The following is a 121,459-nucleotide window of genomic DNA, read 5'->3' as shown; positions in this document are numbered from 1 at the left end:
GATCAAGACCATCCTGGCGAACACGGTGAAACCCCATCTCTACTAAAAAATACAAAAAAAACTAGCCGGGCGAGGTGGCGGGCGCCTGTAGTCCCAGCTACTTGGGAGGCTGAGGCAGGAGAATAGCATAGACCCGGGAGGCGGAGCTTGCAGTGAGCTGAGATCCGGCCACTGCACTCCAGCCCGGTCGACAGAGCGAGACTCTGTCTCAAAAAAAAAAAAAAAAGGAAAAAAAAAAAACACCTTAGAAAAAAAAAGAAAACGTCTGGACGAGGTGGCTCAAGCCTGTAATCCCAGCACTCTGGGAGGCCGAGGCAGGTGGATAACCTGAGGTCAGGAGTTCAAAACTAGCCTGGCCAACATGGCGAAACCCCATCTCTACTAAACATACAAAAAAAATTAGCCAGGCATAGTGGCATGCACCTATAATCCCAACTACTCAGGAGGCTGAGGTGGGAGAATCACTTGAACCCAGGAGGCAGAGGTTTCAGTGAGCCAAGATCGCACCACTGCACTCCAGCCTGGGCGACAGAGACTCAGAGGCCAGTCAAAAGTCCCAGGAGGGCCCAGATGCTGTGACTCACACCTGTAATCCCAGCACTTTGGGAGCCCCAGGTAGGAGGATCATTTGAGCCTAGGAGTCCAAGATCAACCTGGTCAGGCTGGGTGCAGCGACTCATGCCTGTAATCCCAGCACTTTGGGAGGCCTAGGCAGGTGGATCTCTTGAGCCCAGGAGTTCGATTCCAGCTTGGACAACATAGCAAAACTCTGTCTCTACAAAAAAAAAAAAAAATTAGCCAAGTGTGGTGGTGTGAACCTGTAGTCCCAGCTTCTCAGGAGGCTGAGGTGGGAGGATCTCTTGAGCCGAGAAGGTCAAGGCTGCAATGAGCTGTGATTGCACCACTGCACTCCAGCCTAGGTGACAAAGCAAGACTCTGTCTCTTGAAAAATCAAAATAAAACAAAAACAAACAAACAGACAAAAAAACAAGTCTGGTGGGGGCCAACTGTATTTCTGACTGGGCTGACTATAAATTAGGGGTTCTTACAACCCCCTCCTCAGGTTCTGTGCTTCACCTGAGTAGCTCACAGAGTTCATGAGAATACTTTACTTATATTTACTGGTTTATTATAAAGGAAGAAAAGGATGTAACTGAGGAGTAGCCTGTTGCTGTTTTTCTTAGCGCTCCCCTAACCACAGAAGGAACAACTGTTAAATAAAAATTACGGGAGCCATTGTTTGGACTGAATTCCTGCAGTAGGCCCCAGCAAACCAGACCAAATCAAAATGGAGTCACTCATGCTAAATGCCGCAAACTGAAACTTTATCTTTTATTTGAGACAAGGTCTTGCTCCATCACCCAGGCTGGAGTCTAGTGGCATGACCAGAGCTCACTGTAGCCTTGACTTCCCCTTGCTCAGGTGATTCTCCTGCCCCAGCCTCCTGAGTAGCTAGGACTCCAGGTACACACCACCATGCCCATCTACTTTTTTGTATTTTTTGTAGAGGTGGAGTTTTGCCATGTCACCAAGGCTGGTCTCGACCTCCTAGATTCAAGTGAACTCCCGGAGTCAAGCAATCTGCCTGTCCCGGCCTCCCAAAGTGCTGGGAGTACAGACTTGAGCCACTGTACCTGGCCAAACTGAAGGTTTTTTGTTGTTTTTTTTTTTAGACTGAGTCTCCCTGTGTCACCCAGGCTGCAGTGTAGTGGCAGTGGCGCGATCTCAGCTCACCACAACCTCTGCCTCCCGGGTTCAAGCGAATCTCCTGCCCCAGCCTCTTCAGTAGCTGGGATTACAGGCACCTGCCACCACACCCGGCTAATTTTTGTATTTTTAGTAGAGGCAGGGTTTCACCGTGTTGGCCAGGCTGGTCTCAAACTCTTGACCTCAGGTGATCCGCCCGCCTCGGCCTCCCAAAGTGCTGGGATTACAGGCATTAGCCACTGTGCCTGGCCCAAACTGAAACTTTAAGAAAGCAGGCCAGGCACAGTGGCTCAGGCCTGTAATCCCAGCACTTTGGGAGGCTGAGGCAGGCCGATCACAAGGCCAGGAGATCGAGACCATCCTGGCTAATACAGTGAAAACCTGTCCCTACTAAAAATGCAAAAAAATTAGCCGGGTGTGGTGGTGGGTGCCTGTAGTCCCAGCTACTTGGGAGGCTGAGGCAGAAGAATGGTGTGAACCCGTGAGGTGGAAGTTGCAGTGAGCCAACATCATGCCATTGCACTCCAGCCTGGGCAACAAGAGCTAAACTCCATCAAGAAAGAAAGAAAGAGAGAAAGAGAGAAAGAGAGAAAGAGAGAGAGAGAGAGAGAAAGAGAAAGAAAGAAGGAAAGAAGGAAAGAAGGAAAGAAGGAAAGAAAACAGATCTCAAAATAGACCAGTTTTTTCCTGAAAAACTGAAAAACAGTTTTTTCAGTTTACCTGAGCCAGTGTAATAAGGAAGTGATAGCAACAGGAGGCAGCCAAATGCCTAGTCAAAGAGGAGTGGGTTCCCAGTGAAACCTCACCTCCAAGCTGAAGACAGTTTAAAGCCTGAAAGCCAAGCTACAAATTAAATCCTCAGACCAGATTGAGAATGTGTCTTCCCATTTGTTGTGCTTTCCTCTGATTGATTCCTATCCTTCACCTATTTTACATAGACCTACCCTTTCGCAATTGGTTTTCTACACTGTCGTGCCCACTTTTGAGTGGTGTCTTCACTTTAACCTTTTTTGCAGACTCACAAGCCAATCATCATGCACTCCCCATTCTGAGTCCATAAAAGGCCCCAGACCCAGCCACACGAGAGACTCTCCTGCCTTTGGGTAGGGGAACCATCCCCACGTCCGCTCTCTGCTGAAAGCAATTTCCTCACTCAATAAAACTCCCCGCCTTGCTCACTCTTCGACTGCCAGTGCATCCTCATTCTTCTTGGGCGCAGGATAAGAACTCAGGAACATGTGCACAGGGAACCAGTGCACAGAAAACCCGTGTGTAAGCCAGACTCGGTCTGGGGGTGCCGAGTGGGTGGGCTGTCTCCTGCAGCAGGTTGTGTGGCTGAGCCAGGCCTGAACGGGATGTCACTGGCAGAGGTCCCTGGCTTGCAAAGTGACCAGGAAGAAAATCCCAGGAGTCCCCTCTATTTTAACCCTTAAGAGAAAGTGACCTGGTATGCAAACTGGATGTTAATCAGCCATTCTTTTTTTGAGACGGAGTCTCGCTTCTGCCGCCCAGGCTGGCGCAGTGCCCGGATCTCAGCTCACTGCAAGCTCCTGGCCTGGTTCACTTATTTCTCCTGCCCTTTCGTGCCTCCCGAAAGTAGTTGGGACTACAGGCCACCTCGCCTGGGGCTAGTTTTCTGTATTTTTTAGTAGAGACGGGTTTCACTGCCAGGCCAGGATGGTCTCGATCTCCTGACTCCTCGCGGATCTGCCCGGCCCCTGCCTCCCAAAGTGCTGGATTACAGGTTTGACACCGCCTCGCCTGTCAGTCATCTTTTTTCCTCAGATTGTTTCAGATTCCTAATTTTACAAAACAACCCACCATTCTGCTACTGCCCAGTGGGAAGTCTCATGTAGAATGGAGATTGCCCTATTCATGAATTGTGAATAAAAGCCAATTATTTCTATAACTAAATTCATTGTAATTTTCTCTTTTAACAAGCCAAATGAAGGTATGCACAGGGTGAGGTATGAGGGGAGGGGGCACAGAGCTTCCATGTCATCTCCGAGCACACCAATCTTCCCTGCACCTCAATGTGTTTGCCAACACAGAAGCTCTCAAACCCCACTATTTAATAGTTTTTATTACAGGTTTCATTACTGTAATGAGGTTTCATTACAAAGGCATGATTGATTAAATCATTGGCTATTGGTGATTGAACTCAATCTCTAGCCTCCCTCCCTTCCCCAGAGTTTGGGAGATGTGACTGAAAGTTCCAAAACTCTTATCCTTATTTGGTCTTTCTTTCCTTTCTTTCTTTCTTTTTTTTTTTTTTTTTTTTTTGAGACAGAGTTTCACTCTTGTTGCCCAGGCTGGAGTGCAATGGTGCGATCTCGGCTCACCACAACCTCCGCCTCCCGGGTTCAGGCGATTCTCTTGCCTCAGCCTCCCGAGTAGCTGGGATTATAGGCATGTACCTCCACACCCAGCTAATTTTTTGTATTTTTTGTAGAGACAGGATTTCTCCATGTTGGTCAGGCTTGTCTCGAACTCCCAACCTCAGGTGATCCACCCGCCTCTGCCTCCCAAAGTACTGAGATTACAGACGTGAGCCACTGTGCCTGGAAACTTACTTGGTCTTTCAGGCCTATATCCTAAAGCTATCTAGTGGTGCTCTGCTAGGAGTCATCTCATTTGCGTCAGAAGGACGGTAAATTCTAAGGGGTTAAAGCGCTCTGTGTGAGGAATGGAGAACTAAGACTAAATGTTTAGTTTTTTATCATGCAACGCCACCAGCAGTGACTTTACCGCCTCAGTCTCCTCTGCCTGCCACAAGTTGCCAGAGCCCTTTCCTTTCTCAGGGTTGGACTTCCACTGCTTTAACTCCAACCAGGCAGATGACCAGTTGGACACCCCCATTTCCCTGGGCATCTGCTACCATTCCTGGTGAGGACTAATTTTTAAAAACAATTATTAATTTTTTATTTCTCTCTCTCTCTCTCTTTTTTTTTTTTTTTGACAGTCTTGCCCTGTTACACAGGCTAGTGTGCAGTGGCATGATCTTGGCTCACTGCAACCTCCGCCTCCCAGGTTCAGGCAATTCTCATGACTCAGCCTCCCCAGTTGCTGGGATTACAGGCGCACACCACACCCAGCTAATTTTTGTGTTTTTAGTAGAGACGGGGTTTTGCCATGTTGGTCAGGATGGTCTGGAACTCCTGACCTCAAGTGATCTGTCCGTCTCAGCCTCCCAAAGTGCTGGGATTACAAGGGTGAGCCACAACGCCCAGCCTAGTTTTCTCTCTCTTTTTTTTTTTTTTCTTTTGAGACACAGTCTCAAAGACCCCATGGGGTCCGTGCTAACTCCAGGAATTGGTATGTGAATTGAATTGCTGGACATCAGCTGGTGTCAGAATGAGCAAATGCTTGTTGGTGTGGAAAACCCCACACAGTTTGGTATCAGAAAAAAAGACACCAAAGGAGTCCAGTCAGATGATGAGCTCACAGAAGACAAGGCCTTTTCGAATAGCATGAATGGCCTGAGAAATTCACTAAGGTGTCAGGTGGTTGCTTCTAATGGCACCAAACAGCTTAAAGAAAGAGAACGGCAGGATGAGGTCAAGTTGTTAGCTGCCTGTGTCAAGGCACACACTGAAAACTTTTTCAACTCTGCTAAAATGAGCCTCTTGCAGCCATGGGGCTGAGATGGCCCAATATCAAACCCAAGGGCTGGTTCTGTGTATTCCAGATTAAAATACTGGCTGAATCACAGCCTCACTCAGTCTTTTTCTTTCTTTCTTTCTTTCTTTTTTTTTTTTTTTTGAGATGGAGTCTCACTCTGTCGCCAGGCTGGAGTATAGTGGCGCGATCTCTGCTCACTGCAACCTCCGCCTCCTGGGTTCAAGCGATTCTTCTGCCTCAGCCTCCTGAGTAGCTGGGATTACAGGTGCACACCACCACGCCCGGCTAATTTTTGTATTTTTAGTAGAGACGGGGTTTCACCATGTTGGTCAGGCTGGTCTCGAACTCCTGACCTTGCGATCCGCCTGCCTCGGCCTCCCAAAGTGCTGGGAGTACAGGTGTGAGCCACCACACCCGGTCGTTATTTTCCTTTCATTGTTGACCAGGCTCAATCAGTCTTTCCTGTGAAAATTAGGCACTGATCAAGACAAAGCATGCCCCTGGGAAACTAGAGTCCACACACATGTCTACATCCAGTGGTCAGTTCTCTGACTACCTTCCCTGACCCTCCAGCTTCAGTGACAGGGCGGGACACTCCCTCTTCCATCACACACTCCTTACACTGCTGCTTCTCAAGCCACACTTTTTTTTTTTTTTTTTTTTTTAAGACGGAGTCTCACTCTGCCGCCCAGGCTGGAGTGCAGTGGCGTGATCTGGGCTCACTGCAACCTCTGCCCCCTGGGTTCAACTGATTCTCCTGCCTCAGCCTCCCAAGTAGCTGGGACTACAGGCACAGGCCATCATGCTCAATCAATTTTTGTATTTTTAGTAGTGATGGGGTTTCACCATGTTGATCAGGCTGGTCTCAAACTCCTGATCTCAGGTGATCCACCCGCCTCAGCCTCCCAAAATGCTGGGATTACAGACCTGAACCACTGTGCCGGGCTGGGCATTACATCTTGAACCCACCTTCAGCTGCCAACCCCAATCCTCAGCTTGCTTCCCCCACGGGCTTCCACATGTCCATAAGTGGCAGCTCTAGACCTTGGGATTATCTCTCTCTCACATGCCTTCATCCAAATCGTCAGCCAAACTTGGCTGTACCTGAAAAGTATATGTAGAATCCAACAACTTCTCGGCAGCTCCATCAGGAGCTCATTGTCTCACATTGCAGCAGCCTCCAGATAAGTGACCTGGCTTCCACTTAGCCCCGTTTCAGATCAAGTCTTGATTCTGTAGCAGCCAGAGGAGTTCTTTTTTTTTTTTTTTTTTTTTTGAGACAGAGTATGGCTCAGTTGCCCAGGCTGGGGTGTGCAGTAGTGTGATTTCCGCTCACTGCAAGCTCCGCCTCCAGGGTTCACGCCATTCTCCTGCCTTAGCCACCCGAGTAGCTGGGACTACAGGCGCCCGCCACCACGCCCGGCTAATTTTTTTTTTTGTATTTTTAGTAGAGACAGGGTTTCACCGTGTTAGTCAGGATGGTCTCGATCTCCTGACCTCATGATCCACCCGTCTTGACCTCCCAAAGTGCTGAGATTACAGGAGTGAGCCACCACGACCGGCCGAGGAGTTCTTTTTAAATGCTTATCAGATCAAGTCACTCTGCTCAAAACTCTTTCCCGGGCTCCCCATTTCCAAGGCCCCACATATTCTGTACCCCATGACCTCTCTGACCTGGTCTTCCTCCTCCTCCTCTCTCTTCTCCAGCTCCACCAGCCTCTTCTGTGTTTTTTGACTGGGCATAGCCACCCTCAGAGCCTTTGTATTGGCTATGGAATGCTCCATGGCCTCCTGCAGCCTTTGGTCACCTTCTCAGTGAGGCCTGCTTGCAATCCCCTCCCATGCCCGTTCCCTCCATTCCAGCACCCTCATATACTCTGTGTTTTACTTATTTGCCTACTGTATCTCCTGCCAATAGAATATCATCTCTGTGACAGCAGGGTAGTGCTTACTCCTGTATCCCCACTGCCTGGCACATGGTGGGCACTTGATAAATGTGCTGAATTGGCTAGGCATTGTGGCTTATGCCTATATTCTGAGTACTTTGTGAGGCCAAGGTGGGAGGATCTCTTGAGGCCATGGGTTTGAGGCCAGCCTGGGCAACAAAGCGAGACCCCCATCGCAACAAAAAAAATTTTAAATAATAAAAAAACCAAAAACAGACAGGGTGCAGTGGTTTGCAACTGTAATCCCCACACTTCGGGAGGCTGAGGTGGGCAGATTGCTTCCATCCAGGAGATTGAGACCAGCCTGGGCAACATGGCAAAACCCTACCTCTGCAAAAAGAAAAAAAAATTAGCCGGTTGTGGTGGTGTGCACCTGTAGTTCAGCTACCAGGGAGGCTGAGGTGGGAGGATCACCTGAACTCAGGAGGTTGAGGCTACAGTAAGCTGAGATCACATCACTGTACTCTGGCCTGGGGAACAGAGTGAAACTCTCTCAAAAACAAACACAAAAACAGAAACAAAAAACACAAAAAACCCCCACAAGTATGAAATTAATGAATGAAGTGGAATGAAGATACACGAAAGAATTCAGAGGAGTAAGATTCCCACCAACCCTCAGCCTCTTCTGCACCTCCCTTGCTTGCTGAAGCAAGGTGTCCTCCACTGAAAGACACCACGGACATCATGAAGGAGTTACCTTGCAAGAGGAAGCCAACTCTTCTCATGGCCCCTCCCCCCAATTCCTTATGATTTCCAGAGCTTTTAACTGGAGACAGATCTCAGCATGTCTGGAGACCCTTTCACAAAGTCAAGCCCAGAGTGGGAGGCTCACATATCAAAAGAATTGCAAGACTGTTATTTTATGTTGCCAAAATATGGAGAATATGTGTGGGAACAGACTGAAGTTCTAGACCAAGAATATAAGAACATAAGTGTATACTGGGCTGAATTTATCAATATGGGTGCACTTAGCAAGGATTTGGATTCCATGCACCAGCTCAAGTTGTTGGGGGTTGTTCCACACATCTGTTTGGTTGGCTGAATAAAAACTGGATCCCACTCAATGCAGTTGAGGTGCCAAAAGCTCCCTGGTATAACACAGAGGAAAGAATCCAAAGCCTTAAGAAGATGCTCATTCAGGCCAGGTCGCGGTGGTTCAAACCTGTAATCCCAGCAGGAGGCCGGGGCAAGGCCCAGATCCGCGAGTCAGGAGATGAGACCATCTAGCTAGCATGGTAAGAAACCCGTCTCTACTAAAAATACAAAAAAACTAGCCCGAGGGGAAGGAGGTGGCCAGGCCTGTGATCCCAGCTACTTGGGAGGCTGAGGCAAGAATGAAATGGCTTCGGGGCCGGGCTTGCAGTGAGCTGAGATCCGGCCACTGCACTCAGCCTGGGCAACAGAGCTGAGACTCGTCTCAAAAAAAACAAAACAAAACTAGCCCGGCCCGAGGTGGTGGACACCTGTAGTCAGCTACTCGGGAGGCTGAAACAGAATAAAGGCGTAAACCGGGGAGTAGACTTGAGAGTGAGAGCTGAGAGATCCAACCACTGCACTCCAGCCTGGGCGACAGAGCAAGACACCCGTCTCAAAAAAAGAAGATGTGTTTATTTTTTTTATTTTATTTTTATTTTTATTTTTTTGGGGCCAGGTCTGCATCACAGCCGCCCGAGCTAAAACGTGGCGGATCTGGCTCACTGCTTTCCTGCCTCCAGTTCCGCCATTCTCGGCCTCAGCCTCCCAGTAGCTGGAACTGGCGCCCGCCACCTGCATGCGGCTGATTTTGCTGACCCTGAAATAGAGGCGGAGTTTCACCAGGTTAGCCAGGATGGTCTCGATCTTCTGGCTGGTGATCCGCACGTCGTATAAAGAATGCTGGGATTACGGAAGCGGGCTACGGCGCCGGCGTCTTATTTATTTTTATTCATTCAAAATAAATGTTGGGCCTGAGCACAGTAGCTGCATATAATCCCAGCATTTTGGGAGGCCAAGGCAGGCGGATCACCTGAGGTCAGGAGTTCAAGATCAGATTGGCCAACATGGTGAAACCCCACCTGTACAAAAATACAAAAAGTAGCTGGACATGATGGCAGGTGCCTGTAATCCCAGCTACTCAGGGGAGCAAGACTCCATCTCAAAAAATAAATACATACAGGCCGGGTGCAGTGGCTCATGCCTGTAATCCCAGCACTTTGGGAGGCTGAAGCGGGTGGATCACCTGAGGTCAGGAGTTCGAGACCAGCCTGACCAATATGATGAAACCTCGTCTCTACTAAAAATACAAAAATTGGCCAGGCATGGTGGCGTGCGCCTGTAATCCCAGCTACTCAGAAGCCTGAGAGAGGAGAATAGCTTGAATCCAGGAGGCGGAGGTTGTGGTGAGCCAAGGGGAAACAAGAGTGAAACTCCGTCTCAAAAAATAATAATAATAATAAATACATACATAAATATATAAATGAATAAATATTGGACTGAATTGATCATGGACAACTCATCTTTTCCCTAACCAATCCCCTGGATTGAAGGGATTGGATTGAAGATTCAGAAGATATTCCTTTCTTAGTAATGAAAAGGGAAATTCATTGCTGAGGGGTGCATCTTTGAAAAGCTTTAGTTTTAGTTTGCTATGGCTACCATGACAAAGTCCCACAAATTGAGTGTCTAAAACAACAGAAAATGTATTGTCTCACAGTTCCAGGGGCTAGAAGTCAGATCAGGGTGTTCGCAGGGCCATGTTCTCTCCGAAGACACTAGGCTATATTAGATTGGGGCCATCCTACCGCAGTCTAACTTGGTCTTAACTTATTACATCTGCAATGACCTTATTTCCACATAAGGTCACATTCTGAAGTACTAGGGGTTAGAACTTCAACATATAAATTGGTGGGGGGTGCATAACAAGCACCATAGTCACTCTTCTCCATAGGTTAGGGATGCTAGTGGGAGACACTAGAGTTGAAATGGCTCCTTGATTGCTTTTTTTTTTGAGACGGAGTCTCGCTCTGTCGCCCAGGCTGCAGTGTGGCGCAATCTTGGCTCACTGCAACCTCCAGCTTCCGGGTTCAAGCAATTCTCCTGCCTCAGCCTCCACTAGTAGCTGGGATTATAGGCATGTGCCACCAGGCCCAGCTAATTTTTTTGTATTTTTAGTAGAGACAGGGTTTCACCATGTTGGCCAGGCTGTTCTCAAACTCCTGACCTCAAATGATCCACCCACTTCGGCCTCCCGAAGTGCTGGGATTACAGGCGTGAGCCACCGCACCAAGCCGGCTCCTTGATTTCAATGCAGATACGAGGAGTCTGGGGTGCCAAGGGTCAAGCAGCAGTGTTGAGCTGCCAGAGGAGAGAGAGGAGCCGAGACTGGGAATGCAGGATTTACAGGTTATCGGAAAGGTCAGACCTGGAGGGATCTTTAGCAACCTGCAGGAATCTTTAGCAATAGGGGCCTGATCACCAGACCCCTAGCACCAAAATAGAGGGAGAGGCCAGAAGAGTCCCACTTATATAACAAGAGAGTGTGAAGTCCAACTGACAGAGACTTGTCTGCAACAGAGAGGAGACCCTCACCAATTTTCTAGATAAAAGTCAGTTTACAAACCCAGGGGCCCCTGAAGGAGGTGGGGCATGCACTCTTAAGGAGGGCCCTATAAAAACAGCACAGATTCATCCTGGCATTTTCCTCACAATCTCCCCAAAGAGACCTGTGGCCACAAGCCAGGTGTGGCAGATACTACTTGTGGTCCACGACAAAGCCATTTTTCACTTTTCTGGTTTTTGAGACAGAATCTCGCTCTGTCACTCACGCTGGAGTGCAGTGGCACACTCATAGCTCACTGCAGCCTCAACTTACTGGGCTCAAGCAGTCCTCCCACCTCAGACTCCCGAGTAGCTGGGATTACAGGCACGCACCACCATGCCCAGCTAAGTTTTTGATTTTGTGTAGAGACAAGGTCTCATTACGCTGCCCAGGCTAATCTCAAATGATTACAGCTATGGGCCACTACACCCCACCTCATTTTTCACTTTTAATAAAATAGTTTTGCCGATACAGTGGTGCATGCTTGTAATCCCAGCTACTCAGGAGGCTGAGGCAAGAGGATCACTTGAAGCCATGAGTTCATAACCAGCCAGGGCTACAGAGCAAAATCCTGTTTTTATTTTTGCTTTTGAGAGAGGGTCTTATTTTGTCGCCCAGGTTGCAGTGGCCTGACCCTGGCTCACTGCAACCTCTAACTTCTGGGCTCAAGCAATTCTCTCGTCTCAGCCTCCCAAGTAGCTAGGACTGTAAATATGTGCCACCACACTTAGTCATTTGAAAATTTTTTTTTTTTTTTTTTTTGAGACGGAGTCTCGCTCTGTCGCCCAGGCTGGAGTGCAGTGGCCAGATCTCAGCTCATTGCAAGCTCCTCCTCCTGGGTTTACGCCATTCTCCTGCCTCAGCCTCCCGAGTAGCTGGGACTACAGGCGCCAGCCACCAAGCCCGGCTAGTTTTTTGTATTTTTAGTAGAGACGGGGTTTCACCGTGTCAGCCAGGATGGTCTCGATCTCCTGACCTCGTGATCCGCCCGTCTCGGCCTCCCAAAGTGCTGGGATTACAGGCTTGAGCCACCGCGCCCGGCCGAAAATTTTTTTTTGTAGAGATAGGATCTCATTATGTTCCCCAGGCTGGTCTCAAACTTCTGGGCTCACTCAACTCTCCCACCTCGGCCTCTTAAAGCACTGGGATTACAGGTGTGAACTATTGTGTTCGGTGCAAGACCCTGTTTTTACAAAAATAAAATAAAATAGTTTTGTTTAAACAATAGCATACCCAGAAATGATCAGTCTAAACCAAATATGGCAACACTCTTCTCTGCAAGTAAAAAATATTATATATATTTATAGATATAAATCCAATATTGCTGAAACGTACCTATGTCTTTGCAACAATATTTGATTCTATCCAAATATTATCTGATCCTTTCAAGTTCATTCCTGTTGGTGTAAGAAAAAATGAAAACAGTCAGGCACAGTGGCTCATACCTGTAATCACAGCATTTTGGGAGGCCGAGGCAGGCAGATCACCTGAGGTTGGGAGTTCGAGTCAAGCCTGACCAACATGGAGAATCCCCGTCTCTACTAAAAATACAAAATTAGCCAGGCGTGGTGGCGCACACCTGTAATCCCAGCTACTTGGGAGGCTGAGGCAGGAGAATTGCTTGAACCTGGGATGGGGAGGTTGCAGTGAGCGGAGATGATGCCATTGCACTCCAGCCTCGGCAACAAGAGTGAAACTCTGTCTCAAAAAAAAATAAAATAAAATACAAAACAAATATCCTGTGACCTTATATGATGGCTATTATTTCCCAGTAACCCAAAATGCTACTCAACACAATAATATAATTGCCCTTTCTAGGTTATAGTATAACACTGGACCTGAAGAAAAACTCCGATATTGTTATATTTCATTCCTTTTGTTGTTTTCTACTAATATCTTCAAAACCTTCTTCCAAAAGTGCTGAGAAGCCTCAAAGAGAGTCAGGTGTCCACCCTAGGAACTCAGTGCCAAGACACAGGTGAGGAGCCTGAAGCTGTCCTCCAAGCTCTCATCAGGTGGAGGTTAGTCACCACCTGAATGCAAGGCTGCCTCTCCCTCAGACCCCTTGGCATAGTTGCAGAAGGCAGAAACATAGCTGCTGGCCACCCAAACCACCCAGAAGCAGGCCAGCCACAGCCATCCTCTGCCCTGACACACTGGGAGGAGCACAGGTGGGCACCTGGCGATGCCCTGCCCCATCTTGTCCACAGAGGAGCCCCCCTACAACCCACTTCCCGGAAAGCCAGCTGCAGGGCAGGAAGTATGGACAGCCCCATGACGTTCTGAGGTATGGGAAAAAGAACACCCTGCCCCTTGTCTCCACCTTCCCCACCCCAGACGCAGATGACAAAGAAAATACCAGAACAGGCTGGGCACAGTGGTTCACGCCTGTAATCCCAGCACTTTGGGAGGCGGAGGCGGGTGGATCACCTGAGGTCGGGAGTTCGAGACAAGCCTGACCAACATGGAAAAACCCTGTCTCCACTAAAAATGTAAAAATTAGCTGGGTGTGATGGCGCATGCCTGTAATCCCAGCTGCTCAGGGAGGCCGAGGCAGGAGAATCGCTTGAACCCGGGGCGGAGGTTGCAGTGAGGCGAGATTGTGCCATTGCACTCCAGCCTGGGCAACAAGAGAGAAACTCCGTCTCCAAAAATAAAAATAAAAAAAAAAGAAAAATACCAAAACAGTGGTCAGCATGCCCTCACCCACAGCCTCATGTAGCCACTACATCCTCGACCCAGCCCCCAGGGACCCTTCCCCAAGAATGCCGCATTTGGAGCCCACATTCCTAGGGACCTCAGAATCCTTCCTTTAACAGTGCTCCACTCCAGCTTCACCGCCCCCTCCACATCTGCCTCTTGTTCAGGGACAACGGCCCCATACCCCAGGTCAGCCCAGGGAAGACTCAGGCCCCTTGTGCCAGGCCAGGGCTCACTCCAGGGCAGCACCATTCCTCTTCAGTGAGAGTGAACATGGGGGTGGAAGCTGAACCAAGGATCCCAACACAGAGCTTCGAGGAAGACCACAGCACCAGGCATCGACAAAGCAGGCCAGAAAAAAAAACACTTCACAAATGGAGAACTGGCTATCAAATACAACCTGAGATTATTTTTTAAAAAGTATTTATTGCAAAGAATGCTGGACACAGTGTTGCATGTGGCTGAGATTCGATACCATCCATTCTGGGGAACTCGGGAAAATATCTGCAACATGGGCACGCCAGCCCGCATGGCCGAAATGTGGCAGCCAATCAGCCATGCCACAGCCCATGCGGAGACCATGCCAGGGCAAAGGCCGGGGGGCTGCCCCCACTCATGCCCTGATCCCTGGACGTCCCTCTGCCGTGTCCCCAGTCCTTGTAATGCATCCAGTCCAGCAGCTCCTAACTCCCCTCTGTACACAGAGAGAAAAGGCCTCGGTGGTCTCACCTCAGGTGACATCCAGAGGTACATGCACTGTTGCTGACCAAGGGGACCCACTATGGCTAACAAGTGAGTGTGTCCAGGTGACAAAAGTCACCGAAACTCCAAAAGACACAGAAGCAAAGGCTGCAGTCCCCATCCCCCAAAGGGAGTGGCATGGTCCTTGGGCTGTGGATCTAAAGGGTTTGGGGCTCTGACAGATGAGTGTGGAAGGAGGATCCTGCCCCTGCTCCGCCTTGGACATCTCTTAGGAGAGCAGCACACAAGGATGAGAGATCACCAGCCAGGGCCAGGGATGCTAACTTCTCTCAGGGGCAGGTGGCATCTGCAGGCTGCAAAGCCCTGGGAGGCTGGAAAGATGTGCTACGTTCCAGGCACAGGCCAGGTAAGGCTCCGGACACAAAGGACTTGGGATCCAGGGGCCTGACTTCCCCAGAGTCCACCTGTGGACAGCAGGGCACCCGATTACCAGTCCAGACACTTTCTGACCCAGCACCACAACTTGCCAGCCAGTGTTTGCCAGCTGTAAACAGACTGCCCAGGCTGCCTCTCTGGGACCAAAAGAACTCGGGGGCGTGACAGACACTGGACTACACAAGGCCATTTTCACCAGACTCACCAGACTCACATGCACATGAATGGAAAGCTGTGCTGCAGCTGGGAAAATCCTCCCTTGCCCAGGGACTGCCTATGGGTTCTGCCTTCTCCCTTCCTCAGGCCCACAGGCAGAAGTCAACAAACACCAGAAAAGTTTTACAGGACCATACAAGTGTTTCTGAATCATTTATGGCAAATGCATGTCTCTGCCACCAGTGTACATTCCTGTGTGGACACGGGCAGCAACAGGTGAGAGGCCACCTCCCCATCGGCTGCCAGTGTTCACAGCCAGGGAAGGGGAGAGGGGGCGGCAGCCTCTCCCTCAAGCACTTCGGTGTGTGCACCAGGAAGGTAACTCGTATGCCTACCCTGTCTTGAGGTGGTTTTACTGTGAGAGCAGGCCTGAAGGGGCATCCCTGGCCACCAGCTCCCCTAAGCATACCTAAGTAGCTGGGTACATGCACAACAGGGGAGGGGCGACCACAACTGCCCCCCTGCCTGCACACTTCTGTGCATTGCAATGTGCCGAAGCAAGCGCATTGCTTCCATGAATGCCTGCAAATAAGGGTGACATGGATACAAGGGCCTGGCCAGTGGCTGCCTGGGAAGCATCTGCTGTGGTTGGGGCTCTAGTTCCTGGTGGGTAAGGATGGGAAGGGCTCTCCCTCTCACCAGAGGCAGCAGAAGCTCAGGGCCCCATGAACACCTGGCCTCTGGCTCAGGCAGTGGCCACAGAGAGGATGGTAGAGGCCCTGCGGAGAGTCACTAGGTCCACGCTGGGCAGTGGGGCCACAGTAGGAACATCACAGCAAGCACTTTCCTTTCACATTGTAGGGTTTCACACTTCACAAAGCCAACTGAGCTGGCGAGAGTGAACACCTAAGAGCTGCGCTGGAAGAACCTGGGGCTGGGCAACCTCCGCACAGCCCATGCAGATGCAGTCTGGTCAAGGGACTCTTAGCAGCAGGTCAGGAGCCATGCACAACCTTGTTGCCGACTGTCAACAAAGAGCCAGGTGCGCTGGGGCGGGGGTTCTGGGTTCCGCCAGCCATATGTGGCTTCAAGAATATCCCTGCATGGCATGGTGACTGTCACACACACTGGAGGGCCTGGAATGACCCCCTCTGCAGAGACCAGTGCCTGCCTAGTGGTCACAGTGGATGAACGTAGTCACTGGTGAGCAGGCACCGTGACAAGGGCTTCCTCTGGAGGTCTTGAGATGTCCACGTTCTGTACAATAAAAACACAGAGCGTTCACTCCATAGCAGGAATAGATGAGAGGCCTGCTGTCTACCTTCCTTATCACTGTGGCTCGTCAGGCTTCACATTCTCACTGTAGCAGCCCTGGCCGCAAGACTCTAGAACGCAAGCTTCCCTGAGAATGCATGGCCAAGAGCTCCGTGCCACACAGTGGGTGGACGGACAATAGAACAAAGGTGCGGTGGAGGATGCCACCACGTTTTCTGCTCCACTGCAGCCAGGTCAGGCAATACCCAAAGCAAGGCTGCCACCTCCTCCTATCTTAGGGCTGGGTCAATTGAGGAGGAATGCCTGACTTGGGGATTTTATCCTCATTTTTGGGGCAGGGATGGGGTTCAGCTCCTGGGGGTGCCTCCATCCTGGTTTAAAGGGTGGGCACACAGGTGTCAGAGGTGCCCCAGAAGCCTAAGGGCATTTCCTGGTCTGCAGCCCGGTCTGTCCCCTCAGAACTGGGGCACAGGGCCTCCTGAAGCCCTCAGCTATAGACAGCCCCCACCAACTTGCAGAGCTCAGTCCCATCCTTGGCCTGTCGGGCTCAGGGTGTCTCAGGCCTGAGGAACAGGGAATCTGAAACTTCCCTTAGCTCTCTGAGGCTGTCTTATGTTCCCCCGAGCCTGGTGACCCTCCTCCCAGCTGTGGGCCCTGGAACCATCACCTGCAGGAGCAGGTCACTGATGACCTGAGCTGCTGCCTTATGCAACATGACATGCCCAGATCTGCAGGGAGAGAGACGTGGCCCCCATGGCCCACAGCCTGGGCTCATAGGACCGGCCCCTGGAATCGTAGGGGCAGGTATAATTCTTATTGCTGGGCAGGCTTCCTGAGGCACCCCTTTTCCACCACAGCCTGCCCCAACGGATGGGCCGGAAGGGAGCCATCAAGGAACCTGGGGTTAGTAGCAGTTTGCCTCTGAGAAGCACCCACCCATAGTGGGCAGAGTGACCATCAGTCACACTATGGTGATGGACTGGCAGGGTCAGCTCCCAAGGGCTGCCAGGCCCAGGGGCCTCTCTTACCATCACTCTGTCAGCACTGGGGGCCCAGTGCCATCTGGGCCTTCCTTGGCCCAAAGGATGCCAGTTGGGAGGTGCCTTCCCCTGTGACTTGTGGGTACTAAATTGGGCCTGGGCTGAACTTGGCCAAGACATGCACGGACTCTCAGAGCAATGGGAAGAGAGGCCTGCAGGGTAACTGGTCCTGCTTGGGGGCAGTGGTGTTGGGAAGGGACAGGACACATCTACACAGCTATGCTATGAGGTCCAAGGCCAGATGTCCTGGTCCAGTTCAAGGCCTGCACCCTCAGCAGGGACCCAGAGCCGAAGCAGGCCCCATCATGGATGGCAACAGGCATCACTGAGGCCCAGGAGCCTTCTCCGTGCAATGGACTCCAGGAACTGGGACCAGGGCTCCCAGAAGTATAGGTCCTACCCTTGGCCCCAATGGGAGAGGGAGCCACCATTGTAGAGGGACCCCACATGGGACCAAGAGTGGTTCTGAGCTACACTCTGAGGAGCTTCTACTTTCCACAAGGCACTTGGGGAGCACAGGTGGTGACTGCTCTTCTGGACCAAGGTCTCCATCCCATGCGGAGGCCCCTTCAGCATCTGCATGGCCCTTTCCCCAAAAGCGCATGATCCCATTTTGATTTTTAAAGGTGCTGTGGTTAGAAAAGGGGCTCATGAGGCCTCAGCTGCAGGGATGGGGAGTGGGAAGAGTAAGCCTCATTCTTAGCCTCCAGCCTCTTTCTCACTGAGCCCAAGGGCCCCCTTGACTTAGACCTCCAAGGAGCTGCTGGGGAGCCCTGTGGCTCCTCAGGTCCTGGGGGTCCAACCACACCCAAGCTCAGGCACTCCTGAGCCTGGTGGCTCAGCATCAGGGATTTCCCCATCGCCAGGGCAGGTGCCTTGGGAAGGGCTGATGCAGGCCCCACCCTGCTGATAGGACAACAGTCTTGGCAGAAGATTCAAGCTCCCTCTGGCAGGTGCCCCAGCTGGGCCTGGCCCTGGAGGATGTGCAGTCTGGACACCCCCACATCAGGAACACCCCACTACCCCAGCAGTGACCCCATTGCTACCTGAGGCCTGTCCCGGTGCGTGTTCACAGCGGCCACATTCAGGAATATGGACTCCACTTTACAACCTGCCAAAGGGAAGATACAAATCCATCCCCACTCCTGAAAGGCAGCTGAGCCACAGAAGCTAGAAACTTCTCTTGGACGGGGGTCTGGGTGTGTGGAATGGAGCAGCCATCTCAGCCTCACTCTAGTTCTTCCACTTTAGGCAGCTCTGGGGAGCCCCGGGAGGAAGGACGAGACACCCTGCCAGACCCATACTTATCCATATGTGGCGGCCCAGACAGGGCCACGCAGAGGCCCCAGGCTCCCCAACCCCAGGGCCGAGAGGGATCGGGGGAGCAGCAGGCCTAAGCTGAGGTCACTGACTCTCAAAGTCTTCAGGGCCCCCAAACCACCCACATCCCAACTCTACCATGCAAGGCCCAGTCAACCACGTGCCAGGTGCACAGTGCAATGGGTGATGAGGCCATTATCACACACTGGAGTGACATCAGCTGCCACTGGGCTTCACAGCCATTCCCCCAAGAGCACCTGTGTTAAAGGTGAAGAGCTAAGACCTGAGAGATGAAGTTGCCTGAGGTCTCTGCTGGTATAGCAAGAGGCAGGGGTGGGACTCACACTGCCCTGCACCCAGAATAAAGTCCGGGCCCTGGGGACCATGGGGCCTTGTGGGGGTTTGGAAAAATCAGTAGAAAAGCCCCTCATGCAGGTAGGCAATGGGTAAGCAAAGTCACTGGGGAGGCCTTCTGTGGCCACATAAACTTTTTCACGACAAAGTTTTTTTTTTTTTGAGACGGAGCCTCACTCTGTCGACCAGGCTGGAGTGTAGTGGCGCGATCTTGGCTCACTGCAAGCTCCGCCTCCCAGGTTCACGCCATTCTCCTGTCTCAGCCTCCTGAGTAGCTGTGACTACAGGCGCCCGCCACCATGCCCGGCTAATTTTTTTGTATTTTTAGTAGAGATGGGGTTTTACCGTGTTAGCCAGGATGGTCTCGATCTCCTGACCTTGTGATCCGCCCACCTCGGCCTCCCAAAATGCTGGGATTACAGGCGTGAGCCACCGCGCCCGGCCCCACAACAAACTTTTTTTTTTTTTTTTTTTTTGAGATGGAGTCTCGCTCTGTCGCCCGGGCTGGAGTGCAGTGGCCATATCTCAGCTCACTGCAAGCTCCGCCTCCCGGGTTCCCGCCATTCTCCTGCCTCAGCCTCCCGAGTAGCTGGGACTACAGGCGCCCGCCACCTCGCCCGGCTAATTTTTGTATTTTTTAGTAGAGACGGGGTTTCACCGTGTTAGCCAGGATGGTCTCGATCTCCTGACCTCGTGATCCGCCCGTCTCGGCCTCCCAAAGTGCTGGGATTACAGGCTTGAGCCACCGCGCCCAGCCCACAACAAACTTTTTAAAGGCAAATTAGGGCCGGGGATGGTAGCTCATGACGGTAGCTCATGCCTGTAATCCCAGCACTTTGGGAGGCCAAGGTAGGTAGATTACCTAAGGTCAGGAGTTCAAGACCAGCCTGACAACATGGTGAAACCCTGTCTCTATTAAAAATACAAAAATTAGCTGGGTATGGTGGCAGGCACCTGTAATCCCAGCTACTCGGGAGGCTGAGGCAAGAGAATCACTTGAACCTAGGAGGTGGAGGTTGCAGTGAGCCGAGATCACGCCATTGCACTGCAGCCTGGGTGACAGAGCAAGACTCCGTCTGAAAGAAGAAAAACATATTGGGAAAGGTAGTGGGTGAAGGAATGGGTTCCTAACACAATTTTCCAGGAATTTGGAGAAAATCATGGAACTGTGCAGAGATCCAAGGTCATGGCTACCCATGGTCAATGTTCAGGAAGCTTCCTTACCGTATGCCACAGGGGTCAGCTTCAGGACTGTGTGCAGTGGACACTTGAGGTAGGGCAGTTGTTCTGTAGACACAGAGGGGGATGGCTAGCACACCAGAAATGCCTGGTGACAGTACCTACCTTCTCACACAACCCTCCCACCTCCCCCGGGGCATGGCCCGCACCTGCTGCCTTGTCGAGGAAGTAGGCCAGCAGGCAGCGCATCACAGCCTGGTGGCAGATCACCAGCACATTCTCTTGCCTCTCCAGCTCCATGATGACAGGCTCCAGTCTCTGGACCAGGTCCTCGTAGGACTGCAAGGGCAAGCAGAGAGGTGTCCCTCAGGCCCGGCTCCGGGGGAGGGACAGACACATCCTGGACACTGGGCCACCTACCACTCCTACAGCTGCTCACCATTCTGGGAAGCTGTGACTGGGCCTCCTCCAGCCTAGCCTTCTGAGGGCATGGGGGTGGGCAGCTGAGGAAAGGGGCCACCTCTCCCATCTCAGGGCCAGGTTCTGGTAGGATTGAGAGTGCAGAGCTAGGCCTCAGGCTCCATCCCAGGGTCCATCTCAGTGCTCACCCATGGGGCTCTGCACTGAATCCTCAGCTATGGAATTAATGTGACTGGAGAACACTCTGCCTGCTTCCAGCCCACAGCAAAGAGAGTGTACCAACAAAAGTGCAGGGGAAGAGAGCAAAGACCAGGAACTTTCTGGAGTGTGACTCATCAGAAACAGTTGGGGTCCCCAGGAACTATCCTCAGTCTACCTGCCCAGTATCTTCCCCCTATGCCTGCCACGATGTACGGTTTGGGCCCCTGCTGGGCCTCTCGACTTCGCAGGTTTAGATTTTCATCCGTTTCATCCTTCTGCACACAATGAGTGGTCCTTCAAAAATGGCCTCCAGCAGTTGGAATTGAATGTACCCCGAGCTTTGATTAGGAAGCAAGAATGACACACTGATTTGTGCCAGCTCCTGGTAGTTCTGAGAAAATCCTAGATCAGTTCTTTTGGTAACATGAATTTCTCAACCAATTCTCCTCCCTGTATTCTCAAGTTTGAGCAGCCAGCTGCTTTGTTTCTCCTGACCGTTATCTGGGTTAGTTCTAAATCTGAACTTGGCCTCACAACATGATGTGGGGAATAATTAATGTTTCCAAGAGCTATACTATCCTGAGGATGGTACAGTATAGGGGCCTGTGAGCCTAGTTTCTGCGTGGAGGTGCTTCTACATGTGTACATATACGTGTACATATGTGTGTTGATGGGGGGTATTTTTATTTGGCCCCTGCCCCAGGCCACCTCCTGGAATTGGAAGGAGATGCCTCAGTCAAGGTGACCCTCAGTTTCTGACCTGGGGCTGGGGCTGACCTCTGTCAGAGAAGGTGACAAGTGCAGTGGCTTGTGGTAGCCAACTCATGTGTGGAAGGTCTCCCCGGGTCTGGTGCCAGGGCTGGGGGTGGTGCCTGGAGCCACAGGGAGGATGGGCTCAGCCTGTGACAAAAGGAAGCATCCAAAGGAAGGGTGAGGCCCGAGACAGGGACGTGAATGAGCTGAGACCCAAGTCCCAGGTCTGCCATGGTCTCCCCAACTCCCCAGCCATTTGAGCACCCTGGAAAGGGCCGACAACTCCCTGGGAAAGGAGCTGGCCTGGGAATTCCAGGGGACAGCTCACTGTCTATAGGGGTCCCAGGAAAGCCTAACCCCACAGACCCCCCACCTCAGGCCCTGCTCTTCCGAATTCTCCACCCCTGGGAAGGGGAAAGACAAGAATGGAGAGCAGGGAGCCAAAGGTCTCCGGGTTGAAGGTCTGCCCTACACAGTACTGCCCACCCCACACCTGAGGAAGGGACTAAGGCCTGGGCCGCACAGCTGGGAAGGGGTGGAAATGAACCACACACCCAGGCTGGCCTGCCTCTGAGACCAGGCCCCTTCTGCTACCCCCGCAGCCCCTGTAGAGCCCCACAGGCCCTCAGCCACAGGTGGTACTCCCAGGCGGGTGGTAGGTGGCTGGGACTAAGCCCCAAATCCCACGTACCTCCCCTTTAGGGTACCGGTACCGGTACTTGTCCTGGTCCCGCAGGGCGAACTCCAGTGGATAATTATCCTGAATTTCCTCATAGGTCATTTCCTCACAGACGCCCTAGGGAGATACCACAGTCATCACACCTCCTACAATGCCTAGAAGACAAGCCTTGGGGGTGTTTGGGGTGAGGCAGCATCAAGCAGAGGAGACCAAATTCATGGGCATTTCCTGGGCAAAGGGAACAGAAACCTGTCCAGGGAAGGGAGGCCCTCTAGGAACACTGATCATTGGTGGTTCCTTGTTTGTAAAAAGCTACCAGGACAGCCTTGTCCACCTATCCATCACCCATCCAATACATACAGAGATGCTATGTGTTTTTTCTTTTCTGTGCTGTGAAAATACTTCTCGTGAGTATAGGTTGTTATGCAAACTATGATGGAAAACTTCACTTGTGTTATTTGGGATACACACACACACACATACATACACACACAGCATAGATCATCTTCTACAAATGCCATTAAAAAAAAAAAAAAAAAAGCTGACCGGGCATGATGGCTCACGCCTGTAATCCCAGCACTTTGGGAGGCTGAGGAGGTCAGGAGTTCAAGATCAGCCTGGCCAACATGGTGGAGGAGGCAGTGGTTGCAGTGAGTTGAGATTGGGCCACTGCACTCCAGCCTGGGCAACAGAGAGACTCCCTCTCAAAAAAAAAAAAAAAAGAAAAGTTGGTTGGGCATGTAATCCCAGCACTTTGGGAGGCCGAAGCAGGTGGATCACCTAAGATCAGGAGTTCAAGGCCAGCATGGTCAACATGATGAATCCCCATCTCTACTAAAAATACAAAAATTAGTCAGGTGTGGTGGCGCACGCCTATAGGCAGGAGAATCACACGTACCCAGGAGGTGGAGATTGCAGTGAGCCGAGATCGCACCACTGCACTCCAGCCTGGGGAAGAGAGTGAGACTCTGTCTCAAAAAAAAAAAAAAAGATGGGGACATATTGTATTAGAGTGGGTCCTAAATTCAATCATTGGTGTCCTTTTAAGAACGCCATGTAGGCCAGGTGCGGTGGCTCATGCCTGCAACCCCAGCACTCTGGGAGGCTGAGGCGGGTGGATCATAAGGTCAGGAGTCTGAGACCAGCCTGGCCAATATGATGAAACCCCGTCTCTACTAAAAAAATACAAAAATTAGCTGGGTGTGGTGGCACACATCTATAGTCCCAGCTAGTTGGGAGGCTGAGGCAGAAGAATCTCTTGAACCTGGGAGGCAGAGGTTGCAGTGAGCTGAGATCGTGCCACTGCACTCCAGCCTGGGCAACAGAGTGAGACTCCGTCTCAAAAAAAAAAAAAAAAAAAAAAAGAATGCCATGTGAAGGCACGGACAGACACACATAGGGAAGAAAGCCATGTGACGACAGCCACCAGACAGAGGTGGGATTGGAATGATGAGGCTATGAGCCAAGAAATACCAAGGATTGCTGGCAACAACTGGAAACTAGGAAGAGGTGAGGAAGGTTCTTTATTAGCACCTTCAGAGGGAGCACAGCCCTGCTGAGGCCTTCATTTCAGACTTCCAGCCTCCAGAATTGTGAGAGAATCAATTCATGTCATTTTAAGCCACTCATCTGTAGTGCTTTGTTACGGCAGCCCTAGTAAACTAATACATACATTTTTTTTATATTTAGTGGTTCTTTTGTTTTGTTTCGTTTTGTTTTTTGGGACAGTCTTACTCTGTCACCCAGACTGGAGTCCAGTGGTGTGATCTTGGCTCACTGCAGCCTCAAACTTCCCAGGCTCAGGTGATCCTCTCACCTCAGCCTCCCAAGTAGCTGGGACTACAGGCGTGCACCACCACACTTGAATACTAACACGTATTTTGGTACCAGGAAGTGAAGTGCTGCTGGCTGCTGTAATAAAGAACTAAAAATGTGGAAGTGGTTATGAAATTGGATAGTGGGTAGAGGCTGGAAGAATTTTGTGGTGCATGATAAAAACCTTAGACTGTCTTAAAGAGACTGTTAGTAGAAATTTAGACATGAAAGATTATTCTGGTGAAGGCACAGAAGGAAGTGAAGAGGAAGACAGAGAAAGCTTCCATTTTTTTTTTTTTTTTGAGACAGGGTCTCGCTCTGTTGCCCACGTTGGAGTGCAGTGGTGCAATCTCAGCTCACTGCAACCTCCGCCTCCTGTATTCAAACAATTCTCCTGCCTCAGCCTCCTGAGTGCTGGGATTACAGGCAGAGGCCACCACGGCTGGCTAATTTTTTGTATTTTTAGAAGAGACGGGGTTTTGTCATGTTGACCAGGCTGGTCTTGAACTCCTGGCCTCAAGTGATCTGCCCGCCTCAGCCTCCCAAAGTGCTGGAATTGCAGGCATGAGCCACTGCGCCTGGCCTATGCTCTTTATTCTAAAGAAAATGATACAAAAATGTTAAAAATAAAAGGGAAAAAAAATACAATAAAAAAATATGGACAGGTTGGGCATGGTGGTTCATGCCTGTAATCTCAGCACTTTGGGAGGCCAAGGAAGGAGGATCGCTTGAGCCCAGGAGTTCAAGACCACCCTGGGCAACATAGCAAGACCACATCTCTAAAAATTTTTTAAATTTAGGACAGGTGCAGTGGCTCACACCCGTAATACTAGCAATTTGAGAGGCCGAGGTGGGATCACCTGAGGTCAGGAGTTTGAGACCAGCCTGACCAACATGGAGAAACCACATCTCTGCTAAAAATACAAAATTAGCCAGGCTTGGTGGCTCATTCCTGTAATCCCAGCTACTCGGGAGGCTGAGGCAGGAGAATCACTTGAAACTGGGAGGCAGAAATTTTTTTTTTTTAATTTTGAGAGGGAGTTTTGCTCTTGTTGCCCAGGCTGGAGTGCAGTGGCACGATCTTGGCTCACCACAACCTCCACCTCCCGGGTCTCGAACTCCCGAGCTCAGGTGATCTGCCCACCGTGGCCTCCCAAAGTGCTGGGATTACAGGCATAAGCCACCACACCTGGCCAAAATTTTTTTTTTTTTCTTAATTTAGCTGGGCACAGTGATGTGCGCCTGTAGTCTTAGCTACTTGGGAGGCTGAGGTAGGAGGATTACTTGAACTCGGGAGGTCAAGGCTGCAGTGAACTGTGATGGTGCCATAGGGCTCCAGCCAGGACAACAGAGCAAGACTCTGTCGCTTAAAAAAAAAAAAGAAAAAGAAAAAATTATATGGACAGAAAGCAGGAATAACAAATCAAAACCACAATGCAATACCACACCCATTAGGATGGCTACTATTTAAAAAGAAAAGAAAAGAAAACAACAAGTGTTGACGAGGATGTGGAGAAATTGGAACCCGTGTGCACTTCTGGTAGAAATGTAAAATGATGCAGCTGCCATGGGAAACAGTACAGCAGTTCCTCAAAAAAATAAAAGCAGATGCCGGGCACGGTGGCTCATGCCTGTAATCCCAGCACTTTGGAAGGCTGAGGCAGGTGGATCGCCTGAGGTCAGGAATTCGAGACCAGTCTGACCAACATGTGAAACCCCATTGCTACTAAAAATACAAAAAAATTAGCTAGGCGTGGTGGTGTGCGCCTACAATCCCAGCTACTCGGAAGGCTGAGACAGGGGAATTGCCTGAACCAGGGAGGTGGAGGTTGCAGTGACCTGAGATCGCGCCTTGCCCTCCAGCCTGGGCGACAGAGCAAGACTCCGTTTCAAAAATAAATAAATAAATAAAATAAAAATAAAAACAGAATTACCATAGGATCTGGCAATTTTACTTCTAGGTCTATACCAAAAACAACTGAATTGAGAGCAGGGTCTCAAAGAGACATTTGTATCCATGTTCATAGCTGCATTATCCACAATAGCTAAAAAGTGGAAGCTGTCCAAGTGTCCATTGGCAGATGAATGGATACAGGAAATGTGGTATACAATAGAATCTTATTCTGCCTTAAAAAGGAAGAAAATTCTTCAGGTTGGGTGTGGTGATTCACACTTGTAATCTGAGCACTTTGGGAGGCCAAGGTGGTAGAATCGCTTGAGGCTAGGAGTTTGGGACCAGCCTGGGCAACATAGCGAGCCTCCCTTCTCTACAAAAAATAAAAGAATTAGCTAGGCATGGTGGTGTACACTTGCCAGTCCCAGCTACAAAGGAGGCTAAGACAAGAGAATCATTGAGTCTAGGAGTTTGAGGCTGCAGTGATTGCTGCATTGCACTGTAGCCTGGGTGACAGAGTGAGATGCTGTCTTGAAAAAAAAAGGGGGAAGGAAACTCTTGTGCAAGCTGCAACCTGGATGAACCTTGAGGATGTTACGCTAACTGAAGTAACCAGTTACAAAAAGACAAATACTATATATGATTTCACTTACATGAGATGTATAAAGTAGTCAAAGTCATAAAGACAAAGTGGTTGCCAGGGGCTGGGAGTAGCAAATAGAGTTATTGTTTTTCTTTTTTAAATTTTTTTAGAGATGGGGTCTCATATGTTGCCCAGGCTGGAGTGCAAGGGCCATTGGTGAATGCAATCATAGCACACTACAGCCTCAAACTCATGGGCTCAAGCAATCCTCCCACCTGAGCCTCCCAAGTACCTGGGACTACAGGTATGAACCAACACATCTGGCTTGAGTTATTGTTCAATGGGTACAGAGTTTCTGTTTTACAAGATTAAAAGAGTTCTGCAGATGCATGGTGGTGATGGTTGCATAACATTGTAAATATACTTCATAGCCCTGAAATGTACACTTCAAAACAGCTATGATGATAAATTTTATGTTATGTGTATTTTACTACAGTAAAAAAAAAAAAAAATGGAAAAACAAAAGCAGAGGTGGTAATATTCAGATTAGTCAAAGTATATATCCACAGCAAAACTTTTCATATTGAAATGGGAACCACCCATAATACAGACCAAGCCACGATGGAGCAGCTGGTACCAGATTTGCTCTGGCCCCAACTAAAACAACTATTATTTAAAAAAGGACGGCCGGGCGCGGTGGCTCAAGCCTGTAATCCCAGCACTTTGGGAGGCCGAGACGGGCGGATCACGAGGTCAGGAGATCGAGACCACACTGGCAGCCTCGGCGATGTGGTGAAACCTTGTCTCTACTAAAAATACAAAATTTAGCTGGTGTGGTGGCGGGTGCCTGTAATCCCAGCTACTCTGGAGGCGGAGGCACGAGAATCACTTGAACCCGGGAGGTGAAGGTGGCAGTGAGCCGAGATCGTGCCATTGCACTCCAGCCTGGACAACAAGAGCAAACCTCCGTCTCAAATAAATAAATAAATAAATAAATAAATAAAAGGACAAATCAAACAACTGTTTTTAGACACGAGACTAGGCAGGACTGTGATCCTTGAGAAAAGGGAAGCAAGCAGAGGGGAAGAGGCAGCAGCTTACTGCCCAGAGGCACTTCCTGGACTTCAGAGCCAAGCACCATGCAGAAATAATGAAAGATTCGAGAAAGGAAAAAAGTGGAATTCCCGGAGCTTTGAAACACCATATCTGATATGAAAAGTTCACTGGATGGGTTTAATAAAAATGCAGAAGTGGCCGGGCGCGGTGGCTCACGCCTATAATCCCAGCACTTTGGGAGGCTGAGGCGGGCAGATCACAAGGTCAGGAGATCGAGACCACGGTGAAACCCCGTCTCTACTAAAAAATACAAAAAATTAGCCGGGCGCGGTTGTGGGTGCCTGCAGTCCCAGCTACTCGGGAGGCTGAGCCAGGAGAATGGTGGGAACCCGGGAGGCGGAGCTTGCAGTGAGCCGAGATCGCGCCACTGCACTCCAGCCTGGGCGACAGAGCGAGACTCCGTCTCAAAAAAATAAATAAATAAATAAATAAATAAATAAATAAATAAAAATGCAGAAGTAAAGATAAGTGAACTAAAGCTCAGAAGGAAAAAAAGACTGAGAAAAAATGAACAGAAGAAAGAAAAAAACCAGAAGTTCAGTGACCTATGGGATGATACTGGACAGTTGGCCAGGTTGGAGTCAAACTCCTGACTTCAGGTGATGAGCCCACCTCAGCTTCCCAAAGTGCTAGGATTGCAGGCGTGAGCCACCGCTCCGGGCCAGAACAGCATCTTTAAAGAGACAAAGGCCGTGCTGGTTCACCTCATTTGTGTCTCCAGATCCCTGGCAGGTTGGCTATGGCTGACTGCAGCTACCAAGCTCCCCTGGCCGCTGATTTCTTGTTGAGCTAGACCATGAGGAACCCTAGCAGGAGGCCACAGGGAGGGAGGAGAGTAAGGTTGAGGTGTCATTCCCAGGCTCACTCCTGAGAATGGTCTAGGGCTCACCCAAGGTCCCATCCTGTTAGGCTGCCCTTTCCTCTCTGCTCCCAGCCCCTAGGTTCCTGTATCCTTTCTCTCTCCTCTCCTTTGCCCAAGGGGAGCAATGGTCACTGTTGTTACAATGCGATGCATCGGCCCTGCGGTGTCCGGGAAGCAGACAGGGAGGGAGGGACGGTAACTACCGCGTCAATCTCGTTGAGGACCTTCCACTGTTCATAGGGCACACCTAGCGCCTCAGCCGTCTGGATTGTCCTCTTCATCTGGCTTGTCCAGACCTTCAGATCCTTGATATTCTGGTCACTGATGAACTGGGCCAGACTCTTGGCAAACTGAAATACATCATAAGCAAACTCAGACCCACAGGTCCTGGGATGCCCTTAAAGCATCCCACAGCCGCAGGGTTCATGAGATCATCCTCACCTTGAACACTCACTACAGGTTTGGTAAAAAGCATGAACTAACTTGTCAGTGACACACATGCTGATACACAAGAACACAGTGCTGTTCTTGTCCACCCTCCCAGACCCTGAGCACAGTAGCGCAGTTCCAGCTGTGACTCATCAGGGCCACTGCCTCCCCACAACCAGGTGCCCTGTGCTTCGTGACCACTGAGGTCTCACTATCTCCCCTGGACTGCGACACAGCCATCTGCTACACTGTATGGACTCAGGTCGCTCCAAGGGTGGCATGCCTCTGACAAAAGGGGCTCAACGAGTGACAGTTCACACGGACACCAGAGATTTGCCTGTTGCTTGGTGACCTTCCTTACACGATGGGAAGATTCTAGGCTGAATGAAGGTCATTCACCTCGACTGCACATTAAAAGAATGGAAGCCCCACCCCCAAAAAATACAAATAAAAAATAAAGAAAAAAAAAAAGAATGGGAGCCCAGCCCCAGCACACACACACATGCATAAACCTAGCCATGCAGAGGTACAAATGCAGGCCCATGTGCACACGCAGGCACACATGCACTGACCTCCCTGCCCCGGGGGGACAGTCCTGGGTCCCCGCCAATCCGGCCCTTGAGGTTGAGCTCACTCTCCCCGTGCCGGCAGAGGTAGATGGAGCGGGGGGTCACGTGGATGTTCATGAGGTAATATACGATGCGGCTCTGGATGTGGTCAGCTACACGGTTCACCACGTAGCTCTGACCCACATCCATGATCTTGATATAGGACAGGTCCCTGTCCACAGAGAAGGTAGAAAGAAGCCTGTGAGTGTGGCCAGGGTCCTCACAGAGCACGTCTGGCCAGCCACAGAGTCGCTGCGAGGCCTTGCACCTCTGACCACCAGAGATTACAACCCTCAGGACCGTCAGCTGGTGTGCAAGTGATGGGGGTGAGGCGGGAGCAACACAGTGAGTGTGACGCACAGGCAAACCCTGTGGGAGACAGGAGATGGGAGGTGCTCGTCACTCATCATGCTTCCCAAAGGTGACATCCAAAGTTGGGGGTCCGCCATACCACACCATGACTTTCTCCGCTGCTCATGTGTCCCTGGGGCCCCTCTGGCCTACCTCCGAGTTCTCAACACACTGTCTGTAAGTTGAACCAAGAGACAGGTTTCCCCAGAGTTGTTGACTTGAGAGTAGCTGGCAAATGCTCCACGCCCCCACTCTTCCTGGCCAGCCATCCAAGGACCTGGCCTTTCCTTCCCGTGACCTCCTCCCACTACAGCCCAGTCCAGGTCATCCAAGTGTGCTGAGCAGCTGCCACACCCCACCCTGGGCAGCTGGTGGACGAGACAAGAAGCACAGGAGGATGGTGCCGGTGGTGGCAGCCGATAAGTCCAGCTCAGCCACTTTCCGTGCTCTGGATCCGTGTGGCACTGCAGCTTGGACAGCACACTGATCAGTCTCTGTGGGGGTGCAGGGTGTGGGGTGCACGGTGGGCTCTGGTTCAGGCCGAGAGTCCTCTGGATATTCTCAGTTGAGCTCTCACTGTCTGGACCTTGGGACCTTGGTTTGGGGGTGTCGTGATGACACCACCATAAAAGCAAGAGCAATGCTTACTGACAAACCACCACTCCAGACAAATGGATCACACCACAGAACCATGAAAAGAAATGCTGTGTGGGGGAACCATGAAAGCCACAGAGAGACCCAGGCGGCAGAGGCCATTCAGCTCAGGCCCGGCCTGGGCTGGCTCCAGAACCCAGCTGAGGACACTGCTCTATGCACACCCCAAAAGCATTCATCTCAGAGTTGCTTATGTTTCTTGGTTTACGTGCATCCTTTTTTTGTTTTTGAGACAGGGTCTCACTCTGTCACCTAGACTGGAGTGCAGTGGTGCAATCACAACTCACTGCAGCCTTGACCTCCCTGGGGTTAGGTGATTCTCCCACCTCAGCCTCCTGAGTAGCTGGGACAACAGGGGTGCGCCACCACGCCAGGCTAATTTTTTTTTTTTTTTTGAGACGGAGTCTCACTCTGTCGCCCAGGCTGCAGTGCAGTGACCGGATCTCAGCTCACTGCAAGCTCCGCCTCCCGGGTTTACGCCATTCTCCTGCCTCAGCCTCCCGAGTAGCTGGGACTACAGGCGCCCGCCACCTCGCCCGGCTAGTTTTTCGTATTTTCAGTAGAGACGGGGTTTCACCGTGTTAGCCAGGATGGTCTCGATCTCCTGACCTCGTGATCCGCCCGTCTTGGCCTCCCAAAGTGCTGGGATTACAGGCTTGAGCCACCGCGCCCGGCCAGGCTAATTTTTTTTTTTTTTGAGACAGAGTCTTGCTCTGTCGCCCAGGCTGGAGTGCAGTGGCGTGATCTCGGCTCACTGCAAGCTCCACCTCCCGGGTTCACGCCATTCTTCTGCCTCATCCTCCCGAGTAGCTGGGACTACAGGTGCCCGCCACCACGCCCGGCTAATTTGTTTGTATTTTTAGTAGAGACGGGGTTTCACTGTGTTAGCCAGGATAGTCTCGACCTCCTGACCTTGTGATCCACCCACCTCGGTCTCCCAAAGTGCTGGGATTACAGGCGTGAGCCACTGCGCCCGGCCGCCAGGCTAATTTTTGTATTTTTTGTAGAGATAGGGTTTCATCATGTTGCCCAGGCTGGTCTCAAAATCCTGGGATTAAGGAATCCTCCCGCCTCATCCTCCCAAAGTGCTAGGATTACAGGCATGAGCCACTCTGCCCGGCCTGTATTACAGATGCTTATAGAATTATAGAACCCAAGCACAAGTTTGTATTCCAGCCTTTTCACTGAATGCAGTGTTATATTTTCCCATGTCTCTCCACAATGACGAATTATGATGACTGTAATACTTCACCAAGTATTACATTCTGTGATGTAATACTTCACATTATTATTTACCCAGCCCACTGCCCCATGTGTTCTGTAAGACAGGATTTGGTAAACTATGGCCAGACAGTCAAATTCAGCTGCGGGCTGTTTTTATCAAGTTTTACTGGAACACAGCTATACCCATTGATTTACATATCATCTATGTTTCATTTGTACTGTGACAGCAGAGCAAGTGCCTGCAACAGAGGCTGTACATCCTCCAAGGTCTAAATAAAATATTTACTTTCTGATCTTTGACAGAAAATATTTGCCAACCCCTGCTTTAAGACCCCCTGCATAGAAATTCGGCTTGATTTCATGATGGAATAGTATAAAATCCTGACTCGCAGAGTTTCGGATGAGGTAGCAGGTGTTCTGCAAGTCACCTCTGGCCAAAAATTTCTGCCCCAAGGAAATAAACAAGAAAATCAGACCATCTCTGCTTTTTGGTCCCCCAGCCACCACCATGGGGAGCCACAGGAGGCAACCAAGTATGACCCCTGCTGCCCGCCATCGCAGCTGCAGGGCCTGGCGCTGCCCTGACTCACCTATCCAGGTCCTCATCTAGCGACTCGTAGGAGTTCTCATAGCACTCAATGCGCCTCATGAAGTCCTCGGTAGCCTCGTCACTGTCGCGGTTAACATAGTCAGGGCTGCCCAGTTTCACTTGCTGCCGGAGCCAGGCACAGAGCAAGGACATATCAGGGTCAGAAGCCAGGCGGGGCCAGAGACCAAGGAGACTGCGGGGCAGGGGGCTGGAGGAGGTTGGGCCAGAGACCAGGGCGGGGACCTGAGGCTGGAAGCTGAGGTTGGGGGCTGGTCCAGCAGCTCCCTGGTCTGAGTTCTCATACGAGTGCAGAGAGGATATCACTAAGGGTCCAGGGATTGAAGTCCCTCATCCTTGTGGGTACGGGGGAGGCCTAGAGGCCTTTCCCCACCCTGAACTCTCATTTCCCCAGACCCAGATGGCCATTCCTGAGATAAACTGCGGGAGGAGAAGGGAAGAATGAGTCTTTCTTTCTCTGAAATATAAAACATGCCCCTCACCCACCCTCCCACCCCTGCTGAAGGTGCTCTCCTAGTGTCCAGGTGGTTATGATGGGGAGGAGGGGTGAGTGAATGTCCACCAGCCACCCAGCCTTCCACACAGTGGTCCACAGAGTGCAAGGCTCACCTGACCCAGCATTTGATGTTACACTGCCTCCCTACCCCCCGCAAGGTTCAAGATCAAATTAAGATTAGCCAAAACCTGAAAAGGGATGTCCCTGTCACACACGACCTTCTGACAAGGTCAGATGCACTACTCACCACGATGTTGGCAGCTATGACCTCAGGATCCACACAGATGGACTCGACAAAAAAGGTCTGCGGCAGGACCAGAAGCGCCGGGATGGTGGGAGGGAGGAACACGGACATGTTCAGGGCCTCCTGCCTTGCTCGGAGCTCTCCAACCCCCGAGGCCCATGCTGACCAGCAGCCAGGCCCTGAAACCCTGCTTCAGGGGGCTGGAGGCAGGGTCAAGGAGTCCGGAGCTAAAGCAGGTGCTGCCCTATCCTAGACTCTCCCACCAAAACCCCCTTCCCTCTGGAAAGCAAACCCCAGGTAGAGACAGCCCTTCTCATCCCAAATTACACTCAGGAGCCATGCCAGCCCCATGCCCCTTATGCATCAGCAGGCGGTGAAAGGAGCCCTGGAGGGCAGGGGGCATGCCACAGTTCCACCAAGGAGAGGAGCCAAGGAGGCCTCACCTTGTAGCCATTCTGTTCTCCAAAATTAAAGATGGTTGCTCTCCGTTCTCGGGTGGTGTTTGTGGCATCAAAAACCTAGGACCAAACTAGGGTTAACTCAGCCTCTGGCCCTGGGGAAAGTAGGAGTCACCTGAGGGCCGCAGCACAGGCTCTCTGGGGACTGGTTTTTTACAAGGACCAGCTGCTTCCAGGGCCATCTGCCTGGCCAGTCTCCTTCAGACTTGCAAGGGCTGGGCTGGCCCTCCCCTTCCTTGGAGAGAATGATCCAAGGAAGATGGAAGGAGAGAATGCCTATGCTCCCAGCAGGGGAGCAGACACTTAGCACAGAAGAACCTACTCAGTGCTGCTCTGCACACAATGGGCACTCAGATTGTGTTTGACCAACAGGAATTTCAGTGAAACCAGTTAAACCTGGTGAACTGAACCTACTTTTATTTCTACTCCATCTTGACACCCCAGTAAAATGGGAACGGAAAGATAAAGAGAAAAAGAGAGGACAGGAGATGGAGGCATCTACAACATTCTGTCAGATAGATCCATGGTGACGGACTCAAAGTCATGGAGGAAACCAAACACAGGTGCTCGCCAACCAGTTCACACCACCTGCGCAGGACCAGAGAACTCAGGAGGGTGTGCTGGCATTGCTAGGAAAAGGGACAAAGGTGGGGAGGAAATGGGAAGACTGGCTGGCTGATAAAGAAGAGCTGGAGGCCCAGGCCCCCTTCCCAACCCCATCCAGCTGGGCACTGACCCATCTGGAGCTCTTCGAGAAGCATCCTTTGATGCGGCCCACCCACCAGCATGTCTAAGCCGTTTTTTTAACAGCACCATTTTTTTATTTTTTAAGTTTTTGTTTTCTTTTCAGAGATGGAGTCTCGTTGTGTTGCCTGGGCTGGAGTGCAATGGCTATTCACAGGCAAGATCATATGCACTGCAGCCTCAAGCCTCTGGGCTCAAGAGATCCCCTAAACTTAGCCTCCTGAGTAGCTGGGACTACAACTGTGCACCACCACACCTGGGTTACAGCGTAATTTTTTTGTTTTTGTTTAAAAAAAATTTTTTTTGAGACAGGGTCTCCCTTTGTTGCCCAGGCTGGAATATAGTGGAGCAATCATAGCTCACTGCAGCCTCAACCTCCTGGGCTTAAGTGATTCTTTCACCTCAGCTTCCCAAGTAGCTGGGATTACAGGCATGTATCACCATACCTGGCTAATTTTTTTTTTTTTTTTTGAGACAGAGTCTTGCTCTGTCGTCCAGGCTGGAGTGCAGTGGCGTGATCTCGGCTTACTGCAAGAATTTGGAGGTGGAGGTGGAGAATTGCTCCACCTCCCTGGTTCAAGCAATTCTCCTGCCTCAGCCTCCTGTGTAGCTGGGACTACAGGCATGTGCTACCACACCCGGTTAATTTTTGTATTTTTAGTAGAGATGAGGTTTCACCATGTTGGCCAGGCTGGTCTGGAACTCCTGACCTCATGATCTGCCCACCTTGGCCTCCCAAAGTGCTGGGATTACAGGAGTGAGCCACCGCACCCAGCCACACCTGGCTAATTTTTTTTTTTTTTTTTTTTTTTTGAGATGGAGTCTTGCTCTGTTACCCAGGCTGAAGTGCAGTGGCATGATTTCAGCTCACTGCAAGCTCCGCCTCCCAGGTTCACGCCATTCTCCTGCCTCAGCCTACTGAGTAGCTGGGACTACAGGCACCCGCCACCATGCCTGGATAATTTTTTGTATTTTTTTAGTAGAGACGAAGTTTCACTGTGTTAGCCAGGATAGTCTCAATCTTCTGACCTCATAATCTGCCTGCCTCGGCCTCCCAAAGTGCTGGGATTACAGGCGTGAGCCTCCGTGCCTGGCCCACAGCTGGCTAATTTAAAAAATTTTCTGTAGACACAGAGTCTCGCTATGTTGCCCAGGCTGGTCTCAAACTCTTGGGCTCAAGCAATCCTCCTGCCTTGGCCTCCCGAAGTGCTGCCATTACAGGCACGAGCTACCATGTCAGCCCAGCATCATTTTTTTAAAAAGGGCATCCAGCCAGGGCTCACTGGACACTCCAGCAAAACCTTTAACAAGAAAAACAGAAAGTAAATCAAACAAACAAACAAAAAAAAGGAATTTGGGCCAGGTGCAGTGGCTCATGCCTATAATCCCAGCACTTTCAGAGGCTGGGGCAGGCAAATTGCTTGAGACCAGGAACTTGAGACCAGCCTGGGCAACAAGGTGAAACCCTGTCTCTATGAAAAATACAAAATTAGCCAAGCATGGTGGCACATGCCTGTAGTCCCAGCTACTCGGAGGCTGAGGCAGGAGAATGGCGTAAACCCGGGAGGCGGAGCTTGCAGTGAGCTGAGATCCAGCCACTGCACCCCAGCCTGGGCGACAGAGCGAGACTCCTTCTCAAAAAAAAAAAAAAAAAAAGAATCAAGCTAGCATGCAGCCACCAGTTCTAGAAAAAGCAGCTCAGAAAATGAGAGTAGGGATGGAGTGAGTTGCCAGAAAGAGGCAGAGGTGATTTGTCACAGAAATAATACATGACAATTTCCATAACCTGGACAACAAGAGTGTTATGATGAAAAGGGGCCCCCTAGGACCATGTGTGGTGGAGAAGAGAAGACCCACCACAAACCACATCACCCTGAAGACCCTAAAGGCCTCCCAAGAGGAAGGGGCATGAGAAATTCTCAGCTCCCTCTCAGAGATGAAGCTTTTAGGAAGATCAGCAAATCAGAATGACGTGAGACTTCTCCACAGCCACACTAGAAGCCGTAAGACATCAGAGTGATGTTGTAGAAGTTCTAAGGGAAAAGCACTTTCCACCTAGAATTCTATACCCAACCATCAAATGTGAGGATTAAAAAAAGACACTTCAGACATGCAAGGTCTCACACAATTTACCTCCCCAAGCACCTTTCTCAGGAAGTTACTGGTGAATGTGCTTCAACGAAACAAATCAGTAAGTCTAGGAGAAGATGATGTGGGATCCATAGGCAGAACATTCAACCCAGGAGAGAGAAGGGCAATGTCTGTGCTACAGGCACAGATTGTAGCTGGGGACAGAGAACTCCGGAAGGCATGACTCCAAGAAGGAAAAGGAAGGGAAAGAACAGACCCTGTGTTTGACTATATAAGGTTGGGGTAGAGCCCTTTCCCACAGACACCCCAGCTCAACCCTGTTCCGCCCTTCCATCTGACTAGGGGGGCCAACACACAGGTGGAATCCCCTTAACTCAGGATTTGGTGGGTTCCTGCAACAACCAGTAATGCTGGGCAGGACTCTCTCCACACCAGGAAAAATCACATTTACTAAAGACTTAGGCAACCTGATGCCTGTAACTTCTGGGGTGGCCAACAATACAAGTATCCAGAGGGAAGTCCTGCAGGGTCAAGTGCGGCCACCACATGCCCAGAGGGAAACTCCTGGCCCACATCCAGTCTCTCGCTTCCTCCTGCATAGCTGTTGTAGACTTCCTCCCAAGGGCTGGCACCCAGGGCATCTGGGGCACACACACCCTGCCTTCCCCTCCAGATGCCTGATGAGCAAAGGCACAGATGTGGGTGGGCTCCCATGTGTCACTCCCAGCTGTCACCAGGGTGTCACACTCACCGCCACATGTCCCCCCTCCTCACTAAGGAATCGCCGGACGTCACGGAGAGCTGCCAGGGCACACTGCCTTCAGGAGAGAAAACACAGGGTCAGCCCAGCACCCGACCCTGGCTGCAGGAGGGTGGCCAGGGACACACGACAGGAGGAGACATGACAGGAGAAGGAACAGTCCCAAGATCTCTTGCTCTCTTTTCAAAATTTCTCTTGTCTTTCCTCCCCATAATGTTCAGTGTTTGGCTAACTCTGCTCCTGTGAGGTGGAAGGCTATATATTCTTGGCCATTAGCAACATTTTTTAAGCACTACGTTTCTGTATTTTCCCTCATCTTCTCATTGTGTGCAAATCCATGTTGTCATTGTGCCATATTCATGATTTCTAATTGTCATATATTTTCCCTGATTATCAAAATAGGCCTCCTTTTTTTTTTTTTTGACTGAGTCTCGCTCTGTCACCCAGGCTGGAGGGCAGTGGCGCGATCTTGGCTCAGTGCAACTTCTGCCCAGTTTCAAGCCCTTTTTGTGCCTCAGTCTACTGAGTAGCTGGGATTACAGGCATGCACCACCACACCCAGCTAATTTTTGTATTTCAAAATAAGCATTTTTAAAAGCAGCCGTTTTCTTGTGTGCATGTCAGGAGTTGGTGGTGGGGATGGGAGGAACGCTAGTGCTGGCCCTCAGACAGTGTTAGGCTTAATGCTCAACTTTCTTTCCTGAAAGAGAATTCCCCAAACCACCCCTTCTGGGGGAGGGTTCTGCATCTCTGCTTCTATCATATGCATACCCTCCAGAATGGGAATCCCCCACCTGTGACCGAACACTGACTATACAGTTTTCAGATCTTTTTTTTTTGAGATAAGGTCTCGCCCTGCCACCTAGGCTGGAGTGCAGTAGTGGGATCATGTCTCACTGCAACCCAAACTCCTGGGCTCAAGCAGTCTTCCTGCCTCAGCCTCCAGTGTAGCTGAAACTACAGGGGTATGCCACCACACCGGGCTAATCTTTAAATTTATTTTAGAGATGGGGTCTTGCTATGTTGCCCAGGTTTACACAATCTTTATAAGTTCTCAGCTTTTTCATTTATTGCTGCAAAATGGATTGACACATAAGGATTTTTTTTTTTTTTTTTTAGACAGAGTATTACTCTCTGTTGCCCAGGTTGGAGTGCAGTGGTACAATCTCAGCTCACTGTAACCTCCGCCTCCCAGGTTCAAGCAATTCTTGTGCCTCAGCCATCCAAGTACCAGGGATTATGGGTGCTTGCCATCACATCTGGCTAACTGCTGTATTTTCAGTAGAGATAGGGTTTCGTCATGTTAGCCAGGCTGGTCTCAAACTCCTGACTTCAACTGATCTGCCCACTTTGGTCTCCCAAAGTGCTGGGATTACAGGCGCGAGCCACTGCGCCCAGCCAGGATTGTTCTCATCTTTTCTTTTTGAGACGGAGTCTCACTCTCTCTCCCAGTCTGGAGTGCAGTGGCGCGATCTCGGCTCACTGCAAGCTCCACCTCCCGGGTTCACACCATTCTCCTGCCTCAGCCTCCCGAGTAGCTAGGACTACAAGCGCCCGCCACCACGCCCGGCTGATTTTTTGTATTTTTAGTAGAGACGGGGTTTCACTGTGTTAGCCAGGATGGTCTTGATCTCCTGACCTCGTGATCCACCTGCCTTAGCCTCCCAAAGCCCTGGGATTACAGGCGTGAGCCACCGCGCCCGGCCTGTTCTTATCGTATCAATTTCTCCTATGAGGTCTGGAGACAGCTAAATTACCTTTTTGATCTATTTTCTTTCTTTTTTTTTTTTTTTTTTTTTGAGACGGGTCTCGCTCACTGCCAGGCTGGAGTGCAGTGGCCCGGATCTCAGCTCACTCTGGCTCAGCCTCGGGTTCACGCCATTCTCCTCCAGCCTCCCGAGTAGTTGGGATTACGAAGCCGCCACAGCGCCCGGCTAGTTTTGTATTTTTTAGTAGAGACAGGGTTTCACCCGTTGTAGGATAGTCTCGATCTCCTGACCTGCGTGATCCGCCCATCTCGGCCTCCCCAAAGTGGGATTACAGGCTTGAGCCAGCCCAGCCAGTCCTATTTTCTTTCCTTCTTCTATGTAAGGGTAAAGCTAGATCTCCTAGCCTTGTGTTTTTTGGTTTTGATTTTTGTTTTTTTGAGACAGAGTCTCACTTCGTTGCCCAGACTGGAGTACAGCGGCATGATCTCAGCTCACTACAACCTCCACCTCCTGGGTTCAAGCAATTATCCTGCCTCAGCCTCCTGAGTAGCTGGGATTACAGGCATGTGCCACCACACCCAGCTAATTTTTTGTATTTTTAGTAGAGATGGGATTTCACCATGTTCGCCATGTGGGTCTTAAACTCCTGACCTCAAGTGATCCACCCTCCTCAGCCTCCCAAGTCCTGGCATTACAAGCATGAGCCACAGTGTCCAGCCCTCCTGACTTTGTTGATCTTTGGATTTTGTGTTTAAACTCCCAGCGTGTCAAAGTCAAAGAGCTCTCATCAGGACGATATGCCTGAAATACAGAGGCAGAAGCTGATCTGGAAACCACAGAGAAATCAGTGGTAGAGCTGAGTCCAGGGCACTGAAAGAAGCTCTCCTCTTACGGCTCCTTGTGACCTTTCTTTTCTTTCTTTCTTTCTTTCTTTTTTTTTTTAAGAGACGGGGTCTCACTATGCTCCCCAGGCTGGTCTTTAACTCCTGGCTTCCAGTGATCCTCCTGCCACAGCCTCCCAAAATATTGGGATTACACACGTGAGCTACTATGTCCAGCCCTTGTAACCATTTCTTTGCCCCAACGGTTCTTTCAGTTAGAGCCTCAAGGTGCTTTCTTCCTCATGCCAAAAACATCTGAATTCTGAGAGTCCGGGTAACTGGCATTTGTGGGGACATTTCTCACCACCTGCACTTAGAGCCCCATGTTCTGGGCTAAGATCTCTTTTGTGGGCTGCTCTGGCCATGACACCACCATGCAGAAGACACCTCAGGGCCCCGGTGGAGATGCTGAGGGAAGAGCCTGGGAGCCTGTGTGTGCGTGTGTGTACGTGTGTGTGTGACAGTACGAATAGGGTGAAGAGATGCATATGTGCATGAATCCACATGTGTGGGTGGATATGTATGAGTGTGTTGTGCCCAAATATGTACATGTAAATCTGTGAGTGTACCTGTGTGAGCATTCCTTGGGCCCATGTGTGAGCACAGATGCATATACACATAAGCGTGCACTATCCCTGTGTGCAGTGTGTGACTAAATGGGCACAGGTGTGAATGAGTGTGCCCGCATTTGTGCACATAGGATGTGTGTGCATGCACCCATGTGTATAAGTTTGTGTGTGTGTGTGTGTGTGTCCAAGCATATACAGAGTATGCATGTGGGGGTGCCCATGTGTGTACACGTGGTGTGTGTGTATACATCTCTTCATGTGCTATGTGACTGAGCACAAATGTGATCATGCTTGGTGTGTACGTGTGCACAGATCCACATGTGCATACAGGTGAGCACAAGTGTGTATGTGCCCACACACATGCCTCTGAGGTATGCATGTGTGTGCACCACCTTCATGTGTAGTGGGTGACTGCATGTGTGTGGAAGAGTTAACACAGCAGGTGTGAGAATGGTCCCCTTCAAAAGGCCTGCTTGTGAGGTTGGCCGTTGGCCAGGATCGGGGAAATTGATGGTAAATGGTTCCCTCTAGTGATATAAAACTTTCCCTGAATTGGCCAGGCGCAGTGGCTCATGCCTGTAATCCCAGCACTTTGGGAGGCTGAGGCAGGTGGATCACGAGGTCAGGAGATCGAGGCCATCCTGGCTAACACTGTGAAACCCCATCTCTACTAAAAATACAAAACAAAATTAGCTGGGCATGGTGGCGGGTGCCTGTAGTCCCAGCTACTTGGGAGGCTGAGGCAGGAGAATGGCATGAACCTGGGAGGCGGAGCTTGCAGTGAGCCGAGATCGCGCCACTAACTCCAGCTTGGGTGACAGAGCAAGACTCCGTCTCAAAAAAAAAAAAAAAACAAAACCTTTCCCTGAATTATAAGAGGAGCTCACTGTGCATAGACTGTTTATACAAACAACATGGTTTATGTTGGATACCTGCTTTCCTTCTGGAGTCTGGAATTTTGGTACATGCTAGGCACAGGGTGCTTATGTGATCAGCCTCCAATAAAAACCTTGGTCATTGAGTCTCTGATGAAATTCCCTGGCAGACAACATTTCACAGGTGTTGTCACAGTTCAATGCAGGAGGAATTAAGTGCATCCTGTGTGACTCCATGGGGACAGAATCTTGATGCTCACTCCTGGTTTCCTCTGGACTTCACCCCAGGCCCCTTTTCTCTTTCTGATTTTGCTTTGTGTCATTTTGCCATACTAAGTCTTAGCTATGAGTCCAGCTATATGCCCAGTCCTGGGAGTCACCCTAGCAAATCACTGAACCTGAGGGCAGTCTTGGGGAATGCCAACACATCATGTATGAGCCTGCTCAGGTGTGTATGTATATACAGGGTGAGAACATGTGCGCCTGCATGTGTGTAATGGCCCTTGAATCATGTGTGGCTCACGTGAGCCCAAGTATTTATATGTGTAGGTGCCCACACATGTACATATACCCTCATGTATAATGTGACTGTGTACACAGGGGGTGTGCATGTGTATATACCCTGTACATATGGTATATGCATGTCCAGATGTGTGCCTATGAGGTATGCACATGTGTGCACGTGCCCACATGTGTGTGTGCATGGGGGCTTGTGTGTGGTATACGACTGTGTGCAGGAGTATGAGTGTGCCTGTTTAGAATATGTGTACTCGCCGGGCGCGGTGGCTCAAGCCTGTAATCCCAGCACTTTGGGAGGCCGAGACGGGCGGATCACGAAGTCAGGAGATCGAGACCATCCTGGCGAACAAGGTGAAACCCGTCTCTACCTAAAAATACAAAAAAACTAGCCAGACCTTGAGGTGGCCGAGCCTGTGATCCCAGCTTCTCTGGGAGGCTGAGGCAGGAGAATAGAAAGCGGGAACCGGGGAGGCGGAGCTTGCAGTGAGCTGAGATCCGATACAGCACTCCAGCCTGGGTGACAGAGCAAGACTCCGTCTCAAAAAAAAAGAATGTAATGACCGCCAGCCGCCTTGCATACTTTTTGAGACCTGATCTTCCCACTCTATCAATCACCCAGGCCGGAGCACAGAGACGCGATCTTGGCTCATTGCAACCTCCACCTCTCAGATTCAAGCAATTCTCATGCCTCAGCCTCCTGATGTAGCTGGGATTACAGGTGTGCACCACCACATGTGGCTAATTTTTGTGATTTTAGTAGAGATGCGGTTTTGCCATGTTGGTCAGGCTGGTCTCAAACTCCTGGTCTCAAGTGATCCACCCACCTCAGCCTCCCAAAGTGCTAGGATTACAGGCGTGAATCACTGCACCCGGCCTTGCATGCACTTTTCTAGATCTTCTGCTGTGTCCAGTGTCAGAGAAGGACTTCAACATTGTGTGAGTAACTGGGCCTCTGGGAAACACAGCTGTCTCTTCCCAGGTTTTCCACTTTAAAAACTCCAGTTCTTTTATTTTGCTAATTGGGAAATTTTGGGCTGATTAATAGGAAATGGCCCTGTGGCCCAGCCAGAGCCAGGATTCGGATACAGGAGAGAGGGTTTCTAGGGCAGCCACAGGGTGTGCCTGCAGAAAGGCAGCAATGAGCCTGTCCCCAGCTTCTGTCGCAGGGTGACGCTGGACTAGCTTCCCAACCTCTCTTGAGTCTAGGTCTCTTCATTTGAATTAATCCGAAATATCCCTACCTTAGGGGGACAGCCAGAGTGGAACGGCTGGCAGACTCTCCCCACTAACACTATGGATTCAGACAGGACAGACTTCAAATTCAAACCCTGAGTGACCCAAGGCACCCCCCTCACTTTCTGGCCTTGGTCTCAGCATCTGGAAAAGTGAGGCACCACCCACCACAGAAGCTGCTGGGAAGATGAGACAGGCTAGGCTATCAGCATCCACAGCTTGGGTTGTTTAAAATTTGCATCTGGTGGGGGTATTAAAAAATAAAATAAAATAGGCCAGGCACGGTGGCTCACGCCTATAATCCCAGCACTTTGGGAGGCCTTTGGGAGGCCAAGGTGGAAGGATCATTTGAGGTCAGGAGATCAAGACCAGCCTGACCAACAAGGTGAAACTCTGTCTCTATTAAAAATACAAAAAAATTAGCCAGGCATGGTGGCATGTACCTGTAGTACCAGCTACTTGGGAGGCTGAGGCAGGAGAATTGCTTGAACCCAGGAGGTTGCAGTGAGCTGAGATTGCACCACTGCACTCCAGCCTGGGCAACAGAGTGAGACTCCATCATGAAAAAAATAATAATAATTTAAAAAATAAATAAAATTTGCATTTTATATGTTCCTTGACCTACCTATTGAGGAATATTGGAATGATGGACACTTTTTAGCAGTAGATGGGCTTAGATTCAAGTCTGGGTGCTGACGTAAACTTGCTATTTTGTGTGAGACTCCTGGCCTGTCCGAGCCTCAGTTTCCTCATCTGTAAAAGGGGGGGTGACAACAGGCATCAAGAACCCAGCACATGGTAGGTTCAGACATTAGTCCCCTACTTTTTATCTGACTCAATATAACCAGAGGGTCCAGCCTTGATTTTTATCCACAATTTAGCCACAGAAACCTGAATGTCAGGCTCCCCTTCCCTTCTTGGTGCCACAGCCTTGCCAGGCCACACCGAGACAAGAACAAAGGCAGTCTCTGGTCTGAAGGTCCAAGACCCACAGCAGGGAGTTCCTGCCCCCTGGTGGCCAGAGAAAGAACAGGTAGCCTAGTGTGGACCCCAGTGGCAGCCTGGTAGCCTCTGGCCTGGGGCTGGGCTTAATTTGGGGAAGTCACTAGAGCTGGGTCAACCTCTGCTCACTGCCCTATCCTGATGGCTGGGCCAAGAGCAAGTCTCTGTCACCCTAAGTTGATAAGGTGCTTCTCAAGCCCCCAGCTAACACCTCCCGAGAAAAGCACAGCATGGCTGCTCAGACCACCAGCTGGTACTCAGTTCCTTGAAGAAAGGACTCAGTTCAAGTCTGAAAGTTGTTCGGGGTGGGGGTAGCATATACACATTTCTATCTCAGGAATAACAGCAGAAGTGTGAATGACTCACCCAGCAGCACCTAGGAGATGTCAATGCAAAGTCAATCACACCAGCAATCACACACCAAGAACATAGCAAGCACAGGGCAAACATGCTCCAAATACACAGGAGAGAGCTTATCCTGGGGCAAGGGAGGAAGTCCCCCACCCCCAGCTCCATCCCTAAGGCCTGTATGCCTGTACTCACTCAGGTTCTCTTACCCAGCAGCAGGCATCCCCACGGGGGCGCTGGGGTGAGCGAGGATGACCTCCAGGCAGCAGCTCCTATGACCTGTGTGGGCTGAGCCCCTCTCACCTCCCTGAAGCTCTGTCCTCCCCTCCCACAGGCTGTCCTTCCCAAGGACTCCTTAACCCCAGGGCAGGAATGGCCTAGCCACCAGGAGGCCACACAACACACCCTCTCTTCTCATCCCCAAACCCATCACCTCCCACCCCCACCACATCCTGAGAGATCCAGAGACCAGCCTTGTCACACGGCCCTGTCATACAGCCGTCAGGGCCGGGCAAGGCCAGGGCTCAGGAGCAGCTCAGTCATTCACCAGCAGCTCCACTCCAGGGGCTTCTCAGTAAATGGTCAGTAATGTGTTAGCTATCTCCACACTGGGTCCCCCAGCAACCTCTCCCCCAACACCCAACACATATACTTACTTCCTGATTTTCAGGCCCTCTTCATTGTCGGGGAGAAAAAATTCAAAAGATTTGTAGGTCTTGACCATGTTCCGGCGATACTGACCAACATTGAACTCTGGCGGAAAGGAGAGGCTCAGCTTTCACAGCAACAGCAACCCCTACCAACCCTGACCTTGATCCACCCCCAGGCCAAAGAATAGAGGATAGGCCTTCTCTCTTCTCTTCCCCATGCCCCACAAAGCTCCCCTCGGATAGCTGGGGCCAAGCCTCACCCCGAGTAGGCACACCAATCCAGTTCAGGTATCGAGTGAGCTTCTTGGAGATGTAGGTCTTGCCCCTGGCGGGCAGGCCCACCATGACAATGAGCGTTGGGCAGTTGGTCATGCACACTAAAAGGCAAGCAGCACAGTGTCAGATGAGGGCCGGGACCCTCCCAGCAAACCCCTCCCTCTCGGCCTGTGTTCTCTCAGCCTCAGGGCATGGGAATGGCACTAGATGTATCTTCTTGGCTTCCTAGCATCACACAGTTCCTGGAGTGGCCCCAGATGCCGGTTTCAAGCCACCATTGGCATGTCCCCCTTCCCCAGGCCCGCCTGGGCTCTGGCACACACAGTGGGATCTCTCCAGCCCTTTTCATCCTGATGTGCACCACTAGGTATAAAGTCAACTGACCTTGCCACTGGCTAAACACAGCTAGGAGGGTCCCCACATCATGAAGGACAGGACCAAAACCCAGCAGGGTAATCAATATCCTGCCTCTGTCATCCAGGAATCCATACCCTAACATTTTTACATCTCTCCCACCCCAGCCATCACTCAGTGCTCCCAGAACACACAGCCCCACTGCGTGCCCTCCCCGTGGTGAACTTCTTTTCATCACACAAAGCCCAGCTCAAAAGTCACTTCCTCAACAAGTCCTTTCCCCAAGGCATCTCCATGGTCACCAGGAACACCCTCACCCTCAATCCTGGTCACCTCACTAATGACACTCTTCTCTCTAGACTGATCACTTACAGCAGAAGAAGCCCTGTGGTATCTGAGCCCTTCAGGGTCCTGGGGCCTGGCACAGCGCTGGTGCTCGGGAACTGTGGGCAGGATCAGGGAGGGAGGCATCTAGAAGTCTCTCAGGGTAAGGACAAGGGGTTGAGACCAGAGACCCAGACTGATGCCCACAAGAACAGTCCCTCTGATAGCCCACCCACCACCATCCATGTGCCACAGGTCAGTGTGCCAGCCAGAGAAGATGCCAGGCTAAAGGAATGAAGGGTCTGAATGCAGCCCCTATATCCCCAGCTAGCTAGAACAGATGCCAAGGCAGCAGAACTGCCCGCTCCATCTCGTGGCACCCAGCTCAGTTTTCCTTTTTTTTTGGGACGGAGTCTCGCTCTGTCTCCCAGGCTGGAGGGCAGTGGTGCGATCTTGGCTCACTGCAACCTCCACCTCCCAGGTTCAAGAGATTCTCCTGCCTCAGCGTCCCAAGTGGCTGGGATTACAGACACCCACCACCACCCCTGGCTAATTTTTGCATTTTTAGTAGAGACAGGGTTTTACCATGTTGGTCAGGCTGATCTCAAACTCCTGACCTCAGGTGATCCACCCGCCTGGGCCTCCCAAAGTGCTGGGATTACAGGTGTGAGCCATCATCCCCGGCCTTCTTTTTTTTTTTTTTGAGACAGAGTCTCGCTCTGTCGCCCTTGCCCAGGCTGGAGTGCTGGAGTGCAGTGGCGCCCAGCTCACTGCAACCTCTGCCTCCCAGGTTCAAGCGATTCTTGTGCCTCAGCCTCTAAAGTAGCTGGGATTACAGGTGCACACCTGGCTAATTTTTGTATTTTCAGTAGACACAGGATTTCATTATGTTGGTCAGACTGGTCTTGAATTCCTGACCTCAGGTGATCTGCCCGCCTTGTCCTCCCAAAGTGCTAGGATTACAGGCATGAGCCCAGCCTCCAGCTCAGTTTCCAGTGCCATCAAATGCGGTCTCACGTCAGAAACCTCAGGAAGCTTCCTTTTCCTCATCCTTAGGACCTGGATCAGGTAAAACCATAGCAGACAGGCAGATGGACAGATGTGGGGACCTGTCACTGCCCCTCTTCTGCCCACTTGGTTCTGCAAGTGCCTTCACCTGGTTGCCTAGACAGACTGTCCCCACCAACAAGTTGTCTCCCTCAGAGCACAGAGGCCCCAGGAGCACTTCCGCGGGGTTTCAGGAGTCAGGCCTGGGTTGCCATCTCGAGTCTGACACTCATTGGGAACTCTGAGCCTCGGCGTCCCCAGCTGTAAAACGGGGCAATCATCCCTCCCCATGGAAGAGCCTGGGCACTTCTGGGAAGCTGTGCCCTCTGTCCTATCCTGGCAGATACTGAGCTAAAGCCATAGGTATACCTCAGCACCGACTGCCCTTGGGACTCAGGGCGTGGAGGCGGTGGCCTGGCCCCAGGCAGGCCCTGCAGAGAAACAAAGGGCCTTGCTGGCCAGTGGGGGCTCCATCACTCCTGTGCATGCCCCTTGTTTAAAGGTGACCCAAACAGTGAGCCTCAGGGGCAGGAAGGAGGAGATCCCATGAAACAGGCTGACTGAGTGAGAGTGAAGAAACTTGCAGAGAAATCTCAGCATTGGCTAAGGTGAGAGGAAAACAAGTCAGGCAAGGCCTTGCCTCCTCAGGGCCGGTGGACAGCTGAGGTCTGCATTGTTTGCATAGCTCCTGGCCAGGTGGCCGGGCTCTCAAGCAACCGAGGGTAGTGTGACAGCTGCTAAGCAGGAGGAAATCCTGCATCCACCCTGCTCCAGCTGACGGGGCCACCTCCCAACCGCTCCTTCAGGGGCTCCCACAACCTCAGGACTGGGGATCTGCACCCCCTCTCCACATCTCCTATTTTCCCAGAGACAGCTCCAGCCTCCTCCCTTGGCATTTGGTGACATTTCCCTTCCCCCCTCCCACCCACATGCGCAGCACAAGGTGCGCAGGCAGGGCAGCAAATCAGGCCTGGGTGCAAAACAAGGCAATAAATTACCTATCTCCTCTGCTCCCCAAGATAAGCTCCCAAGGAAATGACCCAAAAGAAAACCAAAGTTCAAGTGTATCACAACAGCTCCGCTTACCATAGCAAAACACTGGGGAATTCCAGCCATGAGAAATTGCCAGCTGAGGCACAACAAGGAGGGAACACATTGCATCCCTTGAAACAGCGCGTGAACTAAGCGGGCTGGGTGTGCAGCTGCACCTGCGGCTGTGAGCCCACAGCACCGTGACACTGAGCAAACAGGACAGCAGAACACACTGTTTATAGCTGGGCGTGATGGCCCATGCCTGTAATCCCAGCACTTTGGGAGGCTGAGGCAGGCGGATCACCTGAGGTCAGGAGTTCGAGACCAGCCTGGCCAATATGGCAAAACCCTGTCTCTACTAAAAATACAAAAATTAGCCGGGTGTGGTGGTACACGCCAGTAATCCCAGCTACTCAGGAGGCTGAGACAGGAGAATTGCTTTAACACAGGAGGCAGAGGTTACAGTGAGCCAAAATAGTGCCACTGCACTCCAGCCTGGGGGTACAAAGTGAGACTGTCTCCAAACAAAAAGAACACACTGTTTATAACATTGAGCATGTGCGGAAGGAAATGTGAAGACATGTCAGCCCAACTTCCCTCACGGGTTCCTTTCCTGTAAATTTGTTGCAGGCCCCACGAGCTCTAGGAGCCAAGTGGCCTGAGACATGCCTGGCAAGGGGCAGTGTTTATGTTCCGGCACTTCCACCCAAGGAGCAGCCACAAGTCCCTGGAGGGGGTGCCAGAATTGACTCCTGAACTGCAGCTGCTCTCACCTCCTTAGGCCAGGCTGGGGAAGGAAGAGCTCTTTAAAATAAAGCAATGTGCCATGGAGGCCCTGTTCAGAGGGGACAGAAAGTCATCTCTCCTGTTGCCCTGTGCACACACCAGTCATGTCCTTACCCAGGAATAGTCTTGCCACCTTTCAGCTGAGAAAAGCCATCAAACACCGTCCTTTCTGCAGTCCTTCCTGAGTTGGCTCTTGACCCACCTGCCCCCAGAGTTTCTCCAGGTCTGAGCTCAGAGGCCAATGATGGGAAAGGTAAAAGCCTCCCAGCCCTCAGGTGTGGCTTTAGGTTTTATCAAGTGGGGGTGTGTCTGTGGGAGTGGAGGAGGTGCAGTACATCCCTCAGTCCACTAGCCCCTAGTGCCCTGAGGAGCTGGGGACTAGACTCCAGAGAAAACCCAGTACAAAGCACAGACCAGCAGTGGGTCCTAGTTCCTCCTCCCACAAAGCCCTGGGACCAAATCCGCTTCCAGCCCCACCCACGCCCTCCGGGTTCGGACTGTCTTTGCAGTCACTCAACCTACAAGTCTACCGTGCAAAGGGTAAAATGTTGCCCAAATGCAGGCACTGGGAGCTGGAGGTGCTGCATGGGCAGGTTTCATTCATTCACTGCTTACCCACTCCCTGCCGTGAACCCTGGGACCTTGGCTGAGGCCCAAGTCCCCACACAACCTGCAGGTCTCATCTTTGGCCTCTCAGGTGCTACTTCCTCCTCCAGGAAAAAGTGTGGACCTAGAACCCAGTCTACCCCAACACCCTGAGACACCGTAATGGCATGAGCCCCTCAGCTCAGGCCAGAGCCACATTTCAGTCCCCCACTTAGAGCTTGGAGAAACAGAGGCCCTGCCTCAGGAGCTATGAGACCTACCCATTGGGCCTCAGCTTCCTCTCACCTGTAAAGGGGGTTGGCTTGGAGCTGATGCATCAATCCCTGACTCAGACGTAGTGAGAAGCAAACAAAGAATGGTAGTGATGACAGAATACTCTGCCTCCACTTATTGAGGACCTACTCCTTAAAGGCTCACAGACTTGGCTGGGCACGGCAGCTTGTGCCTGTAATCCCAACACTTTGGGAGGCCGAGGGGGGGCAGATCATTAGAGGTAAGGAATTCAAGACCAGCCTGGCCAACATGGTGAAACTCCATCTCTACTAAAAATACAAAATTAGCCGGGCGTGGTGGTGCATGCCTGTAATCCCAGCAACTTGGAGGCTGAGGCAGGAGAATTGCTTGAACCCAGGAGGCAGAGGTTGCCAGTGAGCTGAGACAGGACCACTGCACTACAACCTGGGCAACAAGAGTGAAACTCCATCTCAAAAAAAAAAAAAAAAAGGCCAGGTCCTCACTCCTTTCCTCTGTGTAGTAATAGCAGCCACCCCTCTAAGTCAGGACCACGTAACACTAATAACACAGACTGGCTCTGCCTCCATGCCTCCAGAAGAGTCTCAAAGGAGGGCTGGCCATCGCCATCAGCACTGAATGTGCATTGTAGACAGCCACAGACCCCAGGACCTACATCACAATCAGAGCCATGAGTTACCACGACTTGGTCTGGTCAGAAACATGGCCTTCCCCTACCAGGACTCACAGTGGGGCCAGAAATACACACACCCTTCCCCCGGGATTCATATCATGATCAAAGCCGTGGCCCCAGGCTGCTGCAGCAGGATGAGCACAAAGAACTCTCCCCTTGCTTATCATACATAAGCAGAGGCAGGATCACAGGGAGATCCAGGCATGTCACACAATCTCCTGATCTCCATTTCACTGTGAGTTAAACTAGATGTTCTCTGAGGTCCTGGACAAGTTGCAAATTCATTACAATGTTTCAGTTACTCCTAAAACAAATCTTTCTTTTTCCTGGTAATAAAAAAGTTGCAGGCCAGGACCCATGCCTGTAATCCCAACACTTTGCAAGGCAGAGGCCAGAGGATCCACTTGAAGCTATGAGTTGGAGACCAGCCCAGACAATATAGCAAGACCCTGTTTCTACAAAAAAAAAAAAAAAAAAAAAAAAAGTTGGGTGTGGTGGCGCACCTGTAGTCCCAGCTAATCGGGAGGTTGAGGTGGGAGGACTGCTTGAGCCCAGTAGGTTGTGACTGCAGTGAACTATGATCGAGCCACTGCACTTGCTCCAGCTTGGGCCACTGGGCGAAAAAAAAAAAAACAAAACTGCCAGCTCATTTAAGGACAGGCAGAAACTCAAGGAAGCGGTTTAAACACCTGGGACCCTAGGAGAGGTGAGCCCCTGAACAATTCCATGAATTTCAGCATTCTCCTAGCTGTTTCACCCTCCAGTTTTACTGTACACCCATGACCCCAGGTGGATACTTACATGTCCAGGGACACAGACACAGGCCCACATGGCATACTTTTCTGTCTCTATCCTGAGCACATCTGCGCTGAAGTTCCTACCCAAGCTCAGCTTTAAGGCCAAGAGGCACCCTTCCTCCTGTTGGAAAACTAGCCCACCTTTGAAAGTTCTGGGCTCAAGAGAGGTCAAGTAATTCACCTAGGGCCACACAGCTCAGTTCCAGTCCAACAATCCGGCCCACACTCCTTCGCCAGGAGAGAGGGAAGGGCCTGGGGTGCCCACAGGGTCCTCCCCAGGCTGGGGGCGATGGGGATTGGGGCGGGAAGCGAGGGGGCCAGCGCCCTCCCCAAGGTGATGGTAGCCAGACCTAGTCACCGCCAAGCCGATATGCCCCCACATACCTGTCCCCGACCCTTGCTATGCCACACCTGTCTCTGGCCCACCACTGTCACGACCGCCTCACCTGTCCCCAGCAGCCTCCCCAAGTCACGGCAGCCTCACCTGTCCCCGGTTCCCCACCTGTCTACAGCCCCTTCTCCATGCGAGACCTTCGCCCAGGCCGCCCTACCCACCCATCCCGGTGCACCTCCCATCCCCTCCCGGAGGACCCCGCCTCACCACCGCGCTGGCAAGCGTGCAAAGCGGGCCGCCCATTGCTGTATGGCATCCAGATCTTCTTCAGGGGGTTCTGGGTCAATTCCCGTGGGGACGCCATCCCGGGGCCGGGATGAGTCGGATTATGCCGCTTCCAACCCAGCAGCCGGGCCACCTCGGGCCACCCGAGGTCCCGCCCCTTGGGCCACGCCCCTCCTCAAGCCGCGACAGCCCATGTCTATCTTCCCGCAGGCCCCGCCCCAGAGTGAGTAGGCTCCGCCCCAGCTGAGAGGGCCCGGCCTCCGACCACGCATGCCCAACTCACGTACCCGCCCGTTTTGGAACAAGCGGGCCCAGTTCTTCAGGCCAGGATCGAGAATGCGCATGCTCAACTCCGGATCGTGCTGGCCCCGCCCCAGTTCAAGACCCGGATTATGTAGGCCCGCCCCGGATGCGCAAACTCAGCGCTCCCAATCTGCCCGCGCTGATTTGCATAGGCCCCACCTACGGGCCCCGCCCCGGCGCTGCATACCTGAGCAGTGGCACGCGTGAATTCTGCTCCCTCCTTGCCAGGGAGCCCGGGGCCCCCAGGAGGGAGGGGTTTTCATGCAGTGGGACGAGGCCTACGTGACCCGCATGGCCAGGTTGGTCAGAGCCGACAGGGGCCACTAGGCCTGTTGTGCCAGCCGTTAACTCCGCTTCGCCCTCCTGCCCCTGCTCGGGGTCCCCCTTGACTGCTCCGAGCCCCGGGACTCTCCACCGTCCATAGGAGTGCGCTAAACCACGCTGGAAAAGCTCCTTTATATCATGGATAGAGACGCAAAACACATTTCAATATTGTTCCTCTTTCTCTTTGCTTTGGCTGCTGGGAGCAAATGCGTGGGACCTTTTTTTTTTTTTTTTTTTTTTAGACGGAGTTTCGCTCCTCTTGCCCAGGCTGGAGTGCAATGGCGCTATCTCGGCTCACTGCAAACTCCGCCTCCCGGGTTCAAGGGATTCTCCTGCCTCAGCTTCCCAAGTAGCTGAGGTTACAAGCGCCTACCACCACGCCCTGCTAATTTTTGTATTTTTAGTAGAGACGGGGTTTCACCACTTTGGCCAGGCTGGTCTTGAACTCCTGACCTCTGGTGATCTGCCCTCCTCAGCTTCCCAAAGTACTGGGATTACAGGCGTGAGCCACCGCGCCCGGCCGTGCGTGGGACTTAGTAACCAAGTACTTTGGGTACTCACTAAGCCCGGCAGTATCTTGTCTTTCCAGAATTTCAGTTTTTCCAATTAACTTTTTTTGTTTGTTTTTTAGTATTTTGGGTTTTTTTCCAACTAAATTTTTACATATTTTTTGAAAATAATATGTTAAGGCCGGGCGCGGTGGCTCAAGCCTGTAATCCCAGCACTTTGGGAGGCCGAGGCGGGCGGATCACGAGGTCAGGAGATCGAGACCATCCTGGCGAACACGGTGAAACCCCGTCTCTACTAAAAAATACAAAAAAACTAGCCGGGCGAGGTGGCGGGCGCCTGTAGTCCCAGCTACTCGGGAGGCCGAGGCAGGAGAATGGCGTAAACCCGGGAGGCAGAGCTTGCAGTGAGCTGAGATCCGGCCACTGCACTCCAGCCTGGGCGACAGAGCAAGACTCCGTCTCAAAAAAAAAAAAAAAAAAAAAAAAAAGAAAATAATATGTTAATAACATTTTCTCTTCATCAGGAAAATGGGATGTGCACATCGTCAATCTTACAGTATTATAGTATGAATTAAATATGTCAATCTCTAAGAAATTCATTTTAAACTACGTTAAGGTTGCCTTTTACTATATTTGTATCTCCCTCTTGTCTTTGAAAATGCACTGGGGACAAGGAACAGGGGAGAGATCCAGAAGTTCGTAAACCGCTGGCTCACTCTCTTGTTTGGCCCCCACCGGACTCTTTCAGGCTCCCGCCTCCTCAGGATCCCCAGCCCCGCCTCTCCAAGCTTTGTACACTCTCTGCCCCAGCCCCCACCAACACGGCTTCGACCTGAGCCACACTGCCCTCTAGCGATGTCATCCACAACACCCCTGTCCGGTGCCCTGCATCCTCAAGTTCTCTCTGCCCAGTGTGTACCCAGCCAGGAGCCAGGTGTTGAGGGCATGGGACTGGCAACAAGACTGGCCTCGTGGGCTATAGGTGTAGCACCCCTTCCCATGCCATCCCTGCCACAGCCCTGCCTTGGATCAGTCCAAGTCCACCCAGCTCTTTAAAGCTTGGCAAGGACCCTTAAGATGACTGACACAGATGTCTTGCCCACTTCATAGGAAATGAAGATTCCGAAGGTCCACATTCTGGAAGCCCATCTGGACCCTCCCCCAAACCAGCTCTAGCTGCTTGCCCTGGGAACACCCTGCCCCAGGCAGGGTCAACGACTTCTTCCTTCCTCATCCTCCTTTTGCAGTATCCACCCACTCATTCCTCCACCCCAGTCCCAGCAGATCTGAGCACATCCATGGGCGGCTCCTGATGAACTGGGTGCCCCTTGTGACCTGCTCCCTACTTCTCCAAAGCCACTCATTCTGTTTGTGACACAGTCAACCCTCTTTTCTTCTGGCCACTGCCAAGGCCATCGTGGTGCCACTGTGGCCTCTGAGACCTCATTACCACACACCCACACCCTGTCTAACCCACAGCACTCATTGCAAAACCTATCTCCTCTGACATCTACAGACACCCAGCACCTCCTCCGGCCTGTCCATTCTTCTCTTCCCAGACCTCCTGGCACACTAATCAAGGGCTGGGGGTAGAGGACAGCCGGCCTGGGCAGGGGGCCACGGCTATCTCTGGGAAGGCATCCTCACACCCAGACAGGATGAGCCTGGTTCCCAGGAAATGCAGCAGCTCTGCACCTCCCTCTCTTCCCCAGAAAGTCTACCTGTGGCTGACCCAGGCACCCTCCTTCAAGTCCCTATGTCCAGCTGGAAGGTCACAGTTCAACATCAGGAGATGCCTGGGGTTCCTCCCCAAGGCCACGGGTCCACATCTGCTCTGAGGATATTCTCCATCTCCCCTCCCATGGCCCTGTTTGTCAGGTGGGAACCTGAGGGTCGGGAAGAGGGAGAAGGGCCCAAGATCACAGAGTGAGTCCACAGTGCAGCATGGACTCAGTTCAATTCCCAGCCTTCCGGACCTTGCCTCCCACACTCCACTGGAATTGCACAGTCCACCTCCACACGTGTGCTCCCACTCCCCCATGTCCTCTCCATGGAGATGCTGTCCCGGCGTCTGCTCTCTCAGCATCAGCGGATGCCTGGTAGAATCCCTGGCCCTCATGGCTTTTTCCTCCTCAGCATATCCCAAAGCGAGCCAGCTGTCCTGTCCCAAGTGTGAGAAGTACGCTGGGATGTCTGTACACACATGTGTGAATATGTTCTGCTCAGCCTCTGCCCACCATGAACCTGGCTGGCCTGACCCTGGTTGGCTCCCAGGGTGCCCTCTGCACTGACAATAGACTTCCTCCCAGTGTCCCAGCCTAGAAGCCATGTGGTGGCCAGTCCTCAAAGTTCACTCTTCCCAGTCCCTGTATCTACTGGCCAGTCATGACAGAACTGCCAAACCATCCCACCACACACACACGCAGATACACACACACACACACACACAAAATTTTCTTTTTTTTTTTGAGACAGAGTCTCGCACTCGTCACCCAGCCTGGAGCACAGTGGTGCAATCATGGCTCACTGCAGCCTTGAACTCCTGGCCTCAAGCGATCCTCCCATCTCAACCTCCCAAAGCCCTGGGTTTATAGCCGTGAGCTACCACATTTGGCCCACAAACCACCCTTTGCAGCATAAAGACCCAGGGGTGTCAGTGCGTGCCACACAGGCCCTCACACTGATGCACAGAGACACTGGCACAGCTGCACATGCACACACAGATGCACACACACTCACAAGCCCTGTACCCAGGCATGTGCAGAGACAGGCAGGCTGCAGTGGGGCCTGCTGCTCTCTGCTGCCTCCCTTCCCATATATATCTCTCCACCCCCACCCCTGCTGTCCAATGGGAGGTTCAGGAGTTTCCAGGAATTCCAGCTTCCTCTGGCCATTTCCAGCAAAGGATTGTCCCCTGTGTTTCCCTGGGCCCAGGGCTCACAAGGAGTGTGAGGTTTTGACTTCGGGGTATAGAGCCATGTCACCAAGCAGCCTGGGAACCCTGATCTGCACTTCCTTCTTCCAGCCTGCCACAGGGCATACAGTAGGTGCTTAGGGATTCAGGACCAGCAAGGGCACACAGAAAGAGTTCAGAGAGGTTCATGACCAAACTGTGTACATAGCAGGTGTTCAGAGAAGCTCAGGACTGGCACAGGGCACACAGCAGACACCCTAGAAGTGCTGGTTTAAGGGCTAAAGCCATATCATGTGAAACCCTTCCTAAATGAGCCTCTAGACTTCCCCAAAGTGGTGTGACCCCTAAGAGGAGACCTGGACAAACATGATCCCTTGGAGGCCAGCAAAGAGCAGAGCAGGAGGGCCTGGGCAGCTCCAGCTGGCAGTCCCTCCCCCTGGGCTTGAGGAAGACACTATTTATAGTTCCCCATTGGCCCAGCCCCCTCTCCCTTGCAAGGCGACAATCTTCCCCCTCCTTCAGGCCACTGACGGATGAATGCCCCTCAGAGCACCCCTAAACCAGGAGAGACCCCCCAGCATTCTCGCATCCCTCCAGCACAACTCTGACTTCATCCAGGTCTTTCCCTAACCCCCCACCCTCCCCACGCTGTCCCGTGCCTACCCCGCCTGCTGCCCTCTGGCCCCAGGTCCGTCAGGGAGCTGCCTCCTAACGAGCATCTGTCCATCCTGCAACCAAACTGGCCAGGGCCACTGCCCCCTGCAGCTCCAGAGTGGGGTCACCCCGCCCAGCACTCTGAAGAGTGTGGTTCCTGCAGCCCCGCCTCCCCAGCCCGCCCTAGGCCCGCCCCTACAGGGCTGCTTACAACTGCGAGGGCAGCGCCAGTGCCCCCACTCCAGTCAGCCGGCCACGCTCGGTTAATATGGCCTCCCTCTCCCGCCAGAGCTGCCCATGCCACCCCGCGTCTGCCTTCATGTCCACCTAGAGTTGTCTGCACAGCCCAGAGTGCCTGTCCCCTCTGCAGGCAAGCCCATCCACGGTGCCCAGAAAGTCAGTTCCATCTCTGGCCCAACAATGGAGTTGGGCTGTGAAATCAGGCAAAACCTAATCCTTCCAAGCCAAGGGACCAGGTCAGTTAAGGGGGGAGCTAGGGAGGAAGGCAGAGAAGCCAGGTGTGACTCACCCCTCATGTGTCACAGCCTGGGTGCACATGACTGGGATTCTTGCACATCCCATCCTTCAATTGCTTTGCATTTATTGAGCACCTCCTGCTGCAGGACCTCCGTGTCTGCTACATACACAATGCTCACAGGCTTGCTGGTGTCGCTCTGCTTTACAGATAAGGAAATCAAGGCTTGGAAAGGTGAACACCTTTGCCCAGGGCAATCTGTGCATTAAGTGGGGCAGAGTTTGGTCAGAGCTCCAGCAGCCTGAGCCCTGTCTCCTGTGAGCCATGCGTGTCCCTGGGTTGAGGCTGGGGATGCAGGGGTACATGGGGAGGACAGTGCCTGGCTAGGAGTTGTGCTTGCTTCATGCAGGTTTGGGGGACAAGCACCCACTCCTCTCAGACCCCTCACGTACCTTTACCCTGCTCACACACACTCATAGCTGTCAGAGGACCAGCCACACACGCACACATGCGCCCATAAGGCAAGGCTGCCATGGTCATAGGCTTCCTGTGTTCGGGCTTTGTGCCTGGAGATACCCCTCACAGCCCCGTCCATCTGGGGCAGGTGCTGCCTCATGGGGCACAGAGCAAGCAAGTGACCCTCAGCCAGCATCTCCCTGTGTGGTGGCCTGTGGGAGGACAGACCTATGGGCCTCAGAGGGACTGGTCTCAGAGGCAGTGTTGAGCTCTCGTGTTGAGGCTCCTGAAAGTAACATGATGATGACTGCATGTGGCAGTGTCCAGGTGCTCTGTGACTATGGGGCACCCAGACATAGCAAGACTCGCCACAGCAGTGACCTTACGTGGTAGCATCCAAGCTGTCCGGACATATATTAGGTCTGTGGGGCACACAGGCATGGCAAGACTCCATGTGGCAGTGACCCAGCTTAGCAATGTCCAATATCCAAGCTGTCCAGACACACTGTGACTCTGTGGGGCACTCAGATGTGATATGACCTGCATGACAGTGGCTTCATGTGGCAGTGTCCAGACACTCTATGCCCAGATGTGGCAGCATCTGTCCAGCTGTGTGGCTAACCTCCAGGTCTTCCCATCCAGGGCAGCCCTATCACTGTGACCCTCTCCCTCAGGCTCAGCGGCGGCCGACATGGGCCAGGATGCGGGCGTTGGTGGTGGCCTGCTCCCTGGCAGCCCTGGCCCGGGCTTGCTCCAGTAAGATCTGCAAGAGGCCGATGGAGACATCCAGCGATAGGACAATGCGCGAGCCAGAGTGGCGGGTGGGGCTGCGGTGGCTCTGGGCAGCCCAGGGCCATGTGGGAGCAGCTGAGGGGCTCTCTGAGGCCGCAGGTGCAGGTCCAGGAGTGGTCTGGGGAGAATTCTGAGGGCGGAGCTGGAAGGTTGGGATAGGGGTCACTGGGACAACCAGGACTCTGCCAAACATCAGGACCATCAACACCAGCAGAGCACACCTGGTCATCGTGAGGTCAGGCTGCAAGGAGAAAATGGGCTCAGGGCAGGGGCCCTGGTCAACAGGGGTCCATGGACAGAGACAGATGGCAAGGGCAGAGCGACAGAGAGGGGGATGGAGAGAGAGGAAGACACCAAGAAAGGGGTTAGAGAGGCCAGGCCGGAGACAGAGAAGGGGAAACAAGAGGAGAGGCAGAAAGCAAGACAGAAAAAAAGAGACAAAGAAATTCAGAGACAGAGAGACAGCAAGAGGGGGAGATGAAGGAGATGGAGGCAGAGCAAAATGGAGACTGGAAGAAAAAGACAGAAACCATCCCAGAGACAGGGAGCACGATGGAAAGAAAGATTCAGACAGAGAGAAACACAGAGCCCACAGGAGGGCAGGCAGTTCTCAGCAGGAGAGCTTGCAGCTGATCCAGGAAAGAGAAGGGCAGGAATGGGGTCTCAGAGGCAGAAAAGCAGCTAGAGATCCCAGAGCCCTCTGGGTCCAAGCCCTCCATAAAGCCAAACCCCAGATCCACTCAACCCCCAAGATCCTTCCCATCCCGACCCAACCCAGTCCTACCGCCACCAGCTTCTTCTGGGGTAAGTCAGGCTGCCGTGGCTGCCTGGGGCTGGGGCCAGGCAATGCTGTCCTGTGGTCTGACCCTCTACCCCGCTTCAGGGCCCATTTATCTCCCTCAGCCCCCTGGGGTGGGAGCTGGGACGTGCTTCCTGGCATGAGGCAGCCCCCCAGCTATGACTCATCCCTCCCAGGGGGCAGTGGAGACATGTCCTTAGCTCCCACCCTATCTACTCCTTTCTGGGGACAAGTTAGAGACTGAGAATCACAAGACAGTGACCAGGACTGGGCAGAGGGACTGTGTACCCATGCAGAATAATACCAACCCCCCAGGGAAAACCTTCCCCCTTGACACCCCCATCTTCCCAAACAGTCACAACAGGAGCCTTTTAAAACAGCAGCTTTAATGCCCCCCAGAATCAGCACCATGTCATCACAGGCTTGGGTCAAGGGGCGGGTCAGACGCCAGTCACATCCGCTCACTGCCCACAGCCACCCCCCACAGTGAGTCATCTGCCAGGGTGGCAGGAGCCACAATGGGGGTTTGTCCACAGGGGGGAAGGCCAGACCCACGGGACCAAGTCACTGAAATAACAGACATGCACACGCACGCTCACGTGCACACAAGCCTCTAGCACCAAGGGGAGGGACAGCGGGTTCTGCTGAGACCCTGACTCCTCTAGGGGATGCTGAATCTCAGCTCATCATCTGGGCCTCAGTCCTGGGTAGCACCTGGTGAGGACAGGTTGGAAACGGTCATCAGCCATCTGACCTTACCCAGAGAAGCTCAGGCAGAGGCACCCATGGGGAGGGAGTTGAGGCTACAACAGGAAGTGGGGGCTCTGACCTCAGAAGGGTCCATACTTAGGTCTTTAAAGAAGGGAACATGGAAGGGGACCCTACTGGGGGCTCCACAGCTGGTGCTCAATATTCAGCTCTTTGGTCTGGGTGTCTGCCCCAGGTCCCCTAGTGTGAAGGAGCGTCTCCTCCAGGACCCTGACCTGGGACCCTGGCCCAAGGACTCCTCCCCCAGACCCTGATCCAGGCAGGTTCAGTGCCCAGTCCCCCCACCGTGGGGGCTCAGCCCATACCTATCCCCTGGCTCTGGGCCACTCGGGGTGGGCAGCGGCGCTCACAGGCCTCACGGGTCCCAAAACGGTTGGCATTCCCTCCACAGCCGCCATAGACAAAAGGGTGACAGGCCTCTGTGCTGCCTGGCACAGCCCGATGGTACCAGCGCAGGGTGTAGGCAGTACAGGAGCCCTCATCCAGCGGCAGGGAACAGGGGTCTGGGCCAATGGGGTCAAGTCAATAGGTGTTGTGGGAATCAGAGAGAGTTAAAAGGTCAGGGGAAGGTCAGCAAGGGTTAGCTCTGCCTGCCCCTCCCCAAGCCCCGTTGGGCGCAGCCCCCCATTCTCACCATCGCTATCCCAAGGGGCTTCAGGGTCCTGGTACTCCTCCACGGAATACTCGGAGTATTCGGAGTACTCATCATCCTCAGGGGGCACCCGCTCTGCAGGTAGGGCAGGGTGTGCTGGGAACAGTGGCTGCTGGCCCCGGGGCAAGGTGGGCAGCACTGATCTCCATTGTGTGCAGACAGTGCCCATGCGTGTGCCCTGCATGCAGACCCTATGTGCTTGGCATGTGCCCTGCATGCATGGACACCCATGTGCATGTCTGAGCCCCACCCATAGCTGCCCCACGGGTTCAGCTGTCCTCACCTTCCTCCTCTGCATGAGAGACGCGGAGCACAGGCACAGCATGGAGCTGGGAGCCAGCAGTGTCTGCAGCATAACTAGGGAGGGGTCCTGGAGCCAAGAGCAGGGGCCTCAGGGCCCTGAGGTCACCATGGGCAGCCATCCCAGCCAACCCCGCTGAAAGGACCCAGGTGATAGGCAAGGCAGGGCCTGGGGTGAAGAAAGTTCTGCGAGTAGAAAACTACTCACGTGATCCGGATGCGATGAACTGGCCCTGGCAGGCTAGAGGGGGCAGAGAGGGATAGAGAGAAAATGACAGAGAGAAGGATGGGAAGATGGAGAGACAGACAGAGACACACACGCAGAGGGGTAGAGATACACAAAGAGACAGCAGGAGAGGGTAACAGGAGAGAGAGGAAGAGAGAGGGTGGGAGGTAGATAGAGAGATGGAAAAAGGGAAGAAGGCAGAGGAGAGGGAAGTTGGGAACAGGCCAACAAAAGGCAAGAAACAGAAGCAGGCCAGACACAGAAACACGCAGGCGGTGCAGACAGAGATGGGAAGAGACAGCTTCACTCTGATGCCCCTTAGGGTCGTCATAGTCCCATCGGGTCCAGGTCAGGCCCAAGGGGACCAGCTCTGGCTCCCACTATCATCCTGCTCCCCACACAGCCAAGCTGGACATCCAAGAACACTGCATGGCAATCCTCATCTGCCTGTGTGTCTCCCTTCACTGGGGACACGTGTCATGTGTCAGTACTGAAGCACACGTGTCCTGTGTATCCATCCATCCCCCCATTTTCTTAACTGCTTACCCTGTAAGTTCTAGGGGCCTGCCTGCCCTTGCCTAGGGTGCTGGCACGGAGCGGGAGACTGCAGGCTGGGCACCACTCACCGCAGTGCTGACTCATCTCCTGGCGCACAAAGCCCCGGATGTCATCCTCCTGGGAGCAGAAGGCCAAGGGAACCATGAAGAACCCATGGCTCACAGGAGGACATAGGGCACATAATGCAGGGACCATGGAGAGACTGCATGGAGCCAGGGCCCAGGGGTCAGGGTGCTGGGTGACGGAGGGAGGGCCCCAGCCCACCCAGGCCCACCCAGGCCCACCCAGGCCCACCCAGGCCCATCCAGGCCCACACTCACCGTCAGTGCAGCTTCTCCCTTCTCGCCTCGGGGGCCAGCAGGCCCTGGCCGCCCCTATGTACAACAGATGGGACCAGGCTGTGACCTCTGATCTCAGGGACAACAGAGGTCACCCCGATCTCTGACCCAAGCCTGGGAATCCCAACTCACCTGCTCCCCTCTCTCGCCAGGGGCTCCAGGGGCCCCAGGAGCCCCCACCACTCTCTCTCCAGGGGGACCTCGCTCACCCTGTCAGACACAGGGACCAAATGAGCAGGGTCAGAGACAGTAGGGATCAGGAGTCAGGCAGGTTGGGGGTCACAGCTTCAAAGGTTGGGGCAGGCAGGCTGGAGGATGATTATGAGGTTGGAAGGGTAGGGAAGGAGTCAGGAGTCAGAGCTGGGGCCCCTTACCTTCTGGCCCTGAAGTCCTTCAGGGCCTCTGGGACCAACACCGCCAGGTGGCCCCGGGGAACCAGCAGAGCCATCACTGCCCCTGGGGCCTGGGAAGCCCCCAATTCCTGGGGTTCCCTGGGGAGATATAGGACAGAGTCAGTAATCAGAGACCCCAAAGATGGACCCTCTCCCAAAGGGCACGCTTCCCTCAATTCACCATGACCATGGCCTCAACTCACCCGTTCCCCTTTCTCGCCCTGGTCACCCTTGGGGCCTGGCTGCCCATCAAAGCCTCGGTCACCCTGGGAACAGAAGAAGCATGAGAGACCTTCTGCCCTGATCTCCCTCAGCTCTGGACCCTCCCTGAACTGCCATGCACTCCCTGGCCTAATGCCCAAACTTTCTGTAACCCGAGTACCTGTGAGCCAACCAGATGTGATCCCCATGACTCCAACTCCACTATAGCCCCCTGCCCTGATACATATGCCCCCTCTACCTCCCATGCTTTCATCCTAACTCCACTGTGACCCCAACCCACCTTGACACCTCAAGACTAGCCCCACTTCAGTCCCAACCCTCCACAGCCTTCCTTGTCCCTACACCCCCATGACCCGACTGTGAGCTTCCCTGCCCCATCCTGACTCCCTGTCATGTCCACTGTCCACAGACCCTGTACCTTGGGACCGATCAGGCCCTCCTTGCCAGGGGCCCCCGACTGGCCCGGCACACCAGGCTCCCCCTGGAGAAAAAAAGACATGAGCTTGGCCCCAGTCCGCCCATGGCCCCCTCATTCTGAGCGTGCCCACACTCACCATCTCTCCTTTGTGTCCTGCCAGCCCAGGGCGGCCTGGGGGACCAGCTTCTCCCTGCAGGCATCAGGCAGTGGGGTCAGCCTTAGGCCCCAGGCCCCATAGCCCCCCATCCCCCATCCCCTCTGCACCTTGTCTCCCTTCTCTCCATCAAGGCCACAGGCTCCCTTCACTCCCCGTTCACCCTGAGGGAGAAAAGCAGGTGAAGAAGTGATTCCCAGACGCCTCACTCTGTGATCCCCTTCGCCCTGAAACCAACTCTCCAAACAGGCCTCAGGTACTCCAACCTCTGACCCAGCACCCTAACATCTGACCCCAGGCCACTCGCCCTTCAACATTAGGCCTTTCTGACCAGAAAAAAATACAATCTTGTTTCTTTCCTACCTTGAGGCCCCGGGGACCCATGAAGCCAACATCTCCTTTTCCTCCTCGAATGCCAGGCACTCCATCCTTTCCTGGGGAGCCCTAGCAGGGAGAGGGTCCATGTGAGGTTAGAGGAGGTCAGTGAGGGACCAAAGAGAATTGCCCTGGATAGTGGGTAGGGAACTCCATGGGATGGGAGTCACCTCTGGAGGTCGGAGCCACTGAGGCTTGCCATGGGGACAAGGGTCACCACAGGCAGGGGATAAGGGTCACCATCAGCAGGGGATACCATCATAGGTGGCTACTGTGGAAGTGGGGGACCCTGGGCAACATGAGGACACCATGAGAGCACTGGGTCACTGTAAGGTCAAAAGCTACCACATTGGTGGGACCACCACGGTGACGGGGGCCCTCTGGGAACAGGGGGCCCCTGTGAGAGCAGGGGCATCTTACCGGGTCACCAGGGATCCCTGCTGCACCAGGTTGACCCTGTGAGAAACACAGATGGGGGAGCCTTTCAGTGGGACTGTCCCCAATGCTGGCCCATCCGCTGCATGTGTGGCCACTCAGATGCTCAGTAGCCGGGGCCCAGCCCACACACAGATCCCAGGTGAACACACATGGGGCCAGCAGCAAGGGAGCCAGAACCCCCAGCACTCAGAGGACCCCCAGGATATGTGTGTGTGTGAGGCTGGCTCTGGACCCGGGCCTGGGCCTGGGGCAGGACTTGCCTGGGGTCCTGGGAGTCCACGCAGTCCTGGCGACCCAGCTGAGCCTTTGTCACCAGGCTCTCCCTTGCTGCCCTGTGGGATAGGGAGAGGGATACAATCAGGACCAGACCAGGCTGGCGGCTTAGAATACAATGAGCCCGCCAGCTGGGGCAGAGCTTGAGTCACTCACGACCGGACCCAGCGGCACGCCCCTCCCAGCCCATGCCATAGCAGGGTGGAGCTGGGGGCTGTAGTCCACAGACTGGCTCATTTCTCACCCCAAGGACTCCAGACTCTTGCCCGTCCCTCTTATCACTGGGTTCCTCATCCCATCTGAAGCACCTTCAGATGGGGACACCCAAGGAGCCCCCTTCCTGTCCCTATAGGGCCCCTCATAGGGCCAGTGCACAGAGCTCTCCTAACCTCACACCAAAGCCTTGAGCTCTCCCTAGAGCCCCTCCTCTCAGTCACTCCATAGTCAGCCACAGAACCCCTTCCCCCTGAACCCCAGAAAGTCCCCTCCTGTCCTCCCCTCCTGCCCTCACAGACGCTGTGGAACTCCCATAGCCACAGGACCCCATAGACAGTACACCACCCCCTTCCCCGTACCTTGTCACCAGGGTCCCCACTATCTCCCCGAGGTCCTTTGTCACCATCCAAGCCCCGAGGCCCTCGTTCGCCCTGGGTTGGGTAAGAAGTCATGGTAAGGGGCTGAAGGTCCCTCATCCTCTGGGGGTTTGAGCTCTCAGATGCCCTGGGCCAGCCCCATGGGGTCCCTCTCGCACCCGGGGAAGACCCAGTCTGCATGTGGGCTCACTCACCATGTCCCCCTTGGCACCCCGTGGCCCTGGAGGCCCCAGGATCACAGCGGAGTCTCCCTGAGGGGGCAGGGAGGAGTCAGAGGAGTTGGGAGCACCCTGGCCCCTGCCCTGCCCTCCCCATGCCCACACTCACCTTGTCGCCCTTTAGTCCTGCAGTCCCAACATCACCCTATTGTGCGAAAGAGTGTGAGTCCCACCCAAACTGGGGAGGCCCCAGGCCTGAATTCTAATATCATGCAAGATCCACTCACCCATCCCACTCACGCCAGACCTTCCCCACATTCCTACCTTCTCCCCACGCTCTCCCCTGCTGCCAGGGGGCCCCTGTGTGAGAAGGCGACTGTGAGCTACAGGAACTAGGGCAGTGGAGGACAGAGGAGGATCGGGGGGAGGAGGGAAACACTGGGGACCAAAGGGGACAGGGATAGACCAGGAGGGCCAGAGGGCTAGGGAGGATGGCAGAGAGTCCTGGGGCACAAAGGGCACAGGCAGGGGACTGAAGTCACAGCACTGTCACTTCCTCCAGCGGGACCCACCGTGAGTCCTCGGGGTCCCTCCTGGCCAGGGCGGCCATCTTCACCCTGGATGGTGACATTAAGTTCATTGACTCAGAGGTTGGAAATCTGAGGCAAGAGCTGGGATGAAGGGAGCTCGGCTGTGGAGTAGGACGTACATACCCGGACGCCTGGCTCCCCACGCTCGCCTCGGGGCCCGGGCAGCCCTGCTCCAGGGTCTCCCTGGAGACCAACAGGACACCGGGGATCAGTGAGGGGAATCAGTGGGGGACGCAGGGTCATGGGAGGTCAGTGGAGGCTGGAGGGGGTGACGAGGGCACAAGAGACAGCCGGTAGCATTTGTCCAACCTACCTTGTCTCCTTTGAGTCCAGAGGCCCCAGGTGGTCCCTATAGGTCAGAGTGAGGTGAGGGTCCTGTGGGTCTCAAAGTGCCTCCCCCAACACCCCACAGTATGGCCCGGCCCCCATCTTAAGTCCTCACGAGGACAGGCAATCAAACACGTGGGGCTTTAGGGCACCTCTACTCACCACTGACCCCGGTGGTCCAGGTGGCCCCAAGGGGCCTGGAACTCCTTCTCTCCCTGGGGGGCCTGCCAGACCCTACCAGAAAAATGGAGCAAGAGAGGCAGAGAGTGACTTGGAAACCCTCCTACCCTCTGCCCCCTCAAGACTGGGAACCCCCAAAGCAGGGCCCTCTCCTCCCACCACAGATTCACCAAGCCCCTACATGCTGTTTCCAGTCCCTCACCCGCTCTCCGCTAGGGCCTGGCTGACCCATCTCTCCTCGAGGGCCTGTCTGACCCGGGAACCCAACAATACCAGGAGCACCAGGGGGGCCAGGGAGGCCCAGATCTCCCTGAAATCAACACAGCAAAGGGAGGAAATGGTCAATGCAGGACCTCTCCCGGGACTCTCATCAGAACTCCCTCTTCCTCCTACCTCCAGCAGCCGCCTGGCCCGCTGCCCCCACAACCGGTGATGGGGCATGACTTACCTTCACACCTGGAGGGCCAGGCAGCCCAGGGGAGCCTGGGACCCCAACTCCTGCGTCACCCTTTGAGGAAAAGAGGCATCAGATCAAGCTCATGGAGTCTCAGGACCAGGACCCCAGCAGGGACCCTTCTGGGTACACATACCTTGAAACCTTTGGGTCCTGGAGCCCCTTTCTGACCCTAAAAAAACCAGCAAACAGCATGTGAGAGGGTAGGAACATGAGCACAGAGTTCAGACATGGCCCAAAATATTCCCAGGGGAGCTCAGATGTGACCATGAACACCTGGGAACTCAGACATGCGACCAAGAATTGGCTCACAGGAGCTCAGACATGACCATGGCCTGTCTCAGGATGGCACAGACAGAGGGACACTCAGATACGACCATAGACAGGTGGGAGTTCCGGCATGGCCACAGGCACACGGAGCCCACACACGAGTGCAGACATCTGGCTCCACAGATGTGAGTGCGGACACACGGGAGCTCAGAGGGGAACCCCAACACGTCCACTCCCGGGTAGAGCAGGCGTGGCCACAGGCTGAACGCTGGCAGTCAGGGGCAGGGGAAAGGAGGACTGTAAACACAGGACCAAGGAAAGGTTCACAAGAACTCAGGTGTGTCCTGGGATCTGGGAGATCAGACCAGAGCACACATGTGTGTCCAGATGCGGTGAGGAACAGACCAAGGACAGGCACACAGAAGCCAAGACACGGCCCCCCAGAGCTCAGAGTGTGGAAGCCAACAGCCTGTGGCTCCCTGTTCTCCAGGGAGCAGGCTCCTGGATGTTGGGACATGCAGCCTGACTCAGGGGCTCAGACATGTGCCCAGGCCCAAGAGTGGCCCCTTGTGCCCACCATCACCCGCCTCAGGCCAGGCTCACCCTTGCCCAGGCCCCAGACTCACATCTTCCCCAGGGTCTCCGGGCTCCCCTGCACGGCCAGCTTCACCCTGCAAAGAATGGCTGGAGAGGGGTGTCTGGACTGAGCCTTCTCTTCTCAGTACTCAGGTCCTGGGGCCAGCCCACCTCACCTTCTCGCCTCGCGGCCCTGGCAGTCCTCGGTCACCTTTGGCTCCCTGTTGACAGAGGTCAGGAGGCAGCACAGTCACAGATGAGACTCCAGAGGGAGGCATGAGGCCAGGGCTCAAATATGGGGTCTACTGTGAAAGCTGAGGTTCATGAGGGTGGGTAAACTATGGGTCAAAGGTCAGATGTTGGGCCACTGGAGAGACAGGACCCCCAGAACTTCTGCTGTCAGAAGTTCCCTACTCACCGGCTCACCCACCAGGTCTCCAGCAAGGCCTCCAGGGGCTCCCTGGTAAGGGGGAGGGGTCAGTGGGATTCCTCGGCCCCCACCAGTTGACCCCTCCTCACTGGCAGCCCCTACACACTCACCTTCTCTCCCTTTGCTCCAGGGAGCCCGACCACAGCCTGTGGGGAATGCTAGTGAGTTTCTTTCTCCTCCCCGCCCCCACCCTGCCACCCCCATGCGTTTGGAAACAGGCTTGTGGGTGAAGCAGAGGAGTTACTGCAGGGGGTGGAAGTCAGGGTCAAAGATCACCTGTCCAGGGGCCCCCGTGGGGCCAGGCTCTCCTTTAGGTCCGACAGGGCCGGGCAGACCTGGTGATCCCTATGGCACAGCAGCGGGAGGAACTCAGTGTCTCCACTACCACCCCTGCTGCCCCACTCCTCATATTTCAAGCTCACAGCGGGGCACCACACCCCACAGCAGGCCCGCAGCGAGCTGCCCCCAGAACACATACTGGCACACCGGGGCTCCCTCTGTCTCCATCTTTTCCACCAGCACCATCTCGACCTGGGGCTCCCGGCTTCCCTGTCTCCCCCTGAGAGGGAGGAGCTCTGTCAGGGCTGCCTGCTGACCCCTGACCCCTGGAGCCCAACCCTTGACCCCCCAGAACTCACCACTTGTCCAGGCAAACCTGGAGACCCCTGTGGACCCTGAGGGAGAACAAGTAGGATGTCAGGGTAACAAGGGACACACAAGGACATGAGAGAACATGGGCCCCAAGGAGTGAAAACACAGTGTCCCTGCAGGGGCCACAGGGCTCACTCACCACAAGGCCCGAAGGCCCGGGGGGACCAGGAAGTCCCACAGCTCCAGTAGGTCCAGGCAGGCCCTGGAGGAAGAGAAAGTTCAGGGCAGTGCCAACCCCACCCATCTCCCTATGACCCTAACATGTGAGCTAGGCCACTCACCCGTCCAGGGGGTCCTGTCTCTCCAGGCTCCCCCTGCAAACAACCCAGAGACTGCATGAGCAGAGCCCACGCGGCCAGGGCTCCTGGAGCTCAGCCTCACTGCAGGAGATGACAGCCCAGGAGGTTGGCACACACTACCCCGGGCATGGACATGGCTCAAAGGAGCCTCCTCCTCCCATCCACACACCTAGACTCACCTTCAGGCCAGAGGGTCCCTGGGGTCCTGCAGGGCCAGCAAGACCCTAGAGAAAAGGGTCAAGGGCAGGGAACAGGGCTCAGGGATTAACACAGAGAAGGTGTGGCTTATCAGTTGTGGCCAATGCCTATCCCATCCCTTCCAGACCCTCACTCCCTGGTCACTCACTGGGGCACCAGGTGGTCCAGGGTCTCCATGACCACCCTGTTGGGGAGAAAAAGAGTCTGATTAGGGGGAATTAGCCTCACCCCACCAGGGAAACTAAGGCAGTACTGCTCATTGGGACAGGGCACAGGATGGAGCAGGATAGGTGAAGGTTCTTGGGTACTCACCGCTGGGCCAGGGGGTCCTCTTGGACCCTGCAGACCCTACATAGAGAGGGCACTGATGAGCCTCAATCTGGGCCTCACTTGGGCCTGTTCCCAACCTCTGGGGCTTTTACCTTGGGGCAATTTCCATACCTCACCCTTTCTAGTCACAGATAACACCTACCCATGGGCTGCCTCTCACAGATAGCACACATGGGCCTGCACACACACATCCACATACAACCACACACACAGACACAGACACACACAGACAGGCACACACAAGCAGGCACACACAAACACACACACACAGACATGCACACACACAGCAGCAGCAGCACCTAGCGGAGGGTCCAGAGTCTGGGCCGGGTGCTTCAGCCATCACTCACCGGCTTCCCTTCAGGCCCAGCCACACCACGCTCTCCCGGTAGACCCTGCAGAGAACAGGTTTCAGGCCTTAGTTTCCCAGTTCCAACTTCCCCTCCACCCACCATCCCCCTTGACAGAGTCAGGACTCAGACAGTCCCAGGCAGTGCAGACCCCAGCCCTGCACATAGAACAACATATATGAGAGCCACCTTCTTGCACATGTGTGGCTGTTGGGCAAGGACTTACCAGGTTGCCATCCTGGCCCCTCGGTCCAGGCTCTCCCCGGTCTCCTTTGATGCCTGGCACACCCTGAAGGCAGAGTGTTGTGCCCTGAGCCCCCAGTCACTGCCACACACCCAGGTACTTAAGCACATCACCTCTCATGTGCCCCCAGAAAGGAGGGGGACTCTATGGAAGTGTGGGGAGAGGTCTCACCCTGTCTCCTTTGGGACCTCGGTCACCATCGCTGCCTGGCTCCCCCTGTGGGGATGAGATGTCAAGTCAGTCCCTAGTGCCACGGTAGAGGGTGGCCCCGAGCTGAACCCACACACTGACCTTAGCACCCTTGAGTCCAGGGGGTCCCTGTTCTCCAGAGAGTGCAGGACCTGGCCCATCCACAGACACCTAAAAACACAAGGTCACAGGGGAGAGATGTCTCTGTCATAGAGCCATGGGCGGGTCATCACAGATCTTAGCATCACAGAGGGTTACAGGGTCAGAAATTCCAGGGTCATGGCACACACTACCATATTTCTGGGGACCAAGCTAAGGGTGGCTTCCTGGTCACCAGTCACAGGCTTAGGGCAGGGATGGGGTGATCACCTTGGGGCCAGGGGGTCCAGGGAGCCCAGGGGATCCAGGGAGGCCAGGAGGGCCATCTCTGCCCTGCAGGAAACAAGAAAATGGGGTGGCAGCCCCAGCACAGCCTCCAGGCAGCCTGCCCCACAGAGCCCATCGCAGCCCACCTGTTCTCCACGTTCTCCTTTCTCTCCCCGTTCTCCCTGAAATGCAAATAGCGGGTGAGGGCCAAGCCCATGGGGGTCCCACCCCTCCCAACCGCTCTTCCCTTACTCTCCCGGCCAGCCCCCAGCCTCACCCTCTCTCCTGGCCTTCCTGCCTCTCCCACACCCCCAGCCCTGCCTGGGAGCCCGGGAATACCAGGCTTTCCAGGCTCCCCGGCAAGGCCGGGAGGTCCAGGGGGGCCCCTCTCCCCAAGGGCCAGGCCAGGTGGCCCCTGAGGGCCAGGGTCTCCACGGTCTCCCTTCAGCCCGCGTTCTCCAGGAAAGCCGATGGGGCCCTGCAGGAGTTGAAGAGAGAATGCTGGTTGCTGTACAGCTACACCCCCACAGGGTACACCCCACTGAGCCACCTCTGCTCACCTCCTTGCCTGGGGAGCCCCGCTCGCCTGGGTCCCCCTTGGGGCCTCGACGCCGTTCGGGCACAGGCAGGAAGCTACCAGAGCTCTCGTCCCAGGTCTCCACGATCTCCCGCAGGGCAGACACCTGAGGGACAGTAAGAGGTCAGAGGAGCGGGGTGCATCGCTGCAGCTCCCATGCCTGTGGGCCCTGCTAGGCCCACTTGCCCCTATCCCCAGCCCCTAAACAACCCACCTTGATGCCAGCAGTTTCCAGCAACCGATCCACGTTCTAGGGACAAAGGCTGGGTGAAGGGCTGCCCATGACAGAGAAGCTCCTGCCTTCTGCTCCACGCAGCCTCAGGAAAGCACCTCCACGCCCTTTTCCCCAGGCCTCTTGCCCAGAGCACCCTTTAGCACTTGGCTGAGGCATGGCTGGAGACCCCTGAGAGCCCCTTTCTGGCATGTCCCCACTGCCCAAGTTCCCTTGAGTGTGGGCTACAAGAACCCCAATGGGGCAGGGCACTGAACACACAGCACAGAACCTATGGAGTCTCGTGGCAAGGGGAAGGGGATGGTGAGGTGGCCCCCATGGGCATGCAAAACAGAATCAAGGGGACTTCCCAAGGCTGGCTCACCGGCACACTTCCAGGCTCTCCTCGCAGGCCACGCTCTCCAGGGAGGCCCTGGAAAGATGAAGACAAACTGCTAGGAACCAGCCTATGGGCGTGCATGTGTGCATGTGGGTGCTGTGGCTACCTGGGCGTGTGGAAAAGGTGGGGGCCTCACCTGCTCCCCTTTGGATCCAGTCTCCCCACGGTCACCCTGAAAACAAGAATGACCAGGTGAGGAAATGACCCCCAGCCTGGTCAGCCCCTCATCACGCCCCCTACCCAACATCCACACACTTACCTTGGGGCCCGTGCCTCCTGGAACACCAGGAAAACCCTGAGATATGGCAGAACACAAAGGGGTCACACACGCCTATGGCTTCCTGGGAGGGTTATCCATGAAAACATAATGGCTTCTAATGCTCTCAAGTCCCAGAATGACCCAGGACACTCACCTGGCCAGGAGGGCCCACTGGCCCTGGGAGGCCTGGAGGGCCCTGGGGTCCAAGGATACCAGGAACGCCACGCTCACCCTTGGGGCCATCACGACCCTGTGAGGGATGCAGTCAGCATCAGGACCCTGAGACCTCAGAAAAGAGTGGAGTCATATCCCCTAGGGTCAGGGTCAGGGGTCAGAGGTTGCAGAAAACTCCAACACTCACTTCTCTCCCAGGGGCACCTGAATCTCCTTTCTCTCCCTAAGGAAAACAAGGATGCTTCAGACATGGCTCCAAGCAGATACCAGGGAGACCCCAGGTGGGGGACTTTACCTTCCTCCCGTCTTCTCCAGGGTCCCCAGGTTCTCCCTGTGGGCAGAGGACTCACATCAGCCCAAACATTCACTTGTGTCTGACTGCAAGACACTATCTTGGCAGATTTCAGATGACTATGACTGTATTTCTGGGCCTGTAGCTCCATGGCTGTGTATGTCTTGGAGCATGGCCTGTGGCCGTCCGAGTGAGCTGCTGCATGTCTAAGGGTGTGCCTGTGCAGCCCTGCTCACCCCAACAGGCAACTGCACACATGTCCTCTGTCTCTGGCTCTCTAGAGGTAGCTCCACATTTATGCATCTCTGGGTTGGTGATTGTCCACATGTCCTGGGTGTGTGCATATCCATGTGTGTCTTAGTACATGTACCCATGGGTCTGGGTGTCCTGGTCTGTTTGCACATCTTGGCCCATGTCTGCATATGGGCATGGGCTTATACATGTCTCCAAAGGCCCCCAGTGCCTTGGGTCTTGAGGCCTATGTCTTGGCATCTGTCTGCAACTCGTGTGTAGCTCAATGTGTACGACCATAAGCGTGTGGGTGACGATATAAAGTCATGTGCCAGCATGTTGTAGCACATGTCACAGGTCAGAGCCATCCATGTGTGTCTCACCACGTCTCAACACAGGTCCACATGCAGTCTTGGGTCCATGTCTGAGCACATGAGTCTGGGTGGAAGTGTCTGGGTGTCAACATGTCTCTAAGTGCCTCAAATGTGGCTTCACACTAGTGTGCTTGTGCCTGTTGACCTATCTGTGGCTCTTCACTTGTGCCTATGGCTGTGGGTTATCTGGGCATGTGTCAACCCATCCTGCCACAAATTGGCCCATTCACCAAACCCCTGTTTCTGTGAGGCTGCATGTGTGTGCATATAGAACTATTTTTCCAGGTCTGATGCGGTGGCTCACGCCTGTAAACTCAGCACTTTGGAAGGCCAAGGCGGGTGGATCACCTGAGGTCGGTTCGAGACCAGCCTGACCAACATGGAGAAACCCTGTCTCTATTAAAAATACAAAATGCGGCCGGGCGCAGTGGCTTAAGCCTGTAATCCCAGCACTTTGGGAGGCCAAGACGGATGGATCACGAGGTCAGGAGATCGAGACCATCCTGGCTAACACGGTGAACCCTCGTCTCTACTAAAAAATACAAAAAACTAGCCGGGCGAGGTGGCGGGCGCTTGTAGTCCCAGCTACTCGGGAGGCTGAGGCAGGAGAATGGCGTAAACCCGGGAGGCAGAGCTTGCAGTGAGCTGAGATCCGGCCACTGCACTCCAGCCTGGGCGACAGAGCGAGACTCCGTCTCAAAAACAAAAAAAAAACAAAATGCCAGGCATGGTGGCGCATGCCTGTAATCCCAGCTACTCAGGAGGCTGAGGCAGGAGAATCACTTGAACCCAGGAGGCAGAGGTTGCGGTGAGCCGAGATCGTGCCATTGCATTCCAACCTGAGCAACAAGAGCGAAACTCCGTCTCAAAAAAAAAAAAAAAAAAAAAAACTATGTTTCTGGATGCATCTGTATGTCTGGGCCAGGATGCATGTGTCTGCACGTGTGCCTCATGTGTTGCTAGAGATCTTGGCTATGTAGGTGTGCTGGCGTTTCTTGGCAGGTTTCGCCACAGTTGCCCTGGACACACTCACGTTTTTTCCATTCAGGCCAGGTTTGCCATCCTCGCCTGGCTTTCCCTGTGGGAACAGATCACTGGTCAGATGTCAGGGATCAGGTGAGGGTAGTAGGGGGGAAAATAGGGTAACATGAAAGTCTGGACTCACCGGTAATCCAGGGGAACCAGAGGGGCCAGGGGGGCCCTGTTCTCCACGGAGGCCTGGAAGCCCCTGGAAAAAGTATTTGTTAAGATTTATAGGGCCTCTGAGATATTCCTTGGGGCATACCCCATGGACTAAGAGGACCCCAATAAGATCTCCCTCCAGGGTACAGACCCCCAAGACTGGGAGGTCCCATTGAGATCCCTCAGGCACAGACCCCATGGATGGGGGGCCCCCTGCTGATACTCCCAAGGGAAGAACTCCCAGAACTTGGAGCGCCTATGAAGACTCCCAAGGCAAAGAAGGTCAGAAAGGGGGATTCTACTAAAACCTGTCTGCCAGGGACTGAGACCCCTCCCGAGGACTGAGACCCCCCCCAAAGGCAAGGGTGAACCAACGCCCCCCACTCTCCTGATGCTGTGACTATGATGATCTGGTCGGAGCTTATGCAAACCCCTGAGTTCCCTCTGTCCCAGCATCTCCCCTCACTTACGTCTCTCCCTGGGTCCCCAGCTTTGCCTGCAGCACCCTGAGGAGAGACTCAAAGTCAGTTCATCATGGTCATGGGGTCAGGGGCTCTAGTCCCTGTAAGCCTAAGGCCTGCATGGCAACAACGCACCCCACCCAGGCAGGGCTCTGGGAGAAGACAGAGACAACATGTCTGGCCCCAGAGCTCGTCAACGCCAAGACCAACCAACGAGGCTGGGGTCTAGGGCCCTCATGTGAAGGGATAAGGGAAGGGGACAACCAGGCAGGACTACCTAGACTTACATTCAGCCCAGGGGGCCCGGAGGCTCCTGGTTTCCCATCCAGTCCGCTCCGGCCATCCAGCCCAGGGGGACCCCGGTCACCCTGTGGAAAATAGAGTGGTAAGAGGCCACCAAGGCCGAGGTGGATCTGATAACCCAGGCTCATGTCCTGAGAAACCTCCACACCCTCTCACCTTTTCTCCTGCTGGGCCTCGGACACCTGGGTCCCCCTGGAGGGAACAGGGTCAGATAAGAGGTGAGGGCAAGATGAGGACTCGGCAGACAGGGCAAAGTGCATCACTCACCTGTGGGCCTGGGGGCCCGCGAAGCCCATCTATGCCCTGAAGATAGGGGAGGAAGAAATCAGAGTGCGCCCTCCCACACCTGCACCCCCAGGACCAGCCATACTCACCCTATCCCCAGGGGCTCCAGGGAGGCCAGGGTCGCCCTTGGGCCCTCGAGGACCCTCTTGTCCGCGGTCCCCAGGCTCTCCCTGTGGCAGAGATAAGCTTGCTGAGGAACAGCCTTGAAGCTAAGCCATGCCCAAGGTAGAACCTGCCGGGAGGGGCACTGGGGTCTTTCTTACCCTCCACCCACAGACCCTAATACCTTCTCTCTTGCTCCAGGTCCTATGTCTACCTGTGGGGGGAATGGCCAGTGAGAAGAATGGCTCAACAAGGGGAAGAGTGGTTGGCGAGGGGATACAGGGTCTGTGAGGGGCTCCAGGGGTCTGTGGAGGTTTCAGAGGGGCAGCTGGGGGAAGTGGGAATTAGTGGAAGGAACGAGGGGACATGACGTGGAGCCAAAGGGGCAAGTGAGGGCAATGACAGAGGACCAGACCCAGTGCAGCCCTTACCAGCCGTCCCGGGAGTCCTGGGGGACCCTGGGAAAGGAAATGATTATAGTCAACAGGAAGCCTCAGGTCCCAGGCCATGGCTCTGGTTTGCTCCAGGCTCAACTCTGCCCCCAAGTTCCCCGAAGTACCCCAATGCCAGCCCCCAGCAGGCATGGGTGGCCATCCATGCTTCCCACCTTGACCTCCAGACCCCTCGTGTGAAGGCACACTGGCAGCAGTGCCAGGGGACCCTCAATCCTTTCTGAACCCAGGACACCAGCCCTACTCACCGGCTCCCCACGGTCACCCTTGGATCCAGATGGTCCAGGGCTGCCCTGCAGAAAGGCAGGGGTCAGGACCACTCAAGGTGGGCAGCAGTTTGGGGGAGCTTTGGAAGCACCATGGGGACTCATGGGAATGTTGGTAGGCTTCAGGTGGGCGTGATGCAGGGGTCACAGGAAGTAAAGATTGGGAGGGTTTAGCATTACGGGGTTGGGGATAGGATCAGGTGTTGGGAATTGACTGGTTGGAGGGTTAAGGTTGGGGTGAGGAGTCATAGATTGGGACTCACATTTTGTCCATCCGCTCCAGGATCTCCCTGGTTTCCCTTCTCACCCACAGGCCCCCGAACTCCAGGTGCCCCCTAAGAAGAGCAGCTGGCCTGAGACAGACCCTCCCAGTATTTTGCAGGTGCCCCTGTGACCCCCTACACTGCCTCAGGCTCCTCATCACTCCAAAATCCACATCAGAGGTTCCCATCACCCCATGCCTCCCTGCAGGGCCTCCCATCACCCTTTAGCCCCCCTCAGCCTTTCCTATCACCTTCATGCCCACCTCCTATCACCCCATTACTTCTCTCTGCCAAGACTCACCCGAAGGCCACGCTCGCCTGCTTTTCCAGGCAAACCTGGGTCACCCTGGTGATAGAAAGAAAAGTCATACTGCACAGGTGAGTTAGGATCTAACTCACTCAGGCAGAGGGGACAGACAAGGGCCTGAGCAGCAGCTGGACAGGAGGCAAGGAGTGGATGGATGGTCTGGTGGAGCCCCAGCCCACTGGGATCCTAGTTCAAGGGTAAAGGATCAGAAACCACAGTGGGAAGAAGTCTCACCGGAGGACCCTCGTCACCTTTCTCTCCAACTTCACCCTGTGAAACATGAGTGTCAGCCCTGGTTTCAAGAACCCCATGATGCTGGCAACAGCCCTACTCCCTTACCCGCCGTGACTCCCCCGGCTCCAGCCTCTTACATCTCGTCCTCGGGGGCCAACAGGTCCTGGGGGGCCAGGCCGCCCAGGGTCTCCCTTCTCTCCAGGAGGCCCTGAGTCACCCTGTGGAGGAGGCAAGAGGGAGGTGATGCAGGATGCTCAAAGCAGGCAGTCCTCAAGGGGAGGGGATCCCGGAAGCTTTGAGGTTGCCCAGGGTCATGGGTACTCACTGGGGGTCCTGCTCTGCCAGTAAGGCCAATGGGACCCTGAAGGGAATAGAAGGGGGATAGGATTTAGTCAGGGTCCTACCACCTCATCTCCCTCTGTCACACTCCCCATTCCGACATTGATTCACCCGGTCTCCAGGGTCTCCCTTGGGGCCAGGGTCTCCAGGAAGAACCAAGCCAGGTGCGCCCTGTGGATGGAAGGATAAGAAGTCAGGAAGACAACCTCTACCAACCGCCCCCTAAACACTTCCCTTCACGGGCCAGGCGCAGTGGCTCACGCCTATAATCCCAGCACTTTGGGAGGCCGAGACGGGTGGATCACGAGGTCAGGAGATCGAGACCACAGTGAAACCCTGTCTCTACAAAAAATACAAAAAATTAGCCGGCCATGCTGGCGGGCGCCTGTACTCCCAGCTACTTGGGAGGCTGAGGCAGGAGAATCATTTGAACCGGGGAGGCGGAGCTTGCAGTGAGCCGAGATCCCGCCACTGCACTCCAGCCTGGGCAACAGAGCGAGACTCTGTCTCAAAAAAAAACAAAAAAAAACACTTCCCTTCACTTACCCGTTCCCCTTGGACTCCAGTAGCTCCTCTGGGCCCAGCAGGCCCCACATCTCCCTGGAGGTGACAAAGACCATCAGTGCTAGTCCCAGGCTCCAGTTAACCCCCTGACCTAGCAAGTCCTATGACCCTCAAGTCCCATACATAGGCCCTATGACCTAGACCTCAACTCTGTAGAAACCTCCCCTTGCCCCATACCAGGCTTACCTTTTCTCCTTTGGGTCCAGCAACAGCAGGTCCCTGAAAACAAACAGGACAGATACAGCTTGGCCCTGCCTTGGGGTTGTATGACCAGTCTTCATTGGAATGGAGGTCACATGGAATTCGAAGTCATACAGCTCAGTCTCCACCCAGAAGTCACAGGGTCACCGCCGATAGCAGGGAAGGGGTTATACGAAATGGACTGACACAAAGAGCTCATGACCTGCATGGCGGTCATGGGGTCACAGGATCACAGCCAGGAGTCTGGAGGCAGGTTCTAGCAGGTGAGCCACAGAGCTCTGAGACTGCTCACGGGCCCAGCACTGTGGAATCACAGCCCAGATAGTGTTCTATAGGAGGATCACTGCTCAAGGGCTGTGCTGTGCTCAGAGCCCCATCCTCTCATCACTCACCACCACTGCAGGGTCCCCAGGACGACCAGGCTCCCCCTGTGGAGAGAGGATAGCAGCAGGGACAGGTCAGGGAGTCACCTTGGAGCCCCAAATCCCAGTGTCCCACCTGCCACACCCCTAGTACCAGATAGTACCACCCCCAGTCGAGGACCCACCTTCTCTCCTTGGTGGCCGGTGGGTCCTGGTGGCCCCTGAATGTAGAGAAAGTGGGAGTCCAGGAGGGGAAAGGAAAGGGGAGGGACACACAAAAGTCCCACTCGTGGTCCCACCACAGTCACAGACTCACTTCAGGACCCTCTGCTCCAGGACGTCCAGCAACCCCTGGCAGCCCCTGGAGGAAAGGAAGGGAAGAGCTGTGCAGGTGGGTGGGGATGGGGGATATGGGCAGGGCTAGAGGCTGGGGTGGGGGCTGGAGAGGGGTCAGAGAAGATTGGGATTTAGGTTGGCAGGGGTAGACTTGGCAGGAGGACAGAGACCAGGTCATTGAAAGTCAAGGTCAGTTCAGCAGGGTCAGAGATTTAAAGCCAGGTCCCTGGGGCTGATGGTTAGAGCCTGTATCAGCAGGGATAAGGGGTCATTGAGGAGGGGTGAGGAGCAGGGGCAGCGGGGGTCAAGGGCAAAAAGCCAAAACCAGAAAGGGCACAGCCAGGTCAGCTGGTATGAGCATTGCAGCCAGTGGGCTTACCCGGGATCCCGCTGGGCCTGGGGGTCCACGTTCGCCCTGATGGAACAGAAGAGGTCAGAGCTGAGTTGGGCCAGATCCTCCAGGGCCCTTGGAGCCCCCCAGGTTGCACTTACCTTCTCTCCAGCCTCACCCAGGGGCCCTGGAAAGCCCCGGTCACCCTGAAGACAGAGGGTGAGAGAACGACAGAGAGAGGGGGTTGGTGGCGGGCTTGAATGTCAAACCCCAGACAAGGGGTCTCAAACTCCAACCACCCCCTCCAAAACCACAACCTCTGACCTGCAGGGAACTGTTATCTCCTGATCTTCCAGCCTCCCCTAACACCACGGGGAGCCCAGAGTAGCACCCCTCACACCTCAGTCCCCCAACTGGTACTCACTTTGGGGCCAATAGCTCCAGGAGGTCCCCGTGGGCCCTGGAAGGGATGAATTTGGGGGTTCAGAGATTTGCGTTTGGGCATGAGGATGGAGCAGTGGTTGATGATTGAGGTGGGGGCTGGAGCTGTTCCCACCACATTCAGAACCCCTGGCCCCTCTACTCACTTGCTCACCCGGAGACCCAGGTTGTCCTGGGAGGCCTGGAGCTCCATCCTCAGAGTCACCCTGAAGGAGAAACGCACGGGTGGGAAGACCGAAAGGAGGCCCTGCCCCTAGCACCCAGCCTCCCACCCCAGAACTGGGATATCATCAAGTCAGGCTTCCTACTTTTTCTCCTTTCTCTCCAGGGGGGCCAACGGGGCCTTGGGGTCCAGGGCTTCCGGGAAGACCCTAGGAGGAAGTGAGTAAAAATGTGAGCGAAGAACTATGAAGCCCAGCACCCAACCACTGCCCCAGGAGAGACCCACAGCCCTGAGCAGGGCCCCTAGCAGAGCCTCTAGGCCCACTCACCGGCAGACCGGGCTCCCCGGGAGCAATGCCACCTTCACCTGGTCCAGGGGGACCCTGGGAGAGAACAGCAGGTCACGGAATGAACAGGGGAATCAGACTCCAAGCCACCCCCAGCACAACCTGTCCCTCACTTACCCGCTCCCCACGATCACCTTTGTCACCCTAGAAAACAGATGATGACCCCATGACCCTGGGCCACACCTCACTCCCAAAGATACTAGGAGGGATGAGGGTCATGGGGTCCAATTGGATTACAAGGATCTTGGGAGAACTGAGGCATCATGGTGAGGATGGGGGTGATCAGAGGGTCACAAGAGCCAGAGGAACTGGTAGGGGTTATGTGGGTTCAAATGGGGTCACCAGGTCTCTGCATCACATGGCACTCATGAGGTTGTCACCTTCATGGCTGTTCCAGGAAGCCCTGGGGGGCCACGGGGTCCTGGGTCCCCCAGTGGTCCACGAGGTCCAGGGGGGCCCTGATGGAGGAGACAAAGTATAAGGTGCAACCCCATAGACCCTCCTCTCACCCCCTCTTGTCAGTCCCCCCACTCCCCATCACTCGCCACCACATACCCTGGACTTACCGATGGTCCAGGGTCCCCTTTCCGCCCAGGAAGCCCAGGTCCTTCGCCTCCAGTGATTTGTCCGGGAGCCCCCTGTAGGGACAGAGAGCAGTGGGCAGGATTCAGGATATGGGGGCCTTGAGCTGGAATAAGCCCCTAGACACGTCCAGCTATTCCTATTCGCGCCTTAGGCCCTGCACAGGGTCTGGCGTGGGGCAGTCCTGCTCCTCCCTGGGACATCCCGGCCGCCTCCCTTCCCCCTTCACCTACCGGCTCCCCCTTTGGGCCTCGAGATCCTTGCTCTCCCTGAGGACCAAACAGAGCAGAGGGTGGTGCTTGGGCTCAGGCGAGTGTCAGCGTGGGCACTGACCCACCACCCCAGGCTCCCGCCCTGTGGAAGAGCCCTGGGAAGACACTTGGAGAGCAAAGAAGGGAGGGCGCCTTACCGGTTCCCCACGAGGGCCAGGCAACCCTGGAGAGCCCTGCAAATGGAGGCCAGAGGCAGAACAGTCGGAGCCACCCACCCACTCAGGCAGTGCCCACCCTGACCCGCAGGGCAAGGCTTGCTCACCTTTAGGCCAGGTGCTCCAGGGGTCCCAGGAGTCCCGGGGCGGCCAGGGCTGCCTGGACGCCCATCTGCTCCAGGGAAGCCCTGAGGAGGTGAAGAGGTCAGGGCAGGAAGGGACCCTCCCCCAAGGCCCCTGGTTTGCTGGAGGGGCCTCATCCCATCAACAAGGGGTCCCCTACCTCACTGGCCCCCAGGTATTATTGGGGGTGGAACAGTGAGGCAGAGAAGTGGCCCCTCAGAGCTGCACGGAGTCCAATTCCAGGCACAAGGGCAGTGACAAGGCAGAGGGCTTCCCTGCCTCTGGGACTTAGAGCTGCTGCTCAGGCTCTGCAGAGGGGCTAGAAGCCCCACTGGCCCTTCTACTTCAGAGTGTCCCCTAAAGTCTCTGCGGTGGTTTATAACCTCCAGCTGGGCTTCTAGGAATTTCTGATGATTCTAACTCTGCTTATTCCTTCCCTCTTGTAAAAACCCTGAGAAAGCTTTGAGGAGTGCCTCAGAGAAACCTCGATGGTCCCCACACTCACCCTTTCGCCCTTAGCAGTGGCACTTCCAGGGGGCCCCTGGGGGCCAGGAGCACCAGTCCTGCCCTGAGAGAAGAGAGCAGGTTAGGTGGTGATAAGCCAGTCAGGGTGCAGGGACAGATGTGGGGGGCACTCACCGGGAGGCCAGGGTCGCCAGGAGGCCCAACTTGTCCTCTCAGGCCCTAGGAAGGGTGATCAGTGAGACCTGTGCTGCCAACCTCCCCTGCCCCACTGACACCCAACCCACTCTCTATTTCCCGCCCCGCAGGGGCACTCACCATTTCTCCAGGTTCCCCCTTCTGGCCCTGGGGAAAGACATGTCAGATGTGGGTCAGAGTGGCTAGCCCCAGGTGCAGCTTCTGCCCACCTCTCGTCACAGGACTCTTACCTTTGGACAATATACTGGGCAGGGTTCTGGCCGGGGCTGTGGACATAGGGTCTCTTTGAGGTTGAACATTTCTACCAAGAACCCCCAGATCCCTTATTTTCTACCACCCAGTCCCCCAGAGGCCTCTTCCAAACCTGAGTAGTGAAGGATGCCTGACACAGGGCTGCAGCCAGACCACTGACTGCCCGGTCCAGGCTTGGCCCATCATCCACGGCGAAAAAGGTCTGGACAGAGTCCATGCCCGGCACCAAGCGACGCAGCTGCTCTGGGTCCGCTCCAGCCATTCCCAACATCACCACTTTAAGCCCTAAGGTGGGGTCCAGTGGCTGCTTGATAGCCCTGTCAGGGCCACCCCTATTCCCAGACCCCTTCCCCATCAGCCTACTCCTTACCAGCAGCCTGGGCCTCACGGATGGGGCTGAATATGTCACCTCTCAAGGGTTCATCCACTAGCAGAACCATCACCCCTGGCACGTGCTGGCGGCGCCCAGGAGCATCTGGTGCCAACACGTATCTGTGAGCTGTGACCACGGCTGTGCCTGGAAGGAAGGACATGTCAGAACCCTGGGGCACTAAGTTCCCAGTGGATAGCCCCAAGAGTCCATGCCTGCTGCAGTCCTCACCCAGGTTGTTCCCACTTGGGTCCATGTAGGGCATGTCACGGATCCTTTGCAAGATAATGCCAAGGTCATAGGAGCCATTCAGGGGGAACAGTGGGGAGGGCCGGTGACTGTAAGACAGCAGGCCAACCTGGGGTGGAGGGAGACACAGAGCCTGAGGAGGATGATAGAGCAGGGATGGGGGTGCACAGAGCCTGGAGAAACACATCAGGCTGTGTGTGACCAAAGCCTGACTATCTATTAGGGAGTCAGCAGTGACGGCAGGATAGGAAGCCAGACAGCAGATGAGATCTGGAGCCTGTGGGAGAGCTGGGAGAATGACTGAACCTGTTGGGTGGTCAGGAGATGGTAACTGGCATGGAGCCTGGGTGGGGGGCCACAGGGAGAGGTAAGAATCTGGTTGCCCCAGGACCAAACCTGAACCGCCTGTGGCCCAAGAGGCCCAAGTGCCAACACCAGACGCTCCAGGACCCGCCTCGTAGCCTCCGCACGGTGAGCATTGTCTTGGGTGGCGTGTGGTAGGAACACCACATCCGCCAGGCCACGGGGACACACTGCAGGAAGGGGAACAAGTTACTGAAGCGAGCAGCCCACCCAGACACACCTTTCTGCCCTTCCCACTATGCCCGCCATACCTGGTGCCTGTGTGATGGATGCCTCAGGACCCTGCACGCCATCCAGGACAGGCGTCAGGGAGAATATGTAAGAGACGCCAGGCTCTAGCCCTGTCACCCGCTGTGAGCTTGAGATCCCTGGAAGTGTCTGCGGGGCCCCAGGCACTTATGCAGGAGAGAGAACTTGATTAAAAATCAGTCTCCACAGAACCCCAACTGCCAGCCCACCCCAACCCTGGCCTCCCCCTCACCCTGGCCAGGGCCTCTGAGTGGCCGCCAGGATAGGATGTAGCTGGATGCCCTGGACACTGGGGTCCAGGCCAAAGTCACCGAGTCGATCGAGGTGTCCACCACACGTAGTTCAGTGCTTGGAACACGAGGTGACTCTGAAGGAGGAATGAAAGATCGAGGATCAGAGGTTGAGTCCTGAGAACCCAGAGGGGAGAGAGATCTGAGATCCTGGGTCGGGTTTGTCTTATTGAAGCGTCATGAGAGGTCATGCTGGGGTCACCCAGGGTCAGAGGGTGAGGGGTGGGGGTACAGGAGGAGTCACTCAGAATCGGGGTGCAGGAAGCCAGGGTGGGTCATCAGTAGGGAAGGAGCACGCCAAGGTGAGGCAGGCTTACCAGTGCGCGCAGTCACGTCTGCAGAGGGTTCTTCTCCAGCCGGCCCTAGGACACTCAGCCTCACGCGGTACTGTGTGGCTGGCTCCAGCCCGTCCAGGTGATAGCTGTTGAGCTCGGGCCCCAGGACCCGGGACTGTTCTTGGCCACCTGGGGCAGGCGTGAGGGTGGGGGCCAAGAGCATGTGGGAGAGTGACACCTGGAGGCATTAAAGGGCCCGCCCACCTCACTGGCTCTGTTAACTGGGTCCACCCTCCTGACTTCCTCATCCTCACTGACTCTGCCCACTTTATGGACCTTGCCAGACTGACCCTCCATGAACTCATTGATCCTGCCCACTTCATTGACTGATCTTACCTACTGTCACTGATCTCGCAGACCCCCAATGACAGACCCCACTCACTGTCACTGTCCTCACCTACCTTGCAGCATCTGCCACAGCTTTGCCCCCATTGGTTCCTAACCCCCTCCCAGGAACACCCCTCACCCTCTGGTTGCCAGCGCAGAAGGAAGCCCTGCACTCCGGGCACCGGCTCCCAGCGCAGCCTCAGCGAGTGCTCCCCGCGCTGCACCACGTGAAGCGTCCCCAGGGCTGGCGGAGCCTCAGGTGCTGGAGAGAAAGCTCAGGAATCAGGGAGGCTCTGCCCCAATGGCCCCTGTGCCAATCCCAGGCCCACCCTGGCACACGCACCCCACCCAGCCAGCCCCTCTGCCTATCCCGGGCTTCACCTTCCCTCCTCTCAGACCCCGCCCCCAAAGGCTCACTACCAATCCTGGTCCTTTCTCCAATCTGGAGCACAAGCCCCGATCCCCAAACCATCCACACCACCCATCCCAAGGCTCTCCAGCTCATGCTCTGCCTACGCGTGGTGACGACAATGGAGACAGGTGTGCCCTCGCGGTCCCCGACAAGTGCAGTCACTCGCACTGAGTAGCTGACTCCACCTTCGAGACCCTGGATCTCTGCAGAGTCTGTGTTTCCTGGGAGTATCTGGTGTCTCATGGGGCCACCTGGCCAGGTGGGCATAGAGAAATGGTTAGGGGTGGGCAGTCCCAGCCAGGAAGGATAGGGGTGGCATCAGGGAGCCATACCTTCACTCCGGCCCCAGGCCAGTCTGTAAGCTGTGGCCCCAGTGACCCCTACCCAGGTGATCCGCAGAACGTCGCTGGAAGCATTGAGGATTTGCAGCCTTGACACACGGCCCACAGGCTCAGGGGCTGGGGATAGAGGCAAGGTAAAGGGGTCTGGCAGAGAACAGAGTGGTAGTGCAGGCATGGTTGACACGGGGGTAATCTGAAAGTCAGTGTGAGGTTAGTATGGACAGGTCACTGTAGGCAGCCCTGAGAAGGAGGAGGTCAGTGCCTTCGGGTGGGCAGTGTGGGGCCACCAGGAAGTCACCGTGGGTGGACACTTAATCAGTGCGGGGTGGGTCAGTGTGGACAGGACAGTCACTAAGCAGGGGCGTGGAGGCAGCTGGGCAATCAGGAATACACAGCAGGGCAGGGTAGCTAATTCGGTGTGGCTAGCAGCTGGTCAGGGTCCACTCACCAGTCCTGACAACCACAGAGGCAGGGGGCCCATCCACACCAGCCACATGGGCCCTTACATGCACCGTATACTCAGTATCTGGCTCCAGCCCGTCCAGCTCAGCCACCGTGGCCTCCCCAGAAACCAACTGGGATTTCTCTGGGCCTAGGAGCAGGGATGGAGGCAACTCCAGGGCTAGTCAAACTCTGTCCCCCAGAGCCCCACCTGGACCCCCAATAAACCCCCAGCCCCCATTCCACCCTGACCTGCCCTCTCCCAAACCCCAGTCCCCACCGTGGGCTGAGTGCCAGGAAACCCTGTATCCTGTGGCGCCAGGAACCCTGGTCCAGGTAATGGTGACAGATGAGCTGCTGGCCTGAGTCACATGGACTGTCCTCACTGGGCCCAGTGGGTCTAGTGGGGAGAGGCAATGGGGAGTCTGTGGGAGCAGGCAGGAACGAGTGGGGCTATCTGATACTGATAGTGGAAGGCGATGAGAGTCTAACAGAAGACAGGGATCTGATAGAGGAGATGGTGAATAGGTCCAGTGGAGAAGTGGGGAGATGGAGGTTTTAGGAGGCAGTGAGGGGGTCTGATGGAGGAGAAAGTGTAAATCTCAGAGGAGATTTGGGTCCAGCAAAAAAAGGGGTGGGGGTCTGAGGGCTGAGGTGGTGGAAATTTGAGGGCAAAGATTGTGGGAGTCTTAGGGGAGAAGCGGGGGAATCTGAAGATGGGAAGGGCTTAAGGGGAGACAGCTGAAACTGAAGGGGAAGCAGAGTCTCTGAGGGAGGAGGGAGTAGGAATCTGAAAGGGGAGGCAGGAGTTCTGGGGAGTAGCAAGGGTCTGCAAGGGAAGGCATGGGGGTCTGAAAGAGCAATGGAGGCAGAGAGTCAAGGGACAGGGGCAGGCCCTGACCTGTTCGAGCCACGATGACCGCAGCGGGGCCCTCCTCTCTCCCTCGCAGTACAGACACAGCCACCTGGTAGGCGGTTCCAGGCTGCAGCCCTGTGATGTCTGTGACAGTAGAGTCTGGGGGCAGTGTCTGGCTGGACTCTGGACCTGAGGTCAGAGGGAAATGCTGGCATGGCTCCTGCCTGTCCCCTCCAGCCCCCATACCCTCATTGGTCCCTTCAGCAGTCCCCCCACACAGCCCACACTGACCACTGCCTGTGCTCCAGCTAATCCGAAATCCACTGGCTCGAGGGACGGGTCCCCAGGCCACCCTCACTCTCGTAGCATCTGACACTACAACCCGCAGCCCTGGAACAGCAAGTAGGGTTTCCGGCTCTAGGGGTTAAACACAGAGGTCAGAGGTCAGAACCAGGACCAGAGTGAGGCAGACAGCTGTCCTCCACAAGCTTCTTGTAGTGCTCACCCCGGCGGACAGTGAGGACACTGGCACTGCCCTCACGGGAACCCACTCGAGCAGACACCCGCACAGTGTAGCTAAGCCCAGCCTGAACGTCATCCAAGTCGAACGCTGTCTGACTCCCGGGAAGCATCAGGATCCGCTCAACCCCTAAGAGAGAAGTCAGCGTAGGTGGGCAGGGGTCAAAAAGAGACAGGGACGTGGGACAATGGCAGTGATGGACAGGGACACACAGCGAGAAGGGCCATGGAGGTGGGGATGTGGGGTGGTGGGGACCAGAGAGATGGGATATGGTTGAAAAAAGTGAATGCAAGACAAGGACATAGGATGAAAGGGGCCAGTGATGGTCAGGGACACTGGAGGACAGGGGTCCGTGGGATGCTGGCATGTAGGATGACAGGAGCCAGTGGACTGCAGTGAGAACTGATGAGCTGTTGATAGACACTGACGTGGGATGGCAGAAGTCGGTGCTGGATGGGGACATGCAATGAGAGGTTGGTGTACAGTGGTCACCACTAGGGTCACAGAAAGGCAGGTGACTGAGTTTGTGGCTGTGCAGAGTCGCAAGCCATGGACAGGGGTGTGGGGCAGGGAGGAGATCGGCTGGGGCAGGGTAGGGGCAGACACACCCTGTGACACTTCAGGGCTCAGTGCCATCCTGGGAAGCAGATGGATAAGGAGACAGGGAGGAGACTATAGGGACCCAGGTGTGGAAGGAGAGGCTGGAACTTCAGTGTGTGTGGTGGGGGTGCTGGTTGTGTCCACCTTACCCTGGGTGCTGCGCACAATGATGCGGTACTGGGTGGCACCGGGGACTGGGCTCCAGGACACTCGCACCCGCTGCCCGGGCAGCTCGGTGGCTTGCAGGTCCATCACAGGGCCCACGGGCAGCTCTGGTCCTGTTGGAGAGCACAGCATAGAGGCAGCCTGGGGCTCCGACACCTCCCCCACTCACTGGCCCAGCGCACAGAGTCCTCACCAGTGGGAACCACGGTTGCAGGGGTGGCCACCTCGTGGCCCTCCAGCAGAGTGTAGAGTGTGAGGCGGTACTCTGTGCCCGGCTGCAGCCCATCCAACTGGTAGCGGGTCACATCAGAGGGCAGCACCACCTTCTGTGGTGGCTCCAAGCCTGCAAGATGACAGGGTTAGGCCAGCTGACGCCATGCCCTGACCCTTGCCTGTCCGTCCCTTCCCCCACACTGACCAGTCTCACGCCGCCATTCCAACCGGTAGCCGCGGGCCTCAGGCACCAAGTTCCAGGAAAGGAGGATGGATGTGGGGCCCAGGATGACCGGGCGCAGGGTCTGCTCAACAGAAGCGTCTGCCCAGGGCACATGGGATGTCAGTGGCCTCCGGTCCTTGCCCTGCCTGCCCGTCCCAGCCTGACGAAAGTGCCCAGCCTTCTCACCAGTGCGAGCCGTCAGGGAAGCGGCGGGCCCCACACTATGGCCAAACAGGGTGCTCATGGTCACCTCATAGTCTGTGCCAGGCTCCAAGTCGCGCAGCAACACTGAACCTTGCCCAGGGCCCAGCTCCTGCTGCTGTGTGGGCCCACCTGCATGGGGGGCACCAAGAGGCCGGTGGGCCTTGCAGACACAGGACTCTACAGTTTTGTCTGAGGTGCAGGGACTCCCCTCAGCCCACATCTCTCACTCACCACTGAGGACCCGCCATGTCACACGGTAGCCAGTGGCACCTGACACACTCCGCCAGGCCACCAGGAGGCTGTGGGCTGTGGTATTCTGGATGGTCAGTTCCGGCCCCTCCAGGGCAGCTGGGGGAGAGTCCCACCAGGGATTCATGGAGTCAGGAGTGGGAGGGGGTACTGGGGTGGGGAGTTAGGTGAATGGGGTCAGAGGCTGGCAGAATTGCTCACTGGTCCGAGCTGTCCCGCTCACTGCCTCCCCGATGCTGTTGGCGTAGAGGGCAACCACAGTCACTTGGTACTCAGTCAGTGGCCGGAGACCCTGCAGCCACACGCTGGTCTCACCAGCTGGGATGTTCACCTGCCCAGAGCCAGAGGTCACTTTATCTTGCCCAGCCAAGTCCCCAGCCACCACTTATCACTCCTGACATCCTACCTCCTGCCGCTCGCTCGGCAGTGGCTGTCCCAGCCCCGTCATAGGAGTATACTGGACCTTGTAGCCAGTCACAGGGCCACTGGCCGCTGTCCACTGTACTCTCAAGGATTGGCTGCTTGGCTCAGACAGCACCAGGTCTCGTGGAGCAGAGGTTGAGTCATCCACTGGGAATGGGGGATCAGGGGATCAGGCAGGAGGATTGGGGTGGGCATGTGTGGTGCAGAGTTGGGGTTAGGGTCAGGAGCACATAGGATGGAATCAGCACTCCCAAGTGGGGGTTGGGGTCCAGGGTCTAGGTCGGGGCACACCATGTAGGCAGGAACTCACGAGGCCGGGTCACAGGCACGCCACCAGCAGTTGTGCACACTCTCCGGGAAACGAGGGGGAGTAGTGTCCTCAAGATGCTGAAGTCATTGACGAAGAAGAAGAAGTCACTGGTGGGCTGTGAGGCAACTCGCTTCAGCTCCTCAGGGTCGGCATTCTTGATCCCTGAAGTGACAACCAGTCAGGACTCAGTCACCCACATGCTCTCTGACCGCTCCCACTCCCCAGCTGACCTGTCATCCCTGCTCGGTCCTTACCCACAGCAAACAGCTTGACCCCCTGCCCCTTCAGCTTTTGGGCAGCTGTGTCCACCAGGTCCTGGGACTTCCCATCTGTGATCAGGATGCAGACCTGGGACAGGTGCAGGGGTCAAATCATGGCTCCTCTGAACACTTCATTTGGGGTCATCTTGGGAGGCATGGAAGGGGTAAGGATCACCTTGGGGACACCAGGTCGGGCCAGCTGGGGCAGGAAGACACGGTCAGCCACATGGAGAATTGCAGCCCCTGTGCGAGTGTTGCCCCCTTTGTAGCTGAGCTCACGGATGGCGCGGATCACATCACCCCCAGAGCCAAGTGCATCCAGGCTGAACTCTGTCCTGTTGGAGGGTAGGGGTGGCAACAGGCTAGGACTCAGGATCTCTTCTGGCCCTGGCCTTGAGGAGGCCTCTAGGGTGAGGGTTATGGGTATCAGGCTCTCTTGAGAGGTCCCTTCATTCTGTGATTCTCCACATCCACTTTCCTCTGGAACCCCCAGGTTAACAAACTCCCCAGGGGCTCCTTTGTGCACCATCTGCAGCTGGGCCTGGGCAGGCCTGAAGGAGCCCTTAGGGGCTCACAGTCTGTGGGAAACAAGATGCTGCTTAATTAAATAATTGCAGGAGGAGGGGTCCAGATGTAGGAAAGTGGATGCTGGCCAGATGGAGCACCTCTGGTGAACGGCTGCAGGGGTTAAGGGGCTAGAACATGAAGAGTCCAACAGGCATGGGGGGCCCCTCCTGGGCTCCCCATCTCCAGCTCAGAAAACACAGCCTGTCTTGCACCTTCCTGTCTTGCAATAGCCTGGAGGTGCTTCAGGGCATGAAGGTTCTACCTAGGGAATCCTTATCTCTGTCTCCAGAGGAGGTCCTGGCTAGGGGGTCTCTAGGTTCCCCAAAACTTGTTTCCGGAAAGACCCGGTCTGAGGTTTCCGGGGTCTCCTCCCTTCCTGGGGAAGGGGTCTTGGTGGGATCCCGGGGTCCCCAGCCCCCAGGGCCGCTACTCACCGTGGGTCATCACTGTACTGCACTGTGGCAAAGCGCACACCCTGTGCACTGGCTGCTCCAGAGAAAGGCAGCACCAGCCCTTCGAGAAAGCTGCGGACCTCGCGGAAATTGCTGCGGCCAATGGATGAGGAGCCATCCAGTAAGAACACAATGTCAGCGGCGTAAAGGCGCGTGCAGGTCACTGGGGCGGGCAGAAGAGATCAGGGCCTCTTCTGGGAGGCCAACCACCCGCCTCCCCGGCCTCGCTGGGACTTGGGATGGTGGGGAGAGTAGGCCTCATCTTATGCAAACCAGGGCCGAGTCGGCCTGAGCCTGGGGGCCTTGGAGGGAGTCGAGCTGGGTGGGTCCCAGACCAGACTCCCGCGGGGGGTTGGGGTGTGCGGGGGAGGGAGAGTCGCCAGCACGGGTGTGGACTTGGGACTGAGGTCAGCCTCTAGGGGCCGGCGCGGATTGACATAAGGCAGGGGACCCCGCGTGCATCCAGGGAGCCAGAATTTGAGTCGGAACAGGATAGGAGGCAGTTTAGGGAACCCAGCACCGACCGCGGAGGGTTCAGGGAGTCCCAGAATTAGGAGGAATCCTCGGGGAGTCGCGGAGTTGGCTGGGTTGTGGGCGGGGGGGGGGGGGGGTGTCGGGGATGAAGGCCGAGTGGAGCGGAGGGTGACACGGTGCGGTGCCCCAGGCCGGGTCCTCCCTTGCGGTGCCCCGGGCCGGGTCCTCCCTTGCGGTGCCCACCTCTCTCCCTGTGCTGGGCTCGCACTCGGGGCGCCCCTGCCAGGATCCCGGCGCAGAGCGCGGCCACCAGAAGCCGCAGCCTCATCCTAGTCGGTAGAAGCAGTCAGCTAGGACCCCCGCCTCTGCCCCTTGCTCCCCTGCGGCCTTGGCGGGTCCGAGCCCAGCGCCCCTCCAGCCCGAGTCCTGGTCTTGCCTGCGCGTCCGCCCGCTCCCGCCGCCGCCGCTGCAGTCCCGCGGGCAGAGCAGAGAAAAGTCCCTGATCTCGGGGGGCGGAGCGGCAGGCGGGGACCCAGGCACCCGCCCTCACCCACATCCCTGAGAGGTCGCCGCCCCCACCACCCCTCCCCCAGACAAACGATATGACGCACTTAACTATAAACCCACCGACCCCCCTTGGCTTCTGGGAATTTCCCAGAAGGTTCTCCCTGGACAGATGCTGAGGGAGTACCTCTAACTCCATCTAAGGTCACAGGTCTTGGCTGCTTTAGGTCAATCACAGTGACCAGGCTGAGGAGTGGACAGGTTCCTGCAGAGCCACAAGGCAGCAGCGCCGTGGGGGGTGGGGGCTGCAGCTGAGGATGACTCACCCCCAATCCGGTGGGGGTGCCCAGACAAGCCCTCAGGCCATGGGTCCCGCCGGCCACTCCTGTGATTCAGCCATCTGTCTGGTGGGCCTCCTGAGCCCCACCCCAATCTCCTTGACAGGAGAGAAGCCCTGGCAAATGAGTGACTCTGGGCCTGTCTTAGGGAAACCAAGGTCCCCTTGGCCTAGATCCAAGTAACTCACCCTGTCTTTGTAGGGGATAAGCCAGAAGGAGGAGAGAACCTGTGTCATGCTTATGCATATGTCCCAGTGTCCCACACCCTCTACCATGTCCCAGGCAGATGCAATCCAGCTGTGCCTGAAGGGAGGGGGCCGCCCATCTGTGGAGAGCGGGACCACCCACAGTGACAGCTCATCTCTCAGGAATCCAGCCCTCCATGCCCCAGGCCGGGTCCCCCTACCTACATGTCCTCACCCATAGGCATCCCCTCCTTCCATCTACTTTTCTTGCAGGTCCCTGCCACCCATCTCCCCCACCAGGCCGAGGTCTCCTTGGGCCCCTTCCTCCTTTCCTCATTGCCCTCATGGTACCTGTAGCTTCTGGCTTCATAACTGCCTGCTACCTTACTCCTCTCCCCTTACCCAGGCTGACTTCCCACCCTCCCCCAGCTTGGCTTCTGAGGCTGTGGACAGTCCCCCAACACACCAGACCAGGGCTACTGTCCCAAGGAGGTGGGACTTTGTATATGCGTATCTCTTCATTAGATGGGTGACACTAAGGCAGAGAGGTACCCCTAAGAAGGGCAGGCCTCCATCTGGGTCCTGCTCCCCCTTTTTTTCCTGCTAATCCTGAATAACTCTGGGCAGCCCAGAAAGCACATCTATATTCACCAAGGCTGCCGGGCCCCTTCTAATATGCCCAGCCCCACAGCCTGAGGACTCCGGTGTGGCCAGAGCTGGAGGCAGTGAAGACCATCCATGCTGCCTGCTTTCCTATTGCCCAAGGAAGGCTGGGGCTATTCCTTATTACTGACCCCCGAAACTATCCTGGGGCACAGTGCTGTGACCCCATGGGGCCTAGAACCTTATTCCAAGGTCAGAGTCTCCTCAACCATGTCCCAGGACTCCCCATCCCTGCAAGGTGTGCTCCAGGTGAGGGCTGCAGAGAACCACATATGTTCTCATCACACAAGCAGCCCCTTCCCACTAAGACTGTCACTTCCTCCTGCACAGCCAGGGTGGGCGAGAGCAGGCCAGTGGCACAGACAGTACAGTACAGACATATGTGCACACGTGGGCCAGCCTTAGGGGAGACAGGAGGCCCAGCTGGGAGGGTGGGTGCTCAGGCAAACCTCATCAGAATTGAGGTGCCCCCAAAAGAAAGGACAGGTTGCTGTGAGAGGGTCTCTCAAAGGGTGCTGGGAGAGGCTGTTGGGAAGGTAGGAGTAAGGTTGGAATGACTACATGTCTGGAGCTCCTATGAGGCTTATGAGCAGGAGTGTGGCCCTCTGAGGCCCCGGCTCTGGCCTCCTGGGAGGCACACAGCCTAGGGCACAGCCCCAGAGGCCAGTACCTATCTGCAATCCCATCAGGGCAGTGGAGCCCCCAGAGCACATCTTTCTCCCTCCCAAGCTTCCCTGAACATTTCCTTCTCTGGCCTTAGTCACTACCTCTCCCCATCTGTTTCCAACCAGGGCCTCTTTATCAGGTGCCAGCCCCACACATCCCACTGTGCCCTGGACACCACCAAACTCCTCACTGGACTATGGAAGATTACCCTCCTCCAATCCACTCCTGCCCCTGCGTCTCCCAGCCCTGCTGGGAATGTAGTCCTCTTTGTGTCCCCTGCAGCTGGCTCCAGCTCTTGTGTGGCCATGACCTCTGCTCTGCCACAGCACAGCTCACCAGGACTGATACAGAAATGTGGCCCGAGAGTCCCCATGCTGAATCTCAACGCTGACCAAGTCACTTCTCTTCATGGTAACCTCCACACACCTCCCCAGCATGGCTCCAGGGTAAAGACCAGAGTCCCTGGCTTGGTATGCAAGGTCCCTTAGAACCAGACCACTCCCAGCAGCTCAAGCTCTCGTGACCAGCACACCTGTAGTCTCTAAGGGCCAGGCTGGGCTTACAGATGAAGCCCCATCCTCCAGGAGCTCAAACTTGGCAACAGACTTGGCACTTGTTCCCCTGCCTGGGTGTTGCATCTCCACGAGCACCCAGGGTTGGGCCTGTCAGGGTTCTGCGCTGCCCAGCATCTTCTCTCCAGCGGTTCACAAAGTAGAATGATCTGTGCAATGCCCTGGTCCCGGACCATAGAAGGTACTTAACAAATGTCTCCGAATTGACAACTTATGGCACCCAATGGTGAAGGAAAGGCACTGGGGCAGGGTGAGAACGGTACAAGGGTTCCTTGGGCTACTTCCAAGCTAGGATGCCGGGGGGACTTTCAACAGCCCTCTTCTAAACCACCTTGTCCCAGCACCCTGCTTGTGATTGCCAGGCAGTGACTTCCTCAAAGGAAAACTGGGCCCCTCACTTTCAACTTCCCCCTGGGATCCCAGAGAACCTGATTGTGGAAGCACTGGGGGGTGAAGGAGGAACGGCCTACCTGCCCACCCACCATGGGGACCAGAATCCAAAGAGATAACAGAGGGACTAGGTAGCTAAGAGCTGTACCGGGTCCTGGCAGCCTCAGGAAAATGGGGAGGGGATTGTCAGGGCAGCAGCTCTGGACTTGCCTGGGACAGATGTAGTTGAAGGAGGGGGCTTGGGCCCCACTGAGCTCAGGGCTATTCTTGGAGCCTGAGTCAGCAGAGGCAAAGGATTCTTGCCCTGCTTGTCCAGGCAGCAGTTAGAAACCAAATGGGAACACTATGCCCCAGGCTATCCTCCTCCCAGAATCCAGAGTAAACACACGCAAGAGGCATCCTTGGAGATACCCCTTGGCCCCTCTGGTCCACCCCAGCAAACTAGAGACCACCAGGGGGTGACTTGGCACAAGGTCCACAGTGAGGGGTTTCCCACCTGAGCCCCCAGGGATTCCAGGCTGGGACTCCTACAGGGGCAAAGGCTGGGTTTACACTTCCTATGGACTCCCATAGCCCACTCTTGGGACCGGCTGGCTGAGGAACATCCCCTAAGTGGCTGAGTGGAAACATCTGGGCTCAGCTCCCTGCAGGCATCAAAGACTTCTGGCCTCTGCTGCAGCCCCCATGCTTGCCCCTGGCTGAGGACACATCAGCCTGTGGGAAGGCAGGAGGATCCAGGAGCTGCAGAACTAGAGGGAAGTCCTTGCTCCCCATCTACTGCCCCATGGACTCCATGCCAATGCCAAAAGAGGGACGACACATTTCTCAGCAGAAGATTTTATTGGTGGTCACCTGCGGCACAGGTTAGAGGAGCCGGAGTGCTGTGTTTGTGGTGGGGGGACCACGAGCCCCAGCCCCGCTCTCTTGTTTACACAGGCTTCCCGCCTAGAAGCGCAGCCAGAACATGCCGCTACGGATCCGGTTGTAGTCTGGGAGCTGCTCAATGGGGCCTGTGGGGATAGGGTGGAGCGTCAGGGTGGGGTACCTGGCCTGCACAGAGACACCTGGCCCTGCGCCGCACCCAGTTCGGAGCTGCTGCCTAGAGCAGCACAAGACAGGCTTTGAGTGGAAAGAGGGAAGAGAACATTCCCCCAGGGGTGCTGAGCCTGTCCCTTCATGTTCTGGCCCTTGAAGCCCCACCCCACATGGAGGTGCCCGTTACCTGACGGGTGCAGGGTATTGATGGAGGCACCCTGGCAGGCAGTCAAGGAACTGCCGGGACAGGTTTTCTGAGCAAGAACTCCCTGGCAGCCAGGGGACTTGGGAGAGCTGCTTGGGGCCTTAACTGGCTGCTCTGTAAGCTGAGCAGCAATGGGGGAGCAGAGGTGGAAGGCGAGGCCAAGAGAATGGCCTGAGGAAATAAACAAAGAGCAGATCCCCTAGGCCACTTACCATATCCAGCCACCGCTGGGCACTGGTCATAGATGTACTTGGAGCAGATCTCACGCACCACACTGGCATCCACCTCCTGCAGGGTGAGGCAGAGGACATACTAGCTAACAGGCACCTGGCCACCACCTCAGCCAGTCAGCATCATCCAACTAGCTGAGATCTCCCACAGGCAGCATGCAGCTGTCCCCAACCCAAAAGGGGAAAGGCGGAAGGGATCCTTGCTATAGACTTCCATGGGCCGCACCCATCTCCACAGCCATCAGCACCTCTGCCCTGCCCTCCCACTATGCTATCCCTGCAGGTGACAGCTGCCTAGGACACCAGGGATGCCTATAGGAGCAGGCTCTGCTGTGCCAGGCCCCAACGCTGCACCTCCAGGTGTCTGTCAGGTCAAGATTCCAGAACCTCTCCCAGGGGCCCATGTTACCGCAATCCGGCTTTCCCATTCAGCCAGGGGGATGCGGCGGCCATAGGTCAGGAGGCTGCGACCAATGTCCTCACACACAGGAGTAGTGCCTTTAAGGGTGGGGGAGGGCTCAGAAGTCCACCCAGCCCAATCCTGGACCCACAGGTACACAAACAACTTCCAGCCTAAGGTTGACAAGGACCTCCCTGACCTCATGCTGACCCAGATCACAGCCCTCTCTTCTGTGGTCACCTATTATGGTAGCGATGGGCTGTGGACCTGTCCCACACCTGCCTGCATCTCCAAGGGCGGGGTGATGGGGCACAGTGTGGTCTTCAAAGTTTTCCTTTCTAACTTTGGTTAGTTAGGAGTGGTGGCCACCTTGGGGCTGTCGCTGGCAAGATGCACTCTATCCCTCCCCACTGAGCTGCAGGACTCACCATCTAGATGAGATACCAGGGCATTTCTGAGGATGTTTTTGCCCCGGGCCACCTCACTCTCCGTGGCACTGGTACACAGGCGCATCCTACAGTCGGAGGGGGCGGGGGTGGATGGGTGGTGTTCACTTTGAGCCAATGTGTCCTCTCTCAGCCTCCCACTGCACTGGTTAAAGCCGCCATCCCACCTAGGAGTACCAGGCTGCCACTTACCACTGCCCTTGCAGGACGAACATCATGTCATCGATTTTCATTCGGTCACAGACAAAGTGTGCACCCAGCAAACCCGTGTCTGCATAGCAGATGCTGAAGGTCTGGAAACTCTGGCATAGCTTGTTGGCCACGGCACCTGAAGCCAGCGGGCTGGACAGGTGCTGCCAGGGGGATAGGTGGTCAGCACCCACCCTCTTGTCTTCAACCCATACTGTGACCTCCACGCACAGAAGCACACAGCCCCAGCACCCTCTCTTCCCTGAAGGTGAGGTACCATGCTCACTCTGGCACTCACCACGCCACCACCGTAAGTGCAATCATAGTGGCCGATGATGGCATTGGCCACTTGCAAGGCCACATTGTCCGGGCTGGCCCAGCCAGGACCCTCTACTGCAATGGCCACATGAGCAAAAGGTAGAGCATCGTCACGGTGGCGGATCTGAAACAGTATATGACAAGGTTGAGGGACAGCCAGACTGCCGGGGGAACAGAAAAGGTGGGTAGAGGGTGTACGTGTGTGTGACCATGTGTGCCTGTGACGCAGAAGCCAGAGAACCCCTTCCCAACTGCTGAGGTATCTCTGGAGTCACTAGGATAACCATGCACATGTGGGTCCTCCCACAGGCCCCCAGCTGAGCACTACCCCGGCCCAATAGGCAGCACACCTCACTGCCAGTGAAGCGGCATGGAGTAAGAGCGGGCACAGTGTCCTCTGCGTATGTCCAAGGGATGTCACCAAGGTGCTTCTGGGCAAGGTCTAACAGTTGCTGGTGCTCCACTCCTGCTGAGACAGACAGTGGCATTACTGACCAGCCAGGGCCCAAAGCACAGGGTGCAGGGGAGTTCACAGACAGGCGGAGGACCCCCATGTCCTATCTTAGTGGGAGAAACCAGGAGCATGTGACATTAGAACAAGGTGAGGAAAGAAGGTCCTCCTCAGACAGACCCTGCCTTGTGGACAGGACAGACACCTCAGGGCCAGATAGCTCCCACGGCCTCAGTCCTAGAAGAGCAGCAGCGCTCAGAACTTCAACACGGGCTGCCATGTGATGTAAGTGTGGGTTCTCACTTGAGAAGATGCATTCCACCTATATCAAGGACAAGACTGGTACTCCTGGGTACAAAGCCACCTGGCCTGCCTTTTCCCTCTAGCTCTCCCTCAAGTATTTCTGGCTGCTGGCCCGGCAGGGGATGGCAAGTGAGGGGGCAGAAAGAGGTGCTATTACAGGGCTGTGATAAGGTCTGGGGTCCCCTGAGAGCTGGGGACATTTGCAAATAATGTTACAAACGTATACCCTAGGACTCCTTGGATCTGGCCTCCTCACCTCCACAAGAGGGCTCTGTGGTGCCACCAGTTACGCTGGCCTTTTTTTCCCCCCCAAGACGGAGTCTCACTCTGTTGCCCAGGCTGGAGCACAGTGACGCGATCTCAGCTCACTGCAAGCTCCGCCTCCCGGGTTCACGCTATTCTCCTGCCTCAGCCTCCCAAGTAACTGGGACTATAGGTGCCCGACACCATGCCTGTCTAATTTTTTTGTATTTTCAGTAGACGCGGGGTTTCACTGTGTTAGCCAGGATGGTCTCGATCTCCTGACCTCGTGATCCGCCCACCTCAGCCTCCCAAAGTGCTGGGATTACAGGCGTGAGCCACTGCACCCGGCCTGTGTTGGCCTATTTTTTTTTTGTTTTTTTGAGACGGAGTCTCGCTCTGTCGCCCAGACTGGAGTGCAGTGGCACGATCTCGGCTCCCTGCAAGCTCCACCTCCCAGGTTCATGCCATTCTCCTGCCTCAGCCTCCCAAGTAGCTGGGACTACAGGCGCCCGCTACCACGCCCGGCTAATTTTTTTGTATTTTTAGTAGAGATGGGGTTTCACCATGTTAGCTAGGATGGTCTCAATCTCTTGACCTCGTGATCCGCCTGCCTCGGCCTCCCAAAAAGTTCTGGGATTACAGGCGTGAGCCACCGCACCCTGCCCTGTGTTGGCCTTTTATTCCTTCCGTGAGCTCAAGCCCTGCTAGTCTGACAGACATGTCAGACTGCTCTTACCCCCAGGTTCCTCAGCTCCAAAACCCCGGTCATGTTCATCCTATTGGTCTTTTATGCATACTCAGCTGCCAAAGTCAGCTCAGCTGGGAAGCTTTTTTTTTTTTTTTTTAGATGGAGTCTCACTCTGTTGCCCAGGCCAGAGTGCAGTGGCACAATCTCAGCTCACTGCAACCTCCACCCCCCGGGTTCAAGCGATTCTCCTGCCTCAGCCTTCCGAGTAGCTGGGATTATAGGTGCCTGCCACCACGCCTGGCTAATTTTTGTACTTTTACTAGAGACAGGGTTTTGCCATGTTGGCTAGGCTGGTCTCGAACTCCTGACCTCAAGTGATTAACCTACCTCGGCCTCCCAAAGTGCTAGGATTACAGGCGTGAGCCACCACACCCAGCCAAGATGGGAAGCATCTTAACCTCAGTTCCTTACCCATGTCCAGACCCCAACCAGGTTCCATCTATAAAACCACCTGGAGTACATTTACTGCTCCCCCTTGCTCCTGCCATCTCCTGCCCAGTCCCTACCACAGCCCCTCTCTAGCTAGCCTGCCTGCACTGTGACCCCACACAGCAGCAGAGCAAACCTCAGACCATGACATGCTCTTCCCCTGTGCTCAGTTCCCCATACCACCTAAATAACACTCACCACCTTTCAGGCTTCTGTTCAAACTACAGGTGCTTTAAAAAGCCCCTCCCCCAACCTACAACTCTGAGGCCCCAGTGAAATCTCCCCGACCCCTCTGTGCCTTCCTTTCAAGGCACTTCTTGGTCTGTTATCAGGCATGCATCAATACACAACTAATGGCTGGCTCTCCCAAGGGCAAGGCCACAAGGAACAAGGCCAGGGGCTTACATCCCCTACCAGCCCATAAATTCAGTATCCTAGGACCAGGTGGGGCTAAGACAGACCTGCACCAGAGGGACAGCATCCTGTTTAACCAGTCCCAGTGGTGGCAGCAGGGTAGACTCCTATCCCACCTCAGACAGCACAGGCAGAAGGTCATTCCCCTCAAGGTTAGGGTGGGAGCAGGGTCCCCTGGGGTGGAACGTCCCCTATGGTGGGAACCAGGACCTTGGCTTTGATAACCAAGGCTAGGACCCCACTTCAGTGAGTCCATCACTCACCTCCAGCTGCTGCCAGCACCATTCGAGGGGCCTTGTAATGAGTGTTGAGGTACTCGGTCAAGTCTGCACGAGACAGCTTCCTACAAGACATATGGCCAGTGTGTCAGCACCTCTACCACACTGGAGTGAGTTGGGGTGTGTGCGTGAATGGGACTGAGGAGGCAGACTAGGAGAGGCATGGTTTCTCCGAAGAGTGGGCCCTAGCACACCCCCGACCCCCTTTCCCCATCTCTGCCACCCACCCCTTCAAGGCCCAGAGGGCAACCCTCGTCCGCCCTTGCCTCATGCCTGACCTCAGGACAGGCTCATAGTCTTCTCTGAGAATGTGTGAGCCAACACTGTAGGACTCTCAAAGGGCAGTATCAAAGCTCCCAGAGCCATCACCAAAGGAGACAAGAGACCACATGGAGGGGACACCCAGACACCCCGCCCTTGGACTGTCAGGACATGCACCAAAACATACCTTAAAACAAAGCCCAAAACTCAAGTGAAGCCCACAAAGCCATTAAAAAAGACTCACTGGACCACATGGATATAGAAACTGTCTCCAATCGCATGACTCAGGAAAATAACCCCGACAGACAGTTAGCCAACTAAAAATGTGACCTGGAAAGGGTCTGGCCAGGCGAGAATGGGGCAAGCATCCCACCACAAGCCCAGCCAACTCTCACCTGACATTCTCACTGGGCCCCTCCACAGCCTGGGCTAGAGGTGTGCCCTGGAATGCTGTGGCATGCAGGTAGTCAAAGACCACGTCTCGCATAGATGCGTCATTCTCCTGCATCTCCCGCAGGATCACATCACGTTCCTTCTCGATCTGTGAGTCTTCCAGACTACAGTTCTGCACAATGTCACCCAAGAGCTCCACAACTAGATGCAAGGAGGACATGTTTAGGTGCCAGGTGGACCACTGGAGACCAACGACAGCACAAAATCCCCAGGCCTGGCATCTCCTGCTGTCCACCCCTAGCTGCCCAGCTGCAAAGCCATACGCTAAGGGTAATATGATTCTGTGGTCAGCCAGGGACTCCTGGGTAGCTGTCCTCTGCCCCCCTGCCCTCTGCCCCACCTCTTCCTCCAGGTGTTACCTTTTGGCAGATCCTTGGACAGCGCCTTGATGTAGTAAGCTGTGTGTTCCCGGGTGCTGTAGGCATTAAGATGGGCCCCCATGCTCTCCACCTCCTTCTCCAGGGCACTGCCAGGACGATTCTTTGTTCCCTGGAATCAGATATCAACCAGACCAATCAGAAGCCACACAGGAGCCCAAGAACCCTGTCCTCAGAGGCTAAAGATCCAGCAGGACGACTGGTCCACAGGTACCTCCCTCAGCATAGACTCTGGGGACACAGATCCCAGAGTCTGTGTTTACCAAGTACTAAGCAGGCCTTGTGGTGACCAAGGCCATGGCATCATGGGCCAACAGAATAGAGATAACCAGGGCCAGGACAGAAGGGCATGGCCAGACCAAGTGTTTCCTAAAGCTCCTGTAACACCTTACCAACGAGCAGTGGGGTCATTACCAGTACACCTCCCCCTTCTTATTGACAGCCATGGTCAGGTAAGCCCACACCTGTGTTCAAGTGATAGAACCCACTCCTCCCATGCCATTCCCATGACTGTATGTGTCTGTTTATACATGCTAGTGGCCACCTCTGTGGGACCCAATCCTAGTCCTATGTGTGGAGAACAGTGGTGCTATCTCTTGGTTAATACTGCACACGTACCCGTGACATTGCAGCTGGCTGGGTTGCCCATTAGAGCTCCATGGCCCTGCCCACCCCAACCAAGGGATGCCCAGGTATTCCACCACAGCAGAACATTTCATAAGCAAGCATGTATGCCCATGTCTGTGGGTTTGTTACAATGCACGTGCATATCTATGTGTGTTCCACAGGTCTCCTGTATGCATGCACATAACACAGGCCTGGCTTCTCTGGTGAAAAGTGGGGTTCCTGTGGTTCCTTGGGTCTTCTTGGCTCTGAGGGCCTCATGCAGGGGCTCATCAGATACGTGCCTACTCAGGAGACGTTAAGCTCATGTGGTTCCTTTTAGGAAGGCTGGCCAGACATCAGCCCCGCCACTGAGGCCCATAATCAGGCTATTTTTTCTGACCTTCATCCTCAGGAGGGACAACAGGCAGCCCTAAGCCCAGAGGAGACAGACTTCAAGAGCCTCACCTTGAAAGCCAGATGCTCCAAAAAGTAGCCTGCCCCATTGTTCTTCTCAGTCTCAAAACGGCTGCCAACATCAATCCACACTCCCACCTGGACAAGAAGCCACCAACAAAGGTTACAAACAAACCACTCCCCAGCCCCCTACTCACACCCCACCTGAGTGACTCAGTACAAGCCCCAGGCAGGGACTCATGAATCCTGGAGTCAGGGAGAACCGCCCCAGCAGGACCCCTGTGCTTGGAGATACAGTCATGCCTGGCAAACAGAGGGCCAGCCGAATGACTAGTCACACTGCATCATTGCTCTCCTGATTGGCTATCAAGGACCCCCAGGGACACTTCTAACTGTGCACATTTACCTGGTCTCACCAGCATACAAAATCCTTAAATTCACTCTCACTTTTCAGTTAATTATTTGTTTTTGTCTAGGCATACAACACATCATTTGCAAACAACTACTTATTTTTTCCTTTCTAAAAATTACGCGCTGCCTTTGTTCTGGCAATGATTTGATCCTTTCATCATTAAGGAAGGGACTATTGGTTTAGACTGTATATTTTATCACACTAAATATTGTTCCTATAACACCATTTTGTTGTCGTTTTTAATCAGATCTGGACACCAAACACTGCCCAGTGTTGCCCTGGCACCCAATAAGATAATATTAATTTTCTTGACAGCCTCCTGGTTGCTGTGAAACATGCACCACAAGCCAGGCGTGGTGCCTTATACCTGTAATCCCAGCACTTTGGGAGGCCGAGGCGGGTGGATCACGAGGTCAGGAGTTTGAGACCAGCCTGGCCAACATGGTGAAACCCTGTCTCTACTACAAATACAAAAATTAGTTGAGCATGGTGGCCCATGCCTGTAGTCCCAGCTACTTGGGAGGCTGACACAGAAGAATCGCTTGAGCCCGGGAGGCAGAGATTGTAGTGAGTCCAGACTGTGCCACTGCACTCCAGCCTGGGTGAGACAGAGACTCCATCTCAAAAAAAAAAAAAAAGAAAGAAAGAAAGAAGAAAAAGAAACAGAAACAGAAACATGTACCACTCACCCCACCTGGTCACATGGTCTAGTCTTTTAATTTAGTATTTGTTCACAGCTGATTTAAGTTTTTCACATCTACTTTCCTAAGATACTTTTCTTTTTTGAGACGGAGTCTCACTCTGTCACCCAGGCTGGAGTGCAATGGCGTGATCTCGGCTCACTCCCGGGTTCACGCCATTCTCCTGCCTCAGCCTCCCGAGTAGCTGGGACTATAGGCGCCTGCCACCACACCCGGCTAATTTTTTGTATTTTTAGTAGAGATGGGGTTTTACCATGTTAGCCAGGATGCTCTCGATCTCCTGACCTTGTTACCCACCCGCCTCAGCCTCCCAAAGTGCGGGGATTACAGGCGTGAGCCACCGCGCTCGGCCACTTTTTTTGTTTTGACATGGAGTCTCACTCGGTCACGAGGCTGGAGTGCAGTGACCTGATGTCAGCTCACTCAACCTCTGCTTCCTGGGTTCAAGCGATTCTCCTGCTTCAGCCTTACGAGTAGCTGGGACTATAGGTGTGTGCCACCACGCCCAGCTAATTTTTGTATTTTTAGTAGAGGTGGGGTTTCACCACGTTGGCCAGGATGGTCTTAATCTCTTGACCTCATGATCCGCCTGCCTCGGTCTCCCAAAGTGCTAGAACTACAGTCATGAGCCACTGCGCCAAGACTTTTTTTTAATTGTATAAATTTATGGGGTACAAGCGCAATTTTTAAAAGTTTCTATCCACACCCAAAACTCCATTTTTTTTTTTTTTTTTTTAAAGACAGAGGGCCTTGCTCTGTCACCCAGGCCAGAGTAATCATGGCTCACTGCAACCTCGTATTCCTGGGCTCAATTGATCCTCCTGCTTTGGCCTCTCAAAGCCCTGGAATTACCTGTGTTAGCCACTGTGCCCCGCACACAAGTGCGACGTCATTACATGCACAGAATGCACAAGTAGTCAAGGGAGTTCAAGACCAGCCTGACCAATGTGGAGAAACCCCATCTCTACTAAAAATACAAAAAATTAGCCGGGCACGGTGGCACATGCCTGTAATCCCAGTTACTCAGGAGGTTGAGGCGGGAGAATCACTTGAACCCGGGAGATGGAGGTTGCAGTGAGCCGAGACTGCACCATTGCACACCAGCCTGTGTAACAAGAGTGAAACTCTGTCTCCAAAAAAAAAAAAAAAAAAGCACAAGTAGTCAAATCAGGGCTTTTACGTTATCCATCACCAGAATAACACACCTTGTACCCATTAAGTAATTTCTTCTTTTTTTTTTTTTGAGATGGACTCTCGCTCTGTCACTCAGGCTGGAGTACCGTGGCACGATCTTGGCTCACTGCAATCTCTGCCTCTCGGGTTCAAGCGATTCTCCTGCCTCAGCCTCCCCAGTAGCTGGGATTACAGGCATGTGCTGCCATGCATGGCTAATTTTTGTATTTTTAGTAGAGATGGGGCTTCACTATGTTTGCCAGGCTGGTCTTGAACTCCTCATCTCAGGTGATCCGCCTGCCTTGGCCTCTCAAAGTGCTGAGATTAGAGGCGTGAACCTCCAGGCCCCAACCCATTAAGTAGTTTCTCATTATCCACCCTTTCATCTTTCCAAGTCTTCACTGTCCATCATTCCACTTTCTACATCTGTATATACATATTTCTTAGCTCCCACTGATAAGTGAGAACATAAAGTAATATTTGCTTTCCTAAGAGATGTCAATGCATATATCATAAGTCACACAATCTTAGATGAACATGTATTTCACATCTAACATCTTGGAATGCAAGAGGCATTTTACAATCTACAGTACCCTTTTATCAAAATTGGCAAGACTCTTAAGATTCTCTGCACTGGAACACAGACGGCTCCTTACAATCTAGGACATTTTGAAGTTCATGTAATATAGCATTCTTTACTACAACAGGTGCCATATAACAAGGAAGTTGCAGGCCACCTTTTCCTATGCTTAGTAATAATTTAAATCGCAGGACATTGTTTCTGGAAAACTAAAAGGATGTGTCAATAAAAACATCTGGCCCTGGAGCTGGGGGATGGGGACTGAAGGGAGGAGGAGATAATTATTTCTTGGGAATCTTCTCACCTATTCATATATCTATTTGTGAGTCAAGATTTCTATCTTTGAGTCAATTTTGAGAATTTGTATTTTTTGGAAAATCACACATTTCATTGTACTGCTAAAATTAATTTCTTCCTAAAATGCATTTGTGGTCTAGCCTGGAGATTATGAGCTTGGGCATAATGAGGGTGACAGACCTGGACGCCTGCAAGTCACCTAAGGTGTCTGAATCCCATTTTCCGCATTATAAGAGGAGACGTGATCACTTCTCTCACATGGGCTCCTTAACAAAAGGCTGGAAAAGAATTTGGCCGCCTACTTGACGGGCATTATATGCTAAACAATGTTGGCTTATAGTGAAGATTGTCCCGTGAAGCCAAGGCGTGGCTAGGGTCGGGAATGGGGCCATTCTCGGGGTGAGTGATCCTGAGTCCGAACCCAAACCATAAACGGGAAGACCCGAGCCCAAGGTCACACCCCAACCTGAGAAAAGATGGCCGGCCTAATCTGGAGGCCCTCTCCCCAGTGGCGTCCCCAGCTCACCGTGCAAGTGGGCTGAGAGGACTGCTCGGAGGCCACACGCAAGCCGTTGTCCAGCAGGCTAACCTGCGTCTCCGGCACGAACTGGAGCGCCTGAGCGAAGGTTGCCGTACTCCGCAACGCTGGCGTCCGCAGCAGGGTCGGCTGTGGAAGGGAACAGCTGCGAGTGAGGACTCTGTTGGGGAATCGCTCACCACCTCCCAGGTGCTCAGGAGGATCCCAGTCCCCGTCCCCGCCCCCGCCCCTAGGCCAGCGGCGAGGTACCTTTCCCCGCCCTCCTCCATGACCTTCCCACGGCCCTGACCCCGCGTCCTCTCCACCTCGACCTGCCACTGCTAACAGCCCACACCCGTCCGCTTCCCGAAGCCCTGTCCCCTGAAGCCCCGCGCTCTCGCCACCACCTCACCGAGCGGCGGGCGCGCAATAGCACTTGTGCCCCGGAGGTAGCGGCCCGGCAGACCACGGACGCCGCCATCTTCCAGCTCTAGTCGGCTCTAAGTTGCGCCGCGCAAGCGTAGAATAGGCGCGTTGGCGGTCGCGGCGCAGGCGCAGTATCGTAAAGTTGGCGCTCGGCCGCCTCCTGGCGGGATCCGGGACCGTCAGTTGTGCTGGCCTGGCTTTGGCTGGCTGGCTGGCTGGCTGGCTGGCTCTATCAGTGCTGCCGCCCGTGCCTGCGCACACAGTCCGCCTGCCGTCCATCAGCCCGAGCAGGTTTGCCCGCCATGCGGTCCATCTCCCCATTCCACGCGTGGAAGTCAGAGTGCACAATGTTTCTCACCAGCCGCGCTGCGTACTCCGAGTAGAGGTCTGGCGAGTGGGGCGTTGCAGCCGCAGTGTGTCCGCAGGTTCGAGCCCAGGGCTGAAGTACCAGAGTGGAAACTTACCTGGGACCACAAGGCGGTGCTGAAAGTCAGTTTTTTTTCTCTTTATTTATTTATTTTTTATTTTCTGAGACGGTCTTGCTCTGTCGCCCAGGCTGGAGTGCAGTGGCGCGATCTCAGCCCACTGCAGCCTCCGCCTCCCAGGTTCAAGCAATTCTGCCTCAGCCTCCCGAGTAGCTGGGATTACGCCCGGCTAATTGTTGTATCTTTAAGAGACAAGGTTTCTCCATGTTGGCCAGGTTTGCGCCCTGCCAGTTTTCTCTTTAGAAGAATTAAGTAGAGACCGGGCGCGGTGGCTCAGGCCTGTAATCCCAACACTGGGAGGCCGAGGCACGTGGATCACTTGAGGCCAGGAGTTCGAGACCAGCCTGGCCAACATAGTGAAACTTTTCCTTTCCTGTAAGAGGAAAAAGAATTCTAGCTGGGCGCGGTGGGTCGGGCCTGTAATCCCAGCACTTTGGGAGGCCGAGTCGGGCGGATCACCTGTCAGGAGTTTAAGACCAGCCTGACCAACATGGAGAAACCCCATCTCTACTAAAAACACAAAATTAGCTGGGCGTGGTGGCGCATGCTTATAATCCTAGCTACTCGGGAGGCTGAGGCAGGAGAATCACTTGAATCCGGGAGGCTGAGGTTGTTTGCCGTGAGCCAAGATCGCGCCATTTCCAGCCTGGGCAACAAGAGCGAAACTACGTCTCAAAAAAAAAAAATTCTAAGGTATGCTTTGTTATGTCAACTAATGAAAAAAAAAAATCAAGCTTTTAAATATTTAAAGTTAGTTCTATTCAGAAGTCTTACTGTGAATTGCAACCCAGGAAAGCCTTTCAGGGAGTTTCTGCCAGATTGCTCCAAAGCAGCGTTTCCGACACAGCTTATACACTGGTGGTGGCGGCTTTCCATGTGCTCAGAAATTACATATGTGCTCAGAAGTTACATTAGAGCAAAGTCTCATCAAGGTTTGGGTGTGAGAGTACATCTGTTTATAGGTCACAGAAGTGTAATCATTAATCCTGTCGGAGAGTATCTTAAGTATAGGAAGAGGCAAGGGCTAGGATCATTGCATTTTCTACCATGTTGGCCAGGCTGGTATTGAACTCCTAGCCTCAGGCAATCCACCCGCCTCAGCCTCTCAACATGCTAGGATTACAGGGGTGAGCCACCACGCCTTACCCAAAAACTACTCTTATACTTAAAATAAAACTATCTTTATAAAAATCATGCCAGGCACCATGATGACCACAGGCTCGCACACTACACCCAGCTAATTTTTTAAATATTTTGTAGAGACAGGGGTCTCACTATGTTGTCCAGGATGATCTTGAACTCCTGGGCTCAAGTGATCCTCCTGTCTCAGCCTCCCAAAGTTCTGGGATTACAGTCGTGAGCCACCGTACCAGGCTGACTTCATTTCGTATAAAAGGTTGCGACCTGCAGTCTGGGAAGTGGGCCTCTGGTCAAAACCAGAGACAGACCTCTCAAAAGAGGAGGGATTTGGGCAGGAGCTGTATGTCGAATGGCTTGGCTAAACATACATGTTCAGCTGGACACGGTGTCTCACACCTGTAATCCCAACACTTTAGGAGGCCGAGGTGGGTGGATCACAATGTCAGAAGATTGAGACCATCCTGGCTAACACGGTGAAAACCCATCTCTACTAAAAATACAAAAAATCAGCCAGGCATGGTGGCATGTGCCTACAATCCCAGATACTTGGGAAGCTGAGACAGGAGAATCACTTGAACCCGGGAGGCAGAGGTTGCAGTGAGCCGAGATCGCACCACTGCACTCCAGCCTGGGCTACAGAGGGAGACTCCGTCTCAAACACCACCACCACCACCACCAAAAGAAATACAATTAGCTCCATATGTCAAAATATGAAGCAAGGATACAAAAGCACTCAGTGCACAGGTTCCATAAACCAACTAAAGCCAGTCCCTGGTCAGTGGTCTCTTATCAGGAAAAAATCACTAAAATCAGTCTCTTGTCCAATCAAAGCTATAGTTATGGCTTGTGGAACAGGGAATGGGGTCAGTGTCTGGTGATGGATGAACTGCAATTGTTTCCATATTGCTTATCTCAAGGCCAGTGCTTGTTTAGCTGCTGGAAAAAAAGAAATACCTTGCAGCAGTTAGAACATAGTTTATTCTTTGGTGAATGGCTTAACTCTTGCCTGGCATGGCCTTAGGTCTTGTTTATACTTTGGTATCTTATTGCTACAAAGAGTTCATTCTTTCAGTCTTAGGATCTCTATTATTTTTCTTTCTTTTTTTTTTTTTTTTTTGGTTTTTTTTGAGACGGAGTCTCGCTCTGTTGCCCAGGCTAGAGTGCAGTGGCCGGATCTCAGCTCACTGCAAGCTCCACCTCCCGGGTTTACGCCATTCTCCTGCCTCAGCCTCCCGAGTAGCTGGGACTACAGGCGCCCGCCACCTCGCCCGGCTAGTTTTTTTTTTTTTGTATTTTTTAGTAGAGACGGGGTTTCACCGCGTTAGCCAGGATGGTCTCGATCTCCTGACCTCGTGATCCGCCCGTCTCGGCCTCCCAAAGTGCTGGGATTACAGGCGTGAGCCACCGCGCCCGGCCAATTTTTCTTTCTTTTTTGAGACAGCGTCTCATTGTGTCACCCAGGCTAGAGTGCAGTGGCATGATCTCTGCTCACTTCAACCTCCACCTCCCAAGTTCAAGCCAAGAAATTCTCCTGCCTCGGCCTCCCAAGTAGCTGGAACTGCAGGCACATGCCAATATGGCTAATTTTTGACGGAGTCTTGCTCTGTCACCCAGGCTGAAGTGCAGTGGCACAATCTTGGCTCACTGCAACCTCCGCTTCCTGGATTCAAGCAATTCTCCTGCCTCAGCCTCCCAAGTAGCTAGGATGCCACACGCCACCATGCCCCGGCTCAAGTGATCCTTTTTTTTTGTTTGTTTGTTTTGAGACGGAGTCTCGCTCTGTCACCCAGGCTGGAGTGCAGTGGCGCAATCTCGGCTCACTGCAAGCTCCGCCTCCCGGGTTCACGCCATTCTCCTGCCTCAGCCTCTGAGTAGCTGGGATTACAGGCGCGCACCACCACGCCCGGCTAATTTTTTGTATTTTTAGTAGAGATGGGGTTTCACCGTGTTAGCCAGGATTGTCTCGATCTCCTGACCTTGTGATCCGCCCGCCTCGGCCTCCCAAAGTGCTGGGATTACAGGCGTGAGCCATCGCGCCCGGCTCAAGTGATCCTTTTACCTCAGGCTCCTGAGTAGCTGGGACCACAGGTGCTCACTATCATACCCAGCTAACTTGTATATTTTTTGTAGAGACAGGATTTTACTTCCTTCCTTCCTTCCTCCCTTCCTCCCTTCCTTCTCTCTCTTTCTTTTTTTTTTGAGAGGCTCTCTGTTACTCAGGCTGGAACGCAGTGGTGTGATCATGGCTCACTGCAGCCTCAACCTCCCAGCTCAAGCCATCCTCCCACTCCAGCCTCCTGAGTAGCTGGAACTATAGGCATGCACCATCACACCCAGCTAATTTAAAAAAAAATTTTTTTAGAGACGGGGTCTCACTATATTTCCTAGTCTGGTCTTGAATTCCTGGGCTCAGGTGATTCTCCCACCTCAGCCTCCCATATGAAATATTTCTAAACCCAGTCACCTAGCCTCCCTCCCTATACTCACTGCTACGCTGGGCTAAGAAGGTAAGGCCATTGAAGTAGGAGACAACCAGGAAGTGTGATGCTGGTTGGGAATGACGTGTTTCAAGGGGTTGGTCAAAACAGGAAATATTACTAAAATGTTAAGTGCAAGCAGTGATCATTGCAATAATTTTGCCACAGTGTTTGGTGACTCATTGATTTTCTGGAATTTACTTGGTATATGGAGTGAGGTAAGGTCAAAATATCCTCTTTCCCCCTAAACGGCAAACTAAATTTTGTAACACCATTTCTTGACCAGGCCCTGTTTTCCAATCCATCTCTAATGTTCCCTCTATCATCCCATAGATCCTGAAACCTGTACCAGGTCCCTGCAGGCTGTGTTCTGTTGGGAGGGCTCTGGTACTCACTTTACCCTTCTTACTCAATATTTATTTATTTATTTATTTATTTATTTATTTTTTGAGACGGAGTCTTGCTCTGTCGCCCAAGCTAGAGTGCAGTGGCGCGATCCTGGCTCACTGCAAGCTCCGCCTCCCGGGTTCACGCCATTCTCCTGCCCCAGCCTCCCGAGTAGCTGGGACTACAGGCGCCCGCCACCTCGCCTGGCTCATTTTTTGTATTTTTAGTAGAGACAGGGTTTCACCGTGGTCTCGATCTCCTGACCTTGTGATTCGCCCGCCTCGGCCTCCCAAAGTGCTGGGATTACAGGCGTGAGCCACCGCGCCCGGCTTACTCAATATTTATTTGATACATTCACCTATTTATTCCTCTAGATTTTTCTTTTTATTTTTTAAATTTACTTTTACTTTTTTAAAATAGAGACAGGATTTTGCCACATTTCCCAGCTTGGTCTTGAACTCCTGGGCTCCAGTGATTCCCCTGCCTCAGTCTCACAGAGTCCTGGGATTACATGAGCCACTGCACACAGCTTTTTTTTTTTTTTTTTTTTTTTTTTTTTTTTTTTTGAGATGGAGTTTTGCTCTTGTTGCCCATGTTGGAGTGCAGTGGCGTGATCTCGGCTCACTGCAACCTCCACCTCCCGGTTCAAGCGATTCTCATGCCTCAGTCTCCCGAGTAACTGAGATTATAGGGGCCTGTCACCATGCCTGGATAATTTTTGTATTTTTAGTAGAAACAAGGTTTCACCATCTTGACCAGGCTGGTCTTGAACTCCTGAGAGATGGGGTTTCATTGTGTTAGCCGGATGGTCTCTATCTCCTGACCTTGTGATCTGCCCCCCTTGGCCTCCCAAGTCCTGGGATTACAGGCGTGTGCCACCATGGCCTGCCTCTTCTATTCATTAATGAAAGTGGGTGGTTGAAATATGTACTATAATTGTAGAGCTGACTGCTTTCGATTCTGTTTTTGTTTCATTGTTTTTGGGGCTCTGTTAGGCACATGAATGTTTCTAATTGTCACATTGCCTTGTTTTGAAACTTTTATTAGTTGGGTGGATCACCTCAGGTCAAGAGTTCAAGACCAGCCTGACCAACATGGATAAACCCCATCTCTACTAAAAATACAAAATTAGCGGGGCATGGTGGTGCGTGCCTGTAATCCCAGCTACTCAGGAGGCTGAGGCAGGAGAATTGCTTGAACCCAGGAGGTGGAGGTTGCAGTGAGCCAAGATCATGCCATTGCACTCCAGCCTGGGCAACAAGAGCGAAACTCTGTCTTAAAAAAAAAAGAAAAGAAAAGAAAAAGGCCGGGCGCAGTGGCTCATGCCTGTAATCCCAGCACTTTGGGAGGCCAAGGCAGGCAGATTATGAGGTCAGGAGATAGAGACCATCCTGGCTAACACAATGAAACCCCATCTCTACTAAAAATACAAAAAAAAATAGCTGGGCATGGTGGTGGACACCTGTAGTCCCAGCTACTTGGGAGGCTGAGGCTGGAGAATGGTGTGAACCCAGGAGGCAGAGGTTGCAGTGAGCCATGATCATGCCACTGCACTCCTGCCTGGGCAACAGAGCGAGACTCCCTCTCAAAAAAAAAAAAGAAATTTTTATCAATAGATAATGCCCTTCTTTGTCTCTTGTAACCTTTTTGATTTAGAGGCTACTATACCTGACAATAATAAAGCCACCCTGGCTCTCTTCTGGTTATTATTTGCATGAAATATTTTTTTTTTCTTTTCTTTTTTTTTTTTTTTTCCTTGAGACAGAGTTTCACTCTGTCGCCCCAGGCTAGAGTGCGGTGGTGTGATCATGACTCACTCCAGCTTTGACCTTCCTGAGATCAGGTGATCCTCCCACTTCAGCCTCCTGGGTAGCGGGGACTAAAGGTGCACACCACCATGCCCAGCTAATTTTTTGTGTTTTTTGTAGAAATAGGGTTTTGCCTTGTTGCCCAGGCTAGTCTCAAACTCCTTAAGCAATCCACCTGCCTCAGCCCCCAAAGTATTGGGATTACAGGCATAAGCCATCATGCCTGGCCATAAAATATTTTTTCCATCCTTTTACTTCCAGTATTTTTATGTTCTTATATCTGAAGTGAGTCTCTGATAGGCAACATATAGATTAACCTTTTTAAACCAATCTGAAAATCCATTTATTAATAGGAGAGTTTAATCTATTTACATTTAATGAGGTTACTGACAAATCATTTGCTTCTGCTGTTTAACTATTTGTTTTCTGTATGTCTTATATTTATTTTCTTGTTCCTCCATTCCTCTATTACTGCCTTTTTTTTTTTTTTTTTTTGGTGTTTGATTTTTGAAGTATACCATTATAACATTTTGATTACTTTTTTTTTTTTTTTTGAGACGGAGTCTTGCTCTGTCACCCAGGCTGGAGTGCAGTGGCTCCATCTTGGCTCACTGCAGTCTCCAACTCCAAGGCTCACTGCAACCTCTGCTTCCCAGGCTCAAATGATTCTCCTGCCTCAGCCTCCGGAGTAGCTGGGACTACAGGAGTACATCACCACGCCCAGCTAATTTTTGTGTTTTTAGTAGAGATGGGGTTTTACCATGTTGGCCAGGCTGGTTTCAAACTCCTGGTGATCTGCCCACCTCTGCTTCCCAAAGTGCTAGGATTACAGATGTGAGCCATGGCGTCCAGCCTTAATTATCTTAGCTTCAAGTTCACTGATCCTTTATTCTGCCTGCTCCAATCTGCTGCTGAATTCCTCTAATGAAATTTTCATTTCAGTTACTATACTTTTCAGGTTCAGAATTTGTTTGGTCCCTTTAAATTTTTTCTCTTTGTTAATATTCTTTATGTTCAGACATAATTTTCCTAATTTCCTTTAGTTCTTGTCCATGGCTTCCCTTAGTTCATTGAACATACTAAGACAGTTGATTTATTGTTTTTGATTAATAATTCCAATGTCTGGGCTTCCTGAGGGATACTTCCTGTCACAATCTCTTTTTCAGCCAAGTGCAGTGGCTCATGCCTATAATCTCAGAACTTTGGGAGGCCAAGGTGGGAGAGTCACTTGAGTCCAGGAGTTTGAGACCAGTATGGGCAACATAGTGAGACCCTATCTCTCTTTTGACTCCAGCCTACTTCCCCTTACTTGGAGGACATCAGAGAGGCTGTGGCATTTTCGGGGTCCAGCCAAGGGGAAGGTGGGTTGAGGATGATCCCAGGTTGGGTTCTCTAGGAATCCGACTCCAAGAGGAAGATCAGTGTACAAGATATTTATAAGAGTCCCTTGAGATGAGCACCTGAGGGAAGGAGGGAAAGGGTTGGGCAAGGAAGAAGTCTGGCTATAGGGGCTCTGCACAGCCAGAGTGGACCTGTCTGCTGGCTGTCTCCCCAGTGGCTGGCAGCAGCTGGCTTTCATGTGGCACACCTCTGAATCTACCACAGGGAAACACCGGGTGTTATAAGTAAAATGTTTATTCAGAAACAGAATGCTGTTCTTCAGTACTGCAAGGAAAAATTAGCATTGAGACAAAAAGTTTTCTCAGCAAGGCAAATTTACTTTCTGCAGAAAGGGTGCTCCTTTCAGATGAAACAATGGTGAGAGCACACTTGAACAAAGGAGGGAAGTAATTTTTATTCTTTATGCAGCTTGTCCTTGCTACTGTGTCCTGTCTCCATTGGCTGGAGCTGGACTGCACAATCTAAGCTAAACTTGACTGGCTAATAATTTAAAACTTTCTTAAATAGGTAAAGGCAAGGGAGAACAAAGGAAAAGAGGAAGTTGCTTACAAAAAGACTTAGCCGGGCGCGGTGGCTCAAGCCTGTAATCCCAGCACTTTGGGAGGCCAAGACGGGCGGATCACGAGATCAGGAGATCGAGACCATCCTGGCTAACACGGTGAAACCCCGTCTCTACTAAGAAATACAAAAAACTAGCCGGGCAAGGTGGCGGGCGCCTGTAGTCCCAGCTACTCGGGAGGCTGAGGCTGGAGAATGGTGTGAACCCGGGAGACGGAACTTGCAGTGAGCTGAGATCCGGCCACTGCACTCCAGCCTGGGTGACAGAGCGAGACTCCGTCTCAAAAAAAACCAAAAAAAACAAAAAAAAAAAACAAAAAGACTTAGAAGGACTTAGAAAAGTAATAAAATTTCTTTCTTTTTTTTTTTTTTGAGATGACATCTCACTCTGTTGCCCAGGCTGGAGTGCAGTCGCGCAATCTCAACTCACTGCAAGCTCCGCCATGGGTTCTCGCCATTGAACTAGCTGGGACTACAGGCGCCCGCCACCATGCCCAGCTAATCTTTTTTGCATTTTTGGTAGAGGTGGGGTTTCACTGTGTTAACCAGGATGGTCTCCATCTCCTGACCTCATGATCTGCCTGCCTCAGCTTTCCAAAGTGCTGGGATTACAGGTATGAGCCACTGCACCCGGCCAAAAGTAATAACATTTCGAAATAAGGTAGGCACATAGGCTGCAAGTTGGAGTGTGCCTGTGAGTATGTCCAGCACAAATATCTTGGTTAAAGTACAAGGACATAGAATGTACTTATTTCTTTATATCTAACAGCTACATAGGATAGGGCTTAACAAAGTGAGGAGGCTTAAAGGAAGTTAGTCTTTAAACTATTATTTTAACACATAATTTATTCTTTAACAAGGGAAACTTTGAAGAGGAACTTTTTTTTTCACTTTCTACACCAGGTTTAGAGGGACATATTTATGTGGTTTGCTCCACCCTTGTGTAAAGTTAGTTTATTGGTCTTGTTCTAGAATAAACTAGGAATGTGGCTTGTAGGAAAATCCTGCTGGGTAAGGACAGAAGTGCAAAGTCCTATTGCCTTAAGGACATGCCCCACAGCACCCAGTGCTGGGAAAACTGTGAGCCATGGAAGGAAAACAAGGTTTGAAATGCGTGGAGCCAGAACCTCATCTGTGGTAAATCCTTCCAAATTTCACAGTTCCTATATGACAGATGGCTGATGACAGTTTCTCAAATTTTACAACAATCCAGAACATTTATATGTCATCATCAACAACAGGTTAGGAAGTTTAACTTTCCTAAACTATCAATAATTAAAACACAAATTTCAACCATGTTAGGAGGAAGACTGAACTATCTTTTCTCTGTATGGAAAATATCCCCCCAAAATCACAAAATCCTTGTCCTATGTGGAGGCCTTCAGAGTAAGAAGCCAAACCATGTAGGGGACCAAAGTATTATAGAAATATGTCAGGAAGTTGTCACAAATTATGTTATTTTTCTGGATTTAGTATTGTAGTATTTGTCAATTTAAAAAAAGTTTTCAAAAAAAAAAAAGTTTCCAAAAAAAAAAAAGTTTCATTATTTCTTTTCTCATTATTTTAATTCACTTCCATTTTTGAATTCATAACGTTGTTCTCTTTTTCTAAAACAGGAACCTGGAACAGGCACTGTGGCTCATGCCTGTAATCCCAGCACTTTGACAGGCTGAGGCAGGAGGATCAGCTGAAGCCAGGAGTCAAGACCAGCCTGGGCAAGATAGTGAGACCCCATCTCTACAAATATATATGTTTTTAATTAGCTGGGTATGGTGATGTATGCCTGTAGTCTCAGCTAATTGGGAGGCCGAGGCAGGATTGCTTGAGTTGATCAAAAAAACAAAAAGAGGCCGTGCGCAGTGGCTCACACCTGTAATCTCAGCACTTTGGGAGGCTGAGGCGGGCAGATCACGAGGTCAGGAGATCGAGACCATCCTGGCTAACACAGTGAAACCCTGTCTCCACTAAAAATACAAAAAAATTAGCTGGGCCTGGTGGCGGGCACCTGTAGCCCCAGCTACTCGGGAGGCTGAGGCAGGAGAATAGCGTGAACCTGGGAGACGGAGCTTGCAGTGAGCTGAGATCGTGCCACTGCACTCCAGCCTGGGCGACAGAGTGAGACTCTGTCTCAAAACAAAACAAAACACAAAAAGAAACAATTTTTAAAAAGGGAAAAAAGAAAGAGAAAGGGAGTAAAGTGAGGGTCCCTTCATGGAGCTTCTCCAGGGGCCTTGGAGCAAGGGCCACTGAGGTACTAGAGCACGTTTGAGACTGCCATAGAAACAAAGGCAGCTAGGGTGGCCTGCCTGACCCCAGGTTGGGGTTGCTGGAGCCAAGGATCTGGGGAGGGGCTGTTATTGGAGACAGAGCAGTGGCCTCTCAAGGGAGGGCCTTGCAGGGCCTGGGAAGAAGAAACCAGAGCCAGCTGCTGATTGATGGCAGGACTAAAGTCACCTCCATGAGGTGGTGACAAGGATGGGTGAAGCCAAAGGGTGTGTGACTCTACAGTGACTGGGGGCTTGGGGCTCTCAGTCCCCCATCAGAGATCCTCAGTGTCTGGTTCCAACTTCACCACTGCTCTTCTCAGCTGACCAGGTCCCTCCTCGGCTCCCCCTCTGCACTGGAGAGGCCCAGGACCCTCACTCCGCACTTGAGGCCCTTTATCATGGGCACTGCCCACCTTGTCCATGTGCAGAGAGTACCAAAGACAGCACGTGGCCTTTGCTCAGAACCAGACCTCCACCTGAAGTTCCCTTCTTTATAGCCATTTCCCCTCAGGGCTCAGCCAGGTGGTCGGCTCCTCTGGGCAGCCCTTCCTGAGCCACCCAAGTCTGTCCCAATGGTAAGTCCTCTCCCATCACACTGGGAGTCCCCAGGTACTGGTCAGGCCAGAGGAGCAGTTTTTGTTTGAGACAAGTTCTCGCTCTGTCACCCAGGCTGGAATGCAGTGGCACAATCTTGGCTCACTGCAACCACTGCCTGCCAGGCTCAAGTCATCCTCCCACCTCAGCTTCCTGAGTACTTGGTACTACAGGCATACATCACCATGCCCAGCTAGCTTTTTTGTTTGTATTTTTTGTAGGGATGCGGTCTTGCCATATTGCCCAGGCTGGTCTCAAACTCTTGAGCTCAAGTGATCCTCCCATCTTGGCCTCTCAAAGCGCTGGGATTACAGGTGTGAGCCACCACACCCAGCCCAGAGGAGCAGTTGTGTCTCCAGGAGGGATCCTTAGGGAGGAAAAGTCAGTTGGTGGGGGCAATGGAGCAGTGAGCCAGCCTGTGCCCCACCTGCCCGCCCGTCCTGGACACCAAGTCAGCTGGCTTTAAAAGTAGAAAAGGGACACAGGGTCCAGACAGGCCTGGAGAGAGCAGACCTGGCCCAGGACCCCAGGCTGTCAGGCAGAGAGAGGCACATGTTTGGTCACCCACTCTGGGTGGAAGTCCCCTTTATTTGGATTTGCCGCTGGGTGGCTAGATGATGTAGGTGGCCTTCGATGTGGACCAGGAGGGCATCCAGCATGTGCAGGACCCCACGGAGCAGGGTGTGGTCTGAGATTGGGGCCCGCCATTTCCAGGGTCCACAGGGCTCAGTGGTCACCTGCGGATGCTGAGAACAGGACCAAGAGGCAGGAGTGAGAATGGAGGGCAGAGAGGGAGGTGCGATGAGGGGCAGTGATGAAGCTGGGGAGCAAGGAGTAGGGTGTGGGGCCGTGCCCAGATGGGATGGGAGACTCAGGGTGACAGAATCACCGAGGGTCTGTTTGGGCTACAGTGGTCACGGGGCCCTCAGGGGCTGGATGAGAGCAAGGGTTCTAAAGGGGAGAGCTGGGGGCAGGGTGTTGGCTGTGGGTGGTGGACATGGGTTCCACGAAGGTGTGTGGACACAGGGACAATGGGCTGTGAGCTGGGGGTGGGAGTGTGGGAGGCCCACAGGCCAGTGTGGACCCATGGGGCAGGGTTGGGTGGAAGACGGCTCACTGGGCGTACATGGAGGCAGGGGCTGTGGGAGAGAAAGAGCTGCGCTCACCTCACCCTTGGTGGCCTGTGAGCACCGCCGCCCCTGCAGTATCTTGCGGCAGATCATCAGCATGGTGGTGGTGATCATGACCCCAGCCACAGGGTAGATGCGGCTTGCTCCAGGGCCCAGCCAGTAACCAGGACAGCTCAGGCCACCCCTACAGCCCTCCACGCTCTTTGGCTGACACCCCCAGGGCTGCAAGTCCAGCCCCACCTGGTACCAGAGGGGTCGCGACCAGGCGTGGGTTGGAGCAGGCATCACCAGCAGGAGCAGCAAGGGCAGCGAGGCCAGCACGTGCAGCATGGCCGCCGCTAGTGCCAGGGGCCGGAACCTGGTCGCCTGGCGACCGGCAAACGCCCCTCCCCCAAGAACAGGCCTGGCTCTGAGGCAGCAGGTTCCAGCGAGACCCATGGCCTTTCATGAGCAGCCTGGCCAGAAACTGGCTGTGGTAAGGGGGCTGGAGTCCAGGGCTTGAGGAGAATGGCAGACCTGGGTTCTGGGTCCTATTCTCCCAGTGGGCCTGGCTGGCCCCAAACTGAGGGAGCACCTCCTTTTGAAGCTGGGCCCTAGGCTGGGTATAGTGGCACACACCTGGAATCCCAGTACTTTGGGAGGTTGAGGCAGGTGGATGGCTTGAGCCCAGAAGTTTGAGACCAGCCTGGGCATCATGGCGAAACCCCCTCTCCATAAAAAATACAAATAATTAGCTGGGTATAGTGGCACATGCCTGTTGTCCCAGCTACCCAGGAGGCTGAAGTGGGAGGATCACCTGAGCCTGGGAGGTCGAGGCTGCAATGAGCTGTGGTTGCACCACTACACTCCAGCCTGGGCGACAGAGTGAGATTTTGTCTCAAAAAAGATAAAAAAAGAAACTAAGCCCCGAACAGTTAAAGAAACCAGTAACTAACAGAATTTTTTTTTTTTTTTAAAGAGACAGCGCACTGCAGTCTTGACCTCCTGGGCTCAGGTGATCCTTCTGCCTCAGCCTCCTGAGTAGCTGAAACTACAGGTGTGCACCACCATGCCTGGCTAATTTATTTATTTACTTATTTTTAACATTTATTTTGTAGAGAGAGGGGTCTTACTATGTTGCCCAGGCTGGTTTCAAACCCTTAGCCTCAAGTGATCCTGCCACTTCAGCCTCCCAAAGTGCTGGGATTACAGCTGTGAGCCACCATGCCTGGCCCCTAGAAATCCTTGAGTTTACAGGATGGTAGATAAGGAAAGAAACAACTTGCTGAAACGCTGAAATTCCCTCTGCTTGTAAGATAACAAAACTGAAATCAGATGGACCCAATATTCCCGACTGGAGTGTGCACAGAAAGAGCTTGCTGACATCACAGCCTGAATTTCCACCATGTTTCATATAACTCCTCCAGAATTTGCACAGGAGACCCATGAGGAGGCATGAAGAGTTAATTGCACATGCCTGAGAACTTTCCAGACCTCCTGCTTCCTTCTACCAATCACCCACCTACTAATCCCAGTATCCATCCCCTAAACCTTTTCTAATAAAATTACTGCCTTAAAGCCAGCACAGGGAGACACATTGAAGCTGGACTCCTGCTTCCTTGCTAGTTGACTTGCAATAAAAAGCTTTTCTTGGCTGGGCACGGTGGCTCACGCCTGTAATTCCAGCACTTTGGGAGGCTGAAGTGGGTGGATCAGTTGAGGTCAGGAGTTTGAGACCAGCCTGGACAACATGGTGAAACCCTGTCTCTACTAAAAATACAAAAATTAGCCGGGTGTGGTGGCGGGCACATGTAATCCCAGCTACTTAGGAGGCTGAGGCACAAGAATTTTTTAACCCGGGAGGCGGAGGTTGCAGTGAGCCAAGATCACGCCACTGCTATAATCCTAGCCACTGGGAAGGCTGAGGTAGGAAAATCACTTGAACCCGAATCTGGTGTCCGGCCCACAACTGTAATCTCAGTACTTTGGGAAGCTGAGGTGGAAGGATCTTTTCAGCCCAGGAGTGAGACCATGGTGGGCAACATAGTGAGACTCCGTCACTATATTTTTTAAAAAAGAAATTAGTCCAACATGGTGGTATGCACCTGTAGTCCCAGCTACTCGGGAGGCCGAGGCGGGAGGATTGCTTCAGCCCAAAACCCAGTGTCACAGTACTGGTTTCTAGCATTTCAAGCAGTGAGTTGTTTTGCTCAGTAACACTTTCACCCTGGCCTTCTCCTCACCTATCAGCCAGTCCCTAAAATCCAAACACCTGCAGTGGCTCACGCCTGTAATCACACTTTGGGAGGCTGAGGCTGAGGATCTCTTGAGCCCAGGAATTTGAGCCCAGTCTAGGAAACATAGTAACAACCCATCTACGGAATTTTTTTTTTTTTTTTTTTTTGGGGGACAGACTCTTGCCCTCTCACCCAGGCTGGAGTGCAGTGGCGCAATCTCAGCTCACCGAAACCTCTGCCTCCCTGGTTCAAACGATTCTCCTGCCTCAGCCTCCCGAGTAGCTAGGATTACAGGCGTGCATCACCACACCTAATTTTTTGTATTTTTAGTAAAGATGGGGTTTCACCGTGTTAGCTAGGATGGTCTCAATCTCCTGACCTCGTGATCCACCCACCTTGGCCTTCTAAAGCGCTGGGATTACAGGCTTGAGCTACTGCACCCAGCCCCAATTTTTGTATTTTTAGTAGAGACAGGGTTTCACCATGTTGGCCAGGCTGGTCTCGAACTCCTGACCTCAGGTGATCCACCCACTTTGGCCTTCCAAAGTGCTGGGATTACAGGTGTGAGCCACCACACCCGACCTTACAAACTGTTTTTTAAAAACTAGGCCGGGCGCCATGGCTCAGGCCTGTAATCCCAGCACTTTGGGAGACCAAGGCAGCTGGATCACCTGAGGTCAAGAGCTTGAGACCAGACTGACCAACATGGAGAAACCCTGTCTCTTTTTTTTTTTTTTTTTTTTTTTTTTTTGAGACGGAGTCTCGCGCTGTCGCCCAGGCTGGAGTGCAGTGGCGCGATCTCGGCTCACTGCAAGCTCCGCCTCCCGGGTTCACGCCATTCTCCTGGCTCAGCCTCCTGAGTAGCTGGGACTACAGGCGCCCACCACCGCGCCCGGCTAATTTTTTGTATTTTTAGTAGAGACGGGGTTTCACTGTGGTCTCGATCTCCTGACCTTGTGATCCGCCCGCCTCGGCCTCCCAAAGTGCTGGGATTACAGGCGTGAGCCACCGCGCCCGGCACCCTGTCTCTACTAAAATAGCCAGGTGTGGTGGTACATGCCTGTAATCCCAGTTACTCAGGAGGTTGAGGCAGGGGAATCACTTGAACCTGGAAGGTGGAGGTTGCGGTGAGCCGAGATCGCGCCATTGCACTCCAGCCTGGGCAACAATAGCAAAACTCCATCTCAAAAATAAATAAATAAATAAAAGCCCGGGTGCAGTGGCTCAAGCCTGTAATCCCAGCACTTCAGGAGGCCGAGGCGGGCGGATCACGATGTCAGGAGA

The 121,459-nt window shown here is 53.8% G+C and overlaps 5 protein-coding genes and 1 long non-coding RNA gene across 17 annotated transcripts; 1 reads left to right on the top strand and 5 right to left on the bottom strand.

Moving 5' to 3' along the window:
- Positions 1-13,940: 13,940 nt before the first annotated feature.
- PFKFB4 (6-phosphofructo-2-kinase/fructose-2,6-biphosphatase 4) lies at positions 13,941-56,734 on the bottom strand. 9 transcript variants are annotated; one of them, XM_021934439.2, is made up of 15 exons: positions 51,536-51,740; positions 45,048-45,164; positions 44,794-44,890; positions 43,413-43,540; positions 36,993-37,059; positions 33,392-33,466; positions 32,952-33,008; positions 32,192-32,313; positions 29,337-29,544; positions 28,539-28,685; positions 22,078-22,182; positions 20,222-20,351; positions 20,058-20,120; positions 18,206-18,270; positions 13,941-16,101 (listed from the first exon to the last, which is right to left on the bottom strand). In XM_021934439.2, the coding sequence occupies exons 8-15, from the start codon at positions 32,248-32,250 to the stop codon at positions 16,042-16,044; spliced, it is 837 nt and encodes a 278-aa protein (XP_021790131.1). In that variant the 5' UTR covers positions 32,251-32,313; positions 32,952-33,008; positions 33,392-33,466; positions 36,993-37,059; positions 43,413-43,540; positions 44,794-44,890; positions 45,048-45,164; positions 51,536-51,740; the 3' UTR covers positions 13,941-16,041. The 9 variants fall into 9 exon arrangements, 8 of the variants coding, with proteins under 8 accessions (XP_021790131.1, XP_021790128.1, XP_021790127.1 ...); XM_021934436.2 differs by lacking the exon at positions 43,413-43,540 and adding an exon at positions 45,790-45,860 and having other exon boundaries at positions 51,536-51,645; XR_002520389.2 differs by lacking the exon at positions 43,413-43,540 and having other exon boundaries at positions 20,058-20,142; positions 51,536-51,735.
- A 101-nt stretch (positions 56,735-56,835) lies between these two features.
- Positions 56,836-59,045, bottom strand: UCN2 (urocortin 2). Its single transcript, XM_021934440.2, has one exon. The coding sequence runs from the start codon at positions 58,207-58,209 to the stop codon at positions 57,865-57,867; it is 345 nt and encodes a 114-aa protein (XP_021790132.1). The 5' UTR covers positions 58,210-59,045; the 3' UTR covers positions 56,836-57,864.
- A 100-nt stretch (positions 59,046-59,145) lies between these two features.
- COL7A1 (collagen type VII alpha 1 chain) lies at positions 59,146-90,910 on the bottom strand. The gene is made up of 118 exons (XM_017955460.3): positions 90,732-90,910; positions 89,997-90,177; positions 89,171-89,330; positions 88,990-89,083; positions 88,736-88,897; positions 88,409-88,572; positions 88,204-88,333; positions 87,985-88,101; positions 87,736-87,882; positions 87,532-87,648; positions 87,307-87,456; positions 87,098-87,226; positions 86,334-86,477; positions 86,120-86,245; positions 85,874-86,017; positions 85,253-85,372; positions 84,980-85,123; positions 84,523-84,648; positions 84,295-84,441; positions 83,918-84,040; positions 83,434-83,580; positions 83,059-83,193; positions 82,829-82,972; positions 82,611-82,747; positions 82,197-82,323; positions 81,966-82,112; positions 81,708-81,880; positions 81,574-81,609; positions 81,464-81,490; positions 81,323-81,367; positions 81,189-81,251; positions 80,668-80,748; positions 80,543-80,578; positions 80,367-80,402; positions 80,118-80,189; positions 79,932-80,009; positions 79,669-79,695; positions 79,534-79,587; positions 79,351-79,413; positions 79,189-79,248; positions 79,026-79,061; positions 78,763-78,807; positions 78,650-78,685; positions 78,251-78,295; positions 78,120-78,155; positions 77,965-78,000; positions 77,558-77,590; positions 77,354-77,407; positions 76,919-76,978; positions 76,794-76,829; positions 76,606-76,686; positions 76,469-76,504; positions 76,229-76,273; positions 75,928-75,999; positions 75,647-75,691; positions 75,378-75,404; positions 75,131-75,160; positions 74,934-75,014; positions 74,827-74,862; positions 74,716-74,751; positions 74,544-74,624; positions 74,266-74,301; positions 73,779-73,841; positions 73,647-73,691; positions 72,012-72,047; positions 71,904-71,939; positions 71,697-71,792; positions 71,543-71,578; positions 71,420-71,455; positions 71,269-71,316; positions 70,887-70,922; positions 70,656-70,778; positions 70,373-70,573; positions 70,242-70,277; positions 70,099-70,161; positions 69,832-69,900; positions 69,712-69,756; positions 69,523-69,585; positions 69,297-69,341; positions 68,932-68,967; positions 68,768-68,803; positions 68,601-68,645; positions 68,404-68,436; positions 68,262-68,324; positions 68,110-68,145; positions 67,950-68,030; positions 67,748-67,816; positions 67,582-67,617; positions 67,460-67,501; positions 67,218-67,262; positions 67,092-67,136; positions 66,332-66,367; positions 66,190-66,249; positions 65,944-66,051; positions 65,724-65,795; positions 65,548-65,583; positions 65,358-65,417; positions 65,217-65,261; positions 64,969-65,004; positions 64,814-64,849; positions 64,681-64,737; positions 64,469-64,540; positions 63,881-63,952; positions 63,603-63,638; positions 63,171-63,251; positions 62,918-62,971; positions 62,790-62,843; positions 62,654-62,716; positions 62,217-62,279; positions 61,996-62,112; positions 61,754-61,831; positions 61,604-61,657; positions 61,352-61,400; positions 60,708-60,740; positions 60,483-60,569; positions 60,182-60,274; positions 59,853-60,050; positions 59,146-59,493 (listed from the first exon to the last, which is right to left on the bottom strand). Exons 1-118 carry the CDS (start codon positions 90,814-90,816, stop codon positions 59,477-59,479), a joined length of 8,832 nt encoding a protein of 2,943 aa, XP_017810949.2. The 5' UTR covers positions 90,817-90,910; the 3' UTR covers positions 59,146-59,476.
- Positions 90,911-94,627: 3,717 nt separating this feature from the next.
- LOC101009600 (cytochrome b-c1 complex subunit 1, mitochondrial) lies at positions 94,628-107,126 on the bottom strand. 4 transcript variants are annotated; one of them, XM_031663372.1, is made up of 14 exons: positions 106,972-107,126; positions 105,699-106,176; positions 105,296-105,436; positions 101,658-101,744; positions 100,569-100,698; positions 100,152-100,350; positions 99,481-99,560; positions 96,980-97,095; positions 96,610-96,753; positions 96,315-96,475; positions 96,105-96,190; positions 95,686-95,774; positions 95,259-95,334; positions 94,628-94,816 (listed from the first exon to the last, which is right to left on the bottom strand). In XM_031663372.1, the coding sequence occupies exons 2-14, from the start codon at positions 105,765-105,767 to the stop codon at positions 94,752-94,754; spliced, it is 1,443 nt and encodes a 480-aa protein (XP_031519232.1). In that variant the 5' UTR covers positions 105,768-106,176; positions 106,972-107,126; the 3' UTR covers positions 94,628-94,751. The 4 variants fall into 4 exon arrangements, 3 of the variants coding, with proteins under 3 accessions (XP_031519232.1, XP_009199108.2, XP_021790125.2); XM_009200844.3 differs by lacking the exon at positions 106,972-107,126 and having other exon boundaries at positions 105,699-106,394; XR_002520388.2 differs by lacking the exons at positions 95,686-95,774; positions 106,972-107,126 and having other exon boundaries at positions 94,634-94,816; positions 105,699-106,394.
- A 10,258-nt stretch (positions 107,127-117,384) lies between these two features.
- TMEM89 (transmembrane protein 89) lies at positions 117,385-118,383 on the bottom strand. The gene is made up of 2 exons (XM_003894469.5): positions 117,996-118,383; positions 117,385-117,575 (listed from the first exon to the last, which is right to left on the bottom strand). Exons 1-2 carry the CDS (start codon positions 118,287-118,289, stop codon positions 117,390-117,392), a joined length of 480 nt encoding a protein of 159 aa, XP_003894518.3. The 5' UTR covers positions 118,290-118,383; the 3' UTR covers positions 117,385-117,389.
- On the top strand, positions 118,339-119,520 carry LOC108584380. The gene is made up of 2 exons (XR_001899400.2): positions 118,339-118,434; positions 119,255-119,520. It is a non-coding gene; the product is annotated as an uncharacterized LOC108584380 (long non-coding RNA).
- Positions 119,521-121,459: the final 1,939 nt, after the last annotated feature.

The sequence above is a fragment of the Papio anubis genome, chromosome 2, assembly GCF_008728515.1.
Source record: "Papio anubis isolate 15944 chromosome 2, Panubis1.0, whole genome shotgun sequence".
NCBI classification, from domain to species: Eukaryota; Metazoa; Chordata; class Mammalia; order Primates; family Cercopithecidae; genus Papio; species Papio anubis.
The sequence above is the reverse complement of the archived record's forward strand: the minus strand, read 5'-3'. Positions and strand labels throughout refer to the sequence as shown.

Coding starts and splice junctions, on each gene's coding strand:
- LOC101009600 (XM_031663372.1), bottom strand. CDS start 105,767: ATGGCGGCGTCCGTGGTCTGCCGGGCCGCTACCTCCGGGGCACAAGTG. Junction 97,096..99,480: donor GGTGCTGGCAGCAGCTGGAG/GTGAGTGATGGA, acceptor CTGTCTCAGCAG/GAGTGGAGCACCAGCAACTG. Junction 95,335..95,685: donor AATGGGAAAGCCGGATTGCG/GTAACATGGGCC, acceptor CTCACCCTGCAG/GAGGTGGATGCCAGTGTGGT.
- TMEM89 (XM_003894469.5), bottom strand. CDS start 118,289: ATGCTGCACGTGCTGGCCTCGCTGCCCTTGCTGCTCCTGCTGGTGATG. Junction 117,576..117,995: donor CACAGGCCACCAAGGGTGAG/GTGAGCGCAGCT, acceptor TCCTGTTCTCAG/CATCCGCAGGTGACCACTGA.
- PFKFB4 (XM_021934434.2), bottom strand. CDS start 51,632: ATGGCGTCCCCACGGGAATTGACCCAGAACCCCCTGAAGAAGATCTGG. Junction 32,314..32,951: donor TCATAGCTGCCAACATCGTG/GTGAGTAGTGCA, acceptor TGGCTCCGGCAG/CAAGTGAAACTGGGCAGCCC. Junction 28,686..29,336: donor TGTCCCCCCGGGGCAGGGAG/GTCAGTGCATGT, acceptor GATGTATTTCAG/TTTGCCAAGAGTCTGGCCCA.
- COL7A1 (XM_017955460.3), bottom strand. CDS start 90,816: ATGAGGCTGCGGCTTCTGGTGGCCGCGCTCTGCGCCGGGATCCTGGCA. Junction 78,156..78,250: donor CTGGAGCAGAGGGTCCTGAA/GTGAGTCTGTGA, acceptor CTCTACATTCAG/GGGCCACCAGGACCCACCGG. Junction 68,146..68,261: donor CCGGGCCTTCGGGCCTTGTG/GTGAGTGAGCCC, acceptor GTTCTCCCTCAG/GGTCCACAGGGGTCTCCAGG.
- UCN2 (XM_021934440.2), bottom strand. CDS start 58,209: ATGACCAGGTGTGCTCTGCTGGTGTTGATGGTCCTGATGTTTGGCAGA.